Genomic DNA, 122,743 nt, shown 5'->3' on the forward strand with positions numbered 1-122,743 from the left:
ATTTCGAAAAAATTCTCTGAGATAGGGACAAGGATGAGGGAGGTCTTGTTGGTCTCCATCTCCCATTACTCTCTCGCCTGTCTTCGACCTTTCAGACATTTCAACATCTTTTTCTGAATCCAACATTGTAGCATGGCATAGACAATTCACGTTTGCAGTTTGAAGAACACCTGCTTGCTTCTGATGATTTCCTTTAGCTAACCAATGGGTGTTTGCGTTATATGACTCATCCAATTACACTAGTTTTCACTAGATGTGGATGGCACCAATGATCTGCACTGGATGGCACACATGACGTGAAATAAATATTTATAAACATTAAACCAGGGATAACCAATTAAAAATCAGCGGGGTCCGAATAAAGAAAATCATCAACCAGTAAAGATAATTTTTAATGATTTATTACTTTAAATAGAATTTAACACTGAGATAAAATGAGGTGTTTATGCATCGATGTGATACATAACATTTTTAAATGAAAAAATATTTTTAAAACATTGGAAATTTTACAATCTAAAGTATTTTTTGAAGTACAGAAGAACAGTCTTTCAGTTTGGTATATAGACAATTTCCTGATTCACATGTTTTAGAAAACCCCTGAACTGACCGTTTGTTATTTTTCTTTCTTTTTTATGGCTTAATGAGAGCAGTGGGCTTTAGGCTGCCCTGCTAGGCTTTAAACCTGGCTTTGAATGGAGACGTTTAGACACTGTCACCAAATAACATGTGGTGATTTATAAATGTTTTAAATCAGGTTAACCCATTGACATCCAATTTTATGTGTGTATATATAATAACGTATACTGTCAGGGACCAGTTGTAAAAAAAAAAAAAAAAAAGAGCTTGCCAAAGGATCTTGTTGAAATTACATTAACTCGCACTTAGGGAATGCACATGGTATCTTGGTAATACAAAGGGTTTGTTGCATATTTGCAACATTTGGTGTCATGTGGTTAATATCACCACTTTCACATTCTAATAAATGAAACCACCAATATTATTAAAATATGAAATTTAATGAGCGCAGGTATACCCAAGAGGATGATTAGTATGAGGATGAATAAGCAAGAAGCCCAGTTAAGACCACAACAATCTTCTACTCTGTAACCACAGCTCTGCCACATTTAAACGTTTAGATTCAATATGCATCTAATTAGCAGATAAAATAGTGCATAAAGCATAAATATAAAATATATCACACTCGCCAGAGATGATTAGGATTATTTAAAAACAAAATTAATCATTCTGTCAAAGGGTGGCCCCCCTAGCTGGTCCTGTAGGGCAAATCGTTAATGTGATTGGTTGTAGGGGTATCATCAGCCAGCACAGCTGATTCTGAAGGCCCTGAGCAGATTTGAATAACATAGCAAGGCACTAAGACTGAAATCTGATTGGACAAAAATTATAGAAATATTAAATGTAATGGAAGCAAGGGAAACGCTGCAAAATTTGGAGAATAGATTGTTTGGAAGAAATTAATACAGTTTGATAGAAGAAAAACAAAGGCTGTGAATGTAGGTTAGTGCTTCTGACTGAGGTTCCTTTTTTATGTCTGCAGTGAAGGCGTTAAAGGCCCAGACCTCCCACCACTGGTAAATAGTGTCTGAAGATTTAAGATGTTTCAAAATAGAATGCACAAAAAAATTATCTAACTGCCAAATTGTTCTATTTACCTGCTTAAATCAGATGAAAATATACTTAGTGCAATAAAAATGGACTTAAATAAAAATTTTGCAGTGTGTTTGTATACTAATCCATTTATGCATTTGACCTCTAAAACTTAAAAGGTATTTGATGAAAAGCCAGAATTTGTGATCCCAGCATTTCCAGGCTTTGCTCTAATTCTTGGCCAATGTCAGCTGGAACAGGCTCAGAGCTTTCATGACTCAGCACGATAAAGAGTCATGGGTCTGCATCAGTAAGCAGGGAGAGGGGGAAAATATGTGACTGAAATACCTTACAGTGTTTAGTACATCGGAAACTAGGTACATCAAAATCTGATATATTTAACGCATACAACAATACTTAGAAGGAATGGCAAATACTAGGAAGATATAAACACTCTGAATGGACAGAGAGGAAAGGAAGGAAGGATTAGCGTCCAAAGCTTAAGCATCTTCATGAAGGAGCAAGAAATATCTTTGAGCAAAATCAGACGTCTTCGTAACATTTTTGCAAAGGTCTATCCAACCATATCAGAAAGCTTTTGTTACCTGAACAGTGTGGCCATGATTATATTCACTCACCAGCATTAACTTGTGACCATATGAAGTGCATCTTCAACAATTACATTTCATGAAATAAAGATTTTTTTTAATCATCAGTAACAATAATCTGGCTAGAGTGTCTTGTGTGTTCCTTCCCTGGCTGGCTCTGTCTGAGCTTCTGCTTTCATAAATTATCTATTAACGAGTCATCAGAAACAAAAGGAATGACATTTTATTCATTGGAAAAAAATAATAATCCACTAAAAGGCATATCAAAGATGTATGATGGCCTCTTAAAAAAAATCTTGCTCCACTGATTTTATTAAAAAAAAATTTTTAAAGGAGGCAACGTTGAAATAACGGAAGAAAAATGTCAGAATTACTCTGATTAACATTGGAAATGCACCACTTCTCACTTATGGGGGAATTTCCATGGAAATTAAGATTTTTCATCTCTCCCAAAAATGAAAACCAATTTCCCAGGGGAAGATCCCATATGCTGGAGAGTCTGTGAAAATGAGGACACAACCCATGGGAATACATTTAGGAAATGTCCTGGACTGGATCCTTTTAGTTAAAAGTACGTAAAACTATGAATTATTTCAGATTAAGGTCCTGTTCCATTCTGATATCTAATGTGCAAGTACTATTTAATACCCTGTGCAATAACCTCTTTTATATTTGATACTCAGTGCAGTAACTGTATATATAAATAACCATCCATATAAAAACCCATTTAATACCCTATGCAATAACCCTGTATAATAATCCAGTTAAATAAGAGTAAATATAATATTTACTCTTATTTAATATAATATGCTTTGGGCGAATGGAAGTAATCAATGAATAAAATATTTCTCATGGAGAGGATTACCAAGTGGATCTGGTATGTGGGATGTAGGAAGTTAAAGTGAAGAGGTGTGAAAAAAATTGAACTACTCCTGCTAAAATAGTGTGAGCTTCAATATTAGAAATTCTTAACATGACATGAATAAAATGCTAAATGTACTGTACTTACATAGCGCTTTTTTCCAGTTAGAGGACTTGACCAAAGCACTTCACGCTGCATTCAGTCATTCACAAATACACTCACACACTGATAAGCTACATTGTAGCCACAGCCGCCCTGGGGCTCACTGACAGAAATCGACATCGCGGGTTTAACCTTCCCAACATCTTCTGTTCTACTTGTTAATGTAATTTCCCTGTGCTACTGTTGATTCAAATGTGAAAGTTACCCAGCCCTCCATTCGCAGATATTGATTCAAATAATTATTTTTGAATATGCGTGAATTAATCATTGTTGATATTAGGGTTATCCTTGTTTTTTATACATGAAGAACATGTACACTCACTTTATTAGGTACCCCATGCTAGTAACGGGTTGGACCCCTTTTGCCTTCAGAACTGCCTCAATTCTTCGTGGCATAGATTCAACAAGGTGCTGGAAGCATTCCTCAGGGAGTTTGGTCCATATTGACATGATGGCATCACACAGTTGCCGCAAATTTGTCGGCTGCACATCCATGATGCGAATCTCCCGTTCCACCACATCCCAAAGATGCTCTATTGGATTGAGATCTGGTGACTGTGGAGGCCATTTGAGTACAGTGAACTGATTGTCATGTTCAAGAAACCAGTCTGAGATGATTCCAGCTTTATGACATGGCGCATTATCCTGCTGAAAGTAGCCATCAGAAGTTGGGTACATTGTGGTCATAAAGGGATGGACATGGTCAGCAACAATACTCAGGTAGGCTGTGGCGTTGCAACGATGCTCAATTGGTACCAAGGCGCCCAAAGAGTGCCAAGAAAATATTCCCCACACCATGACACCACCACCACCAGCCTGAACCGTTTATACAAGGCAGGATGGATCCATGCTTTCATGTTGTAGACGCCAAATTCTGACCCTACCATCCGAATGTCACAGCAGAAATCGAGACTCATCAGACCAGGCAACGTTTTTCCAATGTTCTATTGTGCAATTTCGATGAGCTTGTGCAAATTGTAGCCTCAGTTTCCTGTTCTTAGCTGAAAGGAGTGGCACCCGGTGTGGTCTTCTGCTGCTGTAGCCCATCTGCCTCAAAGTTCGATGTATTGTGCGTTCAGAGATGCTCTTCTGCCCACCTTGGTTGTAACGGGTGGTTATTTGAGTCACTGTTGCCCTTCTATCAGCTCGAACCAGTCTGGCCATTCTCCTCTGACCTCTGGCATCAACAAGGCATTTCCGCCCACAGAACTGCCGCTCACTGGATGTTTTTTATTTTTCGGACCATTCTCTGTAAACCCTAGAGATGGTTGTGCGTGAAAATCCCAGTAAATCAACAGTTTCTGAAATACTCAGACCAGCCCTTCTGGCACCAACAATCATGCCACGTTCAAAGTCACTCAAAGCACCTTTCTTCCCCATACTGATGCTCGGTTTGAACTGCAGGAGGTTGTCTTGACCATGTCTACATGGTCAAGACATGGCTTCTTAGAAATTAAGTGTTAACGAGCAGTTGGACAGGTGTACCTAATAAAGTGGCCTGACTTAAACTGTTATGTACATATCTATATGAACAAATGCCACAACATTTTGGTTTAAAACCCCATTAATCTGCTACATTTATCCTCCAATACTTAACTTTTTATTTTTGTTGTTTTTTCTTCTTTGGATATGTTCAAGCAATTACAATTTATTAATCCAGTTTGATACCCTGTGTCATGATGGGTTCTAGAGTAAAGCCCAAAATGCAGAACACACACGGAGGGACTGGGTAAAAGTTCAAAAGAGTTTATTGAAGCACAACATAAAGATGAAACTGGAACTGGTTCAGGCAGAGGAGCAGGTTCACAGGAGATTGTAGATTAGCAGAGTTCATGAGCAAGCTAAGCATCTAGCTTCATACTAGCTTGGCGGGTCTTGATCTGAGCTTCCAGCTCACTGCAGAGAACAACAGGGGATAAACACAAAAGATTCTTCAGGCTGAGCTTCCAGCTCTTAGCAGGGAACAACGGGGGAAAAGCCACATAGGATTCTTGAAACTGATTCCACGTAGGAACCTCCAGGGAACTCCACATAGAAGTCTTAGGTTACATCCACGTAGGGATCTTCGGGTTGGCTCACCAGGGCAGATTAGCAGGTTAGACTCTCCTAGAGCTTCAGGCTTGAGACTGGTTTCCTGTGATGCAGCTCTTCCAGAGCTTCAGACCAGAGACAGGTTTCAGACTAAGATCAACACTGCGGCGTGGAAGCAAGGTCTGGCAGGAGCTTATAGAGGAGAGGTCTCCTGATGACAGGATTAGCAACAGGTGTGCAGGAAGATTCCAGCCCTAGGAGACCCACGGCGCACTCTGCTGTAGACAGAGGGTAATCTCCAGATCCCAGCAGTAACTCCAGCCCTAAGGGAAAATAAACACAGAACAGAAGAGGATCCTCGGCGCCCTCTGGTGGGCAAGCCTGAGGATCCCAACACCCTGGATGATAAGAAGAACATTTTTGTTAAGTTGATAAAGCTTGGAAGATCAGAACTCTCGTCTCGCTGTCATATTTTGCATAATGATAAACTGGAACAAAACGTATGGATTCAAACCCAACCAGCAGATTTTATGATGCCAGCTAGATTTATTTTACCTCTGCTCATCATCAGCCCACATTACTGTATGTTCATATCTCAAAAAATATGTATCATTATGCTCATAATGTCTCTGCTACACTGAGGTTTCACAGTAGACATTATTAAAAATCTAAAAGATGGTTTAACAGAAACAGAAATATATTAAGATCATTATATTATTCATTTCTTCATGTTGGTGTTGCTACTGTATATTTACTTAACACGTATTGTGTACTCCTATGGTCTCAGATACAGCACTGGGACTTGCTCACCACACCGGTAGGGGGCAGTAGAGTTCTTTGACAAACTCTTAAAGGCACACTATGCAACATTTTTCAGTTAATTGATGTGTTCCATATCGTTTTGGATGATTAAATGAGTCATTTCAGGTTGACCAAAGGTATTGTCGGCCGCCCTGGTGGTCTGTGGGGGAAATACCGCACTTGAAATTGCAGGAGCACCGACCCGCACCCACAGGCTCAGAAGTCTCGCGAGAGTCAGTCTTGCTTTACGGCGAGAACTGCTACACCCCCCAGTTAAAAGCATGCTAGTTGCTAGCACAGTGGCGATCTTTGTGCAGTTATGCTACGTTCACGCAGCAAAATCAGCAAAATCGCGTCTGCTGCTTCATTTTTGCTGCTTGTACCAGTTAGTTCTGACGCGCGGCTGAAGCAGCTTTGCTGCTCTGGCTGCGCGGTGCAAAAGTGTGTCTGACGCGCGTTGGACGGAGCTTCACTATCCTTTCTCTGCCTTGCAGCTACATTTGCTGTGATCAGTGGGAATAAAGTAGTTTTAATATGTGTTTAAGTGAGAAAATACATCTGAAAACGTAATCAGTGCCATCAGTTCATTCAGATTATTATCCTGCCTTCAATATTTTTTCTGTCGGAGCCGCTCAGACCCCCACATACCAGCGGTGCGCCGACAGTAGGAATTCCTTCATCAGCAGCCTCTGGCCGGGTCGCCTCCTCGCGGTTCACCACGGCAGCTGGTAGGTGTTTTTCATCTAAATAATCCAAACTGCATATTCTGACGGCAGATTTCTGCATTTTAAGTCAATTTAGGCGTCAATAAACTGTTTAAGAGGAATGATCATAGCCTCTGATCATCAGCGCTGTGTCTCTCTCCCTGCGTCAGATGATTAAACGGGCCTGACGCGGTGCTTCATCTGCTCAGACGCGCTGCGCCTGCTGCTCAAAACGCGCCGCGGGACCTTTTGCTGCGCCTTGACGCGCGTCAACCATTGACTTTGCATGTAAACTCGCTGCTTCTGTCGCGCCAGCTGCGGTGTGAACGCAGCATTAGTCATTCGTTGCGTTTGCCTGTCTGCTAAGCTCAAAACAACCGCGCCTGGCTTGACGGAGAAACCAGGAGAACAGCTGTGCATATTTACGACAGTGCACTTTTACTTTCGCCCTCTGGGGGGAGCCTCGCTGGAAAATCAACACCGGTTGCATAGTGTACCTTTAAGTAAAGCACATTCAAATTAAAATTACTCTTAATTAAAACCACTCATCATTTATTGAACAGTATGTAATAATTTCATATTTAAAATACTTTCAGAAGTTTGAATTCTGAATATATCCAGACTTTTCCTTTAAATGGATAGTTAATAGATAGATCGTTGACGAATGAAATTGTGTTAGTGCGCCATTTAACTTTCTTTAGATAGAACATCCCTCCTCTCCCTCAATGGACGCCTGCCTCCACTCACTTTGACATCAGAGAAATTATAACTTCAAGGTGTTTAATCGTTGTTTTATTTAGTGTTCCTCCAAGGCCATTTTTTTGGCCCTGATATCGATACCCGATACCTGGCTGTGCCGTATTGGCCGATGCCGATACCATACCAGTATCATCTGTTTGAAATTGATGTTTGTGTGTACGTATGAAGAACTGCATACTACCTGGATGTAAAATAATTGCCATCATGGCTTTGTCAAGCTGCTGCCAAGCTTTGTGAAGCAGACTAATACAAAGTGAATCCAGTAGAACTTTTTATTACCTGGAATGGGTGACAATACTTGAATAAACTTTTGGCTCTCAAAATTGTTTCAGTGCCCTATTTGTTGGTACTCGCGAGATACCTATACCACCATTTTAGTGCTGGATTGGGGCCCTGCCTGATACTGGTATCGGTATTGGTGCAAACTAGTTTTAATATTATTATTACAAGGTTTAGGTTTGGGTTGTGATATTTTGGGGAGACAGTGGGGACAATGTAACCTGACTCCGCCAGATGGATTTGCTCCGCATAACCATCTGGAAACTTTCCGTTGAAGTAATTTTGGGAAGGGGCGAAAACACTGGTTAGCTGATTGGCCTATGTTGGTGATAGACGGGCCAAATAAACCAATCAGATCAACAAAGCATATGACGTACTAACAGAGCGACGACGAAAACACAACCACAAGCCAGGCTACTCTTGCCGAAACCAGTCGGGAGAAGAACAAAAACATCTTTTCCTCTGAGAAAAGCCTCCAGAGCAGTGTTTTGCTCTTCTTTCAGTGAAGAAATACTCTGTAATTCCGATAAAACTTGCTCGATAGCCACGCTTACGCTAGTTTCATCGGCTGAAGCCGCCATGTTCTTTAGACTGAACGATCGCGCTTCTCGTTGCATCACACCTCAACCCGCCTCAAAGCCAACGCTGATTGGACGTTCGTTTGGTGAACGGCTCCAAATTTTCTTTAACGGAGAGTCTCCAGACTGATTTGCGAGTGAAACCTTGAAAGCTCGCGAGATCAGGATGGTCTCACGAGGCTAGGGAAAATGGCCTCGGGTGTAAGAGTTTGCCCTGATATCAAAGTGTGTGGCAGCCTCGCTTCGGTCAGTGAGCTCCAGGGCAGCTGTGGCTACAATGTAGCTTGCCACCATCAGTGTGTGAGTGAATGACTGAATGTAGTGTAAAGAGCTTTGGTCAAGTCTCCTGACTTGAAAAAGCGTTATATTAGTACAGGCAATTTGGTGTTGATAAAATCTATTTTTCTTCATAGATAATAAAAGTATCTCTAACTGTTTATTTTCAGTATGTTACCCTACTTCCACCCTTTAAATGAATACATAATTAAACTTTACACCCTATTAAAATTCAAAATAATACAAGAGGTACAGGATTCCTTCTGATCACAGAGGGAATGGAAATCCTCTGCCGCTGAGCAACACATCCACAAACTGAGACTGCAAGCAGTGCACTGCAGGAGGCAGCCTCAGTAAAAATTCAGATAGTGCAAAAGCTATAAGGCAAAGTTAAGTGTTTAGCTTAAAGGTTGGAGCTTTGGGAGATGTTATGTCTCTTTATCAGTCACTTCTACCACAAATCATAGGAAAGATTAGTGACGATAACGGTCTTTAGATGTTCGAAAATTAAAAATGGTTTAAAGGATTGCAGAAACATTATCTTTAGCATTTACAGCACAAAAACAGACAGCTGCCTCAAGTGGTGGGTCAAGATGAAATTAACCAAGGTGGCCAGACAGAGTAAATGTTTTTTCTATTGAGCCACAGTACAAAAGAATAACAAAAACAAAAAATAAAGTATAGCAAAAGCTCATCTTTTAGTATAGTACGAGAACCACAAACAATAATAATAATGAATTTTATTTGTAACGCCCTTTACATTTGAATTCAAATCTCAAAGTGCTAGAGTTCAAAAAGGGAAGATTAAAACAAAGGTTAAATGACCATAACATTAAAACAGAGTAAAAGACAATCAATAAAATAAATACATTTGGAGGCATACATAGCCTATTATAAAATCTAAAAATCAGCAATTGAAAGCATTTCTAAAAAGAAAAGTTTTCAATCCTTTCTTAAAACAGTCCATTCCACAGACGGGGAGCTGCGGCTTCAAAGGCCCTGTCGTCCGTTGTTTTTAGCCGTGTCCTGGGTGGGGCCAGACGGTGCTGTTGGCCTGACCGGGTCCGGGAAGAGTTGTGTGGTGTGAGCAGTTCAGTGAGATAGGTGGGGACCACACCGTGCACACAGTGATGGGTGTGCAGAAGAATCTTGTACTCTATACGGGCGTGAATGGGGAGCCAGTGCAAAGTGTAAAGGATGGGAGTGATATGCTGGTGTTTCTTCACCCTCATCAGGACCCTGGCAGCGCTGTTCTGTACGTACTGGAGCTTCTGAAGGCTCCTGCCAGAGATCCCGATGAGGAGAGCGTTGCAGTAATCCAGCCTGGAGGAGACGAAGGCATGGACGAGCTTCTCTGCAGCAGGGAGAGATAGGGAGGGGCGGAGTTTGGAAATATTACGGAGGTGAAAGAAGGAAGTTTTGCAGATAGAGGTGACATGATTGTCAAAGGAGAGGTGGGGGTCAAGCTTGACCCCAAGGCTTGTAACAGAGGGAAGATTAGAAGCATCCCTAAACTAACAGAATACAATGGTGATCATATCTTAATGGCGCTGGAGCTTTAAGCACACAGTGATTTTTATGTTACTGTGGAAGTAAATTTTAAAGGCGAAATATTAAATCGGTCCAAGGAACAAACCAGTTATAGTTTCTTCTGTCAGCACTTATTATCATACGAAACAGATTTACTATTATACTTCAAAAACTGATCTAAATACATAAAAAATGTCTTAAAATAAGTGCATTCCCCTTTAATGCGGTAAATAGATGATCTGGCAAAGAAATTAGTATTTTTGCTCTTATAATTTGATAATTAGATATAATGTGCTTATGATGTGAAAAAGGATAATGGAATTATTTTAAACGGAAATCATCTTATTCTATTGGCTAACTGTCCAACTTGACTGCTTAAAATAAAGAGAAAATACACCTACAAGATTTTTATTTCTCTGTATACTGTTTAAATACTTGGGGGGGCAGGACCTGGGCACTGGCGCCCATTGGCCCCTATCTGGAACCACCTATGCCTTTAGTTTTTCTTAGTTTTCTGTCAGTTTTTCTTAAGGAAACATTAAAAAAAGCCACACAAACGTTGGTTAGTGTGCCACTAATTAATGCTGCTACCAAACTGTTTAAGTCGGGTCAAATTCAGAATAAAAACTTCTGAAAGTACTTTAAGTATGAAATTATTACATACTGTTCAATAAATGATAAGTGTTTTTTCTTAAAGGTAATTTTCATTTGAATGTGCTTTACTGGAGACTGGATGTTTGTCAAAGGACACTATTACTATGTTACGGTGCGGTATCGGCTGTTGAGTAAGTCCCAGTGCTGTATCTGGTGTTTGTCATGTTCTTTTATCCATGCTGGTGACGACCAGTGCACTATGTTAAGCAGAGGGTGAATTTCAATGGTGAAGTCCTCTGGAAATCTAAAATATTTGTTGTTGATTGCAGATGTGTCTAGTAGTTCCCATTGATTTTGCTTGTAAAGCGGGGAGAATGGCGCTTGGCTTACTGCACCATGATGTCACTGCCGGAAGATGGCAGGAGTGAGGTGTTACTAGATTTGGGCAAAAATGGTCGGTCCCAGACTCAGTGACAGTTTACTTATTTAAGGTAAATTCGTTAAATCATGCAAACGTATTTGTTTTAGGTATAAATAATGACTGGTTATTCCTTGCTAAGCGGACTACCCTTTAACTAAACAGAAAGTAAAAATTATGCTGAAACCATGAACTGAACCAATTAAATAAAAAATAAACCACGAAGGAGGATAACATGGAAGGCTTTTCTAACGGAGTTTCATTTTCCAATGGGATGCAAACACACTATGTGCAGTGATTTTTGCAGGTCAAAATATGGACAAACAAGCACTTTGATCAAGCTCATCATTGTGTTCCAACTGGGGTTAAGGAAAAAGAAAACAATCACCACTGTCTTTCTCTGAGGGTTTGATCAGCCTCTATAGTCTTCTGCTTGATGAGCATGTCTTGGATCTATTCAGTAAAAACTCAGCCAGATGATTAGCTCGATTAGCCAAGAGAAGAAGAATCTGAAAAACACAAGAAAAATGAAGCAACAATGTAAATATGTTGTTCTTTCTTTGGAGAGAAAGTGAAAATGTTTCCTCTGGTGCTTTTAAAAGAAAATATAACAAACAAATGTTCTTACAGGGTTACCAAGGTTTTAGAAACCAGTCAAGCTGCAATAAGAATGTGAATAGGAAAACTTCTAGAACACATCTACATAAATTATCCTCAATTATATATAGACAAGCTAAAAGTGTTGAATGTGCTACTACTGGACAGAAGTTCTTATTCCCACATTTGGGATCTTCACTTTGTTTGAAAAAAACAGGCTGTGTGAAAAGAACAGACACGCACACACACTGCAGTGTTAGACTGGCACTGGTGTGTACCCGTCTAGCGCCTTGCTTCCACCAACAGCACAGTGTCACATGGACTCGCAGGCAAACGAGGCTCGTATGAAAGCCAAAGCGGGAGCGAGAGGTTCATACTCTGGCTGATCCGTCAGCAGCAGACAAGCTCCGTCAAGTTTCTCTCCTCTGTTCGAACACACTCCGCCTCACGCCTCAGGAGGCGAGAAGCCGCTAATTGGCAAAGGGCAAAAACACACACACACGAGCCCACTGTCGACAATCACAGTCAGGTACACACACAGAGAACAAAGAGGCAGACGGACACAGAAGTCTGGCTCTGAGAAGCACTTTAACAGAGGATGTGTGCTTCTGACGGATCAACCTGGCAGACATTACAGAGCTAAAAATACACACTGCCTGCTTGTCGAGTTTCTCACTGAGTTTCTCTGCAACTTCCCTTCTTGGGAACCCCCCCACCACTTCTCTAGACTCTACCATTTCATTTAGTCAGTGACTGATGGCTTCAGTCATCTGTTATTGATTTTTTTTCCCGACATTATCTTTATTGATTTTAAACAGTACTTATACAGAACATAAGTATGCTCTCACATTATACAAAAAGTTCAGAGTATTTGACTATTGTCCAACATTCAACTTGTCCCTTCTTGTTTGCCAGATCGTTACAGGCTATTTTAGATCCAATACATACAAAGCATATGAGAAAAGAGAGAAAAAACAAACAAAAAACATGGAACATTCCAACAATCTCAAATCCCCCTAAAAAGCAAAAATAATAAATACATTTCCAACAATAATGGTTTCTCTATTTTCCACAAGATTAGCTCAGATTGTTTTGGTATTCTGCTTCGCTTAGAAATTACAAACTCCAATGTATAGTTCCAAGTGGAATAGTCAGGTATACATATAACGAAAGTCATTTCAGGACACTGCAGGAGACCGACTGCAACTATAGTTCACCCCGCAGCCCTCATATCCATGTTGTCTATATATTCCATTAAAGGACCCCAAATATTTTGAAATAGCGATAATTTCCCTTTTATAATTAAAGTATTTTTTTCCATTGTTAAGGTTGTTGATAATTCTTTAATCTAATTAATGAATTTTGGTTTACTGGTACTCTTCCATGAAAGTGCTATGACTCTTTTTGCAAGTAATAGACATAAATCTAGGCAGTAATATTTTTTTTTGAAAATATAATGTCTCTTTGGGTATAATCCTAAGATAAACATCAAAAATTAGTTTTATCCCTAATATAGTTTCTAGAGCTTGTTTAATCTCCCTCCAAAATCACACTACTTTCTTGCATTTCCAGATACAATGAATAAATGTTCCCTTCTCCACATCTATTACACATGTCTGAGATGGCCCCATTATACTTATTAAGCTTTTCTGATGTCACATAAGTTCTCATTAGCCAATTATATTGCAGTACCTTGAGGCGTGTATTAGTAGTTTGTGTTTGTGCTTCAGCACACGCCTTCTCCCAGTCCTCTGAAGATAAATTTTCCTGTAAATCCTCCCTCCAGGCATTGAGCTTCTGCAAAGAAGACTCGGAGGATCCCTCCACCAACATGTTATACAGTTTGGAGATGATTCCTTTTCCAAAGCAATCCTTCTTCATTACAGTTTCCAAAGTGGACAGTGGGGGGGATAAATTTTGATTAGATTTTGAGATGACCTAATAAAATTTCTCAGTTGTAGATATTTAAAATGATGTTTACTTGGGATTTCATACCAGATCTTCAACTCTTCAAATGACATCCAGACCCCCTTCTCTGAATCCACCAGATCTCCTATTTTCTTTAAACCTTTTTTAGCCCATTTCCTAAAATTAGTTAAAGAGGAGGGGTCACCTAGATATTTCTTAACTTGATACCAAACCGTGATCATGTTTCTGACAATAGGGTTTTTTGTCTTATTTTTTTTCCAAAATTCTGATATTTACTGAGTAAATATACTGGGGCAGAGGGTACAGAACAGTTTTCAATATTCACCCAAGGCAAGAGACATTTATCTGTAAAATAGTACATCATAGTCCTAAGTTGAGCTGCCCAGTAGTACCAAAGTGGATTGGGGCATCTGAGGCCTCCTCGGTCATACGGTAGAAATAAAAGTGTTAAACGAAGCCTTCGTCGTCTATTATTCCACAGAAACCGTGTGAAAATATTTTTTAAGGTCGAAAATAAATTGGCAGGAGGCAACAGTGGGATGTTCTGAAACAAATACAAAAGTTTGGGCATTATATTGGATTTTAGGACATTGATTGGTGCTATGAGTGACAAGGCCAGATTATTCCATCTATCCACAGAGGCAGCAATTAAGTCCACCATGGGGTTATAGTTAGCAGCAACCATGTCATTTATATGTGGTACTATCCTAACCCCCAAATATGTAAAGCACTCTATCTCTTATCAATTTTGGTTTAAAAAAGGGAAAACGTCGATGTACATTTTGGACTTTATGGATGTTTAATAAACCTCCAAGTTGGAATATTTGATCATCTTGGGATTCATGACAACATTAGAATTAATGAGCCAGTGCTGTAAGTAGTCGTAGATGTTTTACCAACAGCTGATGAAAATAATTAGAGTATGGCTGAGTGCTAATATGTGGCTCGTTTAATAGGTTCCCTGTGGAACCAGATCCATCTTAAAGACCTGAAGATATTTCATATAACTGTGACCCAGTTTTTACTACATCCACAGAGACCTCAAACACATCTCCCAGCATAAATACCCCGTTATACAGAAATTATGAGGAAGTTTTATTAATCTACGAAAAATCTATGACTGTACTGATACATGTGAACGCATAATAACTATATTATTGTTGTTATCAGACAAAGTTACTGTTGAGGAACTTTTCAAACACCCAGTGCTATCCCTAACATCCATGAATATCCAGTCTTATAGATCATCAAGAAAACATTTCTACCCCTTAAACTTTTAATTAGGGTTGAAGGATTTTGCCAAAAACAACAATTGCAGGGGCAAGCTTCGGTGACGCAGTGGTTAGGTCATGACCTATATACAGAGACCTTAGTCCTTAGAGCAGCTGACCTGGGTTTGAATCAGACCTGTGGTTCTTGCTGCGTTCTCCCCCTCTCTCTTACCCCCTCTCCTCTCAGCCTACTGTCCATAAAAATGAGCCACTAGTGCTGTAAAAACTTATTTTAAACCAATATTGTGATTATATTTCAATTTCCCTTTGTACTAGCCATAATCATATAATTTTTTTACTATGGCTGGGCATACACTGTACAATTTGTTTGCGCTTTTCAGGCCGATTCTCCAGTTGTGCGTCCTGTAGTATTCAGTATATGTCACAAATTCAGTATATGTCACAAATCAAAACCACAGGTTTGCATAAGTTTTACAGAGATTTTATGTGATATACCAATACAAAGTACACTCACCGGTCACTTTATTGGGTACACCTGTCCAACTGCTCGTTAAAACTTAATTTCTAAGCAGCCAATCACATGGCGGCAACTCAGTACATTTAGGCATGTAGACATGGTCAAGACAATCTCCTGCAGTTCAAACCGAGCATCAGTATGGGGAAGAAAGGTGATTTGAGTGACACTCCTTTCAGCTAAGAACAGGAAACTGAGGCTAAAATTTGCACAAGCTCATCGAAATTGGACAATAGAAAATTGGAAAAACGTTGCCTGGTCTGATGAGTCTCGATTTCTGCTGCGACATTCGGATGGTAGGGTCAGAATTTGGCGTCTACAACATGAAAGCATGGATCCATCCTGCCTTGTATCAACGGTTCAGGCTGGTGGTGGTGATGTCATGGTGTGGGGAATATTTTCTTGGCACTCTTTGGGCCCCTTGGTACCAATTGAGCATCGTTGCAACGCCACAGCCTACCTGAGTATTGTTGTTGACCATGTCCATCCCTTTATGACCACAATGCACCCAACTTCTGATGGCTACTTTCAGCAGGATAATGCGCCATGTCATAAATCTGGAATCATCTCAGACTGGTTTCTTGAACATGACAATGAGTTCACTGTACTCAAATGGCCTCCACAGTCACCAGATCTCAATCCAATAGAGCATCTTTGGGATGTGGTGGAACGAGAGATTCGCATCATGGATGTGCAGCCGACAAATCTGCGGCAACTGTGTGATGCCATCATGTCAATATGGACCAAACTCCCTGAGGAATGCTTCCAGCACCTTGTTGAATCTATGCCACGAAGAATTGAGGCAGTTCTGAAGGCAAAAGGGGGTCCAACCCGTTACTAGCATGGGGTACCTTATAAAGTGGCCGGTGAGTGTAAATCGGGCTTGTAAAGTTTAAAGAACTTGTTTCTAAGATAGAATCAAGGGTTTGCATTTAGTTCACTTTAAAGACTGAAAATAGTCATATTGGGTGGAGAGCATTTGTGAACAGCAATTTTTAATCTGACACCAGATTTTCTTATCTATTTTCCGACCTCACACATAAAAGAAAGAACAGGGAGAAATCTTAAAACTTGCTGCAGAACAAAATGGCGAATGTATAAAACCTTGTTGACTTGTCACCACACACCTTTCTGTTAAACCTTCCAAGAAAGCTGGAAGAACTGCTTGGAGCGCTCAGCTTCTGCCAACACATGTACAGAAGTAATTAGCAGGAAGGTACCCACTGCGTGTCCAGATAACCATAGCAACGAGGATGTCAGGTCATGACAGAGACTTTGTCAACACATTAATTTCTCTTTCCAAAAAAATTAAAAAAGAATCCACTTGACTTTCGTTTCCAAGTCTGAATAGATTTCGCTTCCCATCCAGGAAGCTTTTTCAATTCAAAATGTCAGAAATAGCGTTGAGTTCGAGGCTTTATACAGTAGCCAAACAAAGCCTTGTTTTGGCTTTGAAACATGCAAATTGAAACAGAAGAACAGATCCACCCCTTCGGAATGGGGGTCGTTTGCCTTCATTATTAGTTTGCTACATCCCATACCTGTCTATGTCTCTGAAAGGGGGTCGTTAAAGGGAATTATTCGCCTGGCTGAATAGGCGAGGTCTTCTGTTCCCCTGTAAGGGGGTGGGGGTTGCGATGCTATCGGGAAGTCAGCCTAATCACTGCTTTGTGGTTTTTTAAAAGCTGAAATCTGAGTCCACCCCTCTGATTAAGGTTGTTTTTTCTTTCTTAACATACAGTAGATGGCTTCCTTAACACCCCTCTCAAACCACCTATTTTCTTTGTCCAAAACGTGAACATTCTGGTCCTTAAAAGAATGTCCTTTGTCCATAAGGTGTAGATGTACCGCTGAGTCTTGTCCCGAGACTCGGTGGTACAGCAACGTCTTTAAACTTGGGGGAAAAAAGTCCATGGGACTGTTTTTTTTTTTACTTTTTTGGAATGACTATGAACTGGATGACTGAGAATCTTTACCAGCATTAATTACTCTTCAAACAATATTTCTTAAAGTTTCAAACTTTTTCTGGCTGTTTTGTTGGAAATCTGTAACTTCATTAAGGACCTTAGCCGCCTGGCTGGCTGTAAAGGGCTGTATGAGGTAAGGAAAGCTTTCTGGACCAGATGTCATCAGAAATGACAGCGAGTCAATAAAGGAAACTTGTCAACTACCTATTAACATAGTGTCACACTAAATATACTCGCTCATTCAGGGAATCTCATGGTCATCTGTTCCTGTAAGAGCTCTATAGGTGCATATTGACAGTGGAGGAGTGCACTTGACTTCAGCATATTGAATTAATGACAAGTCTTTCTCCAAGATCATAAATTATATCAGAGTTTACAGAAGCATCATTAAGGGAGGTTTAAACATTGTTATCTGGAGCGTGACAGTAAAGACGTGGGTCCTGGTTCTGGATAATTCAGCCTCCTCCTTCCCTCATTAAATATACTGTTTAATTAAACCGGACTTCAGCATTGCAGCATGGAGTAAAGACATAAGGACACCCACTCCAGCTTCCTGTTATACAGCAGCACACTAAGCTGCCCCAACCAAGAACTCAAGACTCAATGTCCACAGCAGTGGGATCAGAGGTGTTTCTGTGCATTCATGGATCACTGTTTGAGAGTAGCACCAACTGCTTTTGATGAAATTTCTGCTTTTATTTTTTAATTCAATGATTTAAAAAAGTCTTGGGTTCAAATCATAACTAAGGCCTTTCTACATAGAGTTTGCATCATTCTGTGTATGTGCATTTTTGTCTGCATTGCATTTTGCTGTAGGAACATGCATATGTTCCCAGTGTCTTACAGTATGAAGTAGGGTGATTGATCCCAGAAAGAAATCCATCATGGTGTGATCTAGAAACATTCCTTCTAACGAGCCTCATAAAGTTCCAATACACACAGTGATGACCCTTCCCATTAGTGGCCAGAAGAATATAGCCCATGTTTGAAAAAAGCATTTAGCAGTTCCCAGAACTGAAAAAAAGTATAGGGCTCATAGGTCAGACTTACAGAAGCCGAGAGCAGCCTTGTCCCTCCGAAACTGTTTCACAGTGGTTTTCTCAAGAAAACAAGTTAATTTTCTCATTATCTAAACATAACAAAAGCAGTTTTCTTGTCATAGCAAGATGATTGGTGTGTGTTAAAACTGATTACATCCTTCAATACCATGTTGTGCCATATGCCATGATCATGCTTTTTGGACATTGGGAACCACTGTCCATATTTCAGCCAAGACCTCCAAAAGCAGTCACATGAACTCCCACAGAGGTGTGACCAACCACCCCCCTCTGTGTTGAGGACAGACAAAACCACAGAAGACTTTTTGTCTCCTCTCTTCCCCATGAAGCTGGGTCTCCGGCAAAAAAATGGAGATCCGGGCTCAAAATACCCAGGTCTCCAGTATCATCAAGGATAAGTCATTACGGTGACCTTTCAGAACCAAACTGCTGCAAAACAGACCTTTTGCAACACATTTCTCTTGAGTTTCAGAACGTATAGAGCCAGACTGGATAAGATGGACCCCTGGTGTGAGCCTGAGACACAGAAACTTCTAAGCTGCTGCTGGATGTCACTCAAGCCTTCCAATGGGCATGGACAAAAAGGTTTGCAGGTCTGGCACAATTATGGTCAGCAATATATCTTTTGATGTTGACGCAAACAGGATGGGATCCATGCTACACTATGCTATACAGAAACATGTTTTGAGCTGTTGTTGAAGCTTGGACAAGCTTTATTGCACTAAGGGTTTAAACACTGATATAACATATGTGTTTATGTGTTCCTCAGATGCTCATTACATTTCCATTACCAAGTATGACCAAGAGTCATTTAATGGAATCCTCATGTCTGTTGGTTGCTTACTATTTCAAAGAGGGTAAAGAATCATTTGACTAAAGGTTATTGGTTCCCGATTAAGCAAATCATTTAATAAAACATTGTTTGGTCAAATAATATTTTATTTACTTCATGGATTTGCATTGTGAATTGGTCTGAAAACATTCCAATTTATCCAAATTAGTGAAGCTAATTTGATCACATTCCAAATTCTTCCAGATGAATTTTGGTTTTCAAACAAAATCCATCTTAAACTGTAATATGGTTTTTAACCATGTTTCCCCTTCCTCTTTGTACATAGTAGTTTAGTTTAGTTGAGTTTCACTAGTTTTAGTAAGGAGTTTTAAACTGAAATATGTTTGACTTGGAGCTGAATGATTTTTTGTTAATAAACTCTTATATTTTGAACAGAAGTTGTGGTGAATTTATTCCATGTATGTGCAGAATTAACTGTTTGACCATGATTAGTGCTCGAATCACTCTTTAATTTATTGTTTTAACACACAGCTAGTAGGGCGTGTGTTCATAAACAGTATATAATAGCTGTAATAATATCTGATTAAATAAGATATTTACCACCCCTACCGGGGAGGGCAATAACCATCTTAAAGTATCAGATGGAGGGATAGATGGTGGAGGGATGGAGGGATGGATGGTGGGGGATGGATGGTGGGGGGATGGGTGGTGGAGGGATAGATGGTGGAGGGATGGAGGGATGGATGGTGGGGGATGGATGGTGGGGGGATGGGTGGTGCAGGGATAGATGGTGGAGGGATGGATGTGGAGGGATGGATGGTGGGGGATGGATGGTAGAGGGATGGATGTGGCGGGATGGATGGTGCAGGGATGAATGGTGGAGAAAAAGATAGTGGGGGTGGATGGTGGGGGATGGATGGTAGAGGGATGGATGGTGCAGGGATGAATGGTGGAGAGATAGATAGTGGGGGGTGGATGGTGGGGGATGGATGGTGGAGGGATAGATGGTGGAGGGATGGATAGTGGGGATTGGATGGTACAGGGATGGATAGTGGAGGGATGGATGGTGCAGGGATGAATGGTGGAGAGATAGATAGTGGGGGTGGATTGTGGGGGGATGGATGGTGGAGGGATGGATGTGGAGGGATGGATGGTGGTGGGATGGATGTGGAGGGATGGATGATGGAGGGATAAATGGTGGGGGATGGATGGTGGGGGGATGGATGGTGGGGGAGGGATGTGGAGGGATGGATGGTGGAGGAATGGATGGTGGGGGGATGGATGGTGGAGGGATAGATGGTGGAGGGATGTGGAGGGATGGATGGTGAGGGATGGATGGTGGAGGGATGGATGGTGGGGGGATGGATGGTAGAGGGATAGATGGTGGAGGAATGGATGGTGGGGGGATGGATGGTGGGGGGATGGATGGTGGGGGATGGATGGTGGGGGATGGATGGTGGAGGGATGGATGGTGGAGGGACGGAGGGATGGATGGTGGGGCATGGATGGTGGAGAGATGTGGAGGGATGGATGGTGGGGGGATGGAGGGATGGATGGTGGAGGGACTGAGGGATGGATGGTCGGGGCATGGATGGTGGAGGGATGGATGGTGGGGGATGGATGTGGAGGGATGGATGATGGAGGGATGGATGTTGGAGGAATGGATGGTGGGGGCATGGATGGTGGAGGGATGTGGAGGGATGGATAGTGGGGGATGGATAGTGGGGGGATGGGTGGTGGAGGGATGGAGGGTGGGGGATGGATGGTAGTGGGATGGATGTGGAGGGATGGATGGTGCAGGGATGAATGGTGGAGAGATAGATAGTGGGGGTGGATGGTGGGGGATGGATGGTGGAGGGATGGATGGATGGTGCAGGGATGAATGGTGGATAGATAGATAGTGGGGGGTGGATGGTGGGGGATGGGTGGTGGGGGGATGGGTGGTGGAGGGATGGAGGGTGGGGGATGGATGGTAGTGGGATGGATGTGGAGGGATGGATGGTGCAGGGATGAATGGTGGATAGATAGATAGTGGGGGGTGGATGGTGGGGGATGGGTGGTGGGGGGATGGGTGGTGGAGGGATAGATGGTGGAGGGATGGATAGTGGGGATTGGATGGTACATGGATGGATAGTGGAGGGATGGATGGTGCAGGGATGAATGGTGGAGAGATAGATAGTGGGGGGTGGATGGTGCAGGGATGAATGGTGGAGAGATAGATAGTGGGGGGTGGATGGTGGGGGGATGGATGGTGGAGGGATAGATGGTGGAGGGATAGATGGTGGGGGGATGGGTGGTGGAGGGATAGATGGTGGGGGATGGATGGTGGGGGGTGGAGGGATAGATGGTGGAGGGATAGAGGGATGGATGGTGGGGGTGGATGGTGCAGGGATGAATGGTGGAGAGATAGATAGTGGGGGGTGGATGGTGGAGGGATTGATGGTGGAGGGATGGAGGGATGGATGGTGGGGGATGGATGGTGGAGGGATGGTGGGGGATGGAGGGATGGATGGTGGAGGGATGGTGGGGGATGGAGGGATGGATGGTGGAGGGATGGTGGGGGGTGGAGGGATGGATGATGGGGGATGGATGATGGAGGGATGGATGGTGGAGGGATGGATGGTGGGGGATGGAGGGATTGATGTAGGGGGATGGATGGTGGAGGGATGGATGGTGCAGGGATGAATGGTGGATAGATAGATAGTGGGGGGTGGATGGTGGGGGATGGATGGTGGGGGGATGGGTGGCGGAGGGATAGATGGTGGAGGGATGGATGGTGGGGGGTGGATGGTGCAGGGATGAATGGTGGAGAGATAGATGGTGGGGGGTGGATGGTGGGGGATGGATGGTGGGGGGATGGGTGGTGGAGGGATAGATGGTGGAGGGATGGATGGTGGGGGGTGGATGGTGCAGGGATGAATGGTGGAGAGATAGATGGTGGGGGGTGGATGGTGGGGGGATGGATGGTGGAGGGATAGATGGTGGAGGGATGGAGGGATGGATGGTGGGGGATGGATGGTGGAGGGATAGATGGTGGGGGATGGATGGTGGGGGATGGATGGTGGAGGGATGGTTGGTAGAGGGATGGATGGTGGAGGGATGGATGGTGGGGGATGGAGGGATGGATGGTGGAGGAATGGTTGGTAGAGGGATGGATGGTGGAGGGATGGATGGTGGAGGGATGGATGGTGGGGGGATTGATGGTGGAGGGATGGATGGTGGGGGATGGATGTAGGGGGATGGAGGGATGAATGGTGGAGGGATGGAGGGATGGATAGTGGGGATTGGATGGTACATGGATGGATAGTGGAGGGATGGATGGTGCAGGGATGAATGGTGGAGAGATAGATAGTGGGGGGTGGATGGTGGGGGATGGATGGTGGGGGGATGGGTGGTGGAGGGATAGATGGTGGAGGGATGGATGGTGGGGGGTGGATGGTGCAGGGATGAATGGTGGAGAGATAGATGGTGGGGGGTGGATGGTGGGGGGATGGATGGTGGAGGGATAGATGGTGGAGGGATGGAGGGATGGATGGTGGGGGATGGATGGTGGAGGGATAGATGGTGGGGGATGGATGGTGGGGGATGGATGGTGGAGGGATGGTTGGTAGAGGGATGGATGGTGGAGGGATGGGTGGTGGAGGGATGGATGGTGGGGGATGGAGGGATGGATGGTGGAGGAATGGTTTGTAGAGGGATGGATGGTGGAGGGATGGATGGTGGAGGGATGGATGGTGGAGGGATGGATGGTGGGGGATGGATGTAGGGGGATGGAGGGATGAATGGTGGAGGGATGGATGGTGGGGGGATTGATGGTTCATGGATGGATGGTGGAGGGATGGATGGTGGAGTGGAGGGATGGATGGTGGAGGGATGGATGGTGGAGGGATGGATGGTGGGGGATGGATGTAGGGGGATGGAGGGATGAATGGTGGAGGGATGGATGGTGGGGGGATTGATGGTTCATGGATGGATGGTGGAGGGATGGATGGTGGAGGGATGGATGGTGGAGTGGAGGGATGGATGGTGGAGGGATGGATGGTGGGGGATGGATGTGGGGGGATGGAGGGATGGATGGTGGAGTGGAGGGATGGATGGTGGAGGGATGGATGGTGGAGTGGAGGGATGGATGGTGGAGGGATGGATGGTGGGGGGATTGATGGTTCATGGATGGATGGTGGGGGATGGATGGTGGGGGGATGGAGGGATGGATGGTGGGGTATGGATGTGGGGGGATGGAGGGATGGATGGTGGAGTGGAGGGATGGATGGTGGAGGGATGGATGGTGGAGTGGAGGGATGGATGGTGGAGGGATGGATGGTGGGGGGATTGATGGTTCATGGATGGATGGTGGGGGATGGATGGTGGGGGGATGGAGGGATGGATGGTGGGGTATGGATGTGGGGGGATGGAGGGATGAATGGTGGAGGGATGGATGGTGGGGGGATTGATGGTGGGGGGATGGGTGGTTCATGGATGGATGGTGGAGGGATGGATGGTGGGGCCAGCCTTCTTCATGCCTGCTAACAGAGCTTATCTGTTGGGATTTGGCCCTAAGTGCAAAGAGTGAACCCGGACAGCCCAGCAATGCAGCGGTTATCTTTCCTCCATCAGCAGAACAACAGCAGTTTGTCTTTCAGAGGCAACGGAATGACTTTAAAAAATCTGGCCATTCTCTTACCTATTTGTGATGCGACTCACGTGCAAAGTGTGCTATGCTGAGCTTGTTAGACGTCAGGTGCAGCAGCCCTTCAGGGAGCAAAGCTCAGGCTGGGAAGCTAAATACAGCTCAGCTGTTCTACTGTACATCACGCTGCCGGCTGTATGCTGTGATTTAGCAACATCTGCTGGTTACTTAAGGTACAACAGCAAAACGCAAACTTAACAGGGAAGCTTTTGTTGTTGTTTTTTAGTTTACTTTTTACGTAAAAGAATAAAGCAAACACTTTATTACAGACTAATCATTTTGACAATCCTAAATGATCCAAACAGCATATTGTTTTCATAAAGTCTTGTGTTTAGTTGTAATTATTTTGTATCTTCATGCTATAAGGAACTCCTTTATTGCACTTTGGTTTTATATATTTATTTTAAACTTTTATTTATTTCACATGTAATAAATCAATATACAATCAATACTCAACACATATTTTAAGAAAACACACTAGGAGATGCTATTACTGTCCTGATATAAATGGGTAATTCTTTAACTACGGACACTTTTATGTCCATATCATATTTCATGAAAAAAATTTAAAAAGGGACATTTCACACCTTTATAGTTATCTTTACAATGAACCTGTTTTAGGACAGTTGTTTTAGAGGTCTGTGATGACTTTTTTTTAACCTTTTTTCAGCCTCATTTATATGTAAATATTACCGTTTTATGCTTAATAAAAAATGAATAGTAAAAAAACATTTTTTTCTAATGTTTTAAAATATCATGAATAAAATATCAGTAAAATAATCAAACTATAATTTGAGTATTTAATGTCATACAACTCTTTATGTGATTTTCTAAACCACTTGTAGTTGTCCCAAACTATTGTCGTAATTTCCACCACAACACGGTAATGTCCCTTTAAAAAATTTGTATCAAAGATTGTTTGGGTATTTGCTATGGAGATGAATAAGTCTGACATGTTGGAAATTTTGACTTCATCCATCAACTTTTGAAGTAAAGCCAAGGTAAATATTGCTTGAAATGAAAATATTTTTATTGTATGTAATTTCCAAACATGCCGTAACATCAACTCAGTTTGGAAATTAATTGTTATTTTTAACACACATAGATATATTTTGTAAGCATAAAATGCTAGATACCCTTTCTTAGCTAGTATGTAATGCTAGCATAGTTTTTCCAGCCAGTTTCTGTCAGATTGTAATTTCCACCACAGTAATTCCCCATGTTGAAATACAACATCCAAGAGTACCAATCCCAGCTGTTGTTCAAGATTCAGCACCACGGACAGTGCCTACTGTCACAACCCCAGCTGAGGAGATACCCGTACCGGACACAAGTGATGCTATGGGCAATATGAGTGAAACTTTTCCTGTTGAGGATAATGAAATGAACAACACTGTACCAGATGCTTAAGTTTGTGACACTAATGCGCAAGAAGAGAACGTTGCAACAGTACGAAGATCAGCGAGAACTGTCAAACCCTGAGAAGTGTTCACTTACAATCAGTTTGGACAGCCTTCTTATTAACCTTGGCATGCTGGAGGGAACATGATGTTTGCCTGTACTCTTTATCCCATGACCTTTTGCCCGACACAACCTGACATGTACTATTACCCTATTCCAGTATGGACATGTTAGACTTGTGACGAGACTTAGTACTCTTGTGACATTATTACAGGACCATACATGCTGACACTGACTGTATGTTGACCTGACTATACACTTTAGTACAAGATGCCGGAGTCATCTCTTGAAGCAGGGGAGAGTGTAGTAGGTTAAAAAAACGCTATATTATAAGTTTTTATGAAAACAAACACCCCCTCTATTTTTTTGTATTGCAATACTAATGTGTACTCTATATAGTAAAGGTCCCTGTGTACATCCACACCAAAAAAGAGGGTGCATTTTGCGCTACTGTGGACATAGAGGGCTCTCGCGCAGGCGCAGCTCAGAAGTAAATGAGCTATGGTCTGTTAACGTGTCTCCCTCGTCTGTCCACAGACCTACAGCCAGAGACTTTGTTTTAGGCAACACAGCCTACGCTAGCTGTGTGCCACTTGCTACCGCCCAGCTTACCCCTAGGGCTGGCGCCGGTAACACAAACACAACTGAATTTCCTTTGCGTGAATTTCCCTCTGTTGTGGCTCTCCAAAGAAAGACACTGACCTTAAGAGGAGTGATCGCTTTCAAGGCCAGCTCAACCACACATGGTCTTGGACATTACACTGCCTACTGCCGAAGAGCTCCATGTATGTGGGAACATTATGAAAATACCAAAATACAACCACATGCTGTATTATACAGAGCAGATTGAATGCTGTGAAGAAATATACTTTACATACATAAAACGTATCCTGAATTCCTGCGGTCTATTTCGGCATAAAGGATACACAAACCTTGAATATGTTGTGGATTTCATTCAAATACAGTTTCAAACTACAGGTCAACTGAACGGATATAGATGGATGTTTACCAAATGTCTGGAGAATGGATTAAAGGTAAAAAAAAAAAGAAGAGGTCCGTGTTATATTAAAAGTACTTGATCCAAGAGGTGTGGATCTTAGGAGAACCAGACGTCTTCATCGCCGTAGCTACTTTGCAAAGGGGCCGAATTACATCTGGCATTTAGACTCCTATGACAAACTGAAACCATTTGGAATATGCATAAATGGCTGTATTGATGGGTTTTCTAGGAAAATCATATGGATGAATGCGTTCACCACCAGCAGTGACCCAAAGATTATTGGAGGCTACTTCATGGACGCAGTTAGGAAAATAGATGGCTGCCCAAGGATTGTCAGAGGTGACAGGGGCACGGAGAATGTCAGAGTGAGGGACTTCCAACGTTTTCTAAGGCGAAATATACAGGATGACTCTGACATTGACAGCTACATATAGGGGGCAAGCACATCAAACCAGAGAATTGAAAGCTGGTGGGGTTTCCTCAGGAGGGAGTCAATGGAGTTCTATATTTCTCTGTTGGTTGATCTTAAGGATCGTGGTTTGTACAACGGTGGATACTTGGACAGAAGCCTTGTTCAGTTCTGCTTCCTGGGCATCATACAGGTAAGACTCAGAGTTATCTTGCTTATTTTACATAAAGAAACTTTCCAGCTTGCTATGCATTATTTCCACAGTAATAGTACAAGATGCCAAAACTGATTTTAATCGGTGGGTTAATTCTGAACAGCCTATTTGATAAGAAAGAAGTAAATAAAACAGGGACCAAACAGTGTACATGGACGTAGTATTTTTTTGGGGGGGACGGGGGGACATGTCCCCTGCACTTTTTCAAACGTCTGTTTTGGTCCCTTACTATGGAGGACCAACTCTGCCATATTTAAAAATAAATACAGAAATAAATAAATGCTCAATAAATAAATAAGCATACCATTAATTGCCACCAAAAATACAATAAACAAATAAATGTAAGTAGAAATTAAATTATACTGTGAGACATAAATGTATATAACTCTTTTAATTAGCTTCTTTATTTATTTGCCTTTGTAATATTTACCTTATTGATTTGTCCTTTATAATCTTCAACTTTATTTTTTCATTACTTCTGTATTTCTATATGCATTTCTGCCTCATTATGCAAATGAGTAATTAAAAAGATAAAGTTTAAGATTATAAAGGAGAATTCTTTTTTAAATATAACTAACTAGAGCATGTTTGACCTTCCAATCACAGACCCAATTAAGGGGTGCATCAGAAGCTTGTAAAGGGGGCTTCTCAGAACTTAAAGCGGTGACAGCCAATCACACAAGAAAATACAGTGGGCTAATCAGAAACTTGTGGGCGGTTTAAACTCAAGGAAGCAGGCTTCAAGTTGAGGTGTGTTTTTCTGCTTAGTGCTGGTGCTCGACGAGTGTTGGTGTACCGGAGCATAACATTGTTTTTGGACACTAAGAAGTGCAGGGGACATGTCCCCCCCAACCCCCACCCCCAAAATTACGTCCATGTAAGCTACAGTACACAGACATTCGTTGAGCTCTAGGATCAAGCGGAAAACTGCAGCTCAAGCTGAAATCCACTTCCCTGAGTTTAGACCACCAACAAGTTCTTGACTGATTGCTCATGCCTATTCCTAATATTGCAGCAACTTTTTTAGGCAACTTCCTTAATATACGTATTATTTTTATGGTTGCTTGGCATTATGCAATAGTGCATATTATTTCTATTGGTTTGAAAATGAGACTGTTGATGTCCATGTACTGGGAAATTAGGGAATTATGTTATTCTTATCGTTTCTAAGTTATGACCATCCCTGTTTAATCTCTCTTACTAAAATAAAAAGTATAAGGACACATTTTGTAATGTCATAACTAACTTGACTCTGTGTTCATTGTTTTATCAGGATGAGTTGGATGAGATGACCTCCGTGTGGGATTCACATATTATTCGACCATCAAAAAATGACAGAGTACCAAGTGGCCGACCTAAAGTTATGTACAGGTTTCCAGACCTCTACTCATCCAGAGATTACATTTCCCCAGTAAACAGTGATGATGTTCAACTCTGCATTACAAGCTGTACATTTCGACAAGCAACACCATGTGACACAGACATCAACAATCTCTGCAACTTTCTGATGGTGGAGTCACGTTTGCAGCTCCCATCTGATGGTTTCCAAGCAATAGATCTGTACTTGCATTTGAGAACTAGTATTAGAACTAGTCTATAAGTTGTAGTGACTTATAGATGTTTGTACTGTTTGTTCAGTATCTTTGTAAATAATTTGTATCTTTGAAGATTGTATTTCTTTTTTTTTTTTTTTTTGAAATGACTGCTATGACCTTGCTTATTTAATAAGGCAAATATAGTTCCTTTTTTCTCCTTTATTCACAAAGCAACTCAGTGGCAAGTTGAACATTTGTGTGTTTATTTGTTCACATAACATTCAAAATGTTACTTTGGATATGAAAATCTTCTGAACAAAACTGAAAGTTATCATCACTGATTAAACAAAAAATTGACATTTTTTTTTCAATATCTAACCCTTTATCGGGTTCTGTGGTATAAAAGAAATACAGAGATGAAATCAGTTTTAGAATTAGATTCAAAAACTGGGAAAGTAAATTTCTCCTTATGAAAATGGTAAAACAGCAATTTCTGAAAAGAAGTTAACTTTACAATTGTAGTTCTTAATACAGAAACAGAAAATCATGTCATGATCTGGCCTGTTTGCTCCTGCTTAATTGGTTCTTCCTTTCACCTGCCGTTTTTCTTTCCTGCCTCAATTATAATTTATTCCTCTCACCTGTTTCCTCTGGTTTATATTGAGTTCAGCCTGAGCATTCAGGGCCAGATCATTCTGTCATGAAGCACGGACAGATGGACCCAGTATTCAAGGAGAGACAGTCAGTAGGAAAGTTCAAAACATTTATTAAATAAACAAACAAAACAAAAGCAGAGCTGTGGCTTGTGGACACTGCAGGCGAGGGGGCGGGGCACCGCCCAATCTCAGACACCCTGTAGGAGAAACACAGGTAAGTGACGAGTGTTGGGCACGTTACTTTGAAAAAGTAATTAGTTATAGTTACTAGTTACTTCTCCCAAAAAGTAACTGAGTTACTGACTGAGTTACTCAACAATAAAAGTAACTAGTTACTAGTAAAAGTAAGTATTGCGTTACTTTTGCGTTTCTCGCCCCAGTAACCCTCACCACCCGGCCCCCACCTTCTCGCCATGTGTTTCCAAAGCCAGCTGAATAGAGTGAACGACAAAGACAAGAACCTGCAGAGAGTTTTGCATTTATTGCAACTCAACGTAAATGACATCAGGGGGGAACGCCATGTGAAGTTTTTTAACAGGGCCTTCAGATCTGGTGAGTATATAAAATTAATAATTGGGGATGTCTAATCCTGATATCCTGTGTGTTTGGGTTGTTATAGATACTGTAACATCTATCTATCTATCTATCTATCTATCTATCTATCTATCTATCTATCTATCTATCTATCTATCTATCTATCTATCTATCTATCTATCTATCTCGCTGTTTTGCTGCTGGAGTCCTCCTCACTCTCCATCTCTCTGTGTGTGCTGTGCGTTAACACCCACCAGCAGAAACACCCACCTACCCAACTGACAGGCGGAATCTCACTATACATCAGCCATTCTCATCCTCCCCTCTCTCATGACGCGCGCACGAGTCCTATCATGAAAAAAAGGTTCATTGTGCGACCTGAGTAACGCGCAGTAACGGGGTGTCTGCAATGGTAACTGCGTTATAGTTACAGTCAAAGTAATTAGTTAGATTACTCGTTACTAAAACAAGGTAATGCCGTTAGTAACGCCATTACTTTCAACGCCGTTAGTCCCATCACTGTAAGTGACCACGATCATCTGACAGAAGATTATCTGAGTTGGTCACTTACCTGGTTCAACAGTCCAGACCAAGAATGTCCCCAAGTGCTGCACTTGAAATAAGAAAATGTATAATGTGTATTTCTGCTCCCGGGTCAAAATGGCGGGCTGAGGCTGGGAAAGAAATGAAAGATTGCAAATGCGCTCCAGCTCTACCTTCCATGTTTACTTCCGTAAACACAGAACACGCTCCCTTGTGACACTTAAGTTGAATGAATTCAGTTCACACAGAAGAATACATATTTGGAAATTAGACCAACCACACAAAAGAATCAGATTTCCTAAAAAAAATCTGAACTGTGCGTCAATGCCTGCAGTGTGAACGTAGCCTTAAACGTGATCATCCAGACATGACAATGGCCGAGGTTCCAGATGTTCATTTAAAGCTGCTTAATTTATTCCAAAACCAGTTTAAATGTGTTTAGGATCATCAATCCATTTAAATCCATTTTCCCCTTTTCCTCTGATAGAATATAGAGCCGGAAACATTAACTAGTTGGTTTCTGCTAAAAGGAGTGAGCTATGCAACCCTGAGGGACCAAGTATGGTAGAGATATAAATGTATAGTTTAAAGAAGAGAAAATCACCTTAAAACCAAGTTTTATTCTAATTAACCAAAGCTGTTTGCCTTTGGGTTCATTAAACATTTAGTTCCTGCTCTCTTCCTAGTTGATTGAATTTTTTCCTGTTTTATTTTAACACTAATCTTTAATTATCCTCCCATATTTGTTTGTTGTTCTTTGTGTGGCTCAGTGTTGATGTGTCCCTTCTGCTCTGCTGCTAAAACTCCCAGATTGTCTATAAGGTCAATAAAATGAGAAGAACTGCAGGAGGAACGTCTCACTGTCCTTTTTTAATGCTCAATTATTCTGTTAACATGAGCTGTCAGGTCAGACCCCCCAACAGAGAAACAATAATAACCACCAATCTGCCAAAGCGCTGGACTATAGTAATATTAGAATTCTTGCTCCATTTCGCTTCAGTTTGGTTTATTTATAAAGAATCAATTTACAGCCACTTATTTCAAGACAATTTACCAGAAAATACAAACAGATCCTGTTCACATTACTGCAACAAAACCTTTATTATAGTGAGAAATAACAGATGAAGATAAAACGACAGGAAGCATACTTAAACAGAACCAGACCCAGTAGGGGATTTAATATAAATCAGTCTTAAAATAGAAACAAGTCCCAGCAAATGTCATCTAAAGGCAATTAACATGACAATTTTAATACAGAAACATGTAACAGAAGTCAACAAAAACACAGAATCACATCTAAACACAAACATCCAATTAGATCCTATTTACAACATGGCGGAGATAAATTCAGTTTATCATGGCGTTCAGAGAAATGTCTTCAATCCAAGGAAGCACAGCCAATCACATCCAGTCGTCCATTTTGCTGCAGTGCCTCCTCCTGAGCAATGAAGTCACAGTGGAGAGGAAAACCAGTTTCAAGCAGGAAGGAACCTCCAGCAGACCCCGGTTCCATGTCGGCGTCCATCTACTGCGGCTGAGCGGGTCTTTAACAGGACAGCAGACGGCCGACAGACACAGAGGCGCCGGTCCAAGGAGCAGATGACCTCATCTGGAAAAGAAGAACAGGAGTTAGTGAACGAACACGCTAGTCTGTGACTTTTAAACACATAAACACTGAGAGAGGTTTAACTTTAACCAACAGAAGAGGGAAACACACAGGGAGAAGCTAAAGTTAACAGAAGTGATAACTATAAACAATGGATGCTTGGAGAAAATGCCTGAAAATGCTGCATTTGTTGGAGTCTTCAGTCGGTCGTTTCTCTGCTTTAATAAGTTCTAAAAAACCTTTCAGAGATCAACCAGGGGGGAATTCTCCCATATTGGATCAGAAGCTGCTTCCTAACTCTTTATCTGTGGTCTAATGGAAACGTCAGAACTTCTGGTTCTGATAAAGGTTTGGTTACAGAGATACAAATAGAGGTGAACATCCATTCATGATGGAAAGATAAAGATTAAAGGTTAGACCACCTTGATGGGATGGTTGTAGCTTTTGCATCTGTTTGTTCTGGATCTATTTTTAGTATCTTCACCAATATTGATGAACATCTGGAAGCAATAAAGGTTTGTTACCTTCTTCTCCTGGGTGTAGCAGACTGATGGTTTAGCTGCGAGGTCGTTAATGTTTTTCAGACTCTAGAATGTTGGAGAGACAAATAGAGGAGCCATGTTTCTCCTCCTTAGTGGACTGTGTGCTCCATCCTCTTCTTCAGCTCCTTCATAAATGAAAACAAAGCATCCTCTGAGTCTTAACCTGTCTGCATGTGATGCTTCTCTAGTCAAACAACAACCAACATACCTCCAAACATGTGTGGATGGACTCTGTTCCAATGTGATCCGACTGCTAGAACACTGCTTCCATGTTCAACCTGCTTTCCCTGTAAAAAATAAGACAAATTAATCAACAGAATTTCCTCGATACCAAGTTGAAATCTGGGGCAGGATGTTGTTTTCATCATAATCTTGCATTTCCTGTGTTTCAATGACTGTTAGCTTTTAATCAGGCCTGGGAAGCTTGAGTTGTCGGTTTGTCGTGTTAATGAAGGCTTACTCCGTGTGTTTTCTGTTCCAGTCTTTCTCTGTGCCGTCCTCAGGTGGGGACTGGGAAGCTCCTCACCATCCTGGATGTCCTGGTTCCTCACAGGAGTTTTGCTTTTGGACGTCCACAGTGTCTGAACATACATGAAAAACTAAGTGAGGCCACCTGAAATGTTAACTATATATTTAAAAGATGGATTATTGTTGCTCCTTACTGAACATGCTCTCACCCTTTGTGAAGGTCAGCAGCCCAGACGATCCTCCTCTGGTTTGGTCGCTGCAGATCTCATCAGCATCTTCTGATGGCCCAAAGCTTGGAGAGGCTCGGTCCAACATGGGATTCAAAAAACACAGAAGAGATCCACTGCGGTCAGGACAGGCCTAGATGATATGGAGAATATTTCTGCAGAGGGTTCTTTTCCCTCCAACTAGGCCTGAAAACTAACTAACCAGAGGAACATCTAGAACTAGACCAAGTCACATCGGAAAGCCGTTTCTAACAGTCGGTGCTTCTCCTAACTCAAATCCTCACATCAGTCCTGTCCTCTGCCTCTAACTGGTCTAAATCAATTAGTCCCACCAAGCGTCATCTCTCTACCTTCTCACCAACATCCCAGAGACCAGTTCAACTGATGGTCACCACAAGCTGTGTCTCTGTTCCATTCTTTCCTGTTTTTCTCCTTTAGGGTTTAAGTTTGACCTCCTCCATTGTCCTCAGCAGTGATGTCCAGCTGTTTCGTTGAATTGGTTTGCCTCCTTGTGGTTGATCTTTTAACCAGGATTTAATTTCTGTCTTTTTGTGTTTTTTATCTATATATTTGCCTCCATTCTGTGTTTCTTCTTGTCAAAACTGTTTGGGTTGCCTTCTGTTATCTAGCAGAATGTTCACATTAGATGTAGAGCATGTTAGACTATTTCTGCCTTAACCAGCTTTCATGTTCCACACCTTTTATTAGTTGTTATCATCTCCTCAGATGTCTGTGCTAACGGAAATTCTTAAAATCTAAAACTTACATCAAAATCTAGCAGCGGGGTAAAGAAAAGCCAGGGTGCAAGACGCTACCTAAGGCATCCCTAGACTTGCCAGACTCCTTAGCATCTAAAAAACTAGATCTAGCAGCGGGGTAAAGAAAAGCCACAGTGCAAGATGCTACCTAAGGCATCCCTAGACCTGCCAGATATAAAAACAATCTATAAAATATATCTAGGTGTGACTGTTTCCAGTTCTTCAGCCTTCCCACCTCCAAAAGTCACCAAATCAGCGATAAAATAGATCCAGCTACAACAAGATGATCCAAAGGAAGATGATGAAGGGTTTGGTTCTTCATCTTAATCCTCAGCTTCGCTTCATTGCGAGAAGCAGTTGAAGGAGTTAAAGGAAGGTTCTTGATGAAATCCCTCTTCTCAAAAATGCCTCTCACCACAAGGCCTCTTCCCAGGGGGCTCCTCTTCCTCATCTTCGTCTCTTCTCCTTTTCCTGGAGGCACGGTCTTCTTGGCAGTCCGGGGACTCCTCCGGCTCCTCGTGGTTCCATGGGAGTCTGAAGTCGGGGGGAATCCTCTGGGTGAACCGAAGGTGAGGTGGAAGGTGGCCATCGTCTTTATTGTCTTCTTCCTCAGAGCTTGTGGTGTCATATCCGGACAACTCACTAGACACCTCAAGAGACTCACAGGAAAAAAACTCACTAGAAAAAGACCTATCATCCTCATCCTCAGCCTCTTCCTCTACCTCAGCATCAGCCTCAGCCTCAACCTCTACCTCCACAAAATCCTGTATCTCCACCTCCTCATTCTCCTCCACCACTACTGCTTCAGCATCTACTTCCTCCTCATCATCAGAAGAAGAATCTTCCTCCACCTCCTCAATGTGTAACTGTTCTCTCAACCTCCTTATCCTCCTCCTCAGTCCTCTCATGATGTTATTAAAATTTAGATTAAAATTACCCAGTTCCTGGATCCAGAACAGGAGCTCCGGGTCAGGAAGGGCAACTGGAACCATGAGGGAAAGAAATCATTAGACCAGGAACGTTAATTAAGGAACATTCAATTAAAACTAAATGCTTTATTTTAGGTTGCTGGATGTGCCTGTGTGAGTTTGTCAGGTTAAAGTAGATTTAATCAATAAGAACATCGATCTGTGAGCTAAAATAACCCAATAAAAAAACATATTAAGAATGTTAGTGGTTCGGTTAGAGTTAGAATAAAAATGGACATTATTGTAAAAGACACAATAATGCAAAAATTCATACACAAATATTTAAAAATATGTATATATGTGCGTATATGATTGTGTGCTCCTGTCTCAGTATCAGCCTGAGGAGGATTTTACTTACTTCACCATAACATTGAGGATATCTTTTAAATCACAAGACTGCCATTAAATTGTAAGTTTGTTTTAAATGTAAATGTTTATTTTATTGTTTAGTAGGGCTTAGAATTTATTATCAAAATATTATCAATTAATAAATGGTGAATTTATTTAGTTTATTTCTACCACGCTTCCTGCAATGAGACTGAGCTCCCCCTAGGGGGCACCCACCCCCCTTTGGTAACTACTGACCTAGACTATGCATCTAGATTAGTTCAGATTGAAGGACACTTTAAGCTGTCAGTAAACATTCTTTGCATTAAACCCATACTACCAAATTAGGAAGTGCTTTGATCCAATAAATATATTTCTTTATCAGATAAAAAAAAGTTTCATGTTCTGGATCTATTTTCCAACAGCAGATTAGACCAACCTATTTTTTTAATTAATTCATCTAATTCCATTAATTTGAGGCCCCTTTGAATGGATCCATTATGTGTAGATTGTTGGACTTTGATGCTCAGGCGGTAATTTTATTCTAAATGTGTAAGATTTAAATGAGACTAGACTGACATCACAGTAAAAAGACTCCATCCTGATAGATCCATGCTTTACAAAAAGGGGAAAAGGGGACACTTCAGAGATATGATTAAACTTAATTTTCTATTTAAAGATTCTCGTTTGTTTTGATAAATGATACATTCATTTAATAAATATCTTTTTATTAAAGTAAAGGAGACTTTATTTTCAAATTGCTCAACAAAATAAACAGTCTGGGTGGTGTTCATGGTACAATAGCAGTTGATAAATATGAAAAAATCAGATTGATTGCTTCACCCTAACAATCTGAAACCACCAAAGCTAAATGAACACAGAGGAAAAAAAGGCTGCCAGTTCAACTCTTTCTCGTCTCAAAGAGGCCTTTGCGTGGGGAAGAGAAGAATCTCCTCTCCATCAGTGTGCTGGCTGCTGCCCTGTCAGGAGGAGGTAGATGTGATGGAGGGTGCGTGGCCACGTCAGTCTGCCCAGAAGGCGGCCGAAACGATGTAGCCCTCCCCTCGCTGCTGCTCCAGCCTGGGCCCCGCAAACCCTGGAGAGCAGGTCCAGGATCAGCTCCAGCATTTTCTCCACACAGCTGAGCGCCTGCAGGGATGCTCGATCTGCAAAGGACCGTACAGATGATACATGTTCAAACAACTGCAGAACATACATCCCAAAAGTATTTACACCTCCTAAACTTCTTCTGTTAAAACAACAAAGTTCCACATAACTGAAAGGATTTTAGACCGATGCAAAGTGGCAGATCATTTTCAAAAGGTGTGTGGTGCATTTATTGCTTATCTAACCCTCATCTAGGTCTAAGTTTTTTAGAAAGCATATTAACACAAAAAAGTATTTGCAGTGATGTGCCAAAGTGTTGCATCTGAAGTAGCAGAGTAAGGACAAGACAACTGAAATAAAACTGAACCATGGTAAAAAAATGACTAAAAAGACTTTTAAAAAACTATACAGTACTTGGTTATTCAACCCCTTCAATTATGTTCTGGTTCATTAGAAATAATAACAAACAAACAAAAAAAAAACAAGTAAACAAGCCTATGGGAGCTTCTTTACTAAAATGTTGACCAACGCTTTGAGCAAAACTTTGCATTCAGGTGTTTCTGATATGCTTGATTTTACAATCAATTTTCAAGGTGTAGGCAGATGACATCACATTGAGGATATCTTTTAAATCACAAGATTGCCATTAAATTGAAAGTTTGTTTTAAATGTAAATGTTAACTCCTGACCTAGACTATGCATCTAGATTAGTTCAGATTGAAGGACACTTTAAGCTGTCAGTAAACATTCTTTGCATTAAACCCATACTACCAAATTAGGAATTGTTTTGATCCAATAAATATATTTCTTTATCAGAAAAAAAAAGTTTCATCGGGTGATATAGTAATATAATCATAAACCTTAGAAGTGTATTTACTATAAGCATATAATTATCCTAATTAACAGAAATAAAGGTTTAAAAACACCAGGCTTTAAATTTCAGATCTAAAATGATCAGAATCAGAACCTCAGCTTATCAGACCCCTTCCTCAGTGCATCCTTGAGTAGAAATAAAAACCTTCATTAACACACATAGGAAGCCCAGAGCAGAAATGGACATTAGCAAACTTTATGCCAAACTATTCAGATTCTTTTTCTTTTTTCTGCAAATCTAAGAAAGGGGATCTTACAGAACTTTTAATTGTTTAGAAGAAAGCATCCAGCGTTAAATGTTTTGAAGATCTAGAAAATGATAAAGTCATCTATAAACAAAGTATTATTTCTGGTGACAAATAAGTTTAAATTATTTACATTCACCTGAAGATCAAAACAAGGGCTGCAGAAATATGCTTAAATAATATATTGAATCAAACATTTATTCTTTATGCTTTCGTCACAATGACAGCACGTATAATAAACTCAGCCAAGTTCTAAACATTTTACTGCCCAAAAATGGAAAGGATCAGATTTTTGGTCAAATGCAAACATTAAAGTTTTTTAGGAAACAAAAACTAAAACATTTTATTAATATCAAAAGAAATATGTTGCCTTTCAAAATAATTTTAAAAGCTAAAGTTGTTTATTGTTGTATTAAGGAGACCATATTTGTTCTTCGAGTCCTTCCCTGACAGAAGGGGCCAGAAGCCTCCTTGTTTTCCAAGGATTTGATACCAAACTCACCAAAAACGATCCTCTGAAACCAGAAACTTTTAAAATCGCTCATTTTTAACACCTTTGACCTTCCATTAAAGTCAAAAATATATGCTACCTTAAAACCCTGTTTAATGCATTCTACTAAGGTATCCATGGAGACCAATATGTTTACCACTGCATGTTTTAAAAAAAGAACTTCCTTTTCAAGTTCAAATATATAACAAAAAAAAAAACGTTTTATCCTAAAAAATGTTTTAGTATTTTTTCAACCATTTCCACATTAAATTCATCAAAGATTATTCTCTAAAACCAAAAGGTTTTTTTGTTTTACATCATTACATCTCTGTTATCATTCCTCCCATTTCCATCCGGAAAAAAAATCAATTTATAGCAAGATACCTTTTTTTTTTTTACAAAAAAAAATGGTTATAAACCTAACATTTCCTAAACACATTAACTAAACTAAACAACTTGAAAATCTTTATCTCTTTCTTTTCCAGTTGTTTATCAGGAGAAATTCAGTAAACTTCCAAAATACTCAAAATTATATTTTTCTATCAAATAGAAAGAAATTAACAATTTGGCTTGATAATGTATTATGTTAAATGTCCTTCAAATGTCTTTTTATATTTATTTAATGTTATTTCACCAACATTTTCATATAGAGCAAACTTATTTTCAGGGCATTTTTTAAAAATCATAGACCTAGCGTATCTAGTTTACAAATATTTCACCTCAAATTCAACAAAGGTGTTTTTCTTAAACACAAATATATTTTTAAAAAATCATTAAATCACTGTTAACATTCCTGACAGAAAGACAAAACACTTTTAATCTCTGAGATGTCAAAGATGCTAGATGCTAAGCTAGCTGTCACAACTTCCAAGAAAAAACATCAAATTAATCATTTTTCACATTACATTTTTTTTATATATATATATATAAACATAGTAAAAGAGTGACACAAACCTCTCTGACGTTCCAGTAACCAGTGGTTCTGCAGTGGGACGCCCATCTTTAACAGGTTAGCAAAGAAAGCAGCAACTTCTATCTTCAAGTTTCAGGTTAGAAATGAGCGGTTAGAGATGGCTGGAGCTCCGTTTCCATGGCAGCGGGTGAGCGTGCGCACGCACGCGTGCGTGAGATCAATTACGCACGCGTTTTTTTCTGCAGTAATATATTTTTATCCTCACCTTAAGGTGAGTTCAGTCAAAGTGTGCATTTAATGAGGCAAAGGAGTGAGTTCTACAGATCACTGGCCGCTTTCTAAGCTTTTCTATTTCATAGTTTGAAATATTGTGCAATAAATCTGAATCTGAATTTGGAAAGAAATTTCAATCCAAAGGATCTTTTTTCTGACCTCCATTCTGATTTGCATCCATGTACACACCCACTTAGATCTTTGGAGTAAAATAATCTCCACTGTGGTGGATGAAGTACTCAATAGTAGTACTTGATACTATTAAAAACTTAATCAACTACAATTAAAGTTACTCGCTTAAACATCTACTCAAGTTGAAGTATAGAAGTATTCAATTTAGAAAATATTCCAACACATTCTCCATCCCAACTCGTCACATTTGGACGCTCGGTCAGTCTCCCTCTGCGTCACATAATGACACACCGGGTATCCCTTTCAATATTTGATGCGCAGGGCGCTCCACTTGACTGTTATAGCCTATATGGCACCAGGAGGATGGTCCATTATCATTTTTTGAAAGGTATAAAAGAATGTATCCCCAAATTAAATCAAATAAAATATGAAAATGTTGTTTTCCGGATGAATCTATGAAAGAAAATATATAATTAATGTATAAACAAAATTTTGTTTTGTATACATTCTGTGTATACAACATGACGATAAAGTTTGTCTAAGTCTTAGTCTTATCTAATGCCGTGATTTTACCTTCCACTTTTTATTATCCTCATTTTTTCTTTTTGTTGTTTTAATAAAAACCTAGTTTTATATGGAAAAAATGAATATTCAAGCAGGTATTCAAAAAGTATTTGTATTGGAAAATTAAAATAAAATGTTCTAATATCAGTACTTTTCTGTATAATTTTCAGAGTAATTTTAAAGAACCTTATAACTTTCAGAATCCACCTGATGTATTGATGCGTAGAACCACCTGCTACAGATTCAACCCCACCTGGAAAGAACTTCAGCATAAAAATGACACAAAAAATAAAGACAGCTCTTTTGATTATTATTTCTTATTTAAAAACAAACCAAAAAGAAAACAGGAGTTTCCTGAATCTCCTTAAACTTTCACTATTGAATAAAGCTTTAATGCTTAAGAAGCTTTAGAAATATATTCGTTTTCGTAACTCAATGCTAGTTTTGTAGAACTGCTAATGCTGTCACTCGCTGTTCATTCCAAATGTTGTTCCAATGTGACTTTAGCTGCTTAAATCAATTTGATGAAACAATTAACATTTGAATAAATTTAATTGTTTTATTACATATTCATGCTTTATACCCGTGTGCAAAAAACACATATTTTATTATCTCTCAGTTTTATTATTCCTGCTACAAGAAAGTCTGTCATATAGATTTAGTTTTGTAAAGTTATCTGCAGCTGACTTTAATGATATGTTTTAGAGAAGCTATTTCAAAGTTTACATTTCACGACTGATTTGATTTAATATTTCATGAAAAATAGAATATTTTAGTAATGAGTCTTTAATCGAGAAAGCTGCATTGATTACAGCTCAGTGATCAATATGTTTTCTTTTTATGGTATTATTGATCTTTCAATTTTGGAAGAAATTTTGAATATTTTTACATTTTATTGAGCCATTAAATAGGAGGCATTGGTCACGGTCTCAGATTAGGTGGTTTGAATGCAACAGTCTATCAATCTGTCTGCAAACACTGTTTCATGGCTAGCTAAGACAGGCTGCTTGTATTTATTTAGTTTTAATAGAGCACATTATTCCTCAGTTTGATCATCAAACTTTATATGATACGTGCATATATGCCACTGCTAGAGAACTGACACAAGTGATACTCTGTCTGTCTGCACTAAAGAATATTCACTCACCTCAGCATAATAAATGCTGAAAGTGGCTCCAACAGCAGATTAGACCAACCTAAACCTTTACTACCAAATTAGGAATTGTTTTGATCCAATAAATATATTTCTTTATCAGAAAAAAAAGTTTCATGTTCTGGATCTATTTTCCAACAGCAGATTAGACCAACCTATTTTTTTAATTTATTCATCTAATTCCATTAATTTGAGGCCCCTTTGAATGGATCCATTATGTGTAGATTGTTGGACTTTGATGCTCAGGCGGTAATTTTATTCTAAATGTGTAAGATTTAAATGAGACTAGACTGACATCACAGTAAAAAGACTCCATCCTGATAGATCCATGCTTTACAAAAAGGGGAAAAGGGGACACTTCAGAGATATGATTAAACTTAATTTTCTATTTAAAGATTCTCGTTTGTTTTGATAAATGATACATTCATTTAATGAATATCTTTTTATTATAGTACAGGAGACTTTATTTTTCAATTGTTCAACAAAATAAACAGTCTGGGTGGTGTTCATGGTACAGTAACAGTTGATAAGTATGAAAAAATCAGATTGATTGCTTCACCCTAACAATCTGAAACCACCAAAGCTAAATGAACACAGAGGAAAAAAAGGCTGCCAGTTCAACTCTTTCTCGTCTCAAAGAGGCCTTTGCGTGGGGAAGAGAAGAATCTCCTCTCCATCAGTGTGCTGGCTGCTGCCCTGTCAGGAGGAGGTAGATGTGATGGAGGGTGCGTAGCCACGTCAGTCTGCCCAGCAGGCGGCCGAAACGATGTAGCCCTCCCCTCGCTGCTGCTCCAGCCTGGGCCCCGCAAACCCTGGAGAGCAGGTCCAGGATCAGCTCCAGCATTTTCTCCACACAGCTGAGCGCCTGCAGGGATGCTCGATCTGCACAGGACCGTACAGATGATACATGTTCAAACAACTGCAGAACATACATCCCAAAAGTATTTACACCTCCTAAACTTCTTCTGTTAAAACAACAAAGTTCCACATAACTGAGAGGATTTTAGACCGATGCAAAGTGGCAGATCATTTTCAAAAGGTGTGTGGTGCATTTATTGCTTATCTAACCCTCATCTAGGTCTAAGTTTTTTAGAAAGCATATTAACACAAAAAAGTATTTGCAGTGATGTGCCAAAGAGTTGCATCTGAAGTAGCAGAGTAAGGACAAGACAACTGAAATAAAATTGAACCATGGTAAAAAATGACTAAAAAGACTTTTAAAAAACTATACAGTACTTGGTTATTCAACCCCTTCAATTATGTTCTGGTTCATTAGAAATAATAACAAACAAACAAAAAAACATGTAAACAAGCCTATGGGAGCTTCTTTACTAAAATGTTGACCAACGCTTTGAGCAAAACTTTGCATTCAGGTGTTTCTGATATGCTTGACTTTACAATCAATTTTCAAGGTGTAGGCAGTGGAGCAGAGGAGCAAGGTGTGAGCAAAGCGAAGGGTCAGGAAAAACCCAGGTAAGAAAACAGACAGAATAGCAGCAGTTAAACTGGCAAAGAAAAACTTTTTATTCAGTTGAATTTTTTTACACATATCATGGAAGTAATTTTGGCAAACAAAAGAGAAAACTAATTTCATAAAAACTGATTCAAAGGTTTCCATGAAATTTGAAGTTGATTTAAAAACTTTATTTGCTTGGAATTTTCTTCTAAGAAATGCTGATTTTTACTTTGCTTGTTAGGTTTTTGGCAAACATCTCAGATATGATGCATCAGTGAATGATGGAGTCAGTCATTGGCAAAAGGCACTGAACAAGTTTCAACAATTTGTGTAGAAAACAGTGAAATGAATCTTGTCTGGCCAGACAGCTCAGCACCCCTAAACCTCTGATCCTAGAATCGCCCCTGGTGCAGATTATATGCTGTGACTGTACGCATCCAATCTATTTGGATTAAGGCTTAAAGATGCCATGAGAAAAGTGAAGCGTTGGGAATAATGAACGCATTACTGATATCATGGGAGAGGAGCTCTGCCTGGTGGCGTGGATCTACCTCACAGACAGGCCACAGTATGTCAGGCTGAAAGACTCCATCTCTGACCCTGTAGTCAGCAGCACTGGAGCCCCCCAGGGCACAGTCCTGCCCCCTGTCCTCTTCACCCTGTACACCTCATGACTTCTGTTACGGCTCTGAGCTGTGTCGCATACAGAGGTACGCAGATGACACAGCCAATGTCCATCAGGGACAAGAGAGGAGCACAGGAGTCTGGTGGGGGTCTTTGCCACCTGGTGCTGCACCAACCACGTGGAGCTCAACATCTCCAAGACGAAGGAGCTGGTCATAGACTTTGGGAGGAATGGACCAAAGATTAAGCCAGTACTACTGGATGGGGGCTGTGGATTCATACAAATACCTTGGGGCTAAGCTGGACAATAAACTGGACTGGTCAACACACACCAACCAGCTACACAGGAAGATACAGAGCAGGAAGTACTTCCTGAAAAGACTGAGGTCATTCAACATCTGCAATAAGCTGTTGGAGACGTTCTACCAGTCTGTGGTTGCCAGTGTCCTTTTTTACACCATGGTGTGCTGGAGGAGCAACACATCCAAGGACACCTCCAGACTGGACTAACTGGTCAGGTGAGCCGGCTCTGTGATTGGCAAGAAGCCAGACTCTCTGGGGACGGTGGCAGAGACAGGGGACCTTCACAAACTGCTGGACATTATGGACAATGCCAGCCACACTCTGCACACTGTCTTCATCACCCAGAGGAGCCTGAGTGAGAGATTGCTCCTCAATAGCTGAAATCCTTTGTTCCTAAAGCTGTACAACTCCTCACTTGGTGGAAGGAGAAGGGCCAAGGTTCAGCCCCCCTTCTATGGACATCTTGGGCAGAACATTACCTATTGTCACTCATGTGCACTATTCTTCTCACACATGCCAACTACTGCATAGTCTGTAATTTTTGTTTTATACTTATAAGGTCAGTACATCTCTGCAGTACAAGTGAAATAATCCAAGTTAATCACTGTGTAGTCTTCCTTTAGTGCTCTACTGTGTAGATATTTTCCTTTTCTAAAGGAAACATATTCCAGGATATTACTACTTTTTTATGCTCATTTGTAATATATACACCCTTTTTATATTGTCTGTTGTATTTCCATCTCTAATGACATCTTGCTTTAACTCTGCCCTTTGTATAAGTTACTGGAACTAGAATTTCCCTGAAGGAGTATTTATCCCAAGGGATAAATAAAGTTGAGTCTAATGCTCATTTTTAATGCTTGTTCACATTACGGTCAGACGTGCATCAAGAGCAGCTTTGATGCTCCTGAAGCACATCCATTAAAGTGTGTCCAGATGTGTTCAATGGCAGAGCTTTGCTATATTAGCTGTTATAAGAGGGTAAAAAGTAGTTTGCACTGTCACTGAAAATCCCCTTCAACGGCAGCCTCTGGCCCAGTCACCTCTTCAGGGCGCTGCATGACCTTTTGCTGTGCCTTGATGAACGTCAACCATTGACTTTGCATGTAAACTAGTTGCTTCTGCTGCCTCTAAGGCCTGCAGTCTGAAGGTAGCATAAATCTTCTCAATAAATATTGAGGGTGTGGGAAAAAATTTGTTTTGTCGATGTATCGTGATTTTCGGCTCCCTGATATAATATCGATATTTCAGTTCCTAATATCAACTTGGAAAAAAAAAACAAATATATTTTACCTAAAACAATGAGGGAAAATGGCCGACAGCACTATGGAGCACATTTGCTATATAGTGCTATCATGTAATCACAAAAGTCAAAAAGCCACCAACACAAAACTTTATTAAAAATGTGTACACATAAATTACATTACATAAAATAGTGCAAATAGACACTCTTAGATTTGAGAATGCTGCTTAGAAACTTTTGACACTAATATGACTCCATAAAAAAAAACAAAAAAAAAAAAACAAAACAAAACAAAAAAACTAGCAATGCAGGTGAATGATGTCCAACATTAGTGTTCTGCTGCCAAAGTGTTTACTGTCTAACAAGTTAACAACGTTGGCTTGATGTAGTTTGGGAACCTGCCCCCCCCCCAACAATCCAGCCCCAGAGCTCAAAGAAGGAGCTCAAATTTCCTCTCAAGCTTTTTAGGCAACTTGTCTTTGAGCCAAAAATGGATGAAATCTTCTTTGCCTTGAAGAGCCATTGATCCCATTTTGCCATGGCAACCATTACATGGAGACTAGGCAAGATGCTGAAGCAGACCTCCCTCCTCATTGAACTGATTTAGCATTAACCATCCTGTGGGTGCTGCCTTCACCAAAATTAGATGCATCTGAACAGGTTAGGGTCGCAGGGAGGACTGCATATTGGGCCAGACAAAGGTTACGGCTCAGGTGGGCTTTTTAGTGGAAAGGAGACATTTCCATAGAAACAACATTAGTACAAAATATCTAAAAAAAAAAAATAAAAATATTAAGTGTACACCAAAATAAAGCAGACATGTAAAATAAAAATCCACATAAATACTAAATCTCTTACACTTTAATTTCAGCATACTTCATTTAAAATCGTTTCCATGTCTGCTTTTCACAACAAATCGACACAAAGCAGCTTCTCTAAGACTGGATTTTTGCTGCCGTCTTGCCAGACGTGAAAAAGTGTTAGTAATGCCAACTGGATCTCAGCTGGTACTGCTGCTGTCTGACAGAGGCTGAGGAAGCAGCCATAGCTGAGGGGGAGAGGGAACAGAACCCAGCCCTCCTCAGAGCCCCCCTGGGCTACAGATTGAGAAGCTGGATACGTTCCATCATTCTGCTTCAGGCTGAGGATAGCAGAGCTATGAGGACATCTTCACTCATTCCTTTAAGGTCTACATTCAGTTTTACAAAAATGAGTAAAATCCAGGCTTGGTTTTGGTCTCATGTGTCCCGTCCAACAGCAGCGAGTCTTCAAGGCAATGCTTCACCACTCAGCTGGACCACCAGACTCCCACTTGACTCTGACTGGATGAGCAGCAGGCCGTCATGTTTCCCGGCTGTAGTGGGCTTGAATTGGACAGGTAGTCTGACATAATGCTGGGATCTAATGGAAAAGAATGACAGTTTTTAGACGAGGTTTTGACACTAATGGAAAAACACAATGAGACGTGTTGGCACTAGATGTTTGGAACTGAAAACGGAACTTCAGAGATGATAGACATGCGATGAATGAACCGATGTAAATGAATGGATCAACGGTGCATCACAAAAGCTTTTCTCCACCTTTAACTTTGCATCTACCAAAGAATGAAAAAAATAAGAATACTTTTTATAGATAGAGCAGCAGAGGATTTTCCCTGTATGGCCACTGGCTACTTTGTGCATGCTCTATCGATTCATCAGTGCATTCAGCAGCGCCTTGAAAACAGGTGAATCGCCAGCATTGCTGCTCCCTCGGTTTGCTATCCCTTAGATTTATTCATTTGTTTATATTTAAAACTGTTCTTTGTGTTATTTTCTTCATGTAAATAGAAGAAAAAGAATCCACAGCACCAGTGGTTCCCAAAGAAGGTGGTTGCAGTGACATAAAAAGCCAAAGTTAAAATGGTGACATATTTTTGGAGGTAGTTTAGTGATTTAAAGGATATTGTAGCTCATTTCAATGCAATCTGTAAATGACAGTAGTTGACTTTTCTTTATTCAGCTGTTTCAAAAGTTGGTTGAGGGATGTGAGGGCAGAAAAAAAACATTCTTGTAATCGAAAGGAAGGGCAGCAGGAAAAGTTTGGGAGCACCATAGTAAAGCTGATGACAGAATAATCTGTATTTGCCTTGGAAAAACCGGATCAGTCCATCTCTAGATTTTATGCTTTAGTTCTACATTAGAGGGCAAGAAGGAAAAAAACTTGAAACGTTAAAAATCTATTGGTATATCAATAAAAGTTTCATTGCATTTGTTAAATTTATTGTAGAGCATCAATACAGATGAATATAACTACATTATATTTGTCATTTTTAGATGTTAGTCTAGTTGGAAATCTGAGTGCAGCTGTGATGAGACAGGCTGAAAGTTTTGGTCCATATGCATAGTTTTGTGAAGCACTGCGTGACTTTAACCATCTTATTTCTGCAGGATGTTTCAAAATCCTGTTAGGTTGATCACCCATAACAGAACCACCATGATTATTTAGAAAGGAACTTATTGGCTCGACTAACAGTTTTCCATGTAAAAACATGAAAAACAAGAATGAAAACAGACATTTCTGGACCTGCAGAAATCCTGATAAGAATCACTAGATGCAGACAAGGCCACCGCACACCAAAGGTCACAACAGGGATGCGTGATGTGTTCAGGTTGGGTTTGTATGAGCATGCTTTAGTAGACATGAACAAGGTGGTTTCCCATCCGCAGCCCACAGTGCCTCATATCACCTAATAACTCCCCTATTAGCTACGGAAGAGGATTAGGGCGAGTAGAAAAAAGAGGTTGATTTATAAACCTGATTTTTTATTCTTTTGAGTTTAATATGAGGAAAAAGTCAAAATTCTGACTTTGATCTCAGAATTCTTAGAATTCCATGACACAGAAAAGTCTGAATTCTGAGATTAATCTCAGATTTCTGTGAAAAAAGTCAGATATGTGAAAAAAGTCAGATATGTGAAAAAAGTCAAATATCTGTGAAAAAAGTCAGATTTCTGTGAAAAAAAAGTCAGATTTCTGTGGAAAAAAAGTCAGATTTCTGTAATCTTGCACTGCAAGCTGGAGTGTCATGAGATCTGATTTTTCAGTCTCACAACAAATTCCTCTTGAAAGACTCCCGCTAATAAGTCAGTCTCATAACAAGTGAGTTGGATCAATGACATCAGTGGCCAGCAGTGATTTTTGGGAAGGGACATGAAGGAATGACGACAGTCAGTTGGGCCTTGACCAAAACAGCGACAATTTCTGATTTAAAAAAGGAGCAAAGAGAAGCACTTTATGCAATTGTAGATGGGAAAGATGACTGTGCTTTGACAGGATCTGGTAAAAGTTTGATTCATCAGCTCGATCCGCTAGTTGTGAAAACACTCAAGCTGCGTATTATGGAAGGCAGGTACTAGCTGGCACGTCACCCAATCAGTTCCAAGCATTGTACTAAACATCCCTCATTTTCACAGAGACTGAACGGCAGCAATCCCAGAATGATAAAGTAGAACTCAACTCAGTTCTACACATATGAACACATATCGGTACTACTGCCAGGTTAATAAGTCTGAGGTTAAAGTCAGAATTCTGACTTTTTCATCCATTAAATATATATATATTTTCCACAGGCCCTAATCCTTTTCTGTAATTGGCCAATCCCTTTATGCTGGGTACATTTGAAGGCGGCAGTTTCAGTCCCACACTCAGAAACTTTACCTTTGTGCTCCAAACACTTCAGAGAACATCCATGGGGAGCATTCACAATCAGAAAACGATGGTACAAAGTTTTATAAAAACACTTATTGCAGCTAACCATCGTTGTCCATATATTTGAATTAGTAGCATTCAGAAAAGCAGAAGTGAACAGAAAACAAAAAGATATTAACAGCTGACTGAGACCCTTTTAACACCGGAGCAAAACCCGTTAAAAATCAAACGCAGAATGGAGACTCACCTTAGGGAATACTCGAAATACTTCATGTGGAAGGGCTCTTTAGGTTTTACAAACCTCAGCTGCAAGTCAATTAGAAAAGCAGCACGTCAAATCCATGCAGAGCAGACGGATAAACGGTTGTTACTCATCAATCAATATGCATCAATATAAACACTAAGTTAGTCATGCTGGTTCTCAGTCAATTGGCTATAAAGAAAAACAGTGGGAGGCAATGTAAATAGCTTGATATTTGTTTGACAGTCTGATTCAAGGAGTTTTATAATCTAGACTCATCTTAGATAAAAGTATCACTGCTTCTCATAAGTCAGCTTTTGCTGCTGTAGGCTGAATCTGCAGCTTACCTCATGCGTGTCGGAGGAGCTGTTCCGGATGTTGACCTTCAGCGTACTGGACTCCCCCACACGCGTGTCTGGGAAGGTGTACAGATCCTGGGGGGAATAAACACCCCTATGCACTCCTTCCTCCAGGCTGAAACGAAATCCTAAATGTTAATGACGTTTCTTTGACCCCTTCTTCTAAACATCGAACCCAAAAGTCATTTAGTTATGTGTAATGAGGATTTTTCTGGCTGTGCTTCCAGGCAGCTGAACTCACCCAGACGTCTTTGCTCTCCTCGCTGTGGTTTCTGTTCTCACCAGAGAACAGTTTCCTTCCTGTGGTCCTTCCATTGCTCCAGATTTCACTCCCTTCATAACACAAGGGCATGACACAAGTTTAGCTGTTTAAATATTTAGTTTAAAACAAAAAGCTATGTTCCTTCTCATTTAGCATTGCACAAAATAAGGAAATAAAGCATCCTTACTGTTATATATACTGCTTCATTAATATTGTTGCTCTAGAAATCATCCATTTCACATCAAAACAGACAAACAATTCAAGGCTGGATTCAAGGCTACTCTTTCATACCAAACAAAGAAAAAATATTTAGAAACCAAAATCACAAATAAATAAAAGAAAACCAGAAAAAAACCCAGACTTTGTATTTGGAAAAAAAAAAAGACTTTATCTAATCCTCAAATTAAGTTTAAAGTTTAGGGTAACATAATTGAGACTTTAACTGAAGAAACGCCTGAAGAAAATATGGGCTTAATTGGATTTTTGTGCATTTTACAATTTAAAACAATATATGATATTTGAATCATGTTAGAATATGAATAAATGTTACATACACTTATTTCACTCAGAATCAAGTTTATTTCCAAAAAAGGTAAAAAAAAACCAAATCTACTGGACTTTGTTTCCAAAGTTTCCCATTCAGGAAGCCTTTTCAATTCAAATGTCAGAAATAGTGTTGAGTTGGAGGCTTTATAGACTGGACCAAAATTAAGCCTCGTTTTGGCTTAGAAAACATGCAAATTGAACCAGACTAACAGGTCCGCGCTTGAGGAATGGGGATCGTTTGGGTTCTTTGTAAGCCTGCAATACCCCGTACCTGTCTATGTCTCTGAAATGAGGTTGTTAGAGGGAATTGTTGGCCTGGCACCATCATTCAAATGTCTTTATTTGACATTTGAATTGAGAAAGCTTCCTGGAGAGGTGGCGAAACGTCTTTAAATCTTGGAAACCAAGACCAGTGGAGTTTTTTTTACTTTTACAGAATTTAAAGACATTTCAACTAGTGGGAAAATTTGCAGTGGGGAATATAAAAATAAAGTTTAATCAACCAAAACATTCGTGACTGCCATGTAGTACCTCCAAGGACCCCCTAGGGGTCGTGGACCCCCTGTTGAAGACCTCCGTTATAGAGAATAAGCAGCAGCATTGAGTCTATAATCATCTTCAGATCAATCATCTTAAATCCTCACTGTAAATTGTTTTGCGCAAATCAATGGATGAGTCCTTACAGATCCAGAGAGCTGAAAGCGGATGGTGGATTTTTGCTGAGGCTCCGACACCGGGTGGCACTCCATGTCCCAGAACTGAACGTAGGTCCCTCTGTCTCGGGGGAGGAATGTAACGGGTACCTGAACAACACAAACAGGAAGTTTTCTTGTGAAAGGAAATCTCTAAGGGACTCGACACACTGTTGTGTTTTAGGTGTTAGCAATGAGCTTTTGATATTCAATTGTTTGATTTATCAGGTTTTAAACACTAAAGCAATCAATTATTTTTTTCTTTGTAACCAAAAGACGCATGCAGTGCATGCATGTCCGCTCCCTCCATCTGCTATCCATCATTAATGTCTCTTTTTAATAAAGGTTTATTTTTGTTTAAACTGAGACTTGCGTAAAATCTGTCATCACTGCATCATTCATTTAAGGTATAAAAGGAGGATCTTTTATTTCCTGGTGGATCATCTAAAAATGTGGTCCTCCTAACTGTCAACCATTCTGGTAAAATATTTACGTAAGGCCATCCTACATCCTGTGTATATCTGTTGTGAGCTACAGTTTCAGACGGTCATTGAAGCTCATCTTTCCCACCACACTTTGAAAATGGCTGATGGTCATAAGAGAAAAAGTGTATACGAAGTGTATGAGAAGAAAAGAACAGCCTCAGAAGAGGCAGATATATCGCAGAACTTTGCGCGGAGAGTTCTCCTCACAAAGCATTATAGGATTTGCTGTCATAGCGGCCCGCAGTCGCCATAGGCTGCCACTACCCGACAGCGACGACTAATAACAATAGAGCAGGCACCATGCAGTAGAGGAGGAGTTACATGACCAACGGGGAGCAAAAAGCAGTGATCATCTGTCCGAATGGTAAGTTAACTGATTTCGCTATAAAGTCCACTATATAGTCCCCGCTCTATATAGTGATTTTGGGATTTGGGGGTTAGAGAGGAGATTTGGCCACTTTTAATCACAGCGTGAATAAGGAGAAATGGGCTCGTGCACACTCTGGCACACGTTTAATAGGCGTTCCCTCTCGGGAACGGGTAATGGGTTGTGCATTTGCATTTTTTTTTAAAGCTGGGTGCTTTAAAGAAAATGGTGAAAATCCTCCAAATATGTTAAATGCAAGTGGAGGAATAATAAGGTTTAAGAATTGACCCAAAAATATCAAAAGAAGAAACCTCGATCAGTTAGACTGATGTCAAAGTAATCGGATCAAACATTAAAAAAAACTGAATTTGTCCATTTCTATTCCTAGGATTCTAATAGCAGATAAATTTATTTTTTTTTATTCTTCATTCTCAAACTGCTAATAAAAAACAACAACAACTGAAATGTTCAAAATAACGCTGTCTGGTTGGGAGGAAGTACTTACATGCATCTTCTCACGGGCCCCTAGGGTCCCCGACACCCTGGAACATCTGAAAGCCGTGTATGTGGCCCGGTAGACCTCCTCACTGTCATCGACTCCCTTAAGAGCAATAAGAAAATGAACCTCCAGTAAATATTAGCCATAATTGATAAAGGATAACTCCCAGTGGGGAGATAAAATTGATAACTCTGGGGCACAAACACACATTCTGGTTTCCAAACGAGGACAATCAGCCAGTTGATAACTGTAGACTTAAGCCTCTTTACCACTATAAATAGCATGCTAACGTGTTTTTCAAACATGGGTCGACCTGCTAACAATCGGCATTTGACTCCCTTCACCTAGGCAAAAAAAGCTGAGTCCAACCCCTACCTGACAGCTGTGTGTCTAGTGATACCAACACGCTGGGCTAGAGTTGATGATGTTACCAATGCGACAGAAATCAGGAAAGTAAACAATGGAGAGAAACATGTCAGTGTGTAGTCAGAGTGCTTTTTGTTTTTTTTTGTCTTGGCTTGGTAGATCAGACACGTCTGGCACGGTGTGTTGACGTCTGTATGTTGTGCTCAATGGTGTCAGGTAATTGAGTGGGTCAGCCCAGCTCTGGTGTGCTCACAGCATGCTGATCAGAGCAGAGGGGATTTTAACGCAGGTCACTTGCCAAGTCATTTGACCCAGGTTGACAGGTGTCAGTGAGTTGGTCCCACTGCCATTAAAAGCTTTTTTTATTTATTTTTTTTTTTGCCCAGTGGGAAAGGGGTATAATAGAGGTTTACAGTATGCATGTTTAGGGAGGAGAAGAGAAAATTATTTCTGGGGTTGTTCCAAAAAAAGTTGTTTCGAAGTTTGAAGATGTTTTGCTTACCATCCATGAAGCTTTTTCAATTCAAAATGCCAGAAATAGCGTTGAGTTCGAGGGTTAATACAGTAGCCCAACAAAGCCCTGTTTTTGCTTCGATAACATGCAAATTGAAACAGACGAATGGGTCCATCCCTTCAGAATGGGGGTCATTTGGCTTCTTTTGTTAGCTTGTAACGCCACATACCCGTCTATGTCTCTGAAAGGGGGGTCGTTAAAGGGAATTGTTGGCCTGGCTGAATAGGCGAGGTCTTCTGTTCCCCTGTAAAGGGGCTGGGGTTGCAATGATAGTGGGAAGGGATTAACTCAATTGCTGCACCCCCTCTGTTTAAGGTTGGTTTTTCTTTCTTAACATAGATGGCTTCCTTCATGCCCCTTTCAAACCACTTATTTTCTTATGAAAAAGCTTTCAGGATGGGAAACAAAACGTCTTCAAAAGTTGGAAACAAAGTCCAGTGGTTTGTTTTTTTACTTTCTTGGAATGACTATGACCTGGATGACTGAGAATATTCACCAGCATATTTCTGGGGTTAGTTTCAATCACAATCCGGATCAATAATCAAAGTTAGTAATGACCGTTTGAGATAAAAGGATATTTAAATTAAAGACAGATAAAAGTACAAAACTAAGGGGTTTAATACCTTAACATATGGAGGAGCAAATGAGGACAGATACCACCTCACTTCCACGTCACCATTCTGGACCTCCAGCTGAGCCTCTAAAAGATAAATAAACACCTTTAGTCTGCAGCAGAAACAGGCATCTACCTCTGAACAGACATAATGACACCAACTGCTGTGACTCACAGGAGCCGTTTCCGTCATTCATCATCATTTTGTGATCATTGTTTTTTTTGGGTTTTTTATTGCTGCATGTGTAATTTCCTCTGTACTTCTTTTATTGTTTCTCTGCAGACCGAGCAGCATGGGGCATCTAGAGGCAACTCCTCAGATAATCCAGAAAATGATCCTCTTTCTTTCATAAATAGTGAATTTAATGCAAGACTGTGTTAAAAGCTGAAAACAAAAAGATTTTCTTACGCTACACAGTAGTTATGGGTCCAGCAACACTGATGGTTGTCAAAAGTATCGATAATCAAAAAAGTATCGATCCTGAAATGTTGTATCCGGATAGAATACTCGTTTTTAAAAATATCGATACAGTGCTATCACCAGTGGCACCTAAACAGTCATTTATCTAAAGTGCAGAATAGAAGACAATGCGCTTTCTGAACACTTTTTTTTTTGTAAGCGGTGCAGCTGCTGAGAATGATTTTTGTTTCATAACCAGTTTGGCTCGTGTCATTGCTATGTGTGCAAAGCAAGGAAGGAACCTTAATTTTAATTTTATAAGTTTTTTATCAAGCTTGCTTAATATTATGCACAGCATACAACCTTTATTGTATTTATTGTATTTTATTTATTAATGAAAATATTTCTGTAGAATTTTGTCTTTGTTTTTACCCTTGTGGTATCGAAATTGGTATCGAGTATCGAATATTTTCCTTAGTATCGGTATCGAGTTGAAAAGTTTAGTATCGTGACAACCCTATGACTGATACAGGAGCTGTTTCCAACTACCTGATGCACTAAAATGTTTATAAGTGCATCTGTCTAAACAACGAATCTGACAATTCTGATCTTTTGCGGTTTATCATCAAACTAATCAGGGAAACTGATCAGCCTCAAGGAAAAGAAAGGTTTTAGCTGAGAGGGACCATTCTGATCTCCTATTTGATTTAATGTTCTTGTTGTGTCATCCTGTTCCTCTCAGTTATCAATAAACATATCTGAATTCTAAATTGCTCTTAGTTTGCTGTTCTTCCTGTAGTTATTATCTTAAATAAATAAATCCTAGTGCCAAATACTCTTAAATCAAACATATTTTCAATTTCAATGAAAATATGAAATAATACATTAAAGCAAACAATGGTTTTAAATCTGATTTCATACTAAAGGTCATCAAATCAATGTCAGTTTAGTCTGTCAGAAATATCTGTAGTGTTTTTAAACGTCCAGCAGGTGTCAATATTCAGTGACACAGTATCGACACAGTTTGCCGATGTGTCAAAATGCTTCATGACGCCTCATGAACCCATCACTACTTCACAGCAACAGAGCTTCTGAACCGGAGCAGATTTTTTGTGAAGATCCAAATCAACTGACGAAGGATCAATCAGAAATGTACAACTTCATTTCCTTTTCCCAAAGCTAAAATCAATCATTTGTACCTCTATGAGTAAACAGTTAAACAAAACACCAGCCTCTCGATATAGTTTTACATTCAACAATTCAAGGTTGCTAATAGAAACTTCTCCACCTGATGTTTCTCCTAAAGGAGTGGTTGGAAAGGTGACGGTCTTGTTGCTAATTTCCACCAGGCTGGGAAGGTCCTGTGGGGTCACTGACGGCTTGGTGGCGGGTCGCACTACAGGCAGCACAGGAGTAGCAGCCTGAGGCGGCAGGGCGGACAGAGAGGTATCAGTTGGCACTGCCGACACGTCCAGAGCCAAGTCCCGGCGAATCTGGACCTTAATGAGCTGAAAAAAAAACAAACAGCAAAAGCCATAATGTAAAGAGCTACCTCCTCATTTATGTAGACACAGAGTTTTAACACTGACTATTAGAAACGGTTAATGTCAAATAACTTCAGGGATCCTGACACAGCAACTTGTTCCATCACTAAAAGCTCAGCATACCTGCAGTCAATATCTGTTTATGCTTTTAGTTTATCCGTTTAGTTTGGCATGAAAAAATACACTTTAAAACACCTCAGCGGGCTTGTATCCCTTTAGTCATGTACAAAAAACTATTTAATTACTTACTTTTTGGAGTTTTTTAAGTGTATGGCAATCTGACCTTAAATACATTTGTTTTTGTACTTTCTACACATCAATCTGGCTACTGCCAGGTTACTTTCACTGAAGAGTATGGACATAACTGAAAATAAGGTGAATCCAATATTAAAAAAGCTGAGATTGATCTATCATCCATCCTTAGCGAACAATCCTTTCATCATTCAGTAAACAATCATCCATTAGTCCAGTTTGCCTCAGTCCTAACCTAGCATGTGGCCATACCTTCTGTTGTCCGTCACACTGGACATAAATCTGTCCGCTCCACGGCAGCAGGGCAGACTTCGTGGCTAGCGAGGGGTTGGGGCTGATCAAAATCTGCAGCTGGCATCTGGGTTTACAAAAACAGAAAAAAATGATATCAGGAACAAAATACACTCTGAGGGTCATGTACTTGTATGAAAGCATATCAAGGTTTAAAATGCATTAAATAATTATAATTGTCCTCATGTTGCACCAAAGTCCTTTTAATGAGATAGCAGTAAAAACTAATTCAGCACTATGTGAATATGGTGAATCGCATAAATGGAGGCCATCTTTCTCTAAAAACAACAAACCATCTGAGCATCCACCCACTTCTTGTCTGCCTGTTATTTAGAAGGCTAGCAGTCCAGTGATCACTAACCAAGAGGCCAGGTACTTCCTGGACTGGACTCCAGTTTGGTTTGGAATGACTCCCACTGACTTCTATTGGTTCTCACCCTTTTTAACCCTTTTGATGCCCCAAACCTGGAAAATAACCCCAACCTAAAAACAAGTCACACCGTAGTCCCAGAGGTGAGTAGTAACTAGTTACATTTAACTTTTTGATGAAATGTACTTTAAAGAGTAGTTCTACTGCACCATACGTTTTACTTTAGGAATCTTATGAAGTCAAACTGTTACTCGAGTTAAATCTTTGTTCTTGCTTTTCTTTCACTGAATTACAGGGTCAGACCAGGAGATGACGCCTCTCTTTAGATGACAGAAAGATTATTTTAGATGTTTAAAAAGGACTTGTAGGGGAATAGCCAAGGACCAGCAAAGGTCCTACTGTACTCTGAATACCTTTACAGAAAAAAAGTGCTTTCTAGCCTAAAATTCAGACACAATCAAATGGTTTAAGCGTCACTATAATTTGTATTTTCTTTTCAACACCTTTTCTTTAATGTTACTTCTACCCAAGAGGCTCCTCTGCAAGATTTCTGGGTTTGTGGAGCCCCTTATTAAAAGTCCTTAGAAAGATTACGGTAAGTTACCTAATATCCCAGACTGATGAGGTGAAATTTATGTAGCTGTTAGGTATTGTTATCAATATCTTTTTTTCTCCTCTCTTTTATCTTCTGTCTTGATTTGAGTTGTTTGTCTGACACATCAACAGCGGTGTCCCCTGACACCGAAGGAAATGTTTTTTTTGTTTTTTTTTATTATTATTATTACTATTTATTTATTTCATTTATTTTTTATCATTTACTTATTTTATTTTTTTTGTATTCTGTATGGGAGTATATATGTGGGTATATTGGGGTTGGTTCCAGCCCAATTATGTTTATATGTTAAAAGTACATTGTTATCTATATAACTTTTTTGTATGTCTTATATTGTACCACATGTTAAAGCATAAATAAACTTTGGGGGAAAAAAAACGTTACTTCTACCTGCTCATATGCAGTGGTGTGGTTCAAGGTATATGGTGTATACCCACTTATTATTTTTTAATGGGTATTGCATAAACCCACTTCTAAATCCCCTGCGATTGGAACTATTTAGCAGAATCTTTTAGCCAAATGTTCCATTTTTTCCTAGGATGGTAAAGCCATCAACTGCGCTTCCCTGCTTCTAATTGGCTAGTACTAATTTGACTTAAGAATTTGCTAAGAATCGGTATTATAAAGCGAGATAGTCACACAACACTTTAATTTCCTAATTACAAACATCCTGCTTTTATTTGAGCACATTTTTGGTACTCAACCAGTCCCTGCTTATTTCTAAAGCCAACTGCAAAAAAACACAAAAAAACAAAGTTAGACTAGAAAGCTCCCTCAATGATGACAAAACCATAAAAACAGCCCTCATTCTGATGCCAAAACAGGGGACAAACACACAAACCAATGATATAAAAAAATAAATAAATTAAAAAAAAGAGTGCCGAGTAGCCTTTTAACCTAACAGTATAGTTTCTGGACTGTAGGAGGGAGCTGGAGTACCCAGAGAGAACAATCATCTACAGAAAGAACATGCAAACTTCAGGAGGGGGTAAAACGCAGTACCTGTGGAAATGAAGGGGGCTGTTTATCATGCAACATATTAAAACCAGTCTAACAAACAATGTTACATCAAAAAATATTCAAATTTACATAATATTAGCAGCAGTGGAAATAATGTTCCTTTTCTGATTTAAGTGAAAAGGAAATAGATTTAATTTTTAAATAAAAGTATCCAAAGACCATCTGACCCACACTTGTCAAATAACCCATCCACCAAGTTCTAATGAGGCTCCAATTAAAGACTAAACCATTAAAAATGCATCCCTAAAACTTTATCATTCTCGTGTTGAAGAATTAATGCCTTTCAGATATAGAAATCAGTGCAAGTATATGACCAGGTCTTCAAGCAATGCGAGGGGTAAGCTAACCTCAGAAGAAGACTTTCAGTCTGAAATCAGGAGTAACTGGTGGCTTTGGGAGCGTAGTTCTTAGAGAAGTTAGTAGTGTTATGAAAACTGATGCAGAAATTCAATTTCAGTGCATTTCGTCATCAGAGAATGCGTACTTGTGCATTCTCATGTGCTCATGAACTGGAAAAACGTCATCAGCCTCAGTCCTAGTACTGTTCCAATTCACAAGAACAAGAAGACCCAGAACAGACGAAGTCCCCGGATGTTGTTCTCGCCCCTCCCTCTTTACCCAGCATGCATCAGAGCAGACTTGTCTGTTCTCGCTATTGACAGCTTTCCCAGCATGCACTGCAGCAGAAGCTTCCAGGGGAGCGCTCACAGAGCTCAGAGTATCACAGGTCCTTCTCAAAATACTAGCATATTGTGATAAAGTTCAATATTTTCCATTATGTAATGATAAAACTTGAACATTCATATATTTTAGATTCATTGCACTCTAACTGAAATATTCCAGGTCTTTTATTGTCTTAAAGGGGAACTCAGGTTTTTTTTTTTTTTACATTGGGCCCTTGATTTTACGTTATTACATCATGTTCTACTCACCCATAGGAGTTTTGTGTCATTTGCAGCTGTTCTGGAGATATTCCGTTAGCTTATATCCAAGTAACGTCTTCCTGTGGGCAACAACTTGAAGGCACAAACTAAACTGTTCATAATGTATCATTTATGGTACGCCAGCATTCATAACATGCAGGTGAATCACTGTCCCCCAGACATGCGTGTTTTGGAGTTGTGACAGGCAACCAGGTCCACAGGCGGCTACTCTCTACCCATTCTATTCATTCTAGCTAATCTGAATCGTTCAATTCCATTTGGAGAGCGAGATCATCTGTGGTAGTAGCATTAGACATCTTCAAGGCATGTGAGGAAAACTAGCAGCAGTTCAGAGGACAGGATGAATGAATGGTAGCCGGCGCGCGTGGATGACGTCATAAAAACTCTGCTTTGTTTTTAAAGGATATAAATATAAAAAATATAACCACGGGTGTGTGGGGTACAGTGATTCACCTATAAATGATAAATTAGGATTTTGAGAAGGACCTGTAGGTTAAATATTCTCTTTTCCATTTCTGCTGTTCTATAAAGGTACACTTTAAGATCCTTTAACGGCAAGAAAATTCTACTTTTCTACAGACAAGCCGAGCATGTTGTGACGTCACGAGTACGCATCTGTTCCAATAGACACATATTTATGCTGCGTGCTCCCGTTCTCCACAATCCGTACTTTCCTGTGTTCTTGCTCAAGAACATACTTGGCGAGGACACGAGTCCGTACTCGCATTCTAGTGAATTAAGAGACAGCTAATGTGTAGCAGGTTTCAGGACCATTGCTAGGCAACACATGACTACAAACACAAATGCATCCTTTACCCACTAATGTAACGGGTTTGTTCACACTAGAGCGACGCGGGTAAATTGTCAGGTCAGTTTAACCCTGGTAATCAGTTCTGGTTTCATTCACACATTTTCCTGAACCAGTAAACTAACTGGCTAAAGTTCTGAGAGAGAAAGGAGCTGAAGTGAGAATACTGAAAGAGCCCTTACTGGTCCAGCGATTAAATAGTCAAACTGATATTTGGTAAAACATTTAAAATGTGTCATTTTTAAGAGAGTTTAATAAAACCGATTGGTAGAAATGAGGTTAACATAGAAAGCCTTACTGAGGCTCAATGACTCCGTGCTGTGGGGTGATGGTGAGGCAGTGAGCCGGCCATGAAAGGTCAAAGGTCAACTCTCTGGAGGTGTTGTTCCGAATCTGGACCTGGCTGGTGCTGGACGGACCATCTGCACAAGGGACAGACAACAGTTAATCCTCCGCATCTTCTTCCATTCACTCCATTAAAATAGACTGAAACTCACTGATGGTTGGAGCGGCGAGGACGAGCTGCTGCGGGTGGATGATCCACGACTCGGACCGTCTGTGTTCTGGTTCAGAAGCCTAAGAGAAGAGCCCAGGATTAAGGATGGTCGATGTACCAAATGTTTAAAAGGACAACATTAAATCTGTTCATTCTTTTCCATAGTTTGTGTAAAACTGAAGGTTTAGATCGACAAACTTTTCAAAGCACATTTAAATGAGTTGCTGGAAATTCTCCAGCTTGTATCAAATTACTGAAAGTCAATAAATATTTAGGGTTGTTTATTAAATTTCTCTTTGTGTCTGTTTTTTTTTTTTTTTATTTTTTTTTTTATATATGACTTTAAACTATATAGTTAAGGAACATTTCAATTCAGTTTATTTATATAGCGCCAAATTCACAACACATGTCATCTCAAGGCACTTTACAGTTCAACCAGATCATACATTTCAACTCATTAAATGCATAAAAACCATTCATTAGAGTAAAAGTAGAACCACTGTGTAAAAACCTTAACAGCAATTACAAGGAAAATAAAGATGGGAAGGCCAGAGGACTACAGAAGACTTTTATTTGAAAATACTTACAAATAAATATTGTGAGTTAATGCATAAATGCATTTATTGTGAACCCAGCACTAATATAGTTTCTGTTGTTTCAGCACCAAGTGATTAATAGTCAACCATTTGCGTCAGTGATAAATTACAGTCTGCAGCCTGAACACAGCAAACAGTTTGTTGTTCTTCCTCTTAAACGGTATTTGAGGTTTTTATGCTTAAGGATTCAGTTGTAAGGAACTAAAGGATGTTTGAATAAACTGCATTTCTGCAAAGTAAAAATGAAAACAAGGTTTAAAGTCTTGCATCTTTAAATATTGTTTTTACCTTTTTGCCAAAAGTAAGCAGATCTATATTATACCCCATATAGGTTGAATAAGCTGAATGCCAGTATTACTGACAAATGCCAGAGGTGTAGGACGTCTGCATACTTGTTAGGATCATCTGCAGCAAAAAAGTATATACTTAAAAACTGGAAATCTATGGAGCCTCCAAACAAGAAACGTTGGTTCAATGAACTGCCATACTGTCCTCCTGAAAAAAATATTAATTCGTTACGTGGGACATAGGCTAACTTTAACCGGATATGGACTCCCTTCCAGGACATATTAACCAGATTAAATCCTAGATCAGTATTGATCTTTACTGTTTTGTTTCAATTATTCCATTATTTTTGTTGTATCTTTTTCCTAATGCTAAATGTAATATTACTACATGTGCTGGTAAATGGAGAGACAGTTTTTTTTTTAGGTTCCTTATTTCCCTAACAGAGAACTTTGCTCTCAATCTGAGAGTTTACTAGTGTCTCCTAGAATTTCTAAAAGTAGAATGGCTCCTCTCCTGTGGAACCAACAAACCAGTTTTAGTCCATGAGGCAGACACCCTCTCTAGTTTTAATGGTTCTTTTTTGAAAGCTTATAGTAAGAGTGGCTCATGTTATCCTGAGCTATCTCTATAGTTATACTGCTATAGGCTTAGACTGCTGGAGGACATAGGGACGTCTTTGTCATCATTCCATCTCTGTTCTCCCAATCTGCAGAATCTGTTAGTTCAATCTCTAACGCTATGCTCTCTCTCTGCTTTTTCTCATAGTAGCTTCATCTGGTCTGTTCCTGTTTGGCTGTGACTCCATCCTGGAGAGAAATATCAGCCATGCTGCTGCCATCAACACCTTTGTTTATAGAGGTTTAAGCTCGGCCTATTTTTTCAGTATAGTCCTGTTTCTCTGACTGTGACTGACATGATTTGCTCTCTTTGTCCTCTGATGTGGGAGCTGCCTCGGAGCTCGTCTGTCTGGCTGTGTTTCCTGGACGGGATCACCTTTGGAGCCAGTTGACAAGTTCCTTTGTATCTCTGCTACTTTCTGTATGTCTGCCTCGGGCTCCTTGAACTCCAGTCGGCCTGGGCAGCTATAGCAGCTCTTTGCTTTGCTCTTTAAAACTCCATCATAAAAGTAAAAAGTACATTCCCCTTTTTGTACAGTGTTCGGCTCTCCTTGTCTATCAGCAGGCAGCGTGTATTAGAGTCAATCTACTGCAGATTGATTACTTAATCAGTTAAGCTAGCAATGCGTATGGGCGTACAATGTACGCCCTTTATTTAAAAAATGATTAATTGTGTTGCCCCGTTTTTGGGATGTATGTCTTTGGTACGTCCTTTTTCCCTGGAAACTTTGCTCCAATGTTACAAATTTTATACACAGCAGATGATGGAGCTGCTCAACGCGCCACAATCAGAGGAGGCGGGGAGACAGACACAGCACTGATGCAGAGAGCAATGATAACTCCCCTAAAACTGTCTAATGCCTAAATTAACATGTCGAAACCTGCCGACAAAATATGTTCAGTTTTTATTAGTCTAGTGCCTGCAGTTTATTAGCCTGGGTGCCATTCCGAACTTAGTCCCGCCCACAAGGTTTGAGGTCGGGAAGTTCGGTCTGGCTCTGCTCCATAGTAGCGCGAGTATGATTGCCCACCCTCTGGCGATCCAATCAAATTGTCAGGGCGGGCTTTATACGATGATGGACAGATGATCAACAGTAACTTAATCAACCACCTGACCAAAGCGCGCTTGGGCGACAACAACAATGGCTGCCGCCGGAGAGTTGAGGTGAGTAGATTCTGCTATTAGGTCTATTCTAGAAGATATCGACAGCAAATTAATTTTAAAAGAGGAAAAGAGAAACGCGATCACGGCTCATCTTCTTATTCTAGGCGTGCAACTGCACGCTTTGATTTTTGTTGACAACAACTATGCCTGGCTTAACATACGTCACGCACTCCGTTGCTCTTATTGGTTATAGGTCTATCCAATTAAGTGCAGAGGCATTTTTTTTCCTGGTCCGTTCAAAACACGCCCCATAATCACAGCTCTATGGAGCAGTATCAGACTCATTCTGACTAGAATTGAGTCGGACTACGTCAGGCTAGCAGTTTATACCATATGCCTAAAAACGGGTAACATCTACTTCAGGTCGGCACGAATTGTAGGGGAAAACCCCCAAGAGGCGACCGGACCTGAGGCAGCGTCCCACCGATATGTAGGGGTCTGAGTGGCTCCAACCGCGATATAATTTAAAAGGCAGGATCGTAATCTTGATGAACTGACTTCATGGACAGAGTTTGGAGGTGGACTTTCTAGCATAAAAAACATTAGATCTACTTTTTTGCCAACTGATCACAGCAAATATAGCAAAGCTGCTCTCTGCCATTGAACTTATCGGGACACACTTTACTGGACCAGTAAAGTCATCTGACCCTAATGTAGACTAGAGTCCTGCACGGGTCGCGTTTTACCAACCCGCACCAGCCCGAACCCGTTCGGATGACTACCGAACCCGACCCGTCACCCGCGGATATCTTCAATTCAAATCCGAACCCAACCCGACCCGTTAACACATCAAGTAATAGGCTATAGTACGCTGCGCTGCAGAACAGCGCCATTAACACAGCAGCAGACGTGTATGCACTGACTGTGGCCTTTTTGGAGGGAAGCCCACACTGCCGGCAGGGCTTTAAGCTACAGCAAGGGTGACCCCAGTGCCTGATTAATATAACATTTCTGATGTCCATAACACCACACACGCATAAAAAAAAAATAAAAAATCACCAACTACCCGCCCGCACTAAAAAAATATCCGCCCGACCCGTTTATTTTTATTTATGTATTTTTCACCCGCAAAAGAGCATTTTAGCGGGTGACCCGTCGGGAACCCGCGGGTACCCGACCCGTTGCAGGACCTTAATGTGGACAAGCATCAAAAATGAAGCAGCAGAAGCTTTGTTCCTGCTAAAAGTGCATGCAGTGTGAACGTTGCATTACACTTTGTGATTGATTGAATTAACCTATGAAACATAATGCTGTCCATAAAAAAAAAAAAATCTCATGTCTTCCTTCTGAAATTTTCACCAGTAGTCAAGCACATGCTTCCCATAATCAGGACAAAATTAGTGTTGTAACGAAGACAAAAAAATCACTGCATTCCACCTCAAAATGCAGTAAACAGCGCTTACTGTTTACTGCTTATGGAAAATCTTTACAATTTGTACAACCTATGAAATATTCCTGGCCTGAAATCAGTTGATCACCTCATAATAGACTGATGAGTTTTATGGATTAAATTGTTTTAGACCTTCTCCAACTCTTTACATTTAGGCAAATAAGCACTGAAACACAAGTGTTTGTTGTACATGTTCAGGTACCTTTGAAGAGGGTGGAGTAACTCTGAGGGCGGGACCCTGTGGACCTTTCACTGGCAGCACATCCAGGGACACGCTGCCATGAGGAAAACCGCTGAAAGAAACAAAAACAAAAGACAAGTGTTCAACCTTGACAAAGAGCTTTAATCCCTGCTGGTAAACACCTCCAGCGATTCATCTAACATAAGCTGGAACAGCCCCAGCCTCCATGATACCTCTTGGTCTGATAACAGTGTCTGTCAGAGGTCAGCTCGCTCTGATCGGCGTTTGAGCCCTTTGTTCTCCCCAGCAGCGTTACAAACACTTTGCTCATGTTGCTGTAGAATATGTGCGCCTCGTTGGGCCGCAGGGGAAGGTCATAAGCTACAGAGAGGGGAAACGATGAGTCAGACACAGGAGCAGGTTTGAAAGGCTGCATCAGCATTACGTTAGTCATTAATCTGCTCTTTATAATAACATTTTTCTAAAACAAAATCAAATGCATCTTGTATGAAAATCCATCTTACCTTCTTTAACACCTTCCTCTCCCAGGAAGCTTTCGCTGAAATCGATGTTTTTCAGCAGACTGTTCTCAGACAAGGCCCTCCTCCCAGCCTCTGGTTTTGTCTGAAGCAATCTGCAAAAAGCACATCAGCTATTAAAGGTGTGTCGGGTAGATCCCAGTGCTTAGCGTCAGTGATCCCCTACGTCGGGTCAGTGATCCCCCCCCCCTGTACGTACGTCGGTCAGCGATCCCCCCGTACGTACGTCGGTCAGCGATCCCCCTACGTCGGGTCAGCGATCCCCCTACGTAGGGTCAGCGATCCCCCTACGTTGGGTCAGCGATCCCCCTACGTTGGGTCAGCGATCCCCCTATGTAGGGTCAGCGATCCCCCTACGTCGGGTCAGCGATCCCCCCGTACGTACGTCGGTCAGCGATCCCCCCGTACGTACGTCGGTCAGCGATCCCCCTACGTCGGGTCAGCGATCCCCCCGTACGTACGTCGGTCAGCGATCCCCCCGTACGTACGTCGGTCAGCGATCCCCCCGTACGTATGTCGGTCAGCGATCCCCCTATGTAGGGTCAGCGATCCCCCCATACAGCGGGTCAGTGATCACTGTGCATCTGGTCAATCCATTATTACAATGATTTACCGTAGTTTTCGGTCCCACTTTTTTACATGTTTTGGTCGGAGGTACAACCTTTACGTCAGAGGAACTTATAAGTGATAAAAATCCGTCATTGATCTCATAGTGGAGAAATTAATTGTACCACTAATGGAAGATGCTATACCACTGACAGTAATAGGCACTGTATAAGTCACAATCAACCAGAGAACAGAATAAAAAATAACACTACTAATAACTTAATATCTTAAGTTATTCCCTGAAATTTCCATGTAAAGATGCTATATTTGAATGTCACTGCTACGTATAGTCCAGAGAATATGGTAATTATCAGACCCAATTCACAGTCCTAGTAGCATTTATAGAATAAGCATTTAATGATACATTTTACACAAACTCAATAAGGCGGCATGCAGTGGTGAAGTCTCACCTCCTGTACTGCTGCCTGGAGACCTCATCTCCACAAAACAGACAGACGGTGGCCAAGGGGTCAGACCCAGACTCAGACAGACTCGTTTCTCTTTGGCTGGACTTCATTAGAACTGTGATCACCTGGAGACACAGACATGTCAGAAGGTGCTGCTATAATCAGAAAAACTGAACAAACCTCTGAACTGATGGTGTCAGTCAGCCTCTCACCTCTTGCGTCCTTTCCTGCAGTACAAACTGGGAGGGAGCCAGACTCATGACAGAGGCCGGCATGAGTGATCGGCTCGGGATGTCGGAGAAAGCCACAGCTTTGACAAAGGCTGCTCTAGAGCCCGTGTTCCTCACACACAGGCAAACTTTGCTGACACAGCCAACAGCCACATCAGACAAAGTCGCCACATAGCCATCGCCATATTTCCTCTGGTCCTCCAGGATGATGTTACTGGTGCCGCCATAGCCAGACAGAGGAATCTAAGGACGGAATGAGGACAAAATGAGTGGCCGCTCTTTAAGTAAGCAGAATCAAAAGCAGACTGAGCTTTAAAAAGGTGGATGGATGCAAACTGGATCATTAGAAAAATTCAGACAGCTTCACTCTTCATTTCACACCCGAAAACAAATTCAAACGTCAGAATAAATCCCCGAGGGAAACTTGTCTTCTTGAGAGTGGAGGCTGCGTGTTCAAACACTCAACGAAAGCTGTGACTGGTTCCTCATTACTGAAGAGCTCAGGAACAATTGCTTCGATTTTACCAGATCAGAATGGACAAAAAGCGATGCCTAGCAGGAACACTAAGAGCCTTTTATAGATGTATTTAACAAATGGGATGAAGAATGAAAGCGTGAGCTAATTCATACTGATACAGAAATAAACTCATCAAACCAGGGTCACCTTTCAAGGCAGAGACGAAGATAAAGTTTGACATCATCACATCAGATCTATCCCTGAAGTTCCTCTTTTTATTTAATGGTCTTTACATCCTCAAGCAGTTTTCAGTTTTACTATATGGTACCATCTTAATAATAACATGTGAAACAATGGGAGGAGCTTGGAGGAAAAACTTTAGAGGTGCATTCAAACCAAACACATTCTAGATGTCAGAAACTCACATCGATTCGGACAGTTGTGGACAATGAAGTCAGTTATCAATGCAGTATTATGATCCTAGTTTTGAATGTGCTTTTCTTTTGACAGGCAGACCAACATAAAGTGGGAACTTCCAGTTAAAGTTGCCTTAAAACTACCCATAAACTGGGGGATTAGTGCTTCCGTTCATAGCTGAGGTCTGTGGTAAAAACTGACTTTACCAGAATATAAAATAAAATATATCTCTTTGAAAACTTTTGAAATTTCTATTTTAAGTTAACGTCTGTAGTGACTAGGGTTGTCACGATACTAAACTTTTCAACTCGATACCGATACTAAGTAAAATATTCGATTCTCGATACCCTTTTCGATACCACAAGAATAAAAACAAAGACTTTAAAATTCAACAGAAATATTTTCATTACTAAAAAAATACAAGAAATAAAAAAACAACAAGAATAATATTTTGAGGTTGTATGCTGTGCACAATATTAAGCAAGCTTGATAAAAAGAAATTAAAATTAAGTGTTCCTTCCTTGGCTTTGTTTTGCAGACATAACAATGACACTAGCCAAACCAGTTAAACAAAAATAATATTCAGCAGCTGCACAGAATTATTCAATCACACAGTGTTCAGAAAGTGCATTTTCCATTATTCTGCTCTTTAGATGGCTGTATCGATACTTTCGAAAATGAGTATTGTATCCGGATACAACATTTCAGTATCGATACTTTTTTGAGTGTCGATACTTTTGACAACCCTAGTAGGGATTATAAACCGTTGCTCCTAGGTTCAGTAAGAAAACATTTTTTGTGGAGTACTAATATTCAGAGCATGCTCACTTTTCTTTGAAGACCCTTAAAGGGGTAATAGAATGATTCTATAGGGTATCTGGTGCTGGTCTTTAAGGTCTCTGGATAGGGTGTGTAACATTGGTTGCGCTGAAAATGGTATATTTGCTGTTCTATGAGCAAAAAAAAAACATGACCCTGTGATTGTAGCCTGGACACCGGCTCCCCCCGCCTGTCTTACCGGGCCCCCAGTCCACCTCCTCCAGCTGAGGACTGGCAGCTCATGGCTCTCTGCTGAGGTCCGTTCCAGTCAGCGGCCCAGCAGTCGACACTTCAGCAGGTTTTCACTTCTCTGTTTTTAGAGCATAAACAGTAATGTATAGGATTTCCTAAAAGCGCGCGCCTGCGAGTTCACGAGCCTACGGAAACCGCGGCAGACCAAACCAGACGAAAGTGCACATTCAGCTCGGCAAAGAACTCATGCTCTTCCTCAACACTGAAGTCCTCAGACATTTTTCTTTCGTTGTTTCTTTCTTTGCACAGGTAAACAGCAAATTTCTTTTTCTACACTTGCATTATCGGCAGAGCAGACGCTGAATGCGCACTTTCATCTGGTTTGGTCTGCTGCAGTTTCCGTAGGCTCGTGAACTCACAGACGCGCGCTTTTAGGAAATCTTATACACTACCGTTTATGCTCTAAAAACATTCTAAATGACTTTGTTTCGAGTAAATTATGGACGCTACCCACTCAGGACACTTGGAATACATTGGACGAGCAGTATGGAGGAATATTGACATGTTTTTTGTGGACTTTTATGGACCTTTCTGTCTCGGTCACCATAGACCTCCATTATTTGAATGTCAGCAGACAGCAAGAAGCCTCCCAGATCTCCAGATGCATTTGAGATATCAAAAAAGTACTCCAGAGTGTTGTTCAGCATGGGGGTGAGTAGAAAATGAAGGCTAATCATGTTTTGGGTGTACTATTCCTTTAATGGTTTTATTCTGTATTTTGACTTTGTTTTTCCCATTGTGATTTTATGTTTTGTAATGTGACCTTAAGTGTCCATAAAGGCACCTTTGAAATAAAATGTACAATTATTATCATTATTACATTAGAAGAAAAAAAAATTATAATTCTCCTAACTTTTCATGTAAAGGGACATCTGAAGCTCATCGTTTAAAAAAAAAAAAAAAAACTGAAACTAAGAAAGTTTTAGCAGGAAAAATAGCATTCATTAGAAATATGAAAAGATTTTCTTTTCACAGCTTGAATCACAAGTCATTCCAAAAAAGGCTTTGTTGGACTAATGTATAAAGCCTTGAATGCAACGCTATTTCTGACATTTTGAATTGTAAAAGCTTCCTGGATGGGAAGCGAAACGTCTTCAAACTTGGAAACAAAATCCAGTGGATTGTTTTCTTACTTAATGGAATGACAATGAACTGGATGACTGAGAATCTTCACCAGCTTAAATAACAAGAAGAACTTTGGGCAGAAACGTCAGCAGATTTGCCGCTAAAATGACTTTCTGTGTTCATGTATGCAGAGCAGTGAACAAAGAACAGATTTTAGATGACAGGGTTGCTGGAGACATGCATAGATAAATATCCAGGGTGCAACATGGCAGCGAAAGTAACTGGCTTCTAGAAACACTTTCTATTTCAAACAATGAAGAATTAGGTGGCTAATAACCTCTGAAACAGAAGGCAGAGAGTATTGCAAAGTGATAACAGTAGCATTCTTACAATGAATTTAACTCCTGGTTGTGAAGACCGAACCCCAGACTGCTTCACCTCCAGCTTGGCCAACATGCAGGCCACCCTGGTCGGAGCAAAGAGCAGGTGGACGGTTACATCCTCCCTGGGTCGAATGGACAGTTCTCCATGTCGGGTTAAACACTCTTCAGGACTGAACATGCTTTGGAGCTGAGAAACAAAGAAGCCATGTTTAGGTTCAGAAAACAGCCGTTTATGCATTGAGAAACTGTTTGAATACAGATAAATCAACACAATGACATTCAAGCATTTCTAGCAAATGTGGATTTATTTTAGTAATTCAAATCTAGACGCCTTTTATCACCTCAGCTTAAGTCAAGATCTCCAGAATCCTGCATCTAAAAGCTGAGGGACACCGGTACCAGATCTGCCTGGGGCCCTCCCCTTTTTATGGTGTCAACATAGCATCTCCACTCGGACAAACAGTATTACATCCATTTCACCCAAGGATCATATCTCTTTTGGAGTCTCAACATATTATTCCTTATATTTGCGATTATTACACATTTCATCTGTGTAAAGTAGCAAAAAATAGAAAATCATTCTCAGTCCTGAAGGAAAGTACTGCTTTCTAAGATTGAGCTCTGCCATTTAACAAGGTGACTAAAAGTCTCGGCTTATTTTCATTCTTTTCATTAAGATGTTCCATTTGTCCTCCAGGGGAGGAAGATTTTAGACAAAAAAACAAAACAAAACAAAAAAATAACCAATAAATATCCTAATTGTAGAAAATGAACAGCTGTTGTCGACACAAAATTAAAAGTAGTGTAGCTTAATATGGCTAAGTGACCAAGCAAAAGTAGGCTAACCTGTTAGCTACTGAGCGCAGCTAGCCACAGTGCTACCCAGCTCCCCCCCTTTATATCACGGTCAACAGTTACTTTGTTCACCATAAACTGATTTTTTTTTCAGTTTTGTTATCGATCAGGTAAAACTTCATTGGTCATTAGACATGCTAACGCTACACATGCTCCACTGTGTGACGTTATTATCGTTTGGGCAACCACAATACTTGACATCATGTGGCAACGTTCAGCCAATCATGTAGCGTAACGTCACTGGCATGTGCAGGAGCCGAGCAGATCTGGTACCAACACATTCCAGATATGTGCTGCTGATATAATAAACAGGTTGATGCCGAATTCTTTTTTTACATTTTGAAGAAACTAAATTTGTTTTTTTTATTTTAAAGCCATAATTGAAATAAACTAGATTAACAAAATATCATTTTAAATATATTGTTTCTTATCAGATGCACCACTACAACATTCTGAAATTATGATGGTGAGAACTTATTTGGAGATGTTCTGAATTAACATGGTCTAAATCAGAGTGTTTGATTGAATAGAATTAAATAGAAAAAACACCAACCTGAAAGCAGTCCTGGTCCTGACCTCTGATCAGCAGGCGTAGCTGCTGTGTGCTGCTAGTCGAGTCATTTCTTAGGACAAGCTTCTGTTGCCTGAAGACGAAAAGGTTATTATCAGTGGGCGATCAGGCCTTCCAAGTTGGCCTTAAAACTACCAGAAACACGACCCTACCTTCTCAACCTAAACTTTAATTTTCTTCTAAAAAAAAAACATATCAATTTATTCCAAACAATCCATTCCTTAAACTTTGTAGCGTGACCCCACTTGTGATTAAGCGTGTTAGAAGATGGATGGATGGATGTTTCAGTGGTGATTTTCCACTGAATACTATGGAGGCTAAACCTCCCTAGTAACTTTAGTAAAATATGCATCAATGTAATCATTAAACTGGATTAAATATACACTAAAATGCGCCTGATTTCACGGGTATGTTGCCCATTAATTAGCTGTTTATTCCTTCCTGGGATGCAATCTCCCCTCCGCTCTGGAGCAGCAGGACTCTGTCAGCCTCTATGAGAAATCCCTGCTAAGATCTGAGCCTAGGTCTATTGAGGTAAGCAATGGAGAAGTAGAGCCCTGATTGGAAAACGCTCTAAAACACGTCACTTCCAGTGAGGCTACACCTCTTAGGGGGTCTTTGGAGCAGGGGCGGGTCATGAAACAGTAACATTGTGCTGAACTCTCTCTGCGATTTCTGGAGTTTATTATTTCAGAGCTTCACAGCAGCTATTCTCACCTGTTATATTGACGTATTTTTTACGGCTTTCAACATTTGTTAATGCAAAACATAACATTTGGATTTAATCAACACATTTTAGCCACCCCGGTTTCAGAGAGTAGTAGCCATCACTGATGTGGTTGCTATATTTTTTGTCCAATCAGATTTTAGCCTCTATGTGTTGCTATATCAACCAAATCTGCCCACTGCCTTCAGAATCAGTATTGCTGGTTGATGTAGCCTAACAACATTAGTGAGCTTTGTTTTGTTCAACCAATCAGATTTGCTCCACCAGGAGAACTAGCGGGCCCACATGAATCTGAGCAATTTCAGAGTTTAATGTTTACAGCAAAGTTCAGCTAGCAACCATCTGCACTTTAAAGTCGCTTTTGTTAAAAGTTTTTTTTGTCTTAAATGGCTGATAATAAAAGGAGGCACTGAGACATCCTGCACAAAGACAGATGGATTTTCTAATAGGAAAAGTCCCGTCATATTCAGTCATTGAACTTCTGAAAGTCATTTAACATACTGTTCAATAAATAAGTGTTTATAATTAAGAGTAAATTTCATTTGAACGTGCTTTACAGGAGAAATCCATGTTTGTCAAAGAACACTACTGCCACCTACTGGTTTGTGACGTCACGGTGCGGTATCAGCGGTTGATCAAGTCCCAGTGCTGTATCTGGTGTTTGTCACAACGCACCATTATCCAAGTCATCTTGAAAACATTCTTCTTCCAAATGTTGGCTACATATCACGTGTTTTTTCTCTGGCCAGAAGTTTGATGGCAAATCCTCCCTCTTCAAGTTGGCAATCCAACGACGAACCCGTCCGTGGAGGATCAGGAATCATTATTTTCACTTTTACCCGACGTATTCCAACATCCAACTGCCATACATGTGGGCATTGTCAGTTTCACTATAGCTCTGGTGAATTTCATTGGTGAAGTCCTCTGGAAATCCTCAATAATTATTGTTGATTGCAGATGTGTCTAGTAGTTCCCATTGATTTTGCTTGTAAAGGAGAATGGCGCTAGGCTTACCGCACCGTGATGTCACTGCCGGAAGATGGCAGGAGTGAGGTGTTATTATATCTCGGCAAAAATGTCCGCTCACGGACTTGATTGTGACGAAAAATATTATTTATATTTTTTTACTGATTAAAGCTTAATTTATAAATCACTGCGAACTTATTATTTTTAGGTATCATAATGATCCAATGGTCGTTCCTTGCTGACCAGACTTCTCCTTTAAAAAAAATAATCAGCATCTCTGGTGAGTTTGATATATTATATTTTCATGCTTTATGCTTTTATCTGGTAATATCTGGCATATTGATTCTGAACAGATACTGATGGTGTAAATGTGGCGGAGCTGAGGTTCTATGGTAGAGGTGCTTCATTGATCTGTTTTCACCCTCATACTAATCTTCCTCTGGATTATACCCCTTGTTACATTTCATATTTTTTTATACAACTGGTGGTTTCTTTTATTAGAAGTGGTGATATTAACCCCTTAAAGCCCACCATTGCTGCAATATGCAACAAATTCATCTCTCTCTAAGTTAGTTTTTTTTTTTTACTACTTATGTACAATAGATTAAAGTCCAGGTTGATCAGTTTCAATAAAGGGATCCATCTTTACTATTCTGATACGCTGCTCTTACTTCGCCTCAAAGAGCACAAATAAACTGTGCATTAAGCTGAAAAGCTTTGAGGAATAACCCTCCCTGCAGACACCCCGTGTGTCCCCTCTCATGAATAACATTAAACCAGCCTTAATAGAATAAAATGGAGCACCGAGGCTGAAGGTTTGGTTTTCTTCCATCGATTCTTTTCCAATGAATAACTGAAACCTGCAAAGTGTTCGGTCTGTTATCAAATGAATGAAAAATAAAAAAGTAGCCTACACAGCTCGTCCCAGGGTGACCCCTCCCCAGGCCAAGAACTGCTTATTGGAGAGGATTGGTGGGATGTCACTGGTCAGTGAGGGAGGCGCAGGTTTTCCAGCGTCAGAAGGAACCATTTCTCCTTTCAGGGTCATCTCATACTGGGGGCCTGACGGCATAACCAGCACCGTCAGAAGGCTATAAAAAAAAAAAAACCATTAAATTAGCATCGACTGCTCACTGCACGAGTGACCTCTGCACAGCTCTATTAATCATTATAAATGTTCTAAAGAACAAAAAAGAAAAAAAGAGGCTTCAAGGAGTTACATGATTTCATTACATTCATAGTTGTGTCAAAACAAAGTTTTAACAGATGTTTCCATACAAATGATAAAACAGGAATTATTTAGGAGCTATTTTAAAGCATCTGCCTCCTGTTTGAGGAATAAACATGAAATCAGAACACTGTCTGCATACCTTTCTTTACGCTTCCTGCTGTTCTGTGCTTTAAATGAAACCGTAACGGCCTGCTCCTCCCCGACCCTCAGGAACAGATCATCAGGTGTCACTGAAAAGCTTTCACTGTTGTCACCGATCTGGTAAAAAAAACAACAAACAAACAAGACAAACATTTGAGATCTATGCCGTTTATTACATAAACATGTAAGAAGAGGAAAAGTCAGGATTACCTTAAGATTCAGCTGAACGTCGATGTTTCCTGCATTCTTTAATGGCAGAGTCTGCTCACTACATTGACCCACAGGAGCAAAAAGGCTCACAGTCTAAAAAAGGAATTAAATAAGTTGACACCAAAATCCACTTTTAAAAAACAAACAAATCTACAAGTTAAACCAAATAGTCGGTATTATTTCTGTTGAGTTACCCCTACGTTATGCACAAGTTATTAATAGGTTATGGATAAGTTAAACACCAGGACTTATGAGTAACTTACAGTTAACGTATGTCAACGACCAGATAACTTACCTGTAACTTATGCCCCACGTATGAGCATACGTACGGAAATTTTGAGCAAGATCAAAAATTCTCAACATACTTGCCGTATGCCGATGTGTGCCAGTGTGTTTCAGCGTGCTAATAGCTCATACAAAGCACACCCATAACTTATTCAACATATGCTAGCGTTTTTGCCAGATTATTTGTACGTTGGTCTAAATTGTGAAGGTGTGACAGAGGCTAAAGCACAGTGCATCTCTTTCACCTCTTTTTGAAAAAAAGAAGACCTCAGATAAACCTGACAGATCTCTCTGAGAACCACCTCTCTGCCTCAGTCGGCATATATACCGTCCCCCAGCGTTTATTCAGGGTTTATACAGGAATGAGCAACTCTAATTTAATGCTTTTTAATGCTCTTAGAAATAATCTTAATTCCATCAACAAGTTGCCATGACTCATATATACACGGCAAATTCCTTCTTTATCTTTAACGTCGGCAGGATTCAATTCCTCGAATTCCAGCCACTTTTGTTAAAATGAGCATTTTGTCATTCTCTAGCTTTTTCTGCGCCTCGAGCTTCTTTTCCAAACATACGGCTCTACGATCAACTGGAAGCAGTTCACAGAAAAAAGATATTGTGATATATTTGCAAATATATATAGTGTATCCTTTAATAAATGTTTTTTTCTAAATAAAGCATGTTAAACGCACATTTAATGAATTTTAATGCCAATTCAGGCCTTAATTTAAAAAATAATTCAATTATGTTTAGTGACCGTGGAAACCCTGTTAGTGCTGCATTTTTCCTTTTCTTTAGACGTAGATCTTATGTTTTTACTATAGGCCTATGAACGTCCTCTATCTGTTCTAGTGAGATGCTGCACAAACTTGTTAAGTTGGGCTTTCCTTCATAGAATGCTCCGGTATTTTATTTTTTTAACAACTTTCTGTCCAAGTCAAATGTGGGAAATTGCTTTAGTTTGTGTATAGCATAGAGACAGAATCTGCGCTACATAATTAGAGCCCCTCTATGCAGTCAGTCTGACATGGAAACAAAATTGGATTGGAGATTCAAAGTCTTATGCAACCGGTGTGTTCTGGCCTTTAGAGTCAAAGCAGCCAAAATGATAGATGTGAGTAGCCTCTGCCACTAGGTGGCGACAGCATATAACAGCAGCCAGTTTGCTGTTTGCATCTGCTATCAGGATAAACACCAATCAGATATTTCTTTATTTCATGGTTTTGAAGGGTTTTGTAAACATCCTCATTAAATCTGCTCATTACAGTTGAATAAACATCAAAAACATAGAAGTACATGATAGTTGTGCAACCTGCAGATCCTTAGGAGCGTGAACTCTTGCTGTTCCACACTTGGCCTTCAGGGGAACACTTCTAATAACACGACTAGGACCCGGAGAGTCCACCTCGATGTCCACCCGAGCACTGTACTCATCAGCTGGGCCGAGATCTCCTTAAAAGGAACCATAAGGGTAAAAGTCTGCTACTACACAAGAACATTTCAATCACTTTATCTATAGAATGTAAAATCATGCAAGCCAGATGACTTCTAATGATCTAAAATACCTGAAGAGGTTATGAACTTCTGAGGAGCCTTGAAATGGACCCAGACCATGAAGCTTTCTGGTTTCTGAGAGAAAAAGTTACATACAGCTTTTCAGGCTCAGCTTAGTAGTCTGGCAGATATCGTGAACCTGGACGCTACCAGAAACAAAACAATTCTGACACCATTTCGATAAAGATAAAAAATGGAAATCTAAATAAGTAATTGTTTTTCTTAAAATAAGTGCATTTTTTTCTATAATTTAGGAGGCAAGACACTTTGTCAATGGAACAAGAAGATTTACAATGAAAATAAGAATAAACGATTGCATTGTCTTATTTCAAGTGAATACTATCCAATTATCTAATTTAGGAGTTAAGGGTAGATTAGACTTCTGTAACCGCACACATCAAATGTCGCTTGGGTCTGGTCGCGAACCAGTTTTGCTGGTATGCTTCTACACCGTCTGGTGGGAAACTGCTGCGGGACGCAGGAAATTCCAGACAAAGTGCAAGGGGAGCCTATTCGAGAACTCGTAAAAACTTCGGCGGCGCTGACGGTAGTGTTTATCTTCCAAAACAATAATGGTGCGTCTGCAAGATATCACGGTCACAGAGATGGATCTAGAGTTGCTAGACATTGAAGAAGAACAGGTTCTGTTAATGGAGTAGGCAAAAAGACCGATTAACCTTTCGTCTTAGTTATCTATCGTAGTTGTTCCTCGGTTTTTAAAAATGGCGCGCCCCGGCACCGAATCAACGCAACTCCCTTCAAAAGCAGCAGCTGCTGGAGTTTGAAAACTTTTACTTTTGCTGCTCAATGCGCCACATCAACCAATTAGAGAACCTGATCTGGGAGCTGGCAGGGAGACAGACACAGCACGGCTGATGCAGATCGCTATGATCACTCCTCTAAAACAGTTCATTAACGCCTAAATTAAGTTATAATGTTGAAACCTGCCAGCAAAATAGGTTTGCTTTTATTATTCTGGTGCCTGCAGTTTGGATTACGTATGTGAAAAACACTGACATCTATTTCCAGCCGCCTCGAACAGAAGCAGAAAACCGCAAAGAGGCGACCGGGCCAGATGCTGATGTTGAACGGGATTCCCAGTGACAGAGCTCCACCGGTTTACGCGGGTCTGAGCAGCTCCGACAGAAACAATATTTGAAGGCAGGACCGTAATCTTGATGAACTGACTGCACTGATGAAGTTTCCAGGCGGACTTTCTCATTCAAAAACATGTTAAGACTACTTTTTACCCACTGATCACAGAAAGTATAGCTGCCATTGTTACAGGCAAAGAAAGGATAGGGTAGCTCCGCTCAACGTGCATCAGACCCACTTTTCATCTGCGCAGTTAGATCAGCTTCAGCTGCGAGTCAGAACTAAACTTGTAAAAGCATCAAACATGAAGCAGCAGGTGGGTTTTTGCTGCCTCTGCTGCGTGCGGTCTCAACGTAGCATAAAAACACTAATTCAGTTGGCAAATTCATCCTTTTTAGCTGCTGAAATTAAATGTAAATACACTTAATTTAAGAATTTTTCACTCATTTCTAGATTGTTTTTGCAGTGTTGAAGGTTTAGAAGATACAAACCTCTGTGAAGCTGGCATGCATCACATGATTCATCACCGAGGGAGAGCCTACCGACGCCATGGGTCCACCCTGCTGCGTAGCCTCCGCCGTCAGGCCAACAGGGTCCTTGGACAAGGTAAAGCATCGCCATGCTGCGGCGTTCTGCAGGAAGAATGATGGGAAAACTGAGTTCAGGATTAGATTTAAAATAGGTTTTTAATTGAGACGTGTTGAACTGTATTATTATTACTTTATTTAAACAATGGTAGTCATGGATTAGTCTGTCAGAACTCACAGCACTGATCACCAGGCGGACGGGTACTGTAGCATGTGTTCTGTTGAGCAGTCTCAGAGGTAGTGATTTAGCGCTGCCTCCTGGTAGGTCTCCAAAGTCCAAACAGCCAGATTTACCAGCGTCAATCTATCCATTCAGAAAGTGATTATTAAATTGACTGAAAAAAAAAATCCCACATTACCTTCCGGTCTGAGGTCTGTGGAAATGGCCCAGATGCTAAAGTGATCAAACATGACATGTTCAACTGCTTTTGGGGCGTCTCAACTTGTAGCTGCTCACCTCCAGTGCTGGGTTCTCTGCTACTGCAACAAGCATCACTCTTTTGGCGAAGATGTCTGCTCTGGCAGCCAGCTCTGGCTCAGCCGAGGCAGGCCAGGAGTAAACACTGAGGACACACTGGTAGACTCCAGGCTGCGGAGGGACAAACAACACTTTCTGCTCCTCTGTACTTTTAGGGCCAATAATGGTCTTGTTCTTCACCATCAGCCAGTGGTAAGGTAAGCTCTCCACCTGCAGGGAAGAAAACAAAGCATCAAGTGAATCAAAAAGAACTCCTAATTATCAGGGAGCAGAGAGTATTAAAAACCGATCAGATGACTGAACAGGAGAGATGTGTTGCGATGATAGCGGGAAGGAATCAACTCTATGGGGGGTGGACTCAGGTTTCAGCTTTCAAAAACCTACAATGCAGCGATAGAGCTCATTCCTTTCCACTATCATCACAACCCTCACCCCCATATAAGGGAAAAGAACATCTCACCTGTTCAGCCAGGCCAACAATTCCCTCTAACAACTCCCTTTCAGAGACATAGACAGGTATGGGGCATTGCAGGCTAACAAGGAACCCAAGCGACCCCCATTCCAAAGGGGCGGACCCGTTCGTCCGGTTATATTTGTAGGTTTTCTGAACTAAAACAAGGATTTGCTTTTGTCTATAAAGCCTCAAACTCAACGCTATTTCTGCCATTGTGAAGCTTTCTGGAGGGAAAGCGATACATCTTCAAACTTGGAAACAAAGTCCAACTTTTTTTGGAATGACTGATCTGGATGACTGAAAATCTTCACCAGCAAATCTACAGGTTCAAGGAATCCTACAACCAAGAGTCAGTTTCACTAGCTCTGTAAAGAAAACTAGTCCATCATATATTTGAAAAAAAACTTAATTGAGAAGCAAGTAGCAGAACATTAGAAACATTCCACATGAAAATGTGTCAAAACCTTTGACTCTGGAGAAATAGATTTAGTTTTCGGATTCAGCTCTTTTGGAATCATGGTGATTTTTGTTTTATTTCTAAGTTCACACATTAAAGATAAAAGGAAGTTACGTTTGTGAACGGTTTGTATAAATCTCTGGGTTTTAGTGAACGCTCTCTGACACAGCAGCAAACCAACCTTCTCCCCGTCTATGGCCAGACTGCTGACGCTGATGGAGACCTGCTGCCATCTTTCCGACGGATTGAAGAGACTGAGGGAGGTCTGCGAGGCGATGCCAACGCAGCAGGCATGAGGGAAACGAAGCTCCTCTGGAACCACCACTTGCCCTGAGGATGAGAGCAGGAGGCTGAAAACGGACGCTCAAAATGAACGTCTCATTATCACATCAGTACCAGCAGATTTCCCACTGTTTAACGTAAACTCCTACCTCTCAGTTCCTCCAGACCAGTCAGCATTGATTCTCCACCATAAAGACGATACGATTTCCCCATTATTGCCATTTCATGTTGACTCTGAAGTTGTATGTTGAGCTGATGAGGTCCAGTTCCTGGAACGCCAAGAGGACCTGAAGTGGGGAGACTGCATCAGTTGGATCGGATCGTTGGCATTGCTGTATGTACAACCAACAGGGCTTCCAACACATTTGATCATTAATTCAGTAACAACTGAGAGAAATATCTACATTTCATTACAACCTGTGTAGATGACTGAATGTGTAAAATATGAAGAAGGCACTTTTTGATCTATTCAGTCAAACAAAAGACTTGCCTGTAGAGGAGACGCTGAAAAGGCTGTTTCCTGGTCCCATACAATAAGCTCCAGAATGTGACTGAGGTTCAGATCCCAAACACTGTAAAGGTAACTGGGGGCTAACAAGAGAGCGTCCGCTGAGGAGGGACTGAACATCCCCTTTGTGAGGAAGATTCACCATCCCTGGGAACTGCGGCTTTAAACTTGGCATCTGGACGTACTGAAGCCTCTGTAGAGTATAAGGAGGCGGCATGCCGAGGCCGCCACCATAAAGCGATGACGACACAGATGGCGCCGCTCCCCACTGCTGGCATGCTGTAGGAGCTGCAGAGCTGCCAGTTTGCTGGATGTTCAGATTGCTGTTATAACCTGAGTCCACTTTAGTCAGCTTCTTTGTTCTGATATCAGACAGATTCCCGTCGCCTGTGAATCCAGGTAAAGCGTCCCCAGGAGGGGGGTAGACACATTCGCTCTGGCTGCGAGTGCAGCTAAGAGCTGAACCGCTGCGTGGGACCTCAGGGCTTTTTCCCTGGGGGGCCGGTAGAGGGTCCAGGCTTTTAGAGTGCTGAGGCTGCACATTATCAAGACTTTTAGAAAGGCCCATAGAGTTCAGGTTGGATTGTAGATCTGGTTCCAACGGTGGAGTGGGACTGAATCTGATGATGGTGGTGCTCAGTCCCATAGAAGATTCCCTCTGGGAAAATAAATCAAATATTAGTTTACCAGGAAATATTTAGAGATTAGGGTTGTCAAAAGTATCGATACTCAAAAAAGTATCGATACTGAAACGTTGTATCCGGATACAATACTCGTTTTTAAGAGTATCGATACAGTGCTACCACCAGTGGCACCTAAGCAGTCATTCATCTAAAGTGCAGAATAGAGGACAATGCACTTTCTGAACACTGTGTGATTGAATAATTCTACGCACTTTCCAGTTTCAGACTTTTTTTTGTAACAGGTGCAGCTGCTGAGAATTATTTTTGTTTTTTAACTGGTTTGGCTAGTGTCATTGTTATGTGTGCAAAGCATAGCCAAGGAAGGAACACTTAATTTGAATTTTATAAGTTTTTTATCAAGCTTGCATAATATTATGCACAGCAGACAACCTTTATTGTGTTTATTTATTGTATTTTATTTATTAATGAAAATATTTCTATAGAATTTTGGAGTCTTTGTTTTTATCCTTGTGGTATCGAAAATGGTATTGAGTATCGAATATTTTCCTTAGTATCGGTATCGAGGTGAGAAGTTTAGTATCGTGACAACCCTATTACAGATCTGTTTGAAACAGAGAAGTTTGTTTCTACTAAATATTGAAATCTAAATGCAACAGAGCTAGCTGGCACTTAACTAAGTAAACAGGAAAAATGGAAATTAGAACTAACATGAAAACTAGAGATGAGAAATTGAGAGATATGTGGAAAACAGTCCTGGAAAAAAAACTCCTGGAAACATTTTTTTAAATTACACCTAAAATCAAAAACAGCTGTAAGGGTATAGACCTGACATATTGGTGGAATTATGGGGCAGTGGACACAGACCATTCAGACAGTTTTAAACAGTCCTATAATAATTTACACTATGGAAAACTGCTCACCAAACGATCACATGATATTCCTATAAGCAGCTTTGTACTATGCCTCTGCAATGTTAACAATATCAAAAAAAAGGTAAGAAGAAAAGGAAGGTATCTGATCACAATAATGTTAAAAACTATTAAAGCTATCACTAGGAAGGTTAGACCTGCTGGCTATAGATGAACAATAAACTGGGATAATAAAAGAAATGAACATGATGGAAAAATATACAAATAACCTGAGACTACAGCAAACACTAATGAAAGAGAAGTGGGGAAAAAGACAAAATTCAAAACCAAGGAAATTAAAAAAGGAACCTGACATCTTTGATGAGGCAAAAGTACTATAAGAGGAACAGCTTCCAAACAATTTTAGGTTATTTAAAATGTTGAATGTAAATTGTTGAGTAAAGCTGGAAAATGACGATTAAAAAAAAAATCCAGCTCTACCAAATTATCATCATGGGTGGGATCGACCTTTTTAAGCTTTCTCCCAAAGCTCATATATAAAACTACCTTTTGGTGCTCAGGTGTGGGCACAACAGTTCCATCATTTATTGAGATGTATGTGAGCCTGCTGAGGCTGGGACTGGAGCAGGTGGACTCAGGCGAGAGGTCATGACCTGGATGTCTGTCTGCCGGCCTGCCGTTGGGTGAGGAGGGCGAACCCAACCTGGAAGATAAACAGTGTTTTTCATTCAAACATCTGGATTCAGCACAATGAGGAGTTGGGTGACATGTTTGGTGCCGTACCCATCGGCCGCGGGAATAGAGGTCTGACTTGGAGAGGAGTGGGTGAGCGGGGAGGTGGATGGTCTGAAGTTCTGAGTCTCCTCCACACCCGCGTCAGGAAAACTTCGCTGTGCGTCTTTGAGACAAAAGGTTCCATAAGATTCATGATACGTGGTCCCAGGTTTACATCTGGGGGCTACTCACCAGAAGGAGCTGCAGCAGTTACATTTCCTGGCTTGTTCTTCTCCGGGGAATCTTTGGGCCTGTGCTGCCATTCCTGTCCTGCACTTCTCAGCCTCTGGCTCGAAGCTTTCAGAACAGGCAAGCCTGACTGGGACTTCCTCCAGCTTTGGGACGTTCTGGGAAAGTTTCTATCATTCTTAGATGATTCTGAAGACCTGATGTTTGTTCTGGGGTTCAATTCTTCCAGCTCCCCAGTTTTTGTTGAGGTTCTGGTTGTAGAGTTAGAAACCTGTGAGGAAAAGGCAGCTGTGTGTTTATCTGTGGAAGAATGGGGAGGGGTATACTGTCCTGAGTCTCCAGTACGACTGACGGAGCTGAAAGATGCACAAGGACGAGGAATGGAGCTGATTTTAGGTTCATCAACATCGGCTGCTACGTTAGAAAACGGAACGGCAGAGGAGCTCGTGTTCATGACTGGAATCTTTCCTCTGCCTTCTTTCTCAGTTCTGGAGGGTGGAGTGATCTCTGGAGTCACGTCGTCCTGTTTTGTGGGATGTTCTGCCGGTGGGTTCCTTTCAGAGCTGCTCAGACCATCAGCCCATCTGCTCAAATCAAAGGTGGTGCACGCGTCAGACGAGTCGCTGGTGCTGGACGTGTTGGTCTTCTTCAGGTATTTCTCAATGTCAAAGGCGCTTGTCTCTCCGACACAGACGCTTCTCTGCAGAATGTCTGTGATAGAGCTCTGATCTGGAGCAGAGGGGATCTGTAAGAAGGATAAAGTAATAAAAATATCTTCTCGCAATTTAAGGCAAACACTATGCAATTCATTTGTCTCTCAAATTTTATCCAATCAGATTCCCATAAAGAAAACCAGCCGAAAGACCATTGATATTTCTAATCAATTTCTAAAGTTTATTTTTTAATCTTAACCTTTGTGTTTTGGATTTTATAATAAAGTCCTGCATGATCTGTCCTTGTCTCTTTGCTTTCGATAGGCCTCCGCTCTCAATAAGAATTTTTTCTTACTAACATTGTAGGTAAAAAGTTTAAATAGAGATAAATAGATGGTTACTTTTGGTTAACAGTTCAAATTAAAATTTTTGCTTCATAAGAAACGTGAAGTGCGAGGTGTTGAGGCTGTGGCTCAGGTGAGTGGTGATGGAAACACGCGGCGTATTGGTCTGGAGAGGAGCTGGTAGAGCCGCATTTTAAACGGTGGAGTCAGTGAAGCAGGTTCGAACCAGAATCAGATAACACTGTTAATATTTTTAAGATGCATCCAGCTCATACTGGACATAAAGAGCATCATTAAAACATCATTCCTCCACCACTTTGACTGTTATGGTTACAGGAAGTGCTGTTGCATTATGGGTAATACTGCCTCAAGCATAAACTACCTCCAACACTGGTCTGGTACGCTCGGACTCTCTGGTCTAAAACACTAGTCTCTCATAACCGACTGACTGTGTGATAGTGCTAGCTGCAAGATGCTATCAGGGAACATAAGTTCCTGAATGTTATGGGCGCCGCCATTTTTGTTTGCGTAATTTCTCCTTTGACAGCTCTATTATCACGGACCGCGGATAGGAGGGGAGGAACCATGCTAGCGTGATGTGTAAATGGTCGTAACGAACCAAGCTCGATACGGTTAACTGATCCAAGCTCGGTCCAGATCGGTTTCAGAGGGGTAGTGTAAATGGGACATAAGCCACCAAGAAGTCTTGAGGTACCTACTCCAACTTTATAGTCTGACGTAGTCCGACTCAATTCTAGTCAGAATATGAGTCTGATGCTGCTCCATAGAGCTGTGGTTATGGGGCGTGTTTCGAACGAACCAGGAAAAAAAATGCCTCTGCACTCAACTGGATAGATCTACAACCAATAAGAGCAACGGAGTGCGTAACGTATGTTAAGCGACGCATAGTTGTTGTCCACAAAAATCAAAGCGTGCAGTTGCACGCCTAGAATAAGAAGATGAGCCTTGATCGAGTTTCTCTGTTCCTCTTTTAAAATTAATTTGCTGTCGATATCTTCTAGAACAGACCTAATAGCAGAATCTACTCACCCAAACTCTCCAGCGGCAGCCATTATTGTTGTCACCCAAGCGCGCTTTGGTCACGTGGTTGATAACGTTACTCTTGATCATCTGTCCATCATCGTATAAAGCCCGCCCTGACAATTTGATTGGATCGCCTGACAGTGGGCGATAATACTCGCGCTACTATGGAGCAGAGCCAGACCGAACTTCCCGAACTCAAACCTTGTGGGCGGGACTAAGTTCTGACTGGCACCCAGGCTACCAACTTTAGGCCACGCCTTGTGAATCCCCCAAAGTTCTTAAAAGTTTTGCAAGGGCTTTCATTTCTATTGGTCATTTCCATTGCCTGTGCAGGTTTTCCTTCCACTAAACTTTCAACCAATATCATGGAATATAACACCCAGAACTGACAATGGTCCTTTATAGCTCCTCCTCCTGAAGGATATCATAAACTGTCTGCAGAAGCACAGCAAAATAAAACATTTGTTCTAAATTTATTAATTGCTGTATTTAATGTTTCAGGAACGAATAAAATAGGAGTTTTGGTGTCTCGCCTAAAATTAATTAAGAATACTGTTTTGGTCACATACAGATTTATGAAGATGTGCTTTCATGATTTACATCTTCGTCAGATTTTAAAAGCCTCAAAACATCAAGCAAATAGATACAGAAGAAGTTCTGCAGCAGTTCTGCAACCCCAGACACGCCAGCAGCTCCTTTGACCTTAAAAAGGTTTTTCAAGGTTTTTCTTAAAAGTGAAAAGAGAAGAAGTAGCACTTACATGCTGAGTTGAGCTAGGTCCCTGTTTGTTGGAGGCGTCGGACGTGGGACGATTCCTAGCTCTGTTTTTCTTGGACAGATCCACAATCATAGCAGCCAGCTGCGACGGGTCGTTGCTGATGGAGGCGTTGGCGATGGCTGAAGCGATTGTGCTGATGCTGAGCATCAGTGGACTGCTCTCGTTCGGAGAGGTTTGGTTTGCGTCGCTTGAATTTGATCCTGATCCCGGAGAAGGTTCAGGGATGGAGGCTCTCTTTTGGTCCTGAAACTGATCATAAACCCAGAATTAGCTGCAGGTTCTACATGAGGATGGTTAAATCTAAAAACAGGGAGTTTCATGTACCTCAGTTTTACAGGGTTCTGGATCAGTATCTCCTTTTGGTGACAACCTTTCACCTGGAGCATTGAGAGTTCTGTCCAAATCATCTGATGTGAGATGATCAGTCAGTCAGATTGTGCACAGAACTGATAAATGGTTATTAAAAAAGGTAAAAACTGTAACTATGCTGTTTGTTATTTCCAAACACACCTGGGTGGAGTGTTTTATCTACTTCACCAAGTTCTATTGTGACATTGCGAGGAGAGTTTCCTCCAAAGGAGAACTCTCCAGGCTTGATAAGTGGAAAAGGTTCCCTCTTCTCCGGTGAGGTGATGAAGTAACCAAAGGAAGGCTGGAAGAACAGAGTATGAACAGAATCAAAGGAAAACATTTATATAGAACACAAACTGCACACAGACTACTTTAATACCCACACCAATCTATTCTATTTTATATAGAAAGTAAATTATAGACACTTGGGCCCATATCCACAAAGAAGATCCCATCGACGACATTTTAAGGAGAGAAAAGAACACAACTTTCCTCAAAGTCAAAGATTTCCTTCAGGATTTTACCTCAGTAAAATTAAATTAGTCATAAAGAACAAAGGTTTTAATAGAGCTTCTAAAACGAACAAATGTTAAAAGTAGCAGGATAACTTTTACTGAACCTAAAAGAAGGTGGTGGAAACATTAACCACCCTAACAGTAATATGATTATTAAAATAAGAAACGATAGAGAAGATCATGTTTATCAATCCTCTAGAGGCAAAATAATGAGTTTCAGTAGCTGCACGGGTTCAAGTTCACCTACAATGATCAACACTTTTGAAATGAACCCCTTGGTTGTGGACAAGATTTCACAACCAAAGGGCTGTTTCAAGAATATAAGAAGTTTCTGTCATCCGCACTCGGATTAAAACTCCTTGCCAGGATTTCTTTGGATGCAACAGAAGCTCAAAGAAGACTAACGATCTTTGAATACGGACCACAACATTAAGTATAAAAAGAAAAAATGTATTATTTTAATGAAAAGTCCAGTATTCTTTTTCATTCATTTTTAAAAAGAGCACCTTGTATGAAACAGATTCAAACAGCATGAAATATTTCCAACTAGGGCTGAGACAACTAATCAGATTGTGATTAAACTATTATTGAAATAATTGTCAACTAATTTAGTAATCGATTAATCATTAACTGGAGAATACAGGTTGGAAAACATGCCTTTAGCTGACAGAGCGACCCACTTAGAGCAATTATACCAAAAATGTAACAGAAATATATGTAAACATTTTGCATTTAAGATTTAAAAAAAAGAATGTTGTCTTTCAATATTCTCTAACCGGAACTCGTCAAGAGGAAAAGTTTTAGTTTTATCTGGTTTAGTTTCACAGAAGTCTTTTGCTATCTGATTATTAATAGAAAAAAAAAATTAAGAGATTAATCGATTTGCAATATTGTTGTTAGTTGCAGCCCCATTTCAAACCTTTTTGTTTGTAATTTAGATGAATTAAAACCAAAAGTGTTTGTCTTACATAAGGAGTACATTACATAAGATCAACGAAAAGCAGAAATGTCGGGAAAAATGACAAACTGAGGTTTGTAAATATTTCCCTCTGTGTTTAAATTCGCTCTCTGACGTTCCTAAGATGGTCCGGTTATTAAAATGGACTTTTATGCCTGAATCAAAATAAACCATCAACCTACAAGAAAAGAAAACAAAAAACTGGCTGCTGCACTGTCCGAGGAGCAGCATTTACCGACCCGTTTGATGTCATCCCCGTCGGTTCCACCCAAACAGCCGAGGGCTTCGGAACGCTGTCCAAAAAACTGCCCTAAGGAAAGCCGCAGGTAGCTTTCATCTGAGGACACCTGGGAGGCCCTCATCAGGACATGGCTGATGGGAGGGATCTTCCACGACGAGTCGCTTTGGAAGGTGGTGTCGTTTCCTGCTGCTGGTTCTATCACATCCTCCTGTGTAAACAGAGGCAGGCAGAGCTAAACACCAAAGCTTTAAGGTTTCAGATAGATAATGATAATCTAAGTCACCTTAAACTTAGACGATTTAAACAGGAGTTAAGGTTTACCTGCATGAACTGATGCTCTTTCTCAAACTCCTCTTGATCCTTGATTATTTTCTCCATAGCATCACCTGCAAACAAGCAGCAGCAGTGTGTGTAAAGTGCATCATTTACTGTTGTTTTTATTGCAATAAAGTTAATATCTTTCACATACTAGCAGGTACAAAGTCCTCGTTTTGTAGTTGGCCTTCGTGCTCAGATTCTTTCCCATCAAGCTCTTTCTCAAAGTTGGAAAAATAAGCCAGGTCAGTGACCCACTTTCCCTCCTCATTCTGGTAAACAACACTTTGACTGCCACTGGCTCCTGAGGAGAGAAGCATCACTTTCACCATTTTACAGCCATTTCTAATAAAGTATCCCATCACAATCAGAGAGACTGATATTAGAAATACATCCAAGTAGGACTAAGCATTCAGGAAGTTTTTGAGTCCACCTTGCTGAAACTCCAGCTCCATGTTGTCTGGACAGTTGTTCCAACCGTCATCCAAGTCCTCCTGATCCTGGTGGAAACTCTGGGAAAAGTACTTTGCTTCCAGGGATGTGGAGAGAAGGTTTTCATCCACACTGGCACCGTCCGATGCTTCAGCAGCTGTCATCTCGCCACAGGGCCCTCCTCTGGGGCCTAACGAGTGTCTGGCCCCATCAGGCTCATCTACTGCCTCATCCTCACTGGAGTCTTGGTCAGTGTTCGGCATCTAAACATTTCATATCAAAACATTTTAAGATTTTATATTTACACAGCAAGGAATCACTAATGGAAACAGTACAGATGAAAAACACTTCACACTTCAGGCCTTGATGCTCAATTCCCATTTTTTTGTGTTTCCGTTCACATTTCCAAACATATGTGACCATTATGTGATCTCCTGTGTGAACTGCATTCATTCAGCTTAAGTATCCCGCATGCGCAGTAGAGGACGCAATGACGTCACAAGCCAGCATGCTCTATGCTTACGGAAGTAAACATGGATGGTAGCGCGGAAGCACATCTAGCGATCTTTCCAAACCTTAAAATCTTTTCAAGATGGTTAAAAAAATAAATAATACTACATCATCCGCCGTGGTGTTAGTTTTTCTTGCAGCTTCTCTGTAGCAAGGGTTTTAATGGCGTTCAGGTTGGATTAATGCGACCTGGCCGTTCAGACAAAGGTCACATTTGCAAAGATCAGATTCAAATCAGATTCAGGCCCACAAAGCCAAGTGGCCTGGGTTGGAATGGAAAAAAAAAATCAGATCTGTGTTGTTCAGACAGCCATGAAAATATCAGATCCAGGTCGCTTCAGGCTGCGGTGTGAACGTAGCCTTAGACTGTTGGAGGTCCTTCATAGGATGCATGACAGTAGAGCTAGACTCTCAAGGATTTATCAGTGAAACCTGTGCTCGTTGCCATATAGCTAAGGCAAATTTAACTCACATATTCTGGTCACAAATTGTGCAACTTATGGTCCACAATTTTTCAGGTTATATCTGAAACCTTTGGAACGGCGGTCCAACCCAGTGCTGAATTGGCAATATTTGGAATTCCAGGGGAGGATATATCACTAACACATGACTTTATAAATGTACTGGCTTTCTGCACTCTCCTCGCCCAAAGAAGAATACTTTTAGCTTGGAAATCAGAACACCCACCCAGGGCTTCTCTTTGGTTGAAGATCAAATTTTGTGTTCGGTCCAAAAATTTTGTAGAACTTGGGCCCCTCTATTATCTTATTCTGGCTGTATGATCTAGTGAACTGTAAAGTGCCTTGAGATGACGTGTTGTGAATTGGGGCTATATAAATAAACTGAATTGAAATTGAATTGAGAGACTGGATGCCCTCCTTCGAGTATCCTTGTCCTGTTTTGGTTTGTGTGCCTATGCCTGTACGGATTCTTGTTCATATGCTGGCCACGTTTTGGAGTTCTGTCTCGACCTCCCAGGTTTTCATGCTGGTGGTTTTTAAACTGTATAATTAATTTTTTTTAAAAAGAGAGAGAAAAAATAAAAGATGACTAAAGTAAATATGTAGACCTACCAGTGGCTCCTGTCTGTCCGGCATCTGGCTCCAGTTGACAGGGAGTCTCTGAGGCCCCCCTGCTGTCACTGCAGTGGAGCTGGCTTCACCTGTTCCTACAGGGCCGACGCGGTCCCCCATCTGTAGGATGCAGCAGAAGGAAACACCAGATATAATCCTGGTCAAAAATCAAAATATACAAGGCAATTGAGTTTCCCAGATCAATAAAGTTCCTATTTCCAAACAAATTATTTTTTCTAACAGGATTCCAAATATTTCCAATTAGATATTATTTGCTTCCTTATTTTGATTGAACTTCCTCTTCCTTTAAAGTGATTTTTTTTCCCCCACCAACTAAACTGCTAATCAGACGAGACCTTTATAAATAAGTTCACAATTAAACCATCAGCGTTTATAATAATCATTCACTCTAACAATAACAGCGTTTTGTTTTTTTAAATAATCATTGTATTAAAGAGGAGATCAAGTTTAGGATTTTAACAACTGAAAATCCTACCTTTGAAAATCTGGGAAGATTATTCCTCCCATGTTCAGGAAGACCAGTGAAGTCTACGACCTCTTCCTCACTCAGAGGACTGCTGCCAACTATCCCCAGACCTCGCATGGCATCATATGTGGTCATGGCGTGGTTGACTGGAACTGGGACGGTAGAAACTCCACCATTATTTCCAGTTTCCTCACTGCCGCTGCTCCCATCTCCTCCACCTCCATCCCCTGTTAGACAAACAAACATCAGCTGGAGGTTAAACACAGAGGTTAGGTTGGTTTTTTTTTTACAATTTAATGCATTTTTATAGAAAGAAAAAAACTTAAACCAAACTACAGGTGCATAACATACATCTCCCTTGTCCTGTTATAGTTTGTTCCCTGTTCTTTTCCAGGGATCAAGGTTGATGCTTCATCAGCCTGATTCAGCTACAACTCTCAGGAGATCCACTGCACTAATGTTTCAAATTTTGAAAATCTTCCCATACAGGAAGAAAGCTAAAAACACACAAATGACAGATATATTTAACAATTATTTAACTGAATTCACAAACTTTGTTTCAGCAGGGAACAAAACAAATCAGTTTTAAAGCCACAACAGAACCAGTGCTAAGTCTTTTTGCAGCTATTTTTCTTTGTATCGTTTTCTTAGTATGTTTGATTTGGTGATAAGTGGAGGCGTTGCAGAGACAAGGGTGGAACAAAACTGAGAAATACCGGCTGTTTCTCGGTAACTCCATTTTGACGCTTTGTGTTTCGTGCTTCGCATGTGCGACTCCACTGCCTTAATTCCCATCATTCCGAGCTTGAATGACTTCTTTCACAAAATACACTGAGCCTCATGTATGTTCCCTGGTTTTAGCCATGGAGAAAACTCTTGGCTGGAGACAATTTTCATTACTTTTACACTTGCTCATATTTTCTAGACAAAAGTTAATGGAGCATCTCCCAAATGTCCCGGCAGCAACAACGCTTTTATTGGTTCCGCTATCGGGACAGAACCAATAATGGCAAGCCATTATTTTATTTTTTATAAAATAAAAAAATAAAAATAAACATTTGTCAATTTTAGCGTTTTATTTAGATTACAAAAATAAATCGTAATAAAAATTTGCCTATTTATGATGTTTCAAAATTTAAGACCTACGAAAGACTGATTTAAGACATTTTAATAACAATTAAGGCCTTTTATTTTGAAGAATTCAATGCCTTTTAAGACTTTTTAAGGACCTGCGGGAACCCTGTAATGGTACATCCAGGCCGCAAGCAGCAGAAGCAGCAAAAACGCGTGTGCTGCTTCATTTTTGATGCTTGTACAAGTTTAGTTCTCATGTGCCGCTGAAGCATCTTTTCTGCTCTAGCTGCGTGGGTCTGATGCGTGTTGGGCGGAGCTACCCTATCCTTTGTCGCCTGTAACAATGGCAGCAATATTTGCTGTGATCAGTGGGTAAAAAGTAGTTTTAATAGGTTTTTGAGTGACAAAGTCCACCTGAATAATTCATCTGCGCAGTCAGTTCATCAAGATCACGATCCTGCCTTCAAATATGATTTCGCTGTCAGTTATTTCTGCTGCTGTTAGTAGCGGCTGGAAGGCGTTTTTCATGTACATAATCCAAAGTGCAGGCACCAGAACATTAACAGCGAACACATTTTTCCGGCAGGTTTCGACATTTTAAGTTAATTTATGCTATGATGAGTGCTATGATCACTGTTTCAGAGATGTGGTGTGTCAAGCAGCAAAAGTTACATTTTTCCAACTCCAGCAGCTGCTGCTTTGCAGCGCTGTGGGCAGTTTTGGCAATATTGGCTTTAATTCTAAGAATTTACCCCTATGCTACCACTGCTCAGGGGTCAAAGTAGATTTAAATTCATCGAGATTTGATATTGCAAAAAAAAATATACACACAGATCTACTAATGTTGGTGCTTTATCTACTAAACTGATAAAAACTTTTTAAAGATATGTTAATTGTAAAAGAGGAATACTGAGAAAGAAAGTATACAGAATATAAGTGAATACATATTTCAGAATTAATATGAAAACTGAATGTTTAACCTGCAACTGGAGAGCTGATAACCTGCCCTTCAGCGGATCGTCTGTGCCCAATTCCAGGAAGCAGTGACGGTCCACCGCCAGAGGAGGCCTCGTCATCAGAACTGCCCCCTTCTAAGCCTGGCCTGAAACTGGGACGGTTACTTTCTCCAACCTGTGATAACGGGGATCCCCAGAGAAAGAAGACAGGCTGCTGTAAAACTGATGATTCTCACCATTAAAACACTGAAAACTCTACAGAGCTCAACAGTTTTATTCAATCTCTTAACATTAGAAGGAATATATAACCCTAGTGATCAGTCCAGTAACACCGCTGCATTGGTGTAACGGTACATGTGTCGTTTCATGGATGTTATGTACGACGGAGTATTAGGGCCACACATGAAGAGAAAAAATATTTTTGCCATGACGAGATTAAACTCGACATGTCGACTTTAAAGTCGACATGTCGAGATTAAACTCAACATTTCGAGAATAAAGTTGAAATGTCATGTTGAGTTTAATCTCGACGTGTCGACGTTATTATTATTATTGGACGTTACCGCTTCCTGTGATGATTATACAGTTGCAGCACGTCAAAGACTACCTTCACTCTTAAAACGCAGACTGCAGCTGTGGAGCGCGGTTGCTCTTTTCTCCAAACTTTGGAATGTCGAGATTAAAGTCACCACGATATGTCAACTTTATTCTCGAAATGGCGAGTTTAAAGTCGATACGTCGAGATTAAACTCAACATGACATTTCAACTTTATTCTCGAAATGTTGAGTTTAATCTCATCATGGCAAAAATATTTTTTCTCTTCATGTGTGGCCCTAATACTCCGTCGTAGTTATGTGACCGATACAGGAGTTGCTTTTAACTGACTGACTCACTAAATGTGTTTAAAAACGGATCAGTCATTGTGATAGATCTGCTAAAAAAAAAAGTCTCATCTTTTGCAGTTCATCATTAAAATGATCCAGAATTTTGGAGCCTAAAAGGAATAGGAATGTGTTTTTATTTTTATTTTCTCTTATCTAAATTAAAGTTTATTTCTAATTGACTCTTAGTTTATTTTAATGTTTTTACTATACTAATTGTTTTGAAATTATGATTCAAGTCCACAAGCATCCTTGTTATGTGCGTCGGGCACATTAATTATTTTTGTTTTTTCCTTCTAGTGTTGCATAGACCTTAGTTGAATCACTTAAATTTTAGAGTCTTGATAATTATTTCTTTTTTCTTTTGTAAATAATTCGATTACGTTAATTTGTTGTGATATTGGTCTGCCTATAAGTAGGCTGGGTTTCCACCCGTTTTGCTGATTTTTCGTAACTTTGACCTGGTGGGACTGGTTGCCCTGTTTTCATCTATTTTTTTTTATTCCTACTAGAGTTTTAAGCGTTAGTTCAGTACTAGCAGAGGCTTCGACGGCCCTGTTTATGGTTGGCCCTCAGCTGTACCGTTTTGTTTCTTTGGATCGGCTCACCGGGTCCAACTTTCTGTTGTGTTTTTTTTTTGGACACGGGGAACTGGGGAAAAATCTGACTCTGTTTTTTTTTTTTTTTTGTCTCTTTGCAGAAAAACAAAACAACTGATCTAAAAAGAAGTTCCAGAGATTAAGAATAAAATCATTCTTTTGAACCTCATGTTTGTCTCGGGTCCTTAAGTATGTTGTGGCCTGGGTGGTCATAACAATCCTCATTCACATTTTCCCCTCAGTTTCCATGTTCTGATATATGTTTACACTATTTATTGGCTGCATATAAAAATATCAAAGATATTTTTAATTTTAACATAGATAAGAAATGATATAATATAAACTACAATAACTTAAATTATATTATCGTACTACAGGTATTTTCCATAATGTAATGATAAAACTTAAACATATAGCATATTTTAGATTCAATGCACACCAACTGAAATATTTCAGGTCTTTTATTTTCTTAATAGGGATGATTTTGGCATACAGCTCATGAAAACCCAAAATTCCCATCTCACAAAATTAGCTTATCATGAAAAAGGTCTCTAAACGAGCTATGCACCTAATCATCTGAATCAACAAATTAACTCTAAACACCTGCAAATGATTCCTGAGACCTTTAAAACTCCCAGTCCGGTTCATCACTCAAAACCGCAATCATGGGTCAGACTGCCGACCTGACTGCTGTCCAGAAGGCCATCATTGACACCCTCAAGCCAGAGGGTATGACACAGAAAGATATTTCTGAACCAATAGGCTGTTCCCAGAGTGCTGTATCAAGGCACCTCAGTGGGAAGTCTGTGGCAGAAAAAGCTGCACAACGAGAAGAGGTGACCGGACCCTTTGGAAGATTGTGGAGAAGGGCCGATTCCACACCATGAGGGACCTGTGGAAGCAGCAGACTGAGTCTGGAGTGGAAACATCCAGAGCCACCATGCACAGGCGTGTGCAGGAAATAGGCGACAGGTTTCGCATTCCCCAGGTCAAGCCACTTTTGAACCAGAAACAGCAGCAGAGGCGTCTGAGCTGGGCTACAGAGAAGCAGCACTGGACTGTTGCTCAGTTTGGCATGTCATTTGGAAATCAAGGTGCCAGAGTCTGGAGGAAGACTGGGGAGAAGGAAATGCCAGAAGTCCAGTGTCAAATACCCACAGTCAGTGATAGTCTGGGGCACCATGTCAGCTGCTGGTGTTGTTCCACTGTGTTTTATTAAGGGCAGGGTCAATGCAGCTATCAGGAGATTTTGGAACACTTCATGCTTCCATCTGTTGAAAGCTTTATGGAGATAAAGATTTTATTTTTCAGCAGGACCTGGCACCTGCTCACAGTGCCAAAACCACTGGTAAATGGTTTACTGACCATGGTATCACTGTGCTCAATTGGCCTGCCAACTCTCCTGACCTGAACCCCACAGAGAATCTGTGGGATATTGTGAAGAGAAAAGATGATAGACTCAACACTCTGGACGAGCTAAAGGTCGCCATGGAAGCATCCTGGGCCTCCATAACACCTCAGCAGAGCCACAGGCTGATTGCCTCCATGCCACGCAGCATTGAAGCAGTCATTTATGCAAAAGGATTCCTGATCAAGCATTGAGTGCATAACTGTACAGAAGTATTTGAAGGTTGACTTTTTTGTATTAAGAACACTTTTCTTTTATTGGTTGGATGAAATATGCTAATTTTGTGATATAGGAATTTTTGGTTTTCATGAGCTGTATGCCAAAATCATCCATATTAAGATAATAAAAGACCTGAAATATTTCAGTTAGTGTGCAATGAATCTAAAATATATGAATTTTTAAGTTTTATCATTAGCCTTATGGAAAATAACTTGATCACAATATGACCTGTAGGTCATCAAATCAATTAAGTTCAGTCTGTCAAATAAGCTGCCTGTAGTGTCTATAAAGGTCCAGCAGGTGTCAGTATTCCATGAGACAGTATCATTACAGTTTGGCAATGTGTCGAAACACTTCAAGATGCCTCATTACCCCACCAGTAATAACCCCTCCCCATTCAACCAAAGCCTCACCAGCTGTCTAGACGTGCTCGGCAACAGCCGTGTCCTGGTGACGCTGCTGTTCCTCCTGGCCGTCTCCAGCTCATCCTCAGTGTCCTCATCGCTGGCTGGACACGAGTCCATACCCGTAGCAGCAAGACGCACGTCAGGCCTCCGGAAGTCCGTCTGTTAACAAAAAAAAAAAACAAAAAAAACTCTTCAGTTCTCCAGGATGTATTATTACATTTCACCACAGAAAGTTTCAAACAAACCAAATTTATCAACGGAATAGTTTTCTTTTCATTTTCTAATAGTCTAATTTTACTTCAGTAAAGAAAAGAGAACCTGATCATAGTGATGGAGGAACTGGCATCTTTGCTGCTGCGCCTCTTCAGAGCTGGATTCAGATGGATCATCTGCAGCACCCCCAACACCCTGCGCATATTTAGGTCTGTTTTAGCTTTGAATTAAATCATTTGCATCATAAAAGACTGAACGGAAAACAAAACGAACAGAAAGCAGCGCGTATTGATCCAACGCAGGAGGAGAAGTCTTACTTTCACAGGAATCTCCTGGCCCTCCACTCTGCCTCTCTGCGCTGCCGGAGGGATCAGTTTGTTGAAATACATCTCTAGTTCATCGTCCGGCAGGTTGTTCAAATCCATGTCATCATCTGGGGGCCCAAGCATATTAAGGTATAACACTAACATCTACAGCAGAGTGTTACAAACCACACCTAAGCTCTGGATGTCTTCTGCCATATTGAAATGGTAAATGGCTTGTACTTATATGTGTAGGAGACCTGACCAAAGAGCCTTACTCTACATTCAAGTCATTAAAAAAAGTAAATCAGAAAAAAGGAAGGAATTTCTAAAAATTTTAAACCAACTTTAATTTTAGTTTAACAAAACAAAAGCATTGAACTCTTCAGAAATGTGGGTGTTCATTCAAGAAGAAAGGAAAAGCTATTCCAAAAAAGGAAAAAAAAAAAACAATCCACTGTACTCAAAAAAACATCATCAGCTTTATTCCTAGTACTGTTCCAATTCACAAAAACAAGAAGACAGAGAACAGACAAATTCCCCGGATGTTGTTCTCGCCCCTCCCTCTTTACCCAGAATGCATCAGAGCAGACATGTCCGTTCTCGAGACTGACAGCTGTCCCAGCATGCACTGTGGCAACAGCAGCTTCCAGGATATTAAGTAAAAAGTTCTCTTTTCTGCTGCCGTTGTTCAATAAAATTACATTTTAAGATCATTTGAGCTGAGAACATTATCTTATAAGCATCACTATATGGTCCATTTACCTATTTAGTGAATAATTTTAAAAAGATGTTGAGGACCGTGGCAACCAGCGGACCTCCAAGGCTAACCGTAGCCAGAGCTAATTTTAGCCCGTCTGCAGCAGCAGCCCTCTCTCTGCATAGCAGTGTGTGACGTACTGCTGGCTCTGATGGAGAGTTTTTTGTTTTATTTGGCAAAATATTCATTTGAGTTTATCTACTTGTGTTCATTATTATTCCTCCACTAAATGAAAAAAGTAAGAATTTATTATTATCTAGTAGAGACTAATAATAACAGGAGGGGAAATGCAGCTCCAGAAGAGCTGAGCATGTGGTGATGTCATCAGTACGCTTCTATTCCAATTGACCCATATTTATGCTGCGTTCTCCCAGAGTCCAGACTTTCCTGTGTTCTTCTCAAGAACATACTTGGCGAGGACGCGAGTCCATACTCGTGTTCTAGTGAATTGGGGCATTGCAGTCTAACCAAAGAAGCCGAATGACCCCCAAAGGGGCGGACCCGTTTGTCCATTTCAATTTGCACTTTGTCTAAGCAAAAACAATGCTTTGTTGGGCTTTAACTCAATGTTATTTCTGACATTTTTAATTGGAAAAGCTTCCTGGATGGAAAGCAAAACGTCTTCAAACTTGGGAACAAAGTCCAGTGGATTTTTTTTTTTTCCCTGGCATTCTATGATCTGGATGACAGAATCTTCACCAGCATAATAAAAGCAAAGAATCTCAGATGTCTTTTTAAACATCTAGGTTTCCTTTTCTCCATTATTTATCCATACTTTTCAAAACAATTAAATTAAGTTAAATTGTCTCTTAATCAGAAGCAGTAATGTTAATGTGCTATAAAGTACCTGTGACATCACTGTTGATGTTGTCCACAGACATGAGCTTCTCATTGGCCAGGAAGCTGGAATTGCTTCCACTGAAGTCGTCACTTTCAGGGATGTTAGTCTGCAAACGATCCTCCTCAGCTGTAACAGCTGAAGCCTGAACACATTAGGAGAAGTTTGACGTAAAAAGCTTTAATTTACATTGACCCCACAGACATTCAGCTTTCTCCTTGTTTTTAAATAAAAAACAACCAAATTGTAAAAAAGTTCTATGGAGTGAATTTAGTTTTTATTATTGCAGCAAGAAAACAACATGTTTTGTATTTTAAAATTTGGAAATAATTGCAATTCAAAAATAAAACTCAGAGAAATGGTTTATCTATAGGTTTTATTAAAGGAAAAGTCCGCTCATATGCAGAATTCAACCTCCTGAAAGTACTTTAAGTATGAAATTATTACATACTGTTCAATAAATGATAAGTGAATTTAATGAAGAGTCATTTCTTTTGAATGTTAATCAATAAAAAAAAAAAAAAAATTAACGCTAAATTCATTAAATCACCACAAACGTATTAGTTTTAGGTATAGATCATGATCGTTCCTTGCTGATCGGACTTTTCCTTTAAACAGTCAAACAGGCAGACTGAGTATTGGTACCTTCATGTTGTCCAACTGTGTAAATGTCAGACGGCCAGTTGAAAGATCTATGAAAGGAAACAACAGATCTATTCATAGGGCAGAAATATTTTTAGTTGTAGAAACAAAATAAAAAAGTAACAAGTACTGAAACCTTTATTAAAATCCAACCAACATAAGATGAAACGTATAAAACATGAGAGAAAAGCGTCAAACGGACACCCTGAGCCAGAACGGGGAATGAGAGAATGGGTGAAATTTAGTCTTGGAGTACGAACCTGTTTCTAGCTCTGTGGGCTGACCACACACTGAACCCGCCTCGGTGGGAAGATGGCCGACCTTAGAGCCTTGGGTTCTGGATGTACCCTCATCTAGATGGATCTTAACTAGCATGTCTGACAGGCGGTGTGTTGTGAGGTAGTCATCTGCATTATCCCTGTGACAGAAAAAGAAAAAAGAAAATAACAACTAGAGATTATACGGTAATCAAAGCAAAACCATTTTTGGTAATCTAAGCCAAAACCTTTTATAACTAAAAACAATATGCATCCAGGAAATTGCATCATAATATTTCCCTTTAAGTAGCCAGGAAAAAGATGAACTTCTCAGGGAAAACACATTTTCTACATGCACAACCTGATAACTAAGACCAGAAGAGGATCCACAAAAAAGGAGGCAGATGTGCTGGTGAAGATTCTCAGTCATCCAGGTCATTGTCATTCCAGAAAAGTTAAAAAACAATCCACTGGATTTTGTTTCCAAGCTTGAAGATGTTTCGCTTCCCATCCAGGAAGCTTTTTTAATTAAAAATGTCAGAAATAGCGTAGAGTTTGAGGCTTTATAGAATAGCCCAACAAAGTCTTGTTTTTGTTTGAACAGTGGTTTGGTCATTGCTGTAACAATGGCCAGGGCAGCCAAATATGAACCACGAAGAACAAGAACCCAGAATAAAACTGGAGTTCTATCAATAAACTTCAGTCAGATCAGGTCATGATCACAGTGGCGCCTCGCGGCATCGGCCAAGAACGGCACTCAACTTCAGTCAAAATGGAACACAGCTGCCTTCCATTAACCATGTGACTTTATAATCTTATGAATTGGGGTTTAGATTTATAATCCGTATTTCAAAGGATAATAGAGAACAAAAACCTGCTTCCAAAGAAAGTCAATACTCACAAGTAATCTTTGAAGCCGAGGGAAAATTTGGGATGATCTCCAACTGATGACTGTGACTTCCCTAGATCCTGTTCTCTGCCCTCCAGATATGAAGCCTCCACAGGATCTCTGTAAAATGACCAGACAGAAATGCTTTCACATTTGAGAATCTGGAGGAAAATTGTAATAGATGTCATGCCCCTGGAACTTTAAGATGTTTTGGTCATGCCCATCCTTGAACTCATTTTGGTTTGGAGTGTATAAAACGATATCTGAACTCATAGGAATAGAATGTCAGCCTTATATGTAAACCTCAAGTTTTGGAGCAATACCACTTGAAAGTATGGGTATCGCTAGGTTTACACTGGAAATCTTCCTGCCCACCAAAATTATCTGAATTGATTGTCTGATCTAATGTTGTACCTCAAATTAGAAAAGATTAAATAAACAGTAAGATCGGTTTTATGGTGCGTTTCTTTCAATCTCTGAGTGTTTTTCATGAATTTCTTATAGAAGCATTTTTGTTATTTTTCTTAATATATTTAGGCAAGTTGGTGTTCCTTATTACATTTAAATTAAATTCTGTCGTCAAAATATCAATTTTTTTAATGTTACAAAAGGTAATATGGTCTTGTCCTGGATTCTAATAACACTATTGGCTTGAAACTTGGATTTTGAAAGTATTTCACTGAGTGACCTATAAAGGAATCCCAGCCTCAGCAGTGTTGTAGTGCAAACATGCATTTCTACAGTTATATAGGAAGTGAGATGTCCAATAAGTGATGTTAAAAATGTGGAGGAGGCTCCGTGTTTCCCCACCTGCTGTGGGGTCTAATTTTAGCCACCGTGGAAGCAGCCACAGGCAGACCCGGACCAGAACCCAGGCTCACATTCCCCAGGGTGGAGCGGCCGCTGCTGTTGTCCAGAGACCTGCCGAGGAAGCTGGGAAAGGCTTCATCCTCCAGCTTGTAGAAACTTTCCGCCATGTTTCCTATTTTCAAGACATTTCATTTCAGGCAATCTGTTCCGTTTAACTTCAGAGGAAATTAGAGGTTAACCTGATCTTACCGTGAATCTTAGGAAGTTCTCCAAGATCGCTTTCATAAGAATACACTCCATGTTTGACATAAACTGTCACATTTACCTTCATATAATCATAGCCTGCTTTGCTGAGCTAATTGCTACAAACAAGAACCTTCACCTACTCAACACAACGACTCAAGTACTTTAACTTATTTCGAGTAACATAAAAGTATCGAACAGTGACTTACAAACACAGATAATAGCAATCTCAGCTTCAGCTCTATGCTGCAGTAGTTCCTAATTAACTCTACCTAAATCTAACACTTGATAAAGTAGACGTTAGTTTGTCCGAAAACTTGAATTTGCTCACCAGAAACGGGCCCGAGATGCAAACTGTCTTCCTCCCGGTCGAGTTTTGCCGTTTAAATTTCTTCAGACTCGCAGAAAAGTGGAGTTAAGTTCCGGCTGGTCTGTCTCTAACACACATGTTTGACGTTATTTACTAAAATAAGGCGTTTCAAACAAACAGAGCTCTGCTTTGCAGAAACAAGAGGCGCCCAGACGCTACAGGAAGCCCGCGTCAGCGTCATATCTTTAGGGTGGGGCCTAAATATTTGAAATGATCTGATTGGCCAGAAAAAGAGAGAGGGCGGAAATGGCCAAATATGATAGGTTGGTACCAGTGCCGCACTTTATGAGCTTTTTGGAAAATAGACCATTTGTTCTCATTGTATTGAAATGAATAAAGAATAAATTCATTTATAAACTCCATCCAGAATGAGGACTTTCAACATTTTTAATTACAAAAAAGAAAGTTAAATAAAATTTAAACCAAATTAAGAAATATTTTCTAGGTGAAACATACTACAAATCATTACAACCAGTGCAAGTGATAATAAATAAGGGGAAAAAATATAATGCTAAAAATAATGCTAATTATAAAAAATAAATACTATATTTGTGTGGTATTTTACTTGAGAATAAAGAATACAGTAAATGAGTTGTTGGACCAACACATAAACATCTAAGAAAGAAAAACCAACCTTAAACAGAGGGGGTGGACTCAGGTTTCACAATGCAATAATACGCCATCATCGCAACCAAAACCCCCTAGAGGGGAACAGACGACCCTCCTGTTCAGCCAGGAAAAATATTCCCTTTTACGACCCCCTTTCAGAGACATAGACAGGTATGTGGGTTTGCAGACTAACAAAGAAGCCAAACAACACCCATTCTAAGGGGAATCCCGTTTATCCGTTTCACTGTTGTCTAAGGCAAAACAAGGCTTTGTTGGGCTACTGTATAAAGCCTCGAACTCAACGCTATTTCTGACATTTTGAACTGAAAAAGCTTCCTGAATGGGAAGCGAAACGTCTTCAAACTTTGAAACAAAGACCAATAGATTGTTTTTTTTTTTAACTTTCTTGGAATCAACCAAGTAGCTAAATTCAAAGCATATTGTTTCCTACCAAACATGTGATCTACTCTGCTGCTGCAGGAATGCCCGGTTAGACAGCTGCCAAAAGGGAGCAAACGTTTCTTTTTTATTCTAACTGAATTGAGGCCAACTAAATGATGCAACCTAAACAAGGAAATAAATCATAAAGTTATGGGGTACTCATAAAGCAGCAGACAAATTATTCATCATATGTATATCATGTATACCAAAAGTACTAAACAATGCTACAACCCTCAGTTCTTCATACAACTAATCCAATGTTTGCAAAGAAACCCAAAAATTCAGTGTGTTAAGTTCGTATGAGATGCTTAACCAAAGGCTCATACTCTTTTTCATGTAAATGGATGTTCTTTTATTATTGATAACATACAAATTAATGAAAACATTAAAAAAATTCATTCAACAAATTCATGACAGATGGCAAAAAAATAGTAGGAAAAGACAGAAAGGAAGGACAGACTTCAAAAATACTATCCTCTGGTGATGAGTAAAAGCTATTATCACAGAAATGATTTTGCTCTTTTCAAATCTCCCATCAACTTGTAGTTCTCATCAACTTTGATAGTTGTAGAGAGGCCACTATTTCCAACTTAAAAAAGTTTAATATTCTTCTTAGCAGAAAGTCTCCAGTTCCCACGAGCCCTTCTGTTTGTAAAAATGAACCCAAGGTGAGAAGACTGAGATGACACACCAGGACATGGATGTAGGTTTGCATAGGGACCATAGGGACATGTCCCTACAGTACCAACATTTTGGACCAACCTACTTGTCCCTACCAACAATTACATGTGCATAACATGTTTATAACTTACAATACAGCATTGTTGCAGCAATGCTGGAAAATATTGAGACAAAAATATGTTTTGTTCAAAATTCAAAATTTTTATTTATTTTACAATTTTGGTATAATTACTGCTCTAAGTGCGTCGCTCTGTGAGCTAAAGACATTTTTTAGAGTCTCTATACTCCAGTTAACGATTAATTGATTACTACTTTTTTTTTTTTACATTATTTCAATAACTGATTAATCCGATGAATTGTTTCAGCCCTTAATACAATTTATGAAATTGGTTAAATAGAGTAACTACATCCTAGATTTACAACTTGGAGAGTGAGGTTAATATATGAAATGCTCAATATCAGTTCCTCTTCTAGTTCCAGGGCTCATGTAAATACAATGCATTTATTTGGCGTCCCTTGAATCTTTTATTTCGCTTTGTTTCATGATACAAAGAGAACATTTAAAAGAGTGGGTTTTACCTCTATTTACCTCTGCACAATTCTATATCTTCAAAATAAAAAAAAAGTATAAATCCACATATAACAGACATATTTAGACTACCTTCTGTTAAATAGGCACAGATTTACCTACTGTCCTAGTCGCTGGTAATTTCAAAAGCAAACATTTTCAAAGTGGAAAAAAGTCCTAATTCCTCATTTATCAGAGCCAGTTAAGCTACAGTCATTGATAAACAGCTTCTAGTGTAGTGCTTATAAAAATTGTATAAATGTAGCAAGAAATGCTTCTTTTCTCTTTAAATGAAATACACCCTGATCTTCCCGTCAAGTATAAAAAAACGAGCGTGCATATTTTTGCATAGGACCAATGACATCAGACCAATAGTGTCCCTATCAAAGTTAAAATCAAACCTACGCCCCTGCTCCAGGATCCCTTATTTTTTGTGCTGATGTCACAAACATGTGAACTTGGCCTTGCTCAATGTAATTCCAGTTCATTATGTGTCAAGTTAAAACACATTTTATTTTTATAAAGACAGTTCAATCAAACCATCCAGTCAGAACGATTAAATGTTCCAAGGATTGCATCCAGTCAATGACTTGGCAGGATCTCCTCCTCCTAGAAGAGCATGTGGCGACAGTGGAGAGGAACACCAGTGGAGAAGAATACCAGGCTCATGGGAACAGCATCCACAGAGGGCTGCTCACAAGGATGATCACACAAAGCAACCGAACATTTTCCTAAATGTTTTCATAAATAATTGCCTTAAAATAACCAGATGCCATCTGCTCAGATCCCAGGTGAGGATGGTTACTTTCAGCAGCTTTAAAGGTCTGTTTTAACATGTGTGTCTAATGCTGGTGAAGATTCTCAGTCATCCAGGTCACAGTCATTCCAAAAAAGTTAAAAAACAATCCACTGGACTTTGTTTCCAAGTTTGAAGACGTTTCGCTTCCCATCAAGGAAGCTTTTTTAATTCAAAATGTCAGAAATAGCGTTGAGTTTGAGGTTTTATACAGTAGTCCAACAAAGCCTTGTTTATATTTAGATAACATGCAAATTGAAACAGAGGAACGGGTCCACCGCTTTGGAATGGGGGTCGTTTGGCTTCTTTTGTTAGCCTGTAATGCCCCATACCTGTCTATGTCTTTAAAAGGGGGGTCGTTAAAGGGAATTGTTGGCCTGGCTGAATAGGTGAAGTCTTCTGTTTCCCTTTACAGGCCAGTGGATTGCTTTTGAACTTTTTTGGAATGTGTGTCTAATGAATCATGGGACATTTCCACTGAGCTGTTTGGGAGTCAGTTACTCATACAGCGTCTGGTTTTGATGAATAAAAGGGGAACAGTAAAAATAAAAAACTGTGAGAGCAATAAAAAGAAACACCTCATATATGAGTTATAAATAAAATCATGTTAAGATCAAAAAAGGTATTTATTTAAGGGAGAAGTCCAGTCAGCAAGAAATTATCAGTGGATGATTGTTTATAGTGATTCAATTTAGTGCAAATATAGTAACGCCTCACTCCTGACATCTTGTTAGTGACGTCACGGTGCGGTAAGCCTAGCGCCATTCTCCGCTTTACAAGCAAAATCAACGGGAACTACTAGACACATCTGCAATCAACAACAATTATTGAAGATTTCCAGAGGACTTCACCATTGAAATTCACCAGAGCTATAGTGAAACTGACAATGCCCACGTGTAGGCAGTTGGAGGATGGAATAAATCGGGTAAAAGTGAAATAAATTAGTTATTTCACCTTTCCGATTCCTCCACGGACGCGTTCGCCGTTGGATTGCCAACTTGAAGAGGGAGAATTTGCCATCAAACTTCTGGCCAGAGAAAAAACACGTAATATGTAGCCAACATTTGGAAGAAGAATGTTTTCAAGATGACCTGGATAATAGCGCATTGTGACAAACACCAGATACAGCACTGGGACTTGATCAACAGCCGATACCGCACCGTGACGTTACAAACCAGTAGGTGGCAGTAGTGTTCTTTGACAAACATGGATGCCTCCATTAAAGCACATTCAAATGAAAATGACTGTGGTTGTGGTTTGAGGACCCAAATGCAGAGGCGAGTTCTTGCAGCTTTAATGAATGTATTACAGGTAACAGAGGCAGGAATCCAAAATCCAACTTAAAATGTTAAACGTAACCAGAAACACGGAGACATCAGGGGAAACAAACACGAGGAGTCAGGGAAAGATAAGGAGAGACAAGGAACCAGCACTGAGGAACTGAACAAGGAGAGTATTTAAGGTTGAGTGAACAAAGGGAGGACTAACGAGCTGATTGGGAGCAGGTGAGAACAGAGGCTTCTAGAAGAAGAGCTAAGGAAAAGGAAACCAACACAAGAGGACAACAAAGAAAAACATAGGAAGCCAAATACATCCAAAAACACAACAAAATAGGAATTAAACCAATAAAACTAGAGAACAAAGAAAAACATGAAACTGAAAACTTAAAGAAAGTTTAACAGAACCAAGACAATAACATCATCTTACTTAAAAACATTGTCATTTATTGAACAATATGTAATAACTTCCTATTTAAAGTACTTTCAGAAGTTTTTATTCTGAATATGACTTTTTCTTTAAGATATTAAAATCCCGCATAAGCCACAGTAAACAAATGTTATTCCCATTTTTTATTTTATTACAAAAACAAAACCTTGAAAGCTTAAGAAAAGAATTTATTACAAGTAAATGACCTTATTCTTTGTTTTCCTTTTCATAGTACAGCATTACATTTTCTAATAAAGGTAAACACTTTGAATCATTGCTCTTCAGCTTCTGGCAGGGACAGCAGCGCCCTGGAGGAGGAGTGTCTGTGAGGAAGAGCCAGTGGCTGCGGCTGCTGCACAGCCTCGGCATCACAGTGCTCTATGAGGGAGGAAGGAGGCAGCAGGTGGCCGTGCCTGGTCCCCCCTCTGGGAGGATCCAGAGGTGGAAAGAAATACCTAAAGCAATACAGAGTGAGGAGAAAAAAAAAGGAAGGAGACAAACATACAGACGAGGAAAAAAACAGCGACAAATGGAAAATAAGAGAAGCATGTAAAGGCAAGTGGCAGAAATGGAAATATGGAGGGAAAAATGTCTATATTGTTCCAAGATGGGTGAATATATATAAATAAAACATTACTTCACCAAAACAAAGCATAAAGGACATGCATGTGGTTTTCATGCCAAGTTCTCTGCTATCAAGCTTACAATAAGTGTCGTGTTTCAGGCAAACAGATAAGTCATGAAAAAGTGTCATTAGTAATACGCAGAACTCTGGTTTATCTTTGGAGAGGTCAGCTGGCGAAGGGGAGGAGCAAAAGGAGCTCGTTTGGCAATCCTGCATGCAACAACCAATAGAAGAGCAAATTAACTTCAACAAACCAGGTTTAGACATTGTTCTTTATCAACAGGAAGGAAATTAAACAACCAGGGATGCAAAACATGGCAACTTCCAATCGATGTAATTGCTCCGATGCCCCGGGTCATCTTTTTATTACATCTGAGTCAAATCATAAGTACAATTTGGACACACCTTCTTATTTAACACTTTTCCAGATTCAAGATGGCTGTCTCTGGAAGCTCATTAAATCAACGCTGAGAGTTAAAAGCTGATTGAAACAAAGTCAGAACCTATATGGAGAACAGGGCTGCAGCTAGCAGTTATTTTTAGAATAAATACACTTTTTAATGATCAATTATTTAGACTTTTTTAAGTCAACATTCCTAAATAAACAAGCATAGATGAATAATTTGTCATTATAATGATGGGAGGGGAGTGGCAGCCTAGTGGTTAGGGCTTAGAGTGGAATCCTGAGATTCTGAGCCCCACTCCCACAGACTGCCACTCTGGGTCTCTGAGCAAAGACCCTTAATCCCTTTTACAAATAATAGAAATAATAATCAGGGCTCATTAGAGATTTTTTTTTTTCATAAAGAATTTAAACTTCCACTTCAGGAGCTTTGGATAGAAGATATTCAGAAAGATTTTCCTTATTTCAAATGGAAAATGTTGATATTTTCAGGGGATGTTCAGTATAACATCAGACAAAAAATACATAAACAATATTGGAATATATGCTGCGTTTAAATCATCAGCATGCTGATAGAAACTCTCCACTTCTATGTAAAGTTAATGTAACCCATTAGCTGGTAACACGCGGCTCAGTTGATCTCATAATTATATCCTTGGAGTGTTAGCCTCGTCACTATGCACAGGGCTCTGCAACTGTTACAGTTCAAAGAGCCATTTTGGACTTTTGTCCTGCTAATAAAACTCGTTTAGAGCAACAAAATATTGCGCGATTTATTTTCTTAACAGAAAAAAAAAAATAAATTATATTTCAGAAAAATGAACCTCAGAAGATTTGTCATTTTTAAACAAGCATTGTACCATTTCAAAGTTTAGGTTTTTAACTTAAGGGGAAAAAATGCCAAAGGAGAAAAAAGGCATTTTTCAATGAGCTGCTGATATTTCTTTGGAAATCATGTTAATCATCACTTAAAAAAGATTAAAAATAATATATTTCTGTTTTTTTTTTTTATGGAATACAATGAGACAGTTTGGAATATGCCAAAACATGCATTTTGTTTTGTATATCTATGGTTCTAATAATTAGCCAAAGTGATTAAGAGCCTTAGTTGAGTTTCTAAAGAGCCCCTGGCCTACTAGCTTAGAGCAGTGCTCTGTGCTCTGGTTTTATCCCCACAGCCTCCACCCTGGGTCTCTGAGCAAAGACCCTTAACCACACAATATCTTTATATCTCATCCCTATGAAATATTTAAAAAACAATAATAATAATTGTTGAGTACTTTTTTTCTTCAGTTGGAAGAATATCATTTGATGAAGTATTTTCCAACCTTCCACACCACAAAAGTAACAAAGGGATGGATGATTTCTATCAGTCAACACTCAGAGATTTGAGATGGACCGGTACAGCTTATCAAGGTCAATTATTCTGGCATCAGTCCGAGAGATCCTTTATATTCGCTGCCAATATATTTGGGCCGATTCTTAGTCGAAATTTATTTATTGGTTTTCTATCATTTACATTATGAAAATGACATTGATGACTGATATTAAACAAGTATCAATTTAAACAAACTGAACAAAACATATTGTCAAATCAAACCAAACTTTAACAATGGATAGCAAACAGCCAGAGCCTAAATTCACTTCAACACTTGGCTGCTGGATGCACTGATGCAATAATTCCCAAACATCCCCCTTTTGTTTACCAAACAGTTTTAGCTCTGCCTCAGTCTAAAAATCTTTAAGTCTCTGCTGCTTAGCGGGTAGCACTGCTGCCTTGCAGCAAGAAGGCTCCGGGTTCAATTCCTGGCCTGGGTTCTTTCAGCATGGAGGTTACATGGCTTCCTGTGCATGCGTGGGTTCTCTACGGGTCCAAAAACAGGACTTTTAGGTTAATTGTGTCTTTGTGTTGTCCTGCGATGGACTGGCGACCTGTCCAGTGTGTACCGTGCCTCTCACAAAGACAGCTGGAAATCTACTGACACTGATAGAAGACAATAAAAGTTAAAATCAGCCCAAAGTATCGCCGGCTGATGGTCCATCTCTGCTGAATTGTAAAGTTGTATCGGGATGGATACCCTGTATATTTTCCAGATAGTTTCAGTCATTTCTGCTCTGAGTGGTTTTTCTTTCATCAAACTGCATATTGAGTCTTTAGGCTCCATTCAACAGTTTTATTAGATTACCCAGTTAGTTTACGGTTATTGGAATGATCGATAACCAAATCAATTCTTTCAGCCCTGATGGAGAAACTAAATTATAAAAAATTGAAATAATATGGGCAACATGGTTTTCATCCCTGCAGCTTAGTTTCTTAACTTTCTTATTTTTTATCTTTTTTTGATTGCTCGTTTTTTCACAGTGACTCTTTGAAGTATTATCCTCTATAATGAGGTATTTTTCAGAGCGTTTCTGTGCTTTTTTGTGTAGTTATCTCTTTTTATTCTTATTTCTTGTCTTTATTATATTGTGTAGTTGGATGTGTGTATATATATATATATATATATATATATATATATATATATATATATATAAAAACTGTAAATGGAGCGTGTAATACAAGTAATTTCCCTCTGGGATTATTAAAGTATTTCTGATTCTGATTAGTTCTACTATGAAGGTGATTTTAAAACTGAAGTGTGAAACAGAGCAGGATTGGGAGGCGTTTCACTGGAGCAGAACATTTTTAGGATATTTATAAATATCACTTACAACCCTGTATTCAATTCAGTTTATTTCTATAGCCCCAATTCACAACACATCATCTCAAGGCACTTTACAGTTCAACCAGATCATAGTGAAAGTGATTCAAAGTTTTCTGTATAAGGAAAACCAGTTGATTGCATCGACTCATTGACTCGAAGGCAATCCCTCACACTAAGCATGCTTATAGTGACAGTGGAGAGGAAAAACTCCCTTTTAACAGGAAGAAACCTCCAGCAGAAACAGGCTCAGTGTGAGCGGCCTACTGGTGTTCAAGGGGTTCATATCCTAAATAACATATATGATATGAAGAGGAGCCACATTTAGTTTCTGTGCATCCCCAGCTGGGGTCCTTTGTGTAGAGAAATCCCACAACCTAAAATACAGAGTAAAACATCTATCTGAAGCAGATGGTAAGGATGAACTGATGTTATCGATGTTAGAGGGAATCATCCATTAGGTTTACAGTCATGGGTTACATTGCAAAATAAATATAAGTCATATTTCTGGAAATAAGTGCATTTCCTCTTGATCTGAGCAATCAAATCAATTTTTCAATGGAGAAGATTTACATTTAAAATAAGAAAAACATCCAGCTTCATTATCAATATTTCAATTGCATAATATCAATTCAATTCAGTTTATTTCTATAGGGCCAATTCACAACACGTCATCTGAAAGCACTTCACAGTTCACCGGATCATACAGTCAGATTGAAGTTTTCTATCAAAGGAAAACCAGATGATTACATGGACTCAAAGGTAATCCTTCACACTAAGCATGCTTGTAGCGACAGTGGAGAGGAAAAACTCCCTTTTAACAGGAAGTAACCTCCAGCAGAACCAGGCTCAGTGTGAGCGGCCATCTGCTGAGGCCGACTGGGGTTCAAGGAGACAGAAGCAGAGATACATATCAAATGATATTAGTTTTGGGGCGAACATTAATTCCATTGGCAGATAATCTTATTAACCTGCTCAAATTAAGAGAAAATACACCGTTCCCAAAACGTAAAACTTTGTTAAAATGATTTTAGCAGCGTAAACATCTGCTAAGTTTAACATAAATACGACCACAGGTCTACTGGTATGCTGCTAGACTGAAGTCATAATCAAACCTTTTCTTTCTGGCATTCATGCTTTTCTATTGGTGAGATCCTAAGTTATTATTCCTCAAGTAATAAAACTAGTTTTAACCGTGGAAATGTAAAAAAAAGGTGATTATGGTAACATTCATGAGCAAAATGAATGAAGAGTTTTCATTGCTTAAAAGCTAAATGTGTGTAAATGAAGAATGTCGGCCATTTTGAAAATGTAAACAGCTTTATTCAAACTCACATTCCTGTGTTTAAAGTTGGTTAAAAGGATTCATTAAAGCTCCTTTTTTTTTTTGAAACACGTGCCCAACAATGTGTTCATCAGGAAAGACAAATGAGGAGAACTTGGAGTGTTTTTGTTAAACTCATAATGGACAGCATCCCCCGCGAAGTGAAGGAAACAATAACTTCATGAAGTTCATTCATTTTGCTGACAGTGGCAGAAAAAATGGTCACAAATCAAATGTATACAAACGCATTTATTTTGCTCTTCGTTAATAATGGGGCAAACAATTAGTCCTCAACACTGGAAAAAAATGGGGGGGAAATACCGCCACTCATCACATGCATCAGGACAAACTAAGAAGAAGCCGAAGCGGCACAGAGCAGCTCCATGGAACCGATCCTGACAGGATGGAAGCTCCTCAGGGCAGCGCTGGGTAAGTGGTCAGCGGCACTCCAAGTCAGTGTGAGGCACAGTTAGGTTAGCAGTTCTAGCAGGCTGGTCTCGGACCGGGTGAGTGGCGTCAGACACACGACACCACCTACCTTCCTGCTGCCATCCCATTCAGGATGTTCTGGGAGTTCTGAACAGAGGAGCCCACCACCGTGCTCAGGGCCATGGGCTGACCGGACGAGCCCGTCAGCTGGCTGCCGTCCCCCTTCAGGATGCCCGTGCACTTCCAGTTCTCCATGTAGTTTGCTGCAGAGAAACAACAACAAAAAAATCAGGCCTGCTTCCTCTGGTCTGTACTGGCCAAATAAAAACCTACATCAGGTTGAACAGTACAGAGCTGAGTTCTCACAATAGGATTATCTTTAAGATTCTATGTGATAATAAAACACAAAACTGCATTTACGGATTTTTTGTTTCACAAATGGGCTGCAGTTTCTATTGGGGAGGACAACATCCAACTGAAGTTGTCCATGTTTAAAGGCAGCAGAAACACATGTTATCTCAAGGCTTTGACCCCCCCCGTTCCAAAGGGGCGGAGCCGTTCGTCTGATTGAATTTGCAGGTTTTATAAACTAAAACAAGGCTTTTTGGCTACTGTATAAAGCTCGAACTCAATGCTTTTCTTGACATTTTGAATTGAAAAAGCTTCCGGGATGGGAAGAGAAACGTCTTCAAACTTGGAAACAAAGCCCAGTAGATTGTTTATTAAATTTTTTGGAATAAAGCCCATCACACCATGACGACTTAGACTAGCGTATGCCTGATGTACGAAAAATCTGGAAAAAACACTGGCACACGTTGGATAAGTTGTCCCCTACTGTCTTTTAAGTTACCTGTAAAAACGGTAACTTCTCAGGGGGAGCTGTTAGGTTTATTCTTTAAACATCATGTCCATTGTTATTCTGTTAGTCAGATTAGACAGAGTAGAAGGCCTTCCTTCACATGGTGGATGTCATTGTGTGTACGGAGGTCATCTAATCAGGACAGCCTTCGTGTCTTTAAAAATACACAGGAAATGGGCACATCTTGGAGCCGGACAGATAAAGGAGAGCTATGTGTAATCCTGGGGTAAAGAGGCAAGATGCGTAAAAGTTCAAGGCATGGATGGCGTGTCAGTTTGTGATACGGACAGCTAAGCTTCCACCTGATGCAAAACATGGATTCATGGGGATAAGAAGGAGGAGATGACCTTGTTCAGGGCTCAATCTTTGCTTAATCTTTGCTGGACGCTCGCTGATGTTTTTTGAGCCCACAGCTGTGCAAACTCCAAGCAATTTCTCTGTCCTGTTACGACCTGACCTGGAATAAAATTACTTTTTTACTCCTGTTTTATAGTCCTTTTTATATGGTTTTACTAGGGATGGAACGGTTTATGAAAACCGTCCGAACCGCTCGGTTCGTCTGTGTTGCGTTCGGTTCATGCGCTGCTCCTTTTTCTCATAGGCGAAGCGTGTACACTCCAGAGCAGAAGGTGGCGGTACTGCGATCAAAGCCAACCACCAGTAGTAAACAAGAAGAAGAAAAAGCGAAGCAGCGTAGCCGGGCGTAGCAGAAAAAAATCAGTTGTTGTGGAGAATTGTGTCGGAATGGCGAGTGGGAAAGAACAGGAGCCAGCAGCACTTTATAGGTCTGCTGTATAGGACCACTTTGCATTTAGAGTGACCTACGATGACGGCGGATAGAAAGTTGTGGATAAAAGTGCGACAGTGTGCAAGCATTGTGCAACACGGTCTGTTTATGCTAACAGCAACACAACCAACATGTCAGGCTAACAATCAACATATACCGAACCGAAAACCGTGACCACGAAACCGTGCCAATATGTGACAAGTGGATTTCTCCGCATTGAGATCAATAAAGCTCATCTAATCTAATCTAAAATGATTTATATTGAGATCAGAACTAAAATTAGGAATATATCTTGATCTAAGTTTTGGCCATATCGTCCAGCCTTAAAGGAGAAGTCCGGTCATATTTAAAATTCAAACTTCTGAAAGTAATTTTAATATGATATTATTACATACTGTTCAATAAATGATCAGTGTTTTTAATTAAGAGTAACTTTCATTTGAATGTGCTTTACTGGAGGCATCCATGTTTGTCAAAGAACACTACTGCCACCTACTGGTTTGTGACGTCACGGTGCGGTATCGGCTGTTAATCAAGTCCCAGTGCTGTATCTGGTGTTTGTCACAACGCGCTATTATCCAAGTCATCTTGAAAACATTCTTTTTCCAAATGTTGGCTACATATTACGTGTTTTTTCTCTGGCCAGAAGTTGGCAAATGACAAACCCGTCCATGGAGGATCAGAAATCGGGAATGGAGAAATAACTTTTTTTTTTCTTTTTTTTTTCACTTTTACTCGATGTATTCCAGCATCCAGCTGCCATGCACGTGGGCATTGTCAGTTTCACTATAGCTCTGGTGAATTCCAATGGTGAAGTCCTCTGGAAATCTTCAATAATTGTTGTTGATTGCAGATGTGTCTAGTAGTTCCCATTGATTTTGCTTGTAAAGCGGGGAGAATGGCGCTAGGCTTACCGCACCGTGATGTCACTGCCTGAAGATGCCAGGTGGGAGGTTCTACTATATTTGGGCAAAAATGGCCGCTCCCAGACTCAGTGATCATGACAAAAATTATTGTTTTAATTTTTTGCTTATTAATGCTAAATCCATTAAATCACTGCAGAAATATTAGTTTTAAGTATAGATAATGATCCACTGATTATAACTTGCTGACCGGACTTTTCCTTTAAAATCCACTTTTTTTGAGGGTTGATGTGATAATCTAATCAGATTATTTAATTACCTGTATTGTGTCAAGTATCTAAATAAAACCCTAAACTGGAGATCAAAAAAGAAGTGATGAGTTTTTACTAAACTACAATCCTTCAACAAACTGCCCACCTTTCCACAAGCGAACGCAGCCGTCGTCCCCAGACGAGGCCAGCAGGGTGCTGGTGATGTTCCAGCTCACACGCCACACCTGGGAGTTGTGGTTGTCGAACTGAGCCACAATCCGCACCTCAAACTTGGTGGGTCCCGAGGTGGTGGTCTCCTTCCTGACAGAGGAAACCAGAACAAAGACCGGTCATTTTAAATCACCTGCAAAAGGCTGAATACAGACATAAACATAACAGGTCAACATTTCTACAGCTAATAAACATAAAAAAGAGAAAGATTTTACCTCAGAGGAACAAGCTTAAATATTCTGACATCTTTAGTTGCGATGGCGAGCACGTGGAAAGATCTCCCCAGGTTGGGGGCGAATGCTATGTCATGGACTGGATCGGTGACCGTCATCAGCGATTCTGCTTTACTGTATTTCCTTAAATAAAGAAAAGTGATTAAAACAGATTATCTTCATGCACCTGCGGACGCCCGCCGCTGAAGGGATTCCTACCTTGTGTTTTCATTATATTCGTAGATCTGAACATTCCCACCGTACGCCACGTTGCTATCATCGCTGCCCACAGCGAACATGGGGGGGTGGGCTCGAGAGCTGCGAGAAAACAGGAAGCAACATTACAGAGAAAGAACTGAACGGCGGCGGCGTCCTGGATAATTTACTGGGACGATGTTACCAAACGATCCGTCCTTCAACCATTAAATGCTTAGGCAAAGCTTTCTTTAATAACCATGTAATAACATGGTGTTAACATAGCAAGTTACACTTTATTAATAGTTAACAAAAAACACTTTATGGAGAATTTTGGTAGGTGCTGTGCTTCAAATTTTAGGCAGACAAGCTAAAATCGGACTTCTTAGATGTCAAACCGTTATCAGCCATTTCACCTAAAGCAATAAATTAACGTGTTATCTAGAAAAATGCAGTTTATTACTTGGCATATAACAGAAAACTAAACCTAGAAGACGACAAGCCAATCTTCTCTTTATATGTAACTTGAGTTCAGACCTATAATGCTTTATTAACCTGATCACAAGTTACAATTTACTTTGTAAGCTGCTAGTATGTGGTGGCCAGTAATAGAAACTGTTATGTGCCAACATGATGGTTATTACCCACCAAAAGTCTCCATTGGTATATAGTAACATATATTGTAATAATTACAAAAATATTATAATATATGGACTATATGGAGTTATGAACACAAGGCTCATTGTTTGAGAGAAAAAGCGCTCATGCCGTGTGTTGTCACTCGCTCCAGGGGGAACATTTTGTTTCATTTTTTATTGTTTCTCTCTGGTTCATATTAAGAATTACATTTTTTAACACTGTGTCATTTTTATCATGTAAATAAAGGAAGAAAAACCAAAATCAGATCAAGAGAAATCATGAAAATTATAATCATGATAATAAGTAATAGTTACAATATTATAAAATTATAATATGACTGCAACTGAAAATTATTTAGATAATTAATTAATCTGACGATTATTTTTGGATTAATAGCTGGATAGCCAAAGTAGATTTTATACAGAATTAAACCAGGTGAAACTAAAACTTTTCCATATGTGGAGTTCTGGATCTGGCATGTTGACAGGGGAGAACATTTTTTTAGTTTTTTTTATCATAAATATTTACATATTTTTTTTAGTATAGTTCCTGCTCTAAGCGGGTGACTGTCAGCTAAAGGCCTGTTTTACAGTCTCTATACTCCAGTTAACGATTCATCAATTATTTTAATATAAATAAATCTTGATTAATCCGATTAATTGCTTAAGCCCTAAATTATAATTATATCATGAAATAATAACTATAGCAACTATTATAAAGTGTAAAATAATCATATTAACAACCCAACTTACTGGGTTTAGAGAACCCAGCATTGTAAATGTGAGCATCTGATGCTCTGAGGGAACCTGTTGGGTTAAATGAACACAAACTGTGTTCTGACCAATATTTAATCTGGAACTTCCCACATTAGCTTGTTTAGAGTGAAAAAGGATTTTCTTATTTTGGGCGACTAACATTCCTATTATCCGACTGTAGTTTTATTCTAGAAAAAGAATTCATAAAATATTCCAGGGTTGTCAACAAACATCCATACTCTGAAAGGTATCGATACTTAGTCAGCAGGCTATCTAAGTGCTGTTTGCTGGTGAAGATTCTCAGTCATCCAGGTCATAGTCATTCCAAAAAAGTAAAAAAAAAAAAAACCTTACTGGACTTTGTTTCCAAGTTTGAAGACGTTTCGAAATTGAAAAGGCTTCCTGGATGGGAAGCAAATTGTCTTCAAAATGCTGTTTGCATATTTTTTTTTTATCTTAGATTTTTCTTCTTCCTCCTCAAAAGAATAACTTAAATATTGTCAACTTGTGCTTAATTGGATTATTTACTTATTTCACTCTTAACTATCATGAGTGATTCTCTGGACAGAAAAAAATGAGTTTTACACATTTCTTTCTGGCCTAAAAAAAAAAAAAAAAAAAAAACAGTTTAAAGCTGGTTGGAAAGCAACCAGCTTTACATGCACTGGTGACATCATCACCACTAACCCAGCGTGATAATGTCATCAGACATGCAGCTGCAGGGGGACAGAGGCCACGCAGCTGACAGCGAGGGTCAGACCCAGCTTTTTTGGCCAATGGGAAGGGAGCAAAATGCTGATTGTTAGCGGGTCGACCCATGTTTGTTTTTCTGGGAAATATCTGCTCATAATGCTACTTTTCAATGTGCATTGGGAAACTTAAGAGTCCACTACCTTTTCATCCTCTAGACATTTGAACACTCCTTTAAAATGGCGTAACCCCGATCAGCGCACAGCCCTACAATATGAAGACAGTGATTCTATTCCCTTGTGCATTTCCAGGTCGGAAAAATACAAAGTTATAATAAATCTTTTTTTTTTTTTTATTTCATCCATGCTGCAAAGTTGTGATGGTTAATGAGGCATCTTGAAGTTTTTCAACACATTGCCAAACTGTATTGATACTGCGTTGATACAGTCACAGAATACTGACACCTGCTGGACCTTTAAGGCCACTACAGGCAGCTTAGTGGACAGACTACATTTAATTCATTTCATGACCTAGGCCAGTACAATGACATCATTTAAGTTATTGTAGCTCATATTATATTATTTAATATCTATGTTTAAATTGAAAATATCTTTGATATTTTTAGATGCAGATTTTTAGCAGATGCATCATGTTTTTAAACATAGTTTAATGAGTCAGTCAGTTAGAACCAACTCCTGTATCGGTCACATGACATTCATTAAACGACACGTGCACCAGTACAGTGATAAGCTCTATGGGCTCCATGCATTCACCGATGCATATGGGCTGCTGGACCCATCACTAGTGCAAAGTAAATGAAGCCATCTAACCTTGAAGGGTTCCATGATATGCAGCTGCAGCTTAGCTTGCATGAGATCTCATGCTGCAGGGACCACTGGCTCAGGTTCATCACATCAGGGGCTTCGTAGATCCTCACCACTCCGTCCGCAGAGCAGGTGGCCAGCATCAGACCCATGTGTTTAGGAGCAAACTTCACGTCTGTCACCGATGTTCTACTATCCACTAGTGTGGTTCTCTTTATCTGAACAGGAACAACATGGACAGACTGGGTAAGCAATCCACTGAGAAGAATGGGACCGTCCGCTTCTGAGTTATTTTACCAACCCAGTGGCTCAGCCCTCTCTGCTTGTCGTTGGACTCCCCGACAATCTCCTCCCAGACAGCGGCTGTTCTGTCGAACGAGCAGGAGGCCAGAACTTGGCCGAATTCTGGATGAGCCCAGGTTACTCTCCACACGGACCCACTGTGTGTCTGCAGGTCAGAACAGGGAACAGTTTTCAGACTGACACCAGTTTAACTGCATTCAGAAAGAACTGAATTCTGAACACATAAATAACAGTTATTCATGTGGAATAAGGAAAAAGATCATAGGTGGACAACCGAAAGAATGAAAGAAAAATCAGTATCATGATTGAAGATTTAAAAATAGGGGCCGTTACCAAGATCCAATATTATTATCGGTTTTATGGTCAAACCTGTATTTACAGATATCATGCAGACAAGTTTGTGTTTTCTCACCAGCTGTTAAAAAAAAATGCTGATATTGGAAAAAGGATGAATGGTTCAGATCAGTGTTTCTGAAGCTTTTTAGATTCTGAACCATAAAAAAAGTGATTAAACCATTATACATCATGTGTGTTAATTAGGGGAGTTGTGGTGTTCTGTCAGATGAGCATACCTGTTCAGACCAGCATAGCCATAGTCAAAACCTGTTTATCCCTTTAGTTTTATACGAAAAATACACTTTAAACTACTTCAAGGGGCATGTATCCCTTTAATCGTGTACAAAAAAATAATTGAATTACTTCCTTTTTGGTGTTTTTTGAAGCATATGGCGATCTAACCTTTTTTTGTGTACATGACTAAAGCGATACACGCCCATTGTGGTAGTTTAAAGTGTATTTTTCATACAAACTAAAGGGATAAACGCAAATCTGACTTCTGGCGCATGAGTATTGACTATGGGTATCCTGGTCTGACAGAGCAGCAGCCTAGTGGTTAGGACATAGAGCTTGGAATACTGAGGTTCTGAGTTTGAAAACCCACTTCCACGGCCTGCCACTCTGGGTCCCTGAGCAAGACCCATAACCCCACACTGCAATGGCAGCCCACTGCTCCCAAAGGGGATGTTTAATGCAGAGAGTTAATTTCTCCAACCACTTTAGATCAGAGGTCTTCAACAGGGGGTCCATGACCCCTAGGGGGTCCAAGGAGGTACTTCATTGGGGTCACAAAAGTTTTGGTTGATTACACTTTTTTTTTTCATATTCCCCCTGCAATTTTTTCTGCTAATTGAAATGTATTTAAATACACATTAACATAAATTCATCACACTGTAGTAAATGATAAATGGATGCAGAAGATGTATTTCAGTCTTCAATGCATTCAATGGCACACAGGAGCTCTTTCAAGCACTGTTTCATTCACAACACCTGTCCCATCAACAAGACATCAGAATCAGAAATACTTAAATAATCCCAGGGTCACTCTATATGTAATAGATTGACTATAGGACCAGTTTGATATAACACTATTTCATACAATATATATAATTAGGGGGACCGCACTCCATCTCACAATCAGTTTGGGGGTCCTTGACCTAGAAAACGTTGAAGACCTATGCTTTAGATCAATAGTTCAATAATTATTAATTTTATTATTATATAAATGTGATCCCTGAAAATGCCTCCAAAGCTTATCTTTATGGCCCCTAGTTTATGTGAAGCAAGATTGTAAACAGTAGATGTGAAGCACGTGACTGGGAGAAGTTGTAGAAAGCAGGAGGTGATTGTTTACCTTCCAGCTGGCGGTGCATTGCCACTCTCCGTTCTCGCTTTTATCCCAAACCTGAAACACGAAGTCCAATTTAGTCTCGCGATAGCTCAACAGAGCTCTAAAAAATCTACTTCTGTCATTTATTCGACTCAGTCATGGCTGTCGGTTTGATACGTTAACATTGATTGTGAAGTAAAGCTGTCTCTATTGAACATGTTTACACTCTTCTCCCCCAGTCAGAACAGGCTAGTGGGTTGATTTTAGGAGCTCTGTCTGACATGGGGAGCAGATGCTAACATGCTAGGCTAAGCTTTAGCATAGAGCTCACCTTGACACTTTGGTCGCTGGAACAAGTCGCCATTCTCCGGCCGTGGAAATCATAGGAAACATCGTGGATTAGATCTTTATGGTCAGCTGCGATCCTGTGAGCAACGAACATGGTTCCGGTGCCTCTAGAAGCGGTGGTTTGCTAGCAGGCTTGTCATGTGGCTCCTGCTCTGCTGAAGTTTGGCGCCGCTGATGTGCTGCTGAGCAGAATCGGCCACCAGGGGGCGTCCTCAGATAAACCTAAGAGAGCAGATTGATCAGATGCAACGCCGAATAATTGGATAAAAATACATATTGTATTTAAAAAGCACAATTAAAAGAAATATATATGACTACAAACTAAAAATGGATTTTATTCCGTAAAGAAAATAAAAAAGTTTCTGCTGTAAGTTTACAGGTAAAACCGTGTAATCGAGAAAGTTGCCATGTCTGCTCTCATGGGCTACATTATGGTTACTCGTGGTACAGTCATTAGTTAAATTTGATATATAAAATATTCAGTGTTAAATTACAGGTCACAAGACTTAAAAATTCCAGTGGATTTCCAATTATTTTTGTGTGTGTGTGTGTGTGTGTTGCCTCGTTTATTATGTGCACAAATGTTTAAAAATAAACCCCAAACTTTTTAAAACTATGCAATTTAGTGTAGGTTTATTCTTAATATGCATATCTGTATGCTTTAAATGTCTTGTTATAAAACATGTATAAAGCTGAGGCATTTTCTAAACAAATCAAACAAAGGCTATATGCCTTACTGTTTTTTTTGCTTGTTTTGTTTTGATAAGGCCTAGGGATGAGCCAAATAGTTAGAGTGGCTCAGGTTAAACTGAGTTATCTCTATAGTTATGCTGCTATATTCTTAGACTGTTGGAAGACATAAGGACCCCTTTTTCATCATTCTGCTTCATTCTATCTCTATTATCCTACTCTGCAGAATCTGTTCAATCTCAAAATTCTACTCTCTGTGCTTTTTCTCATCATAGTAGCTTCATCTTGTGTGTTCCTGTTTGGCTGTGACACCATCCTGGAGAGAAATATCAGCTGTGCTGCTGCCATCAACGCCTTTGTTTATAGATGTTCAAGCTTGGCCTGTTTTTCAGTGTAGTCCTGTTTCTCTGATTGTTTATTCAGGTTTCTTCTTGGGAGTTTTTCCTCTCCACTGTCGCTCCAAGCATTCTTAGTGTGAGGGATTGCCTTTGAGTCAATGAGTCAATGCAATCAACTGGTTTTCCAGTTTTAGAAAACTTTTAATTCATTTGACTGGATGATCTGGTTGAATTTCAAAGTGCCTTGAGATGAAATGTGTTGTGAATTGGTGCTATATAAATAAACTGAATTAATAGGGGTGTCCCGACACACAACTTTTTCATTTCCAATATGATACGCTATTAGATTTAGACTTACACAAATTTTATAGTCGTTTTGTACAGCTTTCATGCCATTTCCATTTCTTAAATTGCAGCAGTGATCAAATGCAAACAATGAGGGAGAAAAAATGTGGTGCAAAAAAATGCATTGATATGGAAGTTCAGAGCATTAAATAGATATGGTGTAATTCTGCAGTGTTTTGGTTTGGTGTTATGAGTATTATGCAGAGTGTTTTACATGATTTAGAGTTTTTCAACAGCTTGGCAGTCTGATTGCAGTGGGGAACAAACTGTTGCAGAATCTGCTGGACCTGCATCGAATGCTGTGAAACCTCTTCCCAGAGAACAGCGGGGAGAACAGTCCATGGTGGGGGGGGGGAAGAGGAGCCCAGATGATCTTCTCTGCTGTTCTTACTGCTCTCCTCACCTTCTTCCAGTCTGAGGCGCTGCAGCCTCCACACCACACAGTGAGACAGCTGGTCAGAACGCTCTCTATGGTGCTTCTGTAGAAGGTGGTGAGGATGGGTGGGGGCAGGTGGGCTCTCCTCATCCCCCCAGGAAGTTCATGAGTTTTTGTGCCCTTTTGACCAATGAGGTGGTGTTTACATTCCAGATGAGAGTGTCTGTGATGAGCACCCCCAAGAATTTGGTGCTGTTGACCAACTCTACAGCTGAGCTGTTGATGAGCAGTGGAGCGTGGTTAGGCCGGTTCTTCCAGAAGTCAGTGATGATCTGATTTGTCTTTTTCATATTCAGGATCAGGCTATTATCTCTGCTCCAGCTCATTGCAGCTTTGAGAATTTTCCGATACCAATATTAACCCAATAGGATGTTAGCACAAATGGTACCAGCTTTTATTACTTAATAAGTAATAAAAGCTGGTACCATAGAGCATTGCACTTTTGCTCTGAGAAGGTTGCAAGTACCCAGTTCAATCCCCACAGGCGACACTCTGGGTCTCTAAGCAAGACCCTTAACCTCACACTGCTCCCTGGGTGCTGCACAGTGGCAGCCCACTGCTCCCCAAGGGGATGGGTTCAATGCAGAGAGTTATTTTCTCAATTGTGAGATCAATAAAGTTACATTTTCTTTTCTTTTATACCCTAGAATGTTGGAAAAGGTTGTATCAAGTAATATTACTAAAACAGGGACCAAAAGTCAACAACAAAATGTATGAAAACAACTGAACTATGTCAAATTAACCAATAAGCCACTTTTGGTGACTGAGGAAGAGGCAGCTAGAAATAGAGATGCTGAATTAAAGGCCTTTATTGATCCTTTAAGGAGGCTTGACTTCATTTGATCTTCTTCAATTCAACATTAGATTGACAAACATGAATGGAATAAGTTTGCACTGAACTGATATGATTTAAAAAGCTATTTTAGATTCATGAAATATTTATAAAAAGTAACAATAGAGTTAAAATAAGTGTTTTCTTTTCTTTGCTGTAGTAGACTAACAATGACTGACCCCTAACCAATACTTTCATTAAAATTGATTCAGATTTATTTTTTTGTGGCCAGTGAATTTTTTTTACATTTAAAATATTGAACTAAATTGTAAAAACAAAACAAAAACTTTGCTTTAATTGGGTTATTGTGGGGCTGCACAGTTGGGCAGTGGGTAGCACTGCTGTCTTGCAGT

At 40.1% G+C, this 122,743-nt stretch overlaps 2 protein-coding genes and 1 long non-coding RNA gene across 5 annotated transcripts; all 3 read right to left on the minus strand.

Moving 5' to 3' along the window:
- Window positions 1-32,694: 32,694 nt before the first annotated feature.
- LOC119797247 lies at window positions 32,695-33,719 on the minus strand. The gene is made up of 3 exons (XR_005282567.1): window positions 33,165-33,719; window positions 32,948-33,068; window positions 32,695-32,774 (listed from the first exon to the last, which is right to left on the minus strand). It is a non-coding gene; the product is annotated as an uncharacterized LOC119797247 (long non-coding RNA).
- Window positions 33,720-44,745: 11,026 nt separating this feature from the next.
- On the minus strand, window positions 44,746-101,023 carry cep192 (centrosomal protein 192). 3 transcript variants are annotated; one of them, XM_038306245.1, is made up of 52 exons: window positions 100,803-101,023; window positions 100,229-100,400; window positions 99,431-99,538; window positions 98,533-98,690; window positions 98,276-98,322; window positions 97,640-97,775; window positions 96,048-96,163; window positions 95,836-95,925; window positions 95,524-95,676; window positions 92,027-92,177; window positions 89,982-90,199; window positions 89,486-89,605; window positions 87,904-88,165; window positions 87,625-87,774; window positions 87,477-87,541; window positions 87,154-87,363; window positions 85,601-85,742; window positions 85,415-85,497; window positions 85,073-85,339; window positions 82,624-83,016; window positions 82,275-82,542; window positions 82,092-82,206; window positions 81,855-82,011; window positions 79,778-80,453; window positions 79,437-79,574; window positions 79,187-79,335; window positions 78,074-78,304; window positions 77,795-77,920; window positions 77,521-77,661; window positions 75,946-76,009; window positions 75,693-75,832; window positions 74,096-74,188; window positions 73,884-74,002; window positions 73,428-73,604; window positions 70,803-70,893; window positions 69,402-69,581; window positions 65,984-66,244; window positions 65,775-65,896; window positions 64,744-64,853; window positions 64,453-64,600; window positions 64,241-64,331; window positions 59,984-60,062; window positions 59,785-59,908; window positions 55,693-55,798; window positions 54,933-55,152; window positions 53,255-53,331; window positions 51,758-51,853; window positions 50,392-50,511; window positions 49,142-49,233; window positions 48,889-49,015; window positions 48,548-48,606; window positions 44,746-46,012 (listed from the first exon to the last, which is right to left on the minus strand). In XM_038306245.1, the coding sequence occupies exons 2-52, from the start codon at window positions 100,393-100,395 to the stop codon at window positions 45,880-45,882; spliced, it is 7,866 nt and encodes a 2,621-aa protein (XP_038162173.1). In that variant the 5' UTR covers window positions 100,396-100,400; window positions 100,803-101,023; the 3' UTR covers window positions 44,746-45,879. The 3 variants fall into 3 exon arrangements, with proteins under 3 accessions (XP_038162173.1, XP_038162172.1, XP_038162174.1); XM_038306244.1 differs by having other exon boundaries at window positions 82,275-83,016; XM_038306246.1 differs by lacking the exon at window positions 48,548-48,606 and having other exon boundaries at window positions 45,844-46,012; window positions 82,275-83,016.
- Window positions 101,024-105,810: 4,787 nt separating this feature from the next.
- seh1l (SEH1-like (S. cerevisiae)) lies at window positions 105,811-119,949 on the minus strand. The gene is made up of 9 exons (XM_038306259.1): window positions 119,733-119,949; window positions 119,426-119,476; window positions 117,734-117,880; window positions 117,439-117,650; window positions 114,549-114,647; window positions 114,333-114,473; window positions 114,053-114,207; window positions 111,236-111,389; window positions 105,811-106,098 (listed from the first exon to the last, which is right to left on the minus strand). The coding sequence occupies exons 1-9, from the start codon at window positions 119,841-119,843 to the stop codon at window positions 105,915-105,917; spliced, it is 1,254 nt and encodes a 417-aa protein (XP_038162187.1). The 5' UTR covers window positions 119,844-119,949; the 3' UTR covers window positions 105,811-105,914.
- Window positions 119,950-122,743: the final 2,794 nt, after the last annotated feature.

Source organism: Cyprinodon tularosa, unplaced genomic scaffold, assembly GCF_016077235.1.
Source record: "Cyprinodon tularosa strain WSP-4 unplaced genomic scaffold, ASM1607723v1 ctg577, whole genome shotgun sequence".
Classification (NCBI taxonomy): Eukaryota; Metazoa; Chordata; class Actinopteri; order Cyprinodontiformes; family Cyprinodontidae; genus Cyprinodon; species Cyprinodon tularosa.

Bases quoted from the DNA above. Each gene is read 5' to 3' on its own strand.
- cep192 (XM_038306244.1), bottom strand. From the start codon at position 100,395: ATGGCGGAAAGTTTCTACAAGCTGGAGGATGAAGCCTTTCCCAGCTTC. The intron at 95,926-96,047 runs GTAAGACTTCTC...AAATATGCGCAG, and splicing joins GCCAGGAGATTCCTGTGAAA to GGTGTTGGGGGTGCTGCAGA. The intron at 66,245-69,401 runs GTAAGAATGCTA...TTCCGTCCTTAG, and splicing joins AACCAGGAGTTAAATTCATT to ATTCCTCTGTCTGGCTATGG.
- seh1l (XM_038306259.1), bottom strand. From the start codon at position 119,843: ATGTTCGTTGCTCACAGGATCGCAGCTGACCATAAAGATCTAATCCAC. The intron at 114,474-114,548 runs GTAGGAATCCCT...TCTTTATTTAAG, and splicing joins GAATATAATGAAAACACAAG to GAAATACAGTAAAGCAGAAT. The intron at 111,390-114,052 runs GTGGGCAGTTTG...GTTTCTCTGCAG, and splicing joins CTGCGTTCGCTTGTGGAAAG to CAAACTACATGGAGAACTGG.